Source organism: Megalops cyprinoides, chromosome 7 (genome assembly GCF_013368585.1).
Source record: "Megalops cyprinoides isolate fMegCyp1 chromosome 7, fMegCyp1.pri, whole genome shotgun sequence".
NCBI lineage: Eukaryota > Metazoa > Chordata > Actinopteri > Elopiformes > Megalopidae > Megalops > Megalops cyprinoides.
In genome coordinates this window covers 17,723,940-17,830,795 of record NC_050589.1, presented here as the reverse complement: position 1 = coordinate 17,830,795, position 106,856 = coordinate 17,723,940, and the positions used below count along the sequence as shown (strand labels likewise).

Here is a 106,856-nt window from a genome sequence, read left to right as displayed (position 1 = left end):
CAGTAATCGGTTCTTGAATTAGAATTCACTGACAAACACAACAGCAGACCTAAGCCATTTTTCTCTCCTGCCCTGGCAGCACATAAAACTTACATATGACTGCAAAAATACTCTCTCCACCGATACTGTTTACGACTGACACTGTTTTATTTGTATGGGACTTTGATTGTATAAGTGTGTGGACAATTGTAAACATTATTTAAAACAGTATTAAAATCGAAAACTTTATTGAACGTTTAAATTTACTTGCAATGTCGTAATACACGTAATGAAATGTCTCGCTGGTAATGCAACCACTACTCATGACATGCACAGAAAACTTTAATTTGAGAATTAAATTGAGGGGAAAGAAAACAAACAACAATATACAATATACATACATACATACATACATATGCGCGCCTCAGAATAAATAACAATACAAAATAATCCCTCGGGTCTGCTGCTAATATTAGTGCATAAATTATTTCACAGCAGTTAAAGGTGACAGAATCAGACAACAACTAGCTGGCTACTGTTTTTTTAAAGTTTAGTTTAGCACAATCCCCCCTAACCCCACCCCCTACCTTTAACAAAAGTATTTGCACTAAATTGTGTGCGAATATAATTATTAAGAATTTCAGACGTTTGCGCCAGACAGATTCTTGGTAACCTCCAGAGTGCCTCTCAGGTTAGCTAAAAATACATACAGTAGCATTTTTGCTCTTATATTGTTACTGCTAACCATCGCCACCGGAGTTCTGTTTCTTTTTATGAGGGGATTCATGTACTTGTAGTCCATTTTGAGGCGGCCTAGAAGACGGTAGATGAATGGCATGCGAGATGAACAACTACGTTACCCACAAGCCATATCGCTCAGGCACAAGCTGGCTTCTTGCGCTAAGGGAGTGTTTCCCATTTAAACAAACACAGGACTGAAGATGGCGGAGAGTTAATAGTGGGAAAAAAGAAACTGGTGTGCTGAAAGGAATACATTGAATTTGGTAAGTTTGTCGTTGTTCTCTTCAATAGATTTTTACTTTCCACGCTGCGAGGTTTAGCGCAAAACGTTATTGCTTCTGCTTAGGTATGACGAAAATTCAGACTTCGTTTTCACAGATGTTCGTTTGGTCTTAGCTCGCTACACCAGTAACAACCCATTCTGTAGTGCGGTGCATGCTCGTTTATTTTGAAGGTGAAGAATTTATCAACTACTTTGCATGGGTCTTTAAAAACGGAGTTCAGTGTGAACACTCCACTCAGAGTTATTTTTCACACATTAGCTGGCTACATTAGTTGTGTTTAATTTTCATAACCATTGTGCAGCACTAGGGTTTATTTGTTTTATTTTGTGAAGTTTGCATGAAGGGAAATTGTTAACGTAAAGAGAAAAAGTGTACTTCATTAAATTAAGCAATCGCATCATATCATACAAAACGCCAAACTAATTTGATTTGATTTCCTAAAATTGCTTTTGCAAACTTGTATGTTAGGACATGTTGCTTTCATCCAGTTCGCTAGCTAGCATAATTCACAGGGGTTGGCTGCTAGCTTGATCGCTAAATGAACTTATCGTGCTAGTCGCTTAGAATGGATAGACGGCTGTCCACATCGTCTAAGCCAGCTTTCTTCATAGCGTTACCCCCTCCCCGTTGACATAGTTTCGTCTGTCCTATGAATGCAAAGTTTGGACAGCGATTTAGTCTGCATGATCAAGCAAATATGTTAGAGTAGCTGGCTAGCATGAATATCCGCAAGTTTCAGAGGAGACACCCTTTTCCTACACTAAACCGGGCGAGCTAGCAAGCTATCACCTTGATACTTCACGGTTCTGTATGGGAACTTTAGCATATTAAAATTAGACGGAAATGCATTTCATTTTATAGTTGAGACTATGTCGTCTCGACTGAAAATGGTTATTCATTCATTAGATTGCCAATTGGATAGCATTGTAAATATTGTTTTGTGGAAGATAGCAAATCGGATCGAAATCGCTGTGGGCTAGCAAGATAGCTAACACCTCCAACAGTGTCGGGTAAATCTGCTAGACTAGAGTGTAGCGTTAGGTAGCTCAACCAGCTGGAGTTCAGCTAACGTTAACAAGAGGATCTTCCGATTTTTGATTAATTGAAGTACGATGTAGTTAAAGGACATGTAACGTAAAAGGTGTCGCTAGATAGCCTAAGAAATTTACCAAACTAGTTATCTACATATTTATTTTTAGGAACTCTCTTTATAATTGTGTCGTTGGAGCTACCAGCTCCATAGCGACAATTGCAGCTAGCCACCTAACTGTGCAGCCAGCTGGTAAGATGGGAGGGTGGCTCGTTGTCTGCGTGTTGTATGTTTGAAGTCGCCTGGTTTAACGTTGGGTAGAGCAGGGCTACAAGTCACCAGGCCACGACCTTTTCAGCCTGGTTTAGGTTGTGTCTGCATAATTGCAATTACTTGTAATGTTAATAATGGAAACAGTACCGACCCATGATCCTGGCATGTTGAGTCAGCCGATGTAAACTACACGCGCTAGCTCTGTTGATAAGGGAGAAATACGCTTGCTGTGCATGTCTAATGGAGATTCATTTTTACACCGTTTTCTCTTTAGTAAAACTGTTTAAACATACAATGGTTCAGTGCTTTTCGGGGTAGCTAACATGTGTGTGCCTTGTAGCAACGTAGCAATGGCTGGGAATTTAGGTTTCAGGTGAGGAAAATCAAAACATAGAACTTCGGCTAGTTCTCACCTCCCGGTAAGGTTTAACTCCGCGCTGGAAGGCGAGCTGTCGTTTGCTGTTTTTCGAATACCCTACAAGTATTGCAGGACTGTATTCCTTTTCACTGATACTGTCAACAAACATTGCTTTATGTGTCTGTTTATGCAGCAGCTGATGAAGGGCTTCAGTGGATAGGCAGTGAATGATGTCGCGGTTTAGGTGACACTTTTTACCAAAATATATTCTGTGGTGAGAAGTCAAATACTCCACAAGTGACGGATTGTACTGTGATTGCAGTGTTTTCTGATGGAAACGCTAGTGCTTCGTGGATTCTTTTGGCTAATGAGTAAAAAGCCTGTCTTCCCTTGTGGAGAACTCTACACTGTTACGGTGCTTCTCCCTTCTCTCTTGGTTAGCTCACGGTGTCTCCGTTCTCAGGCTTACTGCAATGGGATGTGAATCCATCTCATCTTCTGTCTCCCACCCATGTGGTATCTGGACTTCCATGCCCCCTAAAACTTGAACAAATAAAGCCGAACCAACATTATGGGGAATTTGTCATCTGTTGTCAGTTACCCCATATTTACCAACTCTATATGATTATTTTTTTCCTTTGCTGATGCTCATACTTTGTTAGGGTAAAGCATTGCAGATTTATCCCTAATGAAGCTTTCTTAACACCCCCTTTTAACTAGACACAAATTTACCACAATTCTTGGAGGAAACTGCACGTTGCACACTGAAATTTTCACACTGTAGTTTGTCAGGTCCTAAAAGTAAGGCTAATTGTGCTTTGGTGTACCATACGAGCTATGAATGGATATCAAGAAGTTTTTTTTTTTTTTTTTTTTTAACAGATTTCTGTATAGTAGCAGAAGACATGTATGCAAGCAAGTCAAGGTTGGATAATGGGGAGGGCTGGGTTCACAAATAACCTGACCAGCAATCTCAGATAATGCAAATCAAATGAATTGTACTGTAAGCATATTTGTTTCCACACACTGTTCTGAACACAGAATAGATGAGCCAGAAGACACTTTACTGAAACACACCATCTGAAAAAATGTAGTGGCACCTTGCTAGCTTCATCTAATGCACATTGATAAAATACTGTAAATGGCAAGTACATCAAGAATTGATCATTGTTATAGATTTCTTGTAGATCTCTTTTGGATAACTGGTTATTAACCACTTTAAAGTAACTATATGTAAAATAGGAAATGCAAAATATATATATAATTTAGCTAACTACTCTAACTGTACTTGCTAGCTACAATGTGGCATTGAACATGCATTTAAATGTGTGTGAAACTATTCTATGGTGTTGCATTACTTTACCACAGCAGAAACTGGGTGTAATGTGGTTGTGTGTGTACTGCTAGTTAACGTAATACACATTATGACTGGTCTGCGGAATGTAAGTATCTTTTCTGTCTTGGCTTTAACGAGCAGCGAGGGGCTGCCAGCAGTCAGTGAAAAATAACCATTGCAGAACTGGGGAATCCAGGGCATGCATGCCACACAAGTTTTGAAATGAGTGAATCCTGCTCTATGTCACCATCTCTAGGCTTGCTAACAGTGTCAGAATTTTAAAATGCTGCCCACTGGTCACTGATGCTGCCCTACGAGGTTATGAAGCTCTTAACATTAACTCCAGGGGGTGCGTTTAATTCACAGAACTGTTTCATAATGTGCTTTAAAGTGGAAATTGTGCTGAACTGAACACACCGTTGCAGACTCTTCTTGTTACAGCAATAGGCACATTTCTCTTCTGACCATACTATAGACACAGCTTACTTAGAAATGTAATCCAGGTGTACAGGTTAGCTACAGGTACATGTTGTGTTCAGTACAAACAACTTAAAATGTTCTCTTGCTGCAAAATGTGTAGCACAGAACATCTGTAAAGCCTCTGCCTCCCAGAATTGTATTTTTGAAGGTTTGAGCACCCAAAACTTGTGCTTAATTAGCCTCACGTCAGCAGCAGCCATCACCAAGGTGGCAGAGACGCTGGACCTGACACCTTCCCCATTTTACCTCACTGACAGACCCAAGGAGAATGACCACCAAACGGTGTCGCATAACGTAGCAAACAGTTTAGAGTGAACTGCCCATTGAAATGCCCATTCAAGTGCAAAGCACTCTCAGTGGTCCAAAATGCTGCAGCTGTTGAATACACCCTGGGGCACACCAAGTTGCCAACCATTGTAGCCAGCTACCTGGGTATTCTTTTCCACTTATCATGCGTCCATTGTCTGCAGCTGTAGCTGTTTGTAGAAGGATTAAATAAATCCGCATGCTCTTGTCACAGTTTAATAAATTGCTCATCTTCTGTAAGTATTTTCGGCTTGGCACTCTCTTTTGCATTTTATCTGCCTTATGCCGCTGCTGTTTTCTATTGTGGTGAGGCTTGATATTCGATATTCACCGGATATTTACTTTTTAAACTTCAATAACTCTTAAACTGTGCTGCTGATAATGTTCAGACTTGTTGCATCTTGATGAGGGAAGGATGCCAAATGTTTCATTAGCTTGCCGCAGTTCTTCAGGAAACACTTAAGCTGACAGAAAATGGCACTTTTTTTAGGTGGGGCATGAGGAGGGTGGTATGTTATTATTGAATATTTTTCATTGACTCTAGGCAGTCCATTACTCTGAACAGGAATCTGCAAAAGAGTCAAAATAGTTTGATCATCACTCACAGCTTGTAAGGTGCTCAAAAGAGGAATTATCCATGCTCCTGTGACCCGAAGCACTAGCTGGTGTCAGGCCTAAGGACAATTTCAGCAGGCATGTGTAGAGTTTCATGAACAGTCATGGGCAACTCGTGACCAACTTGGAAAGGCAATTAAGGTTATATCGACACTAAAATCATAAAGTGTGTGTGTAGTAAAAATAAAGTGTGTAGGCTTAAGGTTTCACAAGCAGTGAGGGACTGCCAAGATCCAATGAAGAAATTCAGTTCAATAATTTTTGTACGAAAATGAATTAAAAGCAAAGACATTTTCTCTCAGCTGTTAGTGTGGTGTTATTGTAGAACCCCAACAAACTTGTGAAATATTTGTTCTTCCCTGGTCAAGATCCAGCAAGTCTGAACATTATCAGAGGTTCTGCTCAAGAGTTATTGAAATTTAAAATGAATGCCCAAGTGAATATCACATGTCAAGCTAACTTTACTGTGGTGGGAAAAAGCAAGGAGCAGGTCATGGAAAAAGGAAAGGTAAAATGTAGAAGGGAGGGTCAAGCTGAAAATTCCCATGGTATGGCAATTTATTCATTTACAGCGTCAGTCCACAAACAACAATAGCTACATTACATTACATTTGTTCGTTTGGCAGATTCGTTTATCCAAAGCGACTTACAAGTGAGGTACAATACAACACAGGCGAAAAACCATACAGAGTCAACAATATTAAAAGCACTGCCTGACCTGGTTTCAGTAGTTGTCCAGGCAAGGTACAAACTAGCAGGTAAGTGTGAACAGTGGGAGCATGACAAGTGGAAAGAAATGTTCAGGTATGTTTTATAAAAGATAGTTGGTCACTATGTTTGTCCATGGACTTCTGGTAAGTGCTTTATAGCTTTTATGTGGCGGCATCAGTGGGTGGGACCTTATGGCTGTGAAATTACTTCCCAATCTGAGGTGGTGACCCACAGTGTGATTTCCTCACATCAAAACTCTGTTAGCCTCAGTGATCAAAATCTGCAAAATGCCACTTGTAATGTGTCAGGTCATCTTTACAATACATGTGCTGTCGATTTTTAAGAACCCTAATATTGTGCAGTAGCTCTAAAGCCAGCTCCTGTTTATCACGTAATAGCCTAAGATGTGGTTCTTAAAGGATTATTTGCGTCTGTAATTTGAATCGATTGCTGGCATCCACGCGTCACTGCTCATCTCACACAGCAGAGCTCACCTTTTGTCATGTATGGGGAACAAATTCACCTCAGACCCTTTGGTGGTGGATGTGGACAGGCCACATAATAAGACACTGATCTGTGAAGTACTCAGTTTTTTTTTCTTGTCCAAAGACACTGAAATATGTCACAGCCCTGAATGAATTCATGCTTCTGTTTGAACTGAATCCACACAATGTCGTCTCAGTGTTGTGAGACTGTGGTGTGTTAAGTGGTTAGAGTAATACCTGGGCCGTGTCTTCTGCAACGAGGAGGCCAGTCGGGTACTGAGGTCTGTAGCAGGAAGGAAGCGCTGCTCTGGCATTGGTGCAGACGTTGCAGGGTGAAGCTGTGGATTAAAACGAGTAGTGGCATCTAGGCGAATCAGAAAAGCTTTAGCGCTACATTCTCGCCCTGTCTCCTCCCTCACCTGTTTAGCAGTGTTCACAGGCTACATCCCTGAGCTGCGACACAGCAGTCTGCCTGCTTTAGGAAACGTCCGACTCCAGCGTTGGCCATGAAGTGGGACCCGCCACCAGGCTGTGTGGAGTCTGGATGAAAGTGCCACGAGTGCCATTGCAGTACTATCAGCACCTGTTGTTTAATGACACCGTAATGACTGTATTGCAGTTTTATGATTCTAATTCAAGCTGAAGAGGTTTCATTCAGCTCTGTAAAGGAAACCCAGCCACTCCAGGCTCTTCACCTGTACTGAACAAGGAACTCTACCCTCATGCATCGTCTTTGGGCTGGGGTGCACCCGCTGAGCTTCTTTGATTATCAGTATGAACTTGAGCACAAGGAGAGCAATTGCGTCTGTAATTTACCGAAACTTGGGATAGACATTTGAAATGCAGATACTATAGTGGCAGTAAAGAACAAGCTACGCTTTACCATCTCAGCTGACATTAAGAAGTATTTAAACATGTTTCGTTTAACTCCCTCAGTTGTCTTTGAACATACAGTAGACTTCCATTTCATTGTTGTGATGGACCATTCTGTGTTTAAGGTCAGCTACTGGGAAGAGCACTAGCTTTTTCTGCAAGCACATTTGCTTGTGAGTGAAGGCAGGCTTTGCAAATGTGTGTGGGGTTTGAAAGTGGTGCAAAAGTTAAGTTTAACACTGCAGCCACCCCCAGGTTGGAATGTTAAAGTGAAAGGGCTTATCTGACAGTGATATTTTCCCAAGAGAGGCACAGGTTTCTGTGCCTGCCCCCCCCGTGAAGCCATTTTTTGTTTGTTTGTTCCATAAAGATGGAGCAGTGCCTTATCATGGCTGTGCCGGTGCTGGGCCCCTGGGCACACACGTGGGGGTTGAATGAATGAAGACCTGGGCTGACAGTGATGCATCGTGTTTGCCGAACAGAGCGGTTGGGTGGGGGTGGGGGGTGCAGGGTGGGGGTGGGAGTGCGCTGCAGATGTGGGGGCTGGGCCTCATCGCAGTCATCGGGGGCGACCATTCTGGACAGAGGTGCGGAGCTGCCCAAGGGGGATGGGTCCTGGGAGAGATCTGTTTGAATGCTGCCTTCTCACTCTCGCTCTGTCTCTCTCTCTCTCTCTCTGTGGGTGTTGAGCAGCCGAGGAGGCTCCCTCTCGCTGCCCCCCATCTCACCCAGCTCCAGCGGCGACAGAACGACCTGTTGTTCTGTTTTTGTGGGAGAGGGGGGCCTCTCCACAGCGTGTCAGCGTGCATTAAAAATGAATTAATCTCGCGCGAGTCTCATTGATTTCAGAGGAGAAAATCTTTTCTCTGCTTTATTCTCTCTCCTCCTCCATTGGGCATCTTAAAGGCAGTCGAAGGCGACCGCCCCGGCACACTGTTGTTTTCACTCAGTGTATAATTAAACAGTGGGCCTTCGGGACTCTTCCTCTGGTGGTTTTATATATTTGTGTAGAAGGCACGTAAGGCTAACAGGGTGGTGATTCTGTAGCACGGACATCCTGTTGATGTCAGGAGGCTTGAACGTGCAGCTGACCTCCCTCAGTGCTAGTGTGTGCTTTGTAATGCATTTACTCCACTCTCGAAGACCCCCTCAGGTCATGTGTTTTGGCTGGGCCTGGTGCAGTTAGAGAAGTGACACGGTCGCAGCTGAGTTGAAGCCCCATCTGGTTCCGTCCCTTTTGGGAACTTCCGTCGTCTCCATGTCTCTGTGGCACCATCAGTGAAACGATTAAAAAAAGAAGCAGCAAGGCCCTGTGCCACAGCTTGTGCACTAAAGTTAGCCATTCCTTTAAATGTTTAAGGGAGGTGTGTTCGTGCAGCTGCCCGGTATTGTCTTACAAGTGCTTTTTTCTATCCAGTCCATTTTCTATCTCTCATTAAACTTGCACCTCTGCAGTAGTACTAAATAATTCCGGCCCTGCTTTTTTGATCAGTTTGAGGAAGCTTCACTTGTTGCTTTGCTGTGGTGTCAGAATGAGCAGTTTATCTTGTTGGGGTCTCAATCGCTGTCAGAACACTTTTATTTTCTCATTGACGCCAGAATGGATTGCATTCTTTTCCCATAGCGACAGGTCAAGGGTGGCTGTTTGTTTGCCACAAGATGAATTGCCATAGGTGAAAGCCAGTGACTCCGAGAGGTGACTGAACGGGACTCGAGCTGAAACGAAAGCCTGCTTGTCTCTTAATTGAAATTTTCTGCCGTGGCAATTGGTTGATGGTGGGGTGGGGGGTGGGGGCACTCGCAGAAGGAGCGGGTTGCAACACTTCAAAAGGACGTTTGTTACTTTGTTTGACTGCGAGAGTGAGTGATTGTTCTCGGCAAACGGGTTTTAAATGTTCCCGGCAGGAGAGCTGCCGTGCACCTCTGTGTGGTCGAATAATTCAGACTGCTTAAACGGGTTTTGGTGAGACCAGCCATGCTAATTAGGGATAGAATGCACGGTCTTGTTAGAGACCTCTGTTTATTTGATACAAATCCTCTCCTCTTTTTTTTCCCTCTGCCTGGTTGTTAAAGACGGCTGTTCAGTTCAGGGAATGGTTTGGGGACTGTGAATGAAACTGGTCTGTGTACACACAGACTGTAAAGCAAACAGATACCACTATTTGATGCCGTAAGAGCCTTGTATTTCCCTGATGATATGGCAGTATTGAATCTGCCTTTTGGACTGTACCACATCCACACAGTAGGTAGAACTTCAGGCAGATGTATACATTCGGGGAACATAGCTTAGCACCTGTTTCAAAGGCCCACCCCCCTTCCAGGTATGTTTTAATTAACGTGACTTGCAGAATTTAGCCGACGATTGCAACTTTAATTTTTAAAGGTCTGGTGTGGTGGCTGCTTTGGGGAGGGGAAAGGGTTCGGAGAGGAGCCACGTTCATTTTGGAAGGCAGCCTGTGAAATTTTCCACTTGTATTTACTATGGCTGGCAAGTATTGCTGGTAGTGCCCTGGGTATGTCAGAAGGGAGTTATGTCCACAGAGAGGGGAATGCAGAAACCCGTTGCCTGGGAGAAGAGATGTGAAATATGGTTATTACTTTTTAGTGAAGTTGGGGGGGGGGGGGTAGTGCATTCGCCTGTTCTGCTGTTGTACTGTTGACGTCCACAGACACCAGCTATGCCTGAAGTGGCTTCCATGCAAGCTGTATTGTGAATTCATTTCTTGACGTCAAAGGGGAGACCTGACCCGTTGATTTGAACTAATTTGCGACCCGTTCCCGCCACAGGCAGGTGTACAGTCATTAGGTGACAGCTCACCTTTCTCCAACCTGCGCTCCCAGTGTAATTTACTGAATGTAAATGAGCGTCGCCCCCCTAAAGACGCGAGAGGAATGGAGCGGGCGTCGACAGGTGCCCGTGAAAAAGGCAGCGCGGTCGTGGCGTGCGAGTCAGCAGACTCCCGAGTTCAAGGTCCAGGGTTCGCCAAACTAGCGCGGCAAGTGTAGAGCCTCGGCGTTCCGAGCCAGTATCAACAGTATTGCGGTATGCCCTCAATAAATCACGGTTAATTTCTGAGGGGGTGCTTAGCCAGCGCGATTTCGGTCAGACGGCATTGCCTTTTGTGTGTGTGTGTGTGTGTGTGCTTGGATGCCTGTGTGTGCGCGTGTTGTTTTTATTAACGTGGCGACTCCCGCTTAAATTCTGGGAGAGCGTAGTATCCAGCTGTTACTGGTTGTGTGAAGCGACGTTGCCACGGCAACGCAATCCTGCATGCTGGCTCAAGGTCGTTCATCCAGCAATGCTGAACTGTGTCTTCACTTGACAGTGCGCACACGATGCACACGGAGGGAAAAAGGAAAGCAACTTCAAAGTAACGGCAAATCCCAAGCAGTTGATCGGCGCTTGGGCCAGAGAATATGAACCCCCCCCCTTTCCTCAATAAAGAAACAAACAAAAGAAAAATCCTGGCCTTCAGGGGGGAGGTTTTCATGCCAGCTGATAAAATATTTAGCTCGTCTGAGAGTGTTGCCTTGTCCTTAGGAGCTGACAAGAGGTTGGGTTGTTAAAGAAAGCCAGGTTCTGACAGGATGGTGAAATGTACCTGGGGTCTCTCTTGACCATTGCTGTTATTGATTCAATTTTATACACCCATACAGTTGTGCTGTGTTTCTTTGTGAGGTGGGGAAAAGGTGTAGTTATGCCCTGTGCAGAAAACATTCCCCTCAGTCTTCGTGATTCTTAATGATCTCCCTCCCCACAGCAGACACACACCCTCCAACCTTCTGTTTCTGAAACCTGCATATTTTCAGATTTCTTTCTGTTCTGAAGTTTCTGGTGCGTGCTGTCTGGGCGATGTGAACCGCGTGTTCGCAGAGGAATCTCCACGGTTCCCTAGCCCCCGTCCGAGACGGTCGTCCCCTCGGACGGAGAATAGGCCGCATTCGAAAGCAGCAGGTTTACTGGCGAGTTAATGACTGAAACACTATTGACGTGTTTTGCAAGAGAATCATCTCAGCGGCCGCGGGCGCCCGGGGGCCCCCTGCTTTACCCAGGCTCCTCGACTCCCAGTTTAAAAGCGCTTGTTAAACGGGTCCACCTGAATGAGTCCGTGGGAGAGGGGTGCCGCTTTTATTCCCTTTTCCATTGTAAAAGGCCGAGGCCCGTTTATGTGTGTGTGTGGATTATTTAGGAGCCCCCTCTCTTTTTCTCTTTTTTTTTTTTTTTTTTAAAGGATTGGAGCGGTGCTAAACGTTACCAGATGCTTCTTCATGCAGTGCAAGCGAGCGCTTCAACTCTGTCTGAACCTCGCAGCCGTTACGTGACCACCTTGTTTTATTTTGCCCTGCTGCCCCGCCCCTCGGCGAATGTCTCAAGTGACACCGAGTTTGGAGGAGAGCCCCCCCCCCCCCGCCACACACACACACACACACATTTGGGGGGAGGCGCGTACCTTCCCTCCTTCTCTTTTCATTGGCTGCGGTTGGCTGCGGCAGCCTTAAAATTGCTCCAGGGACTGTTGCCTCGGACTCTGCTGGGTCCTGTCACCTCCACGTCCCCCCCTGCAACAGCTGTTCTGATGTGAACGGGAGCCCATGTTTCCAGACTGCACCGATCGGTGTGTTTCAGCATTGGAGCTCGGTGTCCCATCGCTCCAGGCAGTGTTTTATGTGCCTGTGTGCTTGCTTTGGCCAGGCTGTTTGCCTATGTGCCCAAAGAAAGGGCTTTTCTGTGCGACAGCCGAGGGTGAACTTAAAACTATACTGCTCTTTGAAAGTAAATCCAGCCTCTGCAGTGTGTCTCCCAACCGTAACTTTGAATTGTCTCGGGAGGTGAGGAATGCATGCTTTGAGGTCCACTGGTCTTACCTGTTCACTAGCTTGGCAGAGTCTCAATTTTAAAAGCTAACTCTCTCATCAAGGACATGTAGTTTTGTGTTTATATCTGCCTCTAAATCTATTCCAGTTTAGTTATACATTCAGAAAATTGTATTTATTGTATATCCCACTTGTCCTAGATATACATTGCAATGATTAAAGATGTAAACTATTGTTTTCACATCTCGCGAAAACCCTCGCGAAACCTCATGTGTTAAAAATCATTCATATTGGCCTGTGTTTGTGCCTGTTTTTCAATTTACGGCACCCACTTTGAGGATTAAAAGTAGAAGCTGGGCTGGCCTTTGTGCGGCGGTGGGTTGTTGAGCAGGTGATGTATGTGATAAGTGTTAGCACAGAGGCTCTGGGGCGGAAGAGCAGCGGTAGTTGATGAGTCTGAGAGTAAAAACTCTGAGGAAGATTCGGTGACCTCTGCCCATGTTTGTCCATCTGCCTGAACGCGTGTTGGTCTCCGTCTAGATGTCTGTTTCTTGCTCGGCCCCAAACGCCTGTCTCTCTCTCTCCCAGTGTGTCTGTCTCTCTCTGCTCATCTGTCTGTCCCTGTAAGAATGTGTCTGCGTGTCTGTGTGTGTGTGTGTGTGTGTGTGCGCGTGCGCGTGCGTGTGTGCGTGCGTGCGTGTAGAAGTTCGTGTGAAGGGAAGGTAGTGGTTCTTGTTAGCACGTCCCCCCACGTCCCATCTCGTAAATGGTCAGGTGACCCACTCCCACACCGCACATCTCCTCTGAGAGCCTGAGACCCGATCACTCATGAGTTTAAAACTTCCTGCAGCTACGTTTCACTTTCAGCTCTGTGCACCAGTTGGAAAATATTTGCATTCTAACCCCAGCTGAAACAGGGCACAAATGTTGCAAAGTTAGAAAAGTTCTTTTCTCAGTGCAAACAATGTCTGGAAAATCAGGTGGGGCATTCAGGAATATATAATCAGCAAGTGGTAGGAATATAGGGAGAGTTGTATTGTGGCTCTCTGAGCTTTGTCTTCTAAATTCAGATGATTATTAGTTGAGTTTACTGTTGAACTGAAACAAAGCTTTCCTCTCAAAAACACTGTAAAACTGGCCTGAACTTGTTCGTAAAGTGTTTTTTTCTATTTTTTGTGCATTGCTTTGCACACATGACCAATATAATGTTAGAGGACATTGGAAACTGCAAACATTAAGCTTATGCTATTCCAAATCAAACATTTTTATGGGTTTAAAGCCCTGGAGTGAATAGCAGCTCCCCACAGTGAATGGACTCCTGGGTGTTCAGTTGATCACCATTTGTCAGGGCAAAGTATTGTGGATGATCAGCACAGCTTATGAACCCTGATCAGCACATTCCCAGGTTACGGAGTGCGTGCATACTGACGAAGGGGTTTCCCTGGATCTGGGGGGAATCTCGGCCTTCGTTCCTCTAACGGTCAAAGGAGCCTGAAATTCCAGCCCTGTGCCGCCCCGCCCCGCACACAGCTCTCACGCTGTGACTCTAGAAAGCTGCAGGCCTCCTCGCCGCGGTCTGTCCCCCGCTTTGGGAGCCGAAAGCCGAGTGACCCAGGGGGCCACAGCGACAAGGAAGGGATGGGGCGGGTCACAAGCACGAGCGTGCAGGGACACCCAGGGAGGGACGAAGAAGGCCAGCGTGGCGTTACCCAGGCGAAATGTGCGGTGCGCGAGTGCGAGAGCCGGGCAGCAAGTGCGTGCTGCGAACAGTCGCACGGCGTGCTGTGCTTCAGTGTGCTGCACGGCCTGGCCGGAGGGGGAGGGGAGACGGCACGGCCCGGGGATGTGGCTTTTGTTGTCAGTGGAATGGGGGAGGAGGCCGAGAGTTAAACTGTTTTGCTCAGCAGAGATGACAGTGGCTGGCAGCTGCTTCTTCCACCAGGCACTGAGCTGGGTCCGTGCGCTGCAAATTCTGCGCAGTGCTGCTAGATGCAAACCGTACGCAGCTGTGTGCACTGACTGTAAACTGTAATTAGCCTGACGCAGCCTTCAACAACCGTCAGACTTACATTTTCCATAACTGTTAATGAAACTTTATTTTCTTTCCTGATATCTCCAAAACTTTTTTTTTTTTTGAGAATTTCTGAAAATAAGATGAGCATGGTTTGCTATTGTTGAGAGAGCACACGACCCTTTCCCCCTACCCTCATTGAGGATGTGCACAGAGAGAATCATAGTCCAGGAAAGCGCATCAATAATTCACCTGGAGCTGCAGGTGTGTGACCTTTGGGATGTTGGCTGCTGCTTGGTTTTGAAGTGGCTGAATCCTGATGTAGAGATGACCCCCCCCAGTGCCTGCGTGGGGCAGGGGAGGGTGGGATTTAGATCCTTCTGTGCCTCTGCTATGTGCTTGCACACTGTCCAGTCTACCTTTGTGTCATTGAACAAACACAGAGCCCAGTCATGTCTGAGAACGCGTGGCGTTTTTGACAATGGCGGCTGAAGCGCCTCTCTGACCCCTCCTCCTGCTCAAGTGCGTCTCCCTGGCCGCTCGTTTGTTTACACGAGCCGTCGTCAAAGAGACATCAGAGGCTGTCCTTGGGGCGATTTACTGATGGGGGTAACGGAGGGACGACGGCTTCTGATGAGAGATGGCCAGCCTCCCCCCTGTCTACCCCACCCCCACCCACCCACTCTCCCAAAAAAAAAACAAAAAAACAGGCAGTGACAAATTCCCTGCCTTCCCAGGCCCAGGATAAGGTGCTCGAATAAAGGGCATTTTGGCGGTTTATGGCTGAGATGTCCTCATTACGCAGGCTTCGAGTTGCATCTGTAATTTAACTTGTGGAGTGGAGCTGTCTGCCTTCCTGCCTGTCGGGGTCATTCCCTGATGCCACTTTGTAGCCCTGCGAGGATTAAATGGTTTCAGTGTGTTGTGTCCCTCATTTTGCCCCCCACAACAAAACAAATGTCTGCTCTCAGTAGTTCTGAACCCACTTTCCTGTCTGTCTCTTTACTTCACTCACTAGATAGTTGACTTTGCAGTACCATGAGAGTTCAGGTCTGATTAGAAAATCCTGTTTCTGACTTCAAAACATGTTTGATGTTAATGGTGACCACACTGCTTGATGCTTGATTAACTTTTTATGAATGGCACACTGAATCAGATTACCTAGAATGGAAACAATACAGTTTTCTTGTTTTGTCCTGAATGCTGCTGGGCATTCCATAAAGTGGTTAATTTACAATGGAAAAGTTCAAGTTCTGTTTGCCCTTAATGCTGTGAGAAAATGACTTACTGACACCATCTTCCACAGCCCACATGTTGGCCACTGTGCAAGTTTGCTAAATAGTTTTCGGCTTATTGTTGAAGACGGAACAAATGCCGCAGTCTGAAGCGTTGGGGTAAGTGACACAGTTGTGCTAATTTCCAGAAGTGTTCCATGTCGTAATCTGGTGTAGGAGCCTGTTGTCCCCTCCCGCGTAGCGGGGGGAGGAGTCTGCACTTCCTGGCCTGGCATTGGTAGGACTGTAATTGACATTGTTAAAGTTGAACTGTTGCTCACCAGGCAATTAACTGTGAAACCCAACCCTGGTGGTAATCCAATCCCCCAGTGCCCCTGAGGTGAGGTACTAAAGAGCTCTTTATTTTGGCAGCTGATGTTGGGGTGGAGGGGGGTTGCCGGAGGGGGGGGGGGGGACACTTCTTGGACACGTCTTTCAATGGGGCTTTCAGGGTACCTGGGGCGGGGGTGACGACTCTTAAAAGCTGGCCAAGTAAGAGGGTTTACTTGCTTTTTTTTTGTTCTGTTTGAATGATGAAATTAACATGGATGAGTAAAAATCAGCCTGTAGAAAGTGGAATGAAGCAGTTGCACAGGAGTAAGGATAAGTCTGTGTCCGAGTGGTCTTTGCAGCCCTCGTCAGTGGGACCGCCCGCCGCCCCCGCCGGCCCTGTGGTGTGGGGCGGCGAGAGGCAGGGCCTGTCTGCCTGACAGGAAGTTCAGCCAGGCTCCCCAGATGCCCGCGGCCCGTCTGCAGCTGGGGCCGCGGGCACCGGGCAGGAAGCGTGACCTCAGCAGGCAGCGGTCTCCGGAACGGCGGTCAGGACCTGGCCGGTGGGCGGGCACCCTGTCTGCGGTGCGTGAGACAGGGTCCTCTGTCGCTCACACGCCCTGTTCCCCCACACAGACGCGCACGCAAAAAAACAACCCGCCGCAACTCCTGCTGACCCGGGCTCGGGGCAAAGGTCGTCCGACAGGACACGCAGCGATTTGGGGGGGGGGGGGGGGGGGGTTGCGTGATGTGCTGTCTTTTTTTTTTTTTTTTTAATCACTCTTTGTTTTAAAAAGATAGTGTTGCAAGATGGAGCTGGTCATAATCTTGTATATATTTTTATACTTTGATTTTTTTGTGTCTCTGGGAAACGTCTCGGACTGGTACATTATAAAGGAACTGGAACAATAACAGGGGTTGTTTAATGATTTTCTGCTCGGGACAAAGTCTCGCCATGTGACATATTCTCAAAAACCGGTTTGTGACCAGAGCCGACAGTGGACTCAGCTGTGATGGAGGAAGAGGAACAGCATAGTGGTGTGAAAATCACCATTTCACAAAGTACATTTCTGACAGGTGCAGACAATCTGCAGATAGAAGAAAATCTGTGGGTAGTTGTACTGCAGAACTACTGTTAAACATTACAGTTTAAGCCTCCCAGATCCTATTAAACGACCTTGTGTAGACCTTCTCCTTCATATTATGCATTGCCTTGAAGAAAGTTTAGGTGTGTCATTTCGTGGTGGTGCAGTGTTAAGCTTTTGAGCGTAGCATGAATTTTCAGACCCCCACCCCACACACACTGCAGATATGGACACCGGTAGTTTCCTCTGTCCTTTGGTCTGTTTATTTTTTGCCTGGATGAGCCCTTGTGCTTAGCCCACAGTTGCAAAAGCGTCTATGTGCACGTGAAACACAAATGAATTCTGACCTCTTGTCACCCACTTAACAAATGCTTTGCTCCCTCACAAACAACAGAGGATTTTCTCGGGAATGCTTGTTTACAATGAGATTGGAGTAATATTCCAGTCATTGTTTCACTCAAAGAAGCCATTTCCCCCTTGTTTGCCACCTGTAAATATTCCTTTTGTTAACTGCCCACCCCTCCCAAATAACACCAGCATTTGCCTAACACTTCTGATGCCATCATCTCCGTCCCCCATAAACAAACTGAGGGATCTTTGCTCAGTTGGGATGCTGGCTTGGCGCGACCGGCATAATTCTGCAGACGTGAGCCGTGCCCAGTAGTTTTCCGCTTCCGCCGTGGGTTATTCTGCAGCAATCGTGCGACGAAGAGGAGGATGAAGATTACCGGGACGCACGCATTGGAGAGGGGGAGGGGTTCACAGAAAGTGCAGCACCGCTCTCCCCCCGCTGCCGTGACACCCAAAGTCCTGTGATGGCTGCTGCCGATTCGAGGCTTGTTGCTGCACGGTTTCGTCATTACGGGGCTTAACTGAGCTTACTGTTTGTCCTGGCGCCGGTGGAGCAGCTCTCCCAAAGTGAAGCTGCAGACGCAAAGAAAGAAAGAAAGAGAGAGAGAAGAGAGAGAAGACGCCATCGGGGTGAATTTCAAAACGAAAAAATCCGCTACAGGCTCGCGCCTCGCCCGCCTCAACAGCGTATTATTATTGCATCGATCACACATTCCACCTTCATTATAGCGTGATAGGATGGTTCTCACTGCATTTTTGTCCCTGTGTGTAAGCGCACCTTCCTGGGGCAGTAGATCGTATCTAAAGCCAATGATTAGCTAAGAAAGCCATGCCAGAATTTACTTTAGTTGTATGTGGGTTTCAGAACGTGTTGGTGCATCCCTCATTGTAAGAGCTCGATGTTTGTGAATGCGCCTGTGTTTGGAGGTAAGGCTGCAAAACGCCCCCGGCTGAACGTGGTGTTTTTTGTTGACTTCCAGCTAAATCCAATCTGGTGGGATAGTGACTGGTTTCTCCAATCACCTGGAGACGTTAACATTTAACTGCTTTAGTCTCCATTCAGTGTTCTTCAAATAAGAGCTCCTTTATGGCAGCAGGTCCTAATTTTACCACAATTTTCTTTCAGACTGCATTAGACCCATATTTTAAAACATGTTCATACAGGTTATCTTATCTAGCTCAATACTTCAGAGAACACAGAAAGGTATAAGTCTTGATAAAGGTTTGAATGTGAATAAAGTCGTCAAACTAAACGGAGTGAAGTTTTCAGAACTCGAAGCAGTTTGATTATTAATCATTGGGTATGAAGCTCTGATAATGAAGCCAGCACGGAAAGCTGCTCCTGTTTCCTGTCTGGAAAATGTCCCCGCTCTTCCCTCCACGGCAGCGGTTCTAATGGACGCCTGCCTTGCCGTACATCCTGGTGCACACACAGCCCACCTCCCCTTCATCCAGATGCAGGAGTGGCAGCTGACACCAACCTTGTGTCTGTGTGCTTTCTTATGACCAGAAATGGCACAGTAAAAAAGAACTAGAATGTGGTATGCACACGCGAGCATGTTGAGTGTGGAGCAGGCTGTCTTAAAGCTCTGACTCCCCAAGCCCCCCCCCCCCTGAGTGCCCCCCCCCCCCCCCACATACACACACACACACACACACACACACACACACACACACACACACACACACACACACACACACACACACACACACACACTCACACTCACACTCACACTCCCCTGACTGCCCCCCCCCTCTCCCCACAAAAACAAAAAAATAAAAAACATGCCCTTTATATCAACAGCAGTGTATTTTTCGCCCCTCTTTGTCATCATTCTTTTTTTATAAATGTTCAAATAAACAAGTAGAAGTTTGGGCTTAAAAGGGAAAAAAGGCGGGGGGTGTAAAAAAAAAAAAAAAAATAACTAGAATCGGGAAAGTAGCTTCAGATCTTTGGAGTAGAATTCTTTGAGTGGGTTAAAGTTCAGCAGCAGCAGCGCTGAGCTGTGATTGGCTAAGGAAAGGTGAAATTAAAACCACTGTAAACTTTTGACCCCGCAGGAGCTGCGTAGAAACGCCCAGCGCTGGCGTGGAACAGAATTCTTTCTCTTCCTGTATTTACTTCATGTATTCGTGCAGGGCTCCATGTAGACTGGCTGGAGGGAGGGACCGGGAGGGAGGGAGAGGGGGAGGAAGAGGGGGGAGGGAGGGGACAGGAGGGAATGGGGAGAGAGAGGGAGAGGGAGAGCTGGAAAGCGAGAGCGCAGGAGAATGGGATCGACAGAGGCAGACGAGAGGAATGTGGGCTTTTGAACAGAGCGCCATAATTGCACACACTATTCCTTATTTAAAAGAAATATATAGGAGTCTGGAGTCCTCTAAGCATGGGAAGTCGATTTTCACTGCTAATGTTTTCTTTCATTAGAGATCAAACGGTTCGGGGGGCTGTGAGCGGGGCGATTTAACAAGATTTCACAAGCTAAACTAGGAGGGCAGTCCTCTCTTTTCTATTACCACTTTGATACGAGGCTGGGAAAGGCTAGGTTTTATTGCACATTGGGCTGAGCAAGCTGAAGCAATGCTAATTGGTTTAAGGCATTTCACTCCTCTTTATTGCTGCTAGATGAAGGGCTCCTTCCCCCCAAATGAAGGCACTAGTTTGCATAATACTGCACTGTGTGACAACTCAATGCACACTAGATATGTTCCTATTTTGCTTGGCTATCATTTAAATGATAAGCCAGCACAATGGCAGGTTTGTATGTAGTAGGAATTGCCTTTTTTGTGGACAGTTAGCCTCGGCTACACAAATATTAATATTCCATGCTGGTTTGGGGAGGGGTGGGGAGGGGTGGTGATTTGGCCCTGCTTTAACCTCCCACAGCTTGGGCGACTCGTGAAACGCAGCGGTGTGTTGCGACGGCCCCTTTTTCAGGTTTGTAAAAGCTGCCTCCGTGGATGGCGGGGTGCAGGAGTTGCGGAGAGCGATAGCGGGGCGGAGAGAAAGAGAAAGAGAGAGAGAGAGAGAGGAGGCAGGGACTCCTCCAGATGACAGTGTTCCCCGTGGCTGCCAAGCTCCCCCGCTCACAATAGGCACCATATGGTCGCATAATGTATGGATTTCACATCAGCTTTCTTCCAAACATTTTTCCTCTTGAATCCAATTACTTTACCCTTAAGAGACAGTCCATTAGATAAGGAGCCCCTGAGCTGGCTGCTAATGGAGAGGGAGATTGATACCAACAAAATAATGATTTCCAAGGATGCCGCTCGCTCCCTCCGCTCGCTTGTTTTTAAAAATTTAAAAAGCGAGACCCCCCTTTTTTTTGTTCCTCTAACGGTTTCTTGTCGCCGAGGCTCGCATGCACACATATCCCCGAAAGAGGCAGGATAACGAGGTCGGGTGCACACGCGTGCATCCGTGTGCCGCGCTGTCATCCCTCTCTGCTGTTTTTTTTTTTTTGTCTGAGCGAATGATGGATGACAGACTGGGAATAAATTTGATTTGGATGCTCCAGCAGGGCTGTTTTTCTCTGCCCTTCGCCTCGGACAGCAGGATCCGCAACGTGCGGTTCCTTCCCCACTCGCTCCCCTTTTCTCTCTCTCTTTCCCCCCTCCTTTTCTTTTTTCCCCCTGTGCTCTGCAGTTTCTTTTTCTTTTTTTTTTTTGTTTAGGAGGAAAAAGAAAAGATACATGGATGTGAGCGCGAGGTAGTGCTGGACTGTAATGGGGGGGGCGAGGGGGGAGAGGAGGGAGGGGCAGTACGGAGGATACGCTTTCTGGAAAGGATCCCTCGGTGAGGCGCAGCCGTGATCCGAATGCCTCCTCTCCCCTCTGAGCAACCTTGCACTGCTCCTCGGCATGTGGACTCCTGCGCGTAATTAGCTCTGGGTTACACCCCCCCCCCCCCAACCCCCCCCTGAGTGCAATGCGGGACTCCGACCGCAGGTACCCCCCCCCCCCCCCCCCCCACCGCTCACCTCCCTCTTTACCGAGAAGTGAGGAATGCCTGTTTCTATCTAATGTGCACGTATGGATAAAAAATGGACCTGTTTAAAAAAAAAAAAACCTGGATAAAATAAATTGCCCAAACGCGCAATCGAACACAGGGAGGGGCTCTGCCCATGCTCCACTTCCCAAGATCAGTGCTTGTTTTGTATGCTGATCTGGTGGACCTCCTCAGTGCAGGCCTCTTAAAATAGAGCTGATTCACCCAGCGCCAGCGAGACATCCCCGCTCGCTCCCACGCGGTCACATGCTCCCGGCTCCGGAGGCCGAGGGAAGGGGACGGGGATGGGGGGGGCCGGGGCACGCACACACACACACACACACGCACTCTCTCAAACCACTGCTCATGGGTGTGACAGGCTTTTTAAAATGCATTATTCTGGGTGTCCTCCCCCTTACCCCCTGTTCCAGGATCATTGAGAGGAGCAGGACCTGCTCTGGCTTGTGCCAGGTGCATCGCCCCCCTCCTCGGGTCTTGTTAATGTCAGGCCGACCCTCAGCTTCTCTCTACTCACAGCTGAAAGGTAATGGGCTAAAATGTTCTTCCCACTCTAAGCTCCTACCTGCAGCGCTGGCCCTATCTGGCATTGTTTGCCCATAAATCTACCACGCAAAAAGGAATTTCAGTATTTATTCATTCCCTTACAATTTTTTTTTTTTTTTTGGTGGGAAGAGAAGGGGAGAGAAATCGATTGTGGACCGATCTCCCCACGTTTGGCAATTTGAGGTTTTCAGAAGACTGCAGAATGCCTTTGGAAAATGAGCGCCCTGGCTCTGCTGCCGTTCACGAACAGTCGGCAGATTGGAAACACATGTTCAGTCCTTTGAATGGAAAATTGTCCTTGAAATTCGGCTGACATTGAGATGTGCATAGCTGCATGTCAGATTACATTCGAATGTAGAGGGCTGCATACTGAATTTGGCTCTTCCCAAAAGTTCAGCAGTTTGTTCAGCTCTTGGGGAAAGGAAAAAAAAATATCAACTAGGATTTATGTCATTGTCCAATTATTGGTGTACATTTGTGGTGTTATTTCAACACATAACATTATATTACCTCTTATCCAGAGATTTACATTTTTCATATTGTGCATTTACAGATGGACAGTTAGAGGCAATTTGGGTTAAGCACTTTGCAGTGCCCCGTGGTGGGAATTGAACTGGCAACCTTTGGGTTACTAGCCCTATTCCTTACCACTCTGCCTCAGACTGCAATACCACACTCTATAATTTTGTTGGGGAAGGACAAAGTTGTTCTGCAGTTCAGGGTTGAGTGAGGCACAGAGATATTGGCCCCTGGAAGCTTGTGTGTTTCAGGTCTCCATTGAGAAAGTGTTTGCCCTGCTGTGAAATGTCACAGCTGTAAAGGGTAAGGTTGCAAGAGACGGAAATGCGAAGGTGGCAGGCATGTTTGTTTTACAATACACAGTTGTCTACACCAACACGCGCAGAGTCCAGCATTTTTAATGCAGCTGTTGAGAGTGGAAAAAGAAACTTTCCCAGTTGCGTAAGTTTATTTATTTTTTTACAAGATTGGTTCACCCAAGGTAAAAAGCGAGAAAAGGGATAAACCTGCAAGCGAGCATGTGGTAAAGCTGAACAGGGTCAGATATCAGTGGCAGAATATGAGTCCTATAACACGCCAGTGGCTTTAAGCTTTAAAGCGGTTCTGTTTTGCTGTGTGTTTCTGTAAGCAGCCCCCCCCCCCCCCCCCCCACTCTGCTAAACCTTCTTTCAGAAAAATGCTGTAATGAAAAAGTGCTGACGTTTGAAATGTCAACAGGGAGAGGTTCTGCATTGAAGCACAGTTCTTGGGAAGCCGTAACAGAGAGGTGGAGAGAATTCCTGCCATGATCCATGATACTAACAGGGGGCCAAAGGGTCTCCCCGGGCTGTTGGGATGTGGTGCTGTCATCGATGCTGTTACAGGGAGGGACGGGGTCACGTATTCACACAGGAGTAGCAGAGGGTAACAGAGCTTTAGTTGATTTTTTTTGGGGTGGTCATCTGGAGTTCTTGGGTTCTGTGTGTCTCGGTGTCATTGGGTGCATTTCTATATGTGAAAATCCTTCCATTTTGCACGTGCGAGGGTTACCCTGGTGCCGTCTGAACACAGGGCCTGCTGTGCCTGCCTGTGTGTGTGTGGTGGTGCAGTCTGAACGGCAGGTCTGACTCAGACTTGGCATGGTGGCTCCTCTGAGGTTCTTCGCGTGAAGCTGTGCCACAAGGCTCGGGCACTGTGGGCCCGCGCAGTGAGAGCCACCCTGTACGCCAGCAGGGTGGGGCCGGGGTGGGGGGGGGGGCGGCAACAGGACGCATTGATTGACCCCATTACAGTAATTAGGCCTAAGCTGCCTCCGGAGCTGCCTGCCCCTGCTCATACTGCCCCTGCCCCCAGCTCCACAGAGGTATAAAATTGCTACCTCGTCTGCCGTTTCATTCACATCCTGTAATTAGATTATAAATAGTTGCACCAAATGTTTTGAAACTGTATAATTTTCTGAGGAGGGGTATAATTTTCCATTTCTGATTTGAGAATCGTTAACTAACGCCCTAAATTACAGCTCTCTGCATCAAACAAAATATAGTCCGGTCCTCTGCACTGTATCGTTTTGCGTCGCTTGAGTGCAAATGCACGCGCGCTCCTCCTGCAGCGGTCCCGAACTGCAAGTGAAAAACGACTGGGCCAAGGACTCGCGAGTGACTTCGGGGAAGTTAATTCGAAGGTCGCTTGGGAACACTGCTTAGGAAGTGCTCTGACGGTTACCATCATTTCGGCAAACCAGCAGTATTAATCAACAGATTCCTCTTCCCTGAATAACTGAAATGCTGTAAAGTATATGCAAATGAATTCCTAATACACAATAAGATGTTCCCAGTTCTGCACGGGCAGGACTTGTGTCATACGGAAAACCTCAGCTGTTTCCATACCCTGCGGTCTGAACGGGATCCAGGGAAATTTCCATACTTTAACAAGGTCACGCACCTGCACCCCGCCTTCCCTTCCAAAGACGAATATATGGGCAAATCGTCAATCGTGTACAACTGTATTGGCGGGATGTGTTAGTAATGTGTTCCAGGCTGCTTCAGCATGTTAGTGTGGGCTTGTTCCCAGTGCGAGTCGTCCATATTTACGACTCCGCCCTGATCAGCCAGTACCCACCCTGGCAACCGACGGCAAGCCACAGTGACCAGGAATCCTCAAAAAAAGGTGAGAGAAGGAAATGGCCACCTCCTCGATTTTGGGCCTCCATTGGCGAACAAGTGGACGCTTTGACTGACAGCCCAACAGTGTGGAGGGTGACGTCGAGCCTCAGTCGATGTGGAGATGATCAGGACAGCAGGGCTTCACCGTGTGGCACGGGGGTCGTTTTGGGCTGCGCGTGTTTGTCTAATGCCTTTGTGCATTTCTTTCTTTTTTTTTTTTTTCCCTTTTGGGCACTGAGACAACACCCCCATGCTCTGTTGGTTTGCTTTTGCAGAGGGAGGGGACATGGTGGGGTATGGTTTTTTACAGTTTTTTTTTTTTTTTTTTTTTAGCGTCTGCAGAGGTTTGCAGCCAAACACACAGAATCGCATCGTTCCATCATATTTTTTTCTACTGTTTTCCTCTAGACTCTTGAAGCTTGGCGTGGATTCCTAACAGCCAGCTCCTATTAGAATGGATAATGGAGGCTTTATCTGTCTTTAGAGAGTTTTACAGCGCAGGTTTTGTAAATCTGCACGTGTACACACATGCTCAGCATATGTCCTCTCATTTGGCCTCCCTACCGCTCTAGGCCCCCCTGGTTGAGTTTTGTAGTTACCCTGCCCTGCACTGCTGGCTTGCCTTATAGTTACAATTGTTACAGTTTTAAAAGATTGTCCACTTCTTGTAAAGGTTTTTTTTGCTCAGCTTCTTGAATTTCCTTGAATTCTGACCTGTGTGATCATACCGGCCGTGGGCTTGTTCAGTCAGTTGCAGCCAGAATATTTCTATGGTGAAGAAATGGAATCACAGACACTGTATATTTTCTGCTGAACGTAGCCACGTTGTAGCCGGTAATGGAAAATTTGTGGCCCTCTCGCTTCTGTGATGTGCATGCGCAGAATGCCTGGCACTCCAATCGAATGTGGGAAAACCAGCAGTGTGGAAAGAGGCGCGCCGGCCCTCATCAGCTCACTGCTCCCGCCCACAGAGCGTTCACCAGCAGCCGCATCACTGAGCAGACCCGCCGTCCTTATTGGCTACAAGGCGCAGGTGCCAGATTGCTCGCTTGGACCTGAAATGTGCACACGTCACCGGCAATACTCTTTGCGAAACTGGGTGACATTCCTTATTGACTGCTCCCTGAATGCAGAGAAACCGTATGACCACATCTGATAAGATGACTCAAGCGCTGAGGTGTGATCTTGACTCACGTTGCTCAAGTTGGGCCTGAGACTGGCTGAATCAGTGAAAAAATATGAAGAATTTATGTGAAGCATTGTGGGGTTGATGGACATGAAATACTTGTTCACGGTATATTTTTAGCCTTGGGCATTGCGTGCTAGCCAGATGCATCATCCACCACATGATCTACTCCGATCCCAGGGAGATGTTCATAAATCTGGCAGTGACTCAATCAGTATTGCTCACAGTATTGGTCACAACTTTAGAATCTTCTAGAACTTGCAGAATCACGTTAATAAGAAGTCAACTTGTAAATTTATTTCTTACGAATATTCTGTTATCTACTTGGCTAGTCATCTTCCTCTACAATCTCTGATCCATTTTTGTTATTACCTGATGTGTTCAGTGATTATTTAAAATTGGATATATTAGATCAAGGATCGTAAGACTTACGGACTTCATCATTGTTCTGAAAAAAATATTTTCAAGAAAGTGAAGGATATCAGCCGGTTTCTGAACAGAAATATCTGATGCACTGGAAATTCTCAATTGTCTGACATGAATTTTATTTTTAAATCACCATTTCCTTTTTTGCTAGTGCATTGTGAAGTGCAACACGCTGCACCTTGATGGCCTGTAGTTGTCCCTTGCAGCATGTTACTGAAAGAACGTATGATATTTTGTAGTCATGTCTATAGTGTTAAGTCACACTCTCCGATTGGTTGGAAAATGTTCCCTGTCATGTTTTAATCAGTTCCCTGTGGCAGCTGCCATTCTGTTACCAGATTGTCAGTGGCTCTTTACTGCTGAGCTAATTCAGCAAATGGAAGAGATGTGTGTCTCTCACACACTCACACACACACACACACACACACACACACACACACACACACACACACACACACACACACACACACACACACACACACACGCACAGACACAGCCTGCATCCAGCCCTGATACAGATGGGGGGGGCACAGGCCTGTCTTCATGATGACAACAGGAAGCACTTCTGTCGTCTTTATTTCCTGATGTGCTTTAAACTTGAGCAGACATCTTTGGTTTGCAGTGTGTGTGTGTGTGTGTGTGTGTGTGTGTGTGTGTGTGTGTGTGTGTGTGTGTGTGTGTTCATTCGTGCACATGCTTGTGTGTGTTAGCATGTGTGTTAGTGTGTTTGTGCATGTATCTGTGCACGTTGGATGGAAACACAAACGTGAGGCCAAAATTCTCGCTTAGCACAGATGTTTACGCCTCTAATTGGAGGACTCATCTGACAGCGCTGGGCTCTTGGCTCAGTTTTTTGGTTTCTTTTTCCTCCTCTTATGTTTAGTCACATCTCCCTGCATTGGTCTCTCTTCCCTTCCCTACACATTTGTTTCTTCACTCTCATTTAATCTTATTTCAAGTTTAAAAATCAAATAACAGTAGCCCATGCGCTTAAGAAAAACACCACTTGATGGAGTTCCAGGCGGATTTGAGTCAAGTATTCTTGGTCTTTGTGTCGGTGTGAAGGATTTTATTTGTATGCAACTCATGGAGCTCAGATTACTTTAGCTTTATTTCAGGCTTGCTGGAATGCCCTTGTTGTCCTGTGTGCAGTGGCTGTATTATATAGAATAGGGAGCGCAGTGGTTTAGACAGAGGTGGCAAACTTTGAACCTTTGCTTCCGTTTTGGAACCTCAGTTGTTTGAATACCGTGTACATTTTTTTTTCCCCCACTTGATCTTGTGAAATACACTGGACTGTGGGAATAAAACTGGCAGAGAGGACAGAAGGAGTGTTTTGAACTGGAAATATTCCAGAGATGATTTCAAACAATCTTTAATTACAACAAAACAAAAAATCTTTATTCTAAAGACAGTGGAGCTGTCAGACAGTGTCTGATTCCACGTGACCCCAAACCAGTGGCTTGATCTTTACCAGTGTCACCTATGTTGCGTGAGTAATATGTACAGTATGAGTAATGTTCATGGTATGAACAATGCATACAGTATGAGAGCTTATCTTTGAATAAATGGCATGAGGTTGGAGACTAGTTTATAAATCACCTTTTTGTCTTCATATTTTTTCATTTCTCGTGGAACCAGAATGCAAATTGATGACTGTTGCTGCTATTGTCAACCAACACACCCAATAGGAATGGATGGAGAGTCTTTTGATAGGCTTTCCTATTGTGCTGTCTGGACTTCATTTCTCTATATCCTCTTGCAATCATCTTGAGATGAAATGGCACCCGTTTTTTTTTTTCTTTTCTTTTCAGTCAATTGCTTCTGCTTTTTGTCCTCTAGCCTGGCCTCAGTCATAGCAAGCCATCAGAGATGCTGTAAAATTTGACAGTTTATATGAGCTCTTGGAACGTTTTTTAAAAAGTACGGTGCAAGTTAAGAGTGCAAGCCTTTCCCGTGCCTTTCCTCTCCTCTTTCTTCATGTGGCTCTGAGTTGTAGATTCGTTTTTTTATTAGTCACAGTGGTCTGATTTGTTAAATAGGAGGCCAGGTGCCAAATTGTGGCTTGGCACATATTTGCATTTTCTGTAACTGCTGTTTTTGTTTGAGGGCTAAGCTAAGAAAAGTCACTGAAAGTTCACACAATGTAGCTTTATATGTGTATGTGTGGAATGGAAAAATGAAGCACAGCCTTCCTGGTCCTGTGCCATGTCTTTCTGAGGTGGGTGTGTGTGTTTGTGTGCGTGTGTGTGCGCATGTGTGTGTGCACTCGTGTGTAGCTTGTGTTTGTGTGCGTCTGTGTGGGTGTAATGGCTTATAGTCGCTCTTTATATTGTAGGCATTTGCTCCACCCATTCAGCCATTTTGTTTCAAATTTACCTGCATGAAATGTTGTTTGGTGTTATGTGTGCCTTGTGGTTATTTTTGCCTGCATTGCCTTCATCTGCAGTACACACATGTAGCCGCTGAAGACATTATCCACACAAGGCCCTCATTTCCAATGAAGTTGAGCTTTCAGCTCTGTTCCTCTATAGGAACGCGGTAGCTAGCACTACACTACAGTATTTATGAACAAACAAGCAATTTTATGCATAACTTTATTGTATAAAGAGTTTCAAACTCACTTGAAACTAACTTTGCGGACTGGGTTGAGATTTCCCTTTGAAACTGTAATCTGGGGAATTTTTGAAAGCAGCTTTGACCCTTAAATAATGGTGTGTGAGTGGGATGTCAGACAGAGAGGTGAAAGTGAAACGGTAACAATATGACCCTTTCTAGATGGTTTAGGTGTGTCTTGTAGAATCACCACAAAAAAGAAGCAGAACTTTGAAAGAGGAAAGACAGAATGGCAAAAAAACACTAATACCAAGGTAAAAACGCATCACGGCGAGACCAGCGGCAAAACAAAAACACACCCCGGGGAGACCAACACTAAGGCTCAAAACACACCTTGGAGGGACGAGGCACAAACACACCTTTGAATGAAGCTGAATATGATGAGCTCATTAAGCTTTATCGAGAGCACAACTAACAGCAGACAGACATTGAAAGAAATAAGAGGGCAACTTTGTCGAAATGAGAGGTAATTTTGAATGTCCAGAATAAATGGTGGCAATTATACACTGCTCCACATGTCTTGTACAAGAGCATTTGTCTTTGCAGCGATGTTACATCCTTGGGCATCTGTAATGTGCAGAGAGCGAGGGGTGAGAATTTAGCTCACAAGCTACCTCACACTACATTTTTAATTGAAATGAGAATGGACACTGCAAGTGGATTGATGGGCTAACACAACTAATTTGAATACATTGAAATTTTTGCATTAAATGACTGTAATCAGTTAAAGGGGGGTAACCCAAACTATTTTTCACCACTTCTGTCTTCATGTTGATTGAATATATATATTTACATGATATATCAGCTGTTTCACTAAGGCTGAGGTGAGGTTGATTTTACCCAGTGAATCAACACCTATGAATTTAGACCACTAATCAATGCACACATGTAACAAAGGGGGTGATGCAGAATTGATGATGTTCCAGAATGTTGCACTTGCTTCATCGGCGAGCACTCGATCTGTTGGTGTACTTTGTAATCCCTATGATATCACCGGGAGAAATATGTTTTTCCATTAACTTCTTTGGCAATGCCAGTAGCCTTGGTACATTGTGGGGAAAACACTGATATTTAAAGAGTAAGGACAGGAGGTAATAATGCTGTGATTGTCTACTAAATCCCCTCCCAGGTTTGACAGTTAAATTAGAGCTTTCAGTGATGGTATGAAGGGGAGCAGAGTATAATGGAGGTGGTTTTGGATAGGACTGTCTAAAAAGGGGGTCAAACACAGTGCCTACTTTGACATAGCAGGTTTATGAAGCCACAAAACCCATATTTCTCCCAGTTCACTTTTCTGTGAGCTCATAGTTTATGTGAATACAATGGGGCACTTAATGGGCTCGCTGAAAGCTCGCCTTGGTTAAAAAGTGAATGGAAGTCATAGACTGGGGTTTTGTTAACGCAGAGCCAGTTCCCCTTTTGTCACAGACATGCTGTAAATTCTTTCAGTTTAGGCAATCTTTCTTTCTCGTCTCAATTAATAAAAAACACATCAGTTAAAGAAGGGCCTTTGTTGGTTTGTGAAGGCCCATACATCACCCGAACTAGAACGTTCTTGACAACCCCCATCTGGTACAAATCACAAAGTGCAGAAATCGGTCAGATGGTGATGCGTGCGGCACGCAAGCACAGGCTTGCCCGGGCTCACAGGCAGCCACCCAGGACATGCCACGGTGAGCAAGTCATACTAATGACCACTTTACACAACTGCACTTCCTCACCATGGTGACAAACCCCTGTCCTGGCGCTCCACACCAACCGAGAGGGAACCTACACTCCTGAAACCAGCGCCATTTCAGACATCTGACAGTTTTTTTTTTTTTGTTTGTTGTTTTTGGGGAGATAAAAGAAACAGGAAGTGTTCCATTCTGTGGTCGAGGTATACATTTGAGAATACTATACCTGCTGGGGAGCAACAGCCCCCCAGCAGGAAACTCTTGGACCTAGCAGTCCTCCCACAAGATGGTTTGCGTCTTTAGAGTTTGTTTCCTGTGCCTCTAGTTTCTGATGTGTTGCACTTATGTTATATAATAGCGCTCTGGCAGCTGGTTGAAGAAGTGAAAAAAAAATCTCATGCCGGTTGTTGTTAATTCCCTCAGTTGTCAATCTATGGTACTATACTTCTGGTATGTTTGGAATGAAAAAAGTCTCCAGATAAAATATGGTCACAAATCTGCAGGTATTCTTTCATTCTCATGGGCAGCTAGTATAAAAATTTGATATTCCGTTGGTAAATTGCCTCATTGCTGACATTCTATAAAAGAATAGCTTGAAGTCCTCGTGGAGGGCCTACCTGATTGCAGTTCTAAAATGAAGGGGGGGGGGGGGGTGTTATGGCTGTTTTTGACCACATTTGCCTTTTTTGTTAATGCAGTATTTTCAGGACAGAGCATCTTATGTCATTTTTTTTCTGGCTTTACTGAACTGTTTGTAGCCCAGTACCTGGCTATTCTGCCAGTGACCAGTGCTAGGCTTTCTTTTCCCCCATGAGGTGCAGAGGGACGAGTAAAAGGAGAGGTGCTGATAGATGGGGATGGAGCAGACTGTGTGAGCGTGGAAGAGAGGCTGAATTTGCACATAGTGGAAGAAAAAGTAAAAGTGTGCAGGAAGGCAAACAAGACAAGGGGTTGTTGTTGCTTCCTGTTTCTTTCTTTCCTAAATCAAAGTTCTGCAAATGCAGTTGACTGGAGGACAGGAAGTGGAGGTAGGAGACTGAATTTTTTTTTTCACCCCTCTCTCCCTCTCTCTTCCCTCAACTTAGCAGCAGCCAGTCAGAAACCTGCGAAGGGCAGAGGATCTGACAAGACTGCCAGTAAAAACAGAGCAGTCAGGGTCAGGGTATAGGTAAGGATACAGCTTGCTGAGGTGCTGGCTTAGGTGTCTCGTTTTTGTCTGACTTCAGGAAATATGGTCACCTGAGGAAAAGCAGATGCAGTTTAGCTGTCTGTGATCTGAGGCTCGCAGAGTTGAGGGAAAGGTCTGCGCTGTGCTCCGTTAGCCCTCGTCTTGACGTTCCCATGAAAATCTGCAGACTCGCATTGTAACTGTGAGGCCAGCGAGGGCTGCCCTGTCGTTTGTACTAGGCTGCCTTATGAGAGTACACTGGATCAGTGTGGTCTTACTCATTTGGTGTAGTATTTCTACATGGACGCTAACCATAACCGCTAAGAACACGGTGCCTTTGTTTGGAGAGGAAAGTAAATTCATGTCAGCTAAAGTTGAAGTCTGAGTGATGCTGGGGCATTGCTTTCTGACGAGCCGCAGGCTGTGTGGTTGACATCACAGGGCCGAGGTGGACTTCCCCGGCAAACTGGACACCAAGGTCCCACCGCACAAATGTGGCGACGAAGCCGCCTTCCATAAAACGGTGGAATAGAAGGGGCACCTCTGCCTCTGCTCGCGGTTACTTCAGAGACCTGGAATGAAAGGAGGAATGAAAAAAAAAATCTGTGGGTTGGTTATGACAGCCAATGAGCACAAACCTCCAAATGCCTGTTCCAAAAAAGAAGGAGGGGGGGGGGGGGGGTCTGTTAAAGAGCTTGGAGTGGAGGCAGTGTGCAGTGCTCTCAGTGAAGATGTAATTTGGTTAGTAATGCATATATGACTTCTCCTTTACAAGCTTTATGGGCTATTGAAACAATCTGGCTTTCCATTACCATATGCAGCTCTTGGCCATTTTGACTTTCCTCCTCTGACCAAGACGTAGCCTAATCAAAACCATAGGGCCCGGCTCAGGGCATTCTTGGGTTAGAGCACAAACGTATGAGATGGTTCGCTGCTAGCACTGAAGAGTGCCATCATCATGCCAGTCAAGCCGCATCTATGCTCAGTTTAACCTCAGCGTGAGGAGCCAGCCAGCAGGTTGGAAGGAACACAGGGACCTTGGCCTTTAGGGCTTGACTTCAGACTCCAGTCAAAGGATATTATGGTGCAAGACAAACATACCTTACCTACAATTCTTCTTAAAAAAATAAGAAAACGCAGATGTTGAAACTGTGAGATACAATGTATATGTAGTCTTTGTCATTATTTTTTTTCATATGTAAGGCAGACTTTTCATAACATACTTAAGAGGTACCTTCATTGCAGGAGATTTACAGAGCTTGCACGTCTTGTCCAGAGCACCTTACATGACCCTTGTGGCAAGATACATTAAACAGGGCTAGAACATAAGCAAACAGCAGCCCTGACCCCTTGGAATAATACACAGTGTTAGGGCTGAAAAGTTATATAGTGCAACATACCTGCATGTCACCAATATGAACACAGAACCTGATAGGAATAGATGGTGAAAGATTGTGCAGTTCTGATGCTTGTAGGTAGCTCATTTCCCCACTGGGATGCCAGTTATGAAACAAATGTGAGTTTGGGTTGTGCAGCCACAGTGGGGAGGAACTGCCAGATGGCCGGTGGTTGCTGATATTAGAGTTCATGCAGGGGTGTAAAGTCGAGTGATGTTTTTAAGGTAGGAAGGAGATAAACTTATGAATGCCTTGTAGGCAAGTACCAGGGTCTTGAACTTGTAGCAAGCACTGATCAGGAGCCAGTGAGGGGAGCCAAGGGTAGATGAAACAGGAGCACACTTAGGGAGGTTGAGGACCAGCTGAGTAGCAACATTTTGAAGAGAGTTTGCCAACAAAGAGTTGTGGTTGCCCAGGCAGAATCTTATCATGACCTGGGCCAGCAGCAGAGAGCAGTAAGTGGTAAGGAGCAGATTCTTCTGCTGGTGAAGCAAACCTGCAGAACTGGGCCATCTGTTCTCTGTGAAGGAGTGCTTGTCTTCGAGAGTAAGTATAAGGGTCTGTGTAAAGTCATCCAGAGCTCTGGAGAGGTCTCAGAGAGGTGTAAGGGCTCAGCTGGTAAGTGGAGCAGGTCTGTCTTGGAGAGACTGAGTTTAATATAATGGATCCACATCTAGGGAAAGGCCCATTAGCATAACTGGTAGGGAAAACTAAAGCCAGAAATAACACGTCCATTATTTGCCTGAAAGGGGAGCAGAAGGTGGCCGATCACCCTCAGTACTCTTGTAGAGAGTATTAGAAGTTTAGATGTGAGTGAGTCTGTCAGAGAAAGAGAACACAAAAACTTGTGACAGTACCTGATATATCCAGACTCTGAGAATCTGGTTGTCAGCTGTGTCATGGTTTTGAAACAACTGAAAACCTGAGCCACCATACATTATTGCCTTGTCATGAGTTTTGCTTCTGATGATCTGTACCGAAATAAGTAATGATCAGTCAGGTGCAGCAAATTGAACTTTAAAGACAGCCTAAATTTCCAAAGATATGTATTAATTTTCCCATAAAAATCACCTTTACATCATGATGAAGGCAATGCTTTTTTTTTATTTTTATTTTTTTAATGAAACCACACATGTTGGAAAATATTCTCTGCATTGCCTGTTTAACATGAATACAATGGTGGTTAACTCTTAATTAGTTGTTAGTGTTGAAATGTCGCTGCTTGTTTTTCTAGTTGAAGGGGAGCCCAGAGGACAGTTAGGACCAGGCTGGCCCCGAGCAGGATAAGAGCAGAATCCTTTTCCTGCTTTGTCTGAGGTGGGTGACGTCAGGTGCCGGGTGGGCTCGGCGAAGCGTCGGAGAGAGGGGTCACGGCGCGGAGTGCTGACTGTGCACGCGTGCGCGGCAGATCGCCCGCCATCTGGGACGGGCAGCCTGCGTGTCCGCCTCCACACACGCGTGACATCCTGACCAGAGGGGGGGGGGGGGTGACTGAGGTCCTAATCATTCTGTCTCCGCCCTAGTGTGCTACCCTGCACAGTCATGGGAAATACGTCAGCTTTTCTGGATGAAGGGTTGTGTACCCCTCCCAAAAATACAGATAGAAACTTTGTTTTCAGCATTGACTATAATGTTAGGCTGAAGCTCTGTGGTCCTGATTCTTAGTGTCACATTGGAATAAGGAAATATTTGCATGAAGTGTCTGGCTTCTCTTTTTTCTCTTTACTTCCTCTCTGTTGAAGGAGATTTTGCAATAGGTCCTGATGCAACATTTGAGCCCGTGTGAATATAACATAAGGACAACTCTCATTATCTGGACATAAACAAAATTCAGGTTATAACAGTGGATTACGATTTATTTTTTCCTTCTTTCTTTGGGGTGAGAAAAAAGATGTAATGAGAGGCCATTGTGTGGTGTGTGTGTCTGTGCAGAACAGCCAGTAGCAGACAGACTGCTCTGATCACAGGGAGGAGGTGGGCGCAGGAGAGACAGGGGGAGAAATCGAATTATTCTCCCCGCTCCGCCTGCCAGAGAGACCGCAACAAAGCATTAATCTTTCTGCCGTCTGGAGGTGTGACAGACCCCTGGGAGTAAATAACCGGGGGGGTGGGTGGGTGGTGGTGGTGGTGGTGGGGGGGGGGGGGGGGGGGGGTCTGTAGGTGGCTTCAGGATTTTGCTGCATCGTGTCACTCCCTGGGGAGTGGCCAGAGAGGTGTGCATCTCTCCTGCCTTGCCTCTTCCCGGAGTGTGTGTGTATATATATATATATATATATATAATATATATATATATATATATATCACCACAGGCTAAATTGCCCACAATTGGGCAGGAAGTGGAGAATTCCATGAGTTACAGGTGAATGTGGCTTCATGAACCACTTTTAGCTGCCATGAGCTTTGAGCCATTGACAGATCTGAACCAGTTTCGCTTTCCTCTCCTCAGCTGGTAAAGCTGTTTGACTGGTTAAAATCAGTAAGCCGTTGATTAGCCATCATAATGGCACCAATTATCAGATTCATTAGGCAGTGTGTGGCAAGAAAAGCTTACGCCATCTGCGTATGGCACTGAAGCTCAGAGTTCCAGGGCCTTAGGCATTTGCCTGATTCTATTGTGGTTATCCTTTCATACGTTTATCAACCCTTTAAGTGTCTTACTCCTGAAAGAGAGAGTCGATTGACATTCTTCTGCACCAGGACATGCATCCTTCTGAGTTACAGTCTTCATAGGCCATTGCCTTTCCCCAAACAATACCAGGAGCAAGATGTTAGATTGAGGGCTGGATCCTTGGATTATTCTTGCAGCTGGATGCATAGATTACTTTCGAATACATTAACAATTTAATCTTAGTCTAAATGGGACTATACTTGTATTATAAAAGCAAGTATTTTGGTCTGTGTAGATGTTGTGATGAGACAGGGGAGGTACACACACCCACAGATGCTGTTGTTTGTTACTGTTATGCTGTTACAGCGTAAATTCTCTCTCTCAAGGTAGCTTTTGTGCTTAGCACAGTAGTAAAACTGAGGCCTTGACAAGCTTCTGCAGTCAGTTTCTCAAGGTCCATGGTCCAACAAGAGCTGCTCTTGTTGACCCACACTGTACTGTTTTCGCGGGAAAGGAAGTGGGACGACATGGAATATGTGACCAATTAGGTTAAAGCTGGCGTGGGCTTAGGGTGTTAACCAGTGGAGATGCGCCTGTCTAAAATAGAATGCTCTCGCCCTTTTCAGCAACATGCCGGACAGCCATGTGGGGGCTGGGCGGACACATAGCCCTGCGTAGCCGGGGCCTATATTTATAATGAAGTGCTATTTTCGTCCCTCCGTTCGACATGCTCCGTGTGGCTCCCCCCTTCAGCTGAAGTGGGGACAGGGCTGAAAGCTGTGGACAGTCCACCAACTTTAGTTGTTAAGTTGCAAAAAGCAATGAAAAAGGAATCTTAGACTGAATTTCAGCAAGCCTCAAAGGAGCCGTCGTGGCAGCCAGAAATGCACTGCATGATGACATCTCCTCGTTTGTTTTGCTGGTAAAGCAGCAAAGTCTTTTTGCTTCAGGGAACAACAGCAGTGTTTCACCCCAGGACTGGAACCTGTAGCCATCAGGTTTACGGTCCCTTACTGCTGCTGTGCACTGCTGTCAAATCACTTGTAGAACTGCTGCTTGTGATACTGCTCCTGGATCGCCCGCCTTGACTTATACTGTTGTGAAGGCCTCAGGCTTGCTTGCATCCACGATGCAGCCCATTAGGAGAGAAAGCTGACCTTGAGTCACCTATCTGGGAAGCTTCTACAAACACCTTTTTTTTTTTTTTTTTTTAAATAAAAAGTGAAATGATAGAAGCGTCCACTTTCAAAGATGTTAAAGTTCTGTTTAGCATGCATTTTGGTGGCCTTAATGTCCAGTGCTCCGTCCAAAAAAAACAAAACAAAAGAAAATTAGGTGCTTGTGTTATGACTTGGAGGTTTCGGATTATTTTACTTAATAAAGAAGCAGTTTTGCTCTTGGACTTTCACTCTGCCCTTTGTGGCTTGTGGAACTTATTTGTGGTAAGAGCTGTGGTCATGGGCGGTCCGGCCCTGCCAGAGCACAGGGCCTGAGTTGGCAAGCAGGCTGTCCGTCAGTGCGCTGTGCCTCTGAACACAGCTCTGCACTGCCACGGACCTGCAGCGAACACAGTTACGATACAGCTCCTCTGGGCGTCGCGGCCAGCGCTCTCTGTGTTTTCCCTTTGTCTGTCAACAGATTATGAAATGCACTGGGTGAGGTAACAGTGACCGGCATCTGGCGCCAACCGGAGGAACCCATGCCGCCCACGCATACCCGCTCTGTGTCGCTGAATTGTGCAAACTCTCCCGAGCAGTACAGTGTCACCACTTTGTCTGCATTTCTGGGCCTTGTTAATTCATTTAACCCCTTAACGCCACAAGACACAACATTATTTAAGATATTATTAAATGATAAGTCTACCTCTGCCGCAGGCTGTCAAAGCCTGTACACTTAGGCTGTGTCTTAGACTTTCAGAATATTCAGAGTGGTGGTGTTGCATTATGTTGGGGTTTGCATGGCTGAATTCAAGTGGAACGAAGGGGTCTTGCTTACAAAGTACTGATTGTAAGACATTGGGCTAAACCACAAGATGCACATGTGTGTTCTTGGGAGGCAAAACACAAACTGTCGGAAAATTTGGATGTCAAGACCTGCATTCCACATGACCAGTCAATGACATGATTGATCTCACTGTATGAAGCATTGAGGGATGTTGGATATCATTGTCACTTCTTTCACCCACAGAAACGTCCTGAATGCACTGATAGCTTTTGTGATCTTTGCACTTGGTACATTGTAACTCATCATGAACAAACTCCAATTGTTGCATTGTGACATTTGTTTTGCATGACTCATTGAATCGTGGGTGTTTTTTTTTTTTTTTTTTTTCCCCTAGACCTGGTTTAAAGCTCCGCGTTTTGGCTCACAGCAGAGAAGAGCTTTTGTTTGCTTTCTCGTTCCCGAGTGTCTTACGGTTGCCTGTGTGAATTAAGTGTAACTTATCTTGATCAGTGAATATGAAGGGGATGCCTGACAGCACAAGGTCCTCTTCTGGCTGTGTCAAACGACAGACGACAGAGCTACGCTGTGTGACAAGACAGATAATCGCACTGATATGCACAAGCGCTTGCGCTCGCGCTCACGCGCACACCTACACTCACACAACGCACTTACAGTGAAATGGTTCACATTTTTGCCATACTGACTAATGTGGCAGGCTCCATTTTAGATCGATAGCGCTTCTTAACTTCCCAGGGGTTCTCCCTACTGTCTAGATTGCCGAGTGGCAGCGGAATTGGCACACACCTTGCTTGTCGTTCGAGAGAGAGATAAAGACAGGGTGCAAGCAGGGAAGGACAGAGAGAGCAGGGAAGAAGGACCGGGAGAAGGATGAGAGAGAGAGGAGAGTAAAAAGAGGGAGAGGAGAGGCAGTGAGGGATTGGGGGGCGGAGTGTCGGAGAGCCGCGCGCCCAGGGCCACATGCCGTTCCGCTCTGAATCCCGGGAGCCGTCTGACACTGCAGATCCGCGCTTGTAAACAGCTGCCTAATGGGTCTCAAACATACAAACATCATTAGTCATGAGAGCGGACCGACGCGGATGCCGCCTTTTCTCCCCCGCTCTGAATCATTCATGCTCATTTCACCATCAGCAAGGGCCGTTTCATTACCAGCCAGCTTCTCCCTGCACTTTTGTTCTGCGAAACCAGCTTATCACCAGTCGTGTTACGTCATTGCGCCCCATTGGAGCAGCCTTACTCCAGCCATTGCCCCGCAAAAAAGAACAAAAATTCTGTACTCCCTAGCCATAGTTAACATCATCTTTGAGGATTTTGATTAATGATGTTTTTGTCCTGAATAATTTCAAAAAAATAACAGAAAGGTTCACATAATAAATGGAAATTTGGCGTGACTCACACATGCTGTGTGTGAAGTGCATGAGGTTTGTACACATTTGTGTATTTCACAGCTAGAATCCTTAACGGTTTGTGCTTTTTTTTTTGTTTTGTTTCCTCAGGATGTGAAGCTGAATGAGGCTTTATTTCGTCATTCTACACAGCTGAAGAGGTGAGTTGGCGGAATGAGTAAATCTATTTTGAATGTACTCCCTCCCACAGTTTTTCCCATTCTAGAGCCACGGCCGTGCGGGCATCGTGCTGGTCCGTGCTGTGCGGCCTCCAGCGGTCCGCAGGTGAGGCGTCACGCAGATAATTGCGCGCGGATGTTTTCCGCAGGCCTCTGTGGCGCAGAGGAAGGCATGACCCCCCCCACCCCCCCCGCACACACACTCACACACACACACACACACACACACACACACACCAGTTTCCCATGAACTCAGGGAACGCTGAGACAGAGGGCAAGTGCAGGACAGGAAAGCAAGGGCAGGGCGTTTGTTATCCTGCGCTCGGAGGGAAACGGAGCAAGAGGCTGGCGAGGAGGGGAGGCGTGGCTAACTCGAGTGGCCTATTCGTGACACCGAGAGGGTGTGCGTGTGGCGGAGGGGGGGCTGATCCCATCTCCCAGCAGTCAGGAGATCAGGGGAGAGGGCGGCGGTGGGCTCCACACGCACGCAGATAGTGTAATGAGGGAGGGTAATTTGCTGGGATTATCCCCGGCAGAAAGCAGCAGTGGTGTAATGAATGGCAGCAGCTCTCCAGACTCAATTAAAAGGAAGGTGTCAGATGTCTGCTGTTAACTGCACTAACCATCCAGACCTTCGCTCCTCCCCACCCCTCCCCTCCCTCCCCCTTTAGTTCTCCCCCGCCCCACACCCACCCCCCCTTCACCCGTCCCTGCCTGAGCCTGTTGTTCACTGTGTGATTGAGCGCGTGGGCGTGCGTGTTTATTAAACCGAATCCGCTCCTCTGCGTGTGTGTGTGTGTGTTTGCCCCCCTCACTGAGCTGTCTTTTTGCTCACTTTAGCTTCAACCACATCAGCACGTGTGAACGTGTCCTTAAGCTCCACAGGGTTGTTGCCGGTTTGAGCGTGTGAGCCAGTGTTGTGGTGTCGAGTCCCCCCCCGGTCCCCTGTCCCCCTGCCGGAGCCGGGTTCCGGGTCTCTCCGCAGGAGCACGCCGGCGCAGGAAGAGGCGGCAGGCGGCGCAGAGTACCACAGCTCAGGCTGTTTACACACGCCGCGTATCGCTAGCTTGTTTATTTATCCAAGCACCACACGCACCCTTCTCGCAGCACTTAACCTCAAGGCTCCTCTGATTGACAGGCCACTTAAAGCCTTGTCCTTAATTACCGTCAACAGCCCCGTGAAAGGTTATTAAAAAACAAAACGGCAACCATGGCGTTCGTGAAGGTGCTTGAAGCTGGTATGTGTATTTTGTCACATTTACAATGATGTCAGTCACTGCTTGGCAGAGAAAAATAACTCGCAACAACCTGGGTGGAAGGTTTTTTTTTTCCCTTGGTTTATTCTTGCGAAAGTGGTACTGTTGGCAAGGGAATCAAAGACAAGACACTCCCAGACATCAGAAATGGACTGTATCTTTGATTTCTGTCCTCCTGTGCATTTGATGTGTGCGGTCGACTATGTTTGTCCACCCGGGTGTCGGGCAACAGCAGGGTCTCGTCACTGGGCCCGCTGTCTCTGTGATCCCCTCTGGCTGGGGACATGGGCAGTGCAGGGCAGTGCAGCTTTGCCGGTTTCGCTCTCACGTACCTCCTGACAACCGAGCCCCCAGATCGCTGCCCTTGCGGAGTGCGGTTATTGACTTTTCCTGCTCCGCGGTTGCCGGCATGAAACAGGAGGTGACCCATTTCCCTGGGGTGTTCAGTCGGTGGATCGCTATTTATTCCCCAGCACTACCAGTGCCTTTCCATTCTAGCTCCTGAAATGTCCCTCGGTGAAGCTGGAGAAATGATCTACAGTCAAAGCAGGAGCTTGTGTTTGGTCACGCTCAGGTATCCTGTAGACTCTTCTGTTCTCAGAATGCCCGTTTCATTGGTTCATCCATAATGTTCAGTAACCAATGGAGCTGCTCCTTTTTGTCCTTTTAAGTGTCATTATTGCTCTGAACAAACCCTCTAGCCACTGAATCTCCCATTCCCTGTGTTTGGTTTCCCAGCACGTTTTTCATATGCAGAGCTGTGCTTTTCAATTAAGGCCATGTCATTTGTGACACGCTGGCTGGAGTCGAAATGAACACAGACCTCTGCGAATTTGGCACAGAGGGCTTGAATTTGAACTCTTAAACACGGTGCACTCGGTCTAATTGGAAAATTTTGTTCCTCTGTCTTTTAGAGCAAATGAAATGTAACATGATCAATCGCCAGTGAGGCCTGTTTGATGGCATTCTGTTCCCAAGCTCAAGTGCAGATCGGGGTTGCTAATTAAGAGAAATGGGAAGTGCCACACGCTCAGTGAAATGTGTCCTTTGGCCTCTGTGCCAGGGTCCTCGTGTCACACCCACTCAAGCCCCCCCGTGCGTTTGCCTCACCATGGCAGTGCACTCATGAACTCTTTGGTGTGTGACACTCCTGCGCATCCAGTCTAGCTTGGTGGTTAGCTCTCGTGTTTATTCAGCGGTGCTTCGACTTGCCCTACCCCACTGGCCTTTTCTGAGCGCACAAATGGAGTTTCATTGAGCAGCCTTTCATTAGACGCCATACATTCTGGAAAAGCTAAGGGAATGTTTTTGAATTAATTATTTAAGAGCTTATGCATTAGTTTGTGTAAGCCCGGAGTCTACACTTCCCATTGACATTTAGGAGAAAGTGATATTTCTCAGCCTGTATGCACAGATTGTTGCGTAAATTGAATTAATTCAGTCAGTGATATTATTGTTGGAGGTTGCTCTGACCAGTATAGTGCATAGTTCCCTGTAAATGTTTACGTGAAGAGTCCTATGGCATGAGTTGTTGGGCTAACTTTAGAAAGTTCATTTGGCCGTTGGGGTCTAGACTGGCGGCTATTTTAAAGCAGGCTTTATCTCTCATGGTTGTTTCCATTTGACCTATTATAAGATCAGGGTATGAAGCTTCAGTTAATTGAGTTTTTAACCAGACCAGAGATCACCTCTGCAGAGGTCTGACTTTGTTGAGATTAAATGGTAACTCTGCTCTCAAAAGAGGGTAGAGCAGCTGTTTGAGATGGGAATGTTTTGCAGCAGAGTATTGTTGCTGCTTTTGCTTTTGCCAGAATTTCACCACAATTGGCAGCAAACTTTTCTGAAATTTTAATTCATATGTTTTACTGTTGCATTTATCTAAATGCTTAAAAATATAAACATTCCTTATACAGTTGGGGTTTTACTAATGAAACTAATGTCAAGAATGTTCCAGGACTTGCTACTCGCAGGTCCAGATTCTGTTCCCAACTGCTGCTTGACACTGCTGTCATGTATACAACATTGTGTTGCTGAAGCTAAAAAAATCACTACCTTACCCATCATGCACTGCTCTCTACATTTTCTTAACTCTTGTCAGTATTGCTAGTGAGACTGAGATGTATCAGGCTATAAGTTGGCATTTTTCTGGTGGGTACATGAATGGGAAAGCTTTGTGAAAGAAGCCACTGTGTTACCCTGATGGAAATGATCACTTTAAGGTCCCAGGGCTAAAGTGCTAAACTGGCAGCCAGAAGAAGTGTGTCCACTTCTGCCATATTCACACTCTGCCGTGGCTTGCCTCTCGAAGTGCAGTTGCTTTGGTGTGTGAGGGTGACCAGAAAATCGACCAAATGGAGGCATTTCTCAGAAAGTTAAAAAAGGAACAAATGTGTTCCTGCCTTCCAAGTACACAGAGTTGAAAGAAAACCCGCCCTCCCAAAGTGTCCCCTCCTCCCCTCGCTGCATTAGCTGCCACCACCATCAAAAAGAACCACAGCAGAGAGCCATTTGCAATGATTCTCAGTCTTGCACTTCCTGGATTCAGCCCTTGTGAGGCATGCTGGGTAGGGTGATGGGCTCCTGTCTAATGGGGTTTGTCGTGGAGCATGGCTTACTGTCAGCGCCCGGCTAATCCCAGACTGAGCACATCTCGACCGCACAGAGCCAGGTCGAGCTGGGGGAGGAGGAGGGGAGAGGAGAGTGGCTGACCATCGTCTGGAGCCCGGGGGCCACCCACCTCACTCCCAAAGGCTGGCCTCGGCCTGCAGCATGTTGCCGTGGTGCCGAGGCCAGATTTTTACAGTCCGTGCAGGTGTAGCCGTGGAATTGCTGCTCCTCAGCAGCTGGGAGCACCACAGATGCACAGATCCACTGCAAACCTGCTGCCAGCCACAGCGGCATGCACAAGATAGCAGCACGCATGTGTGCACGCGTGAATGTTTAAAAATGTTTGAAAAACATGTCCACAGGCTGTGATATATGAGGCGCAATGTTTGCATGTCTTCCTCATTTAAAGCACATTGTCTCGCCAGGTGCTGATATGTGTACAAGATGAGTGGACTGGGAGACAACTCCTTGGAGCCGCTGTGCTCTGACCGGAAACGCAAGCTCTCCACCTGCGACACACCCGGGCTTGGGTGAGTGAAGAGGGTGTGGGTGGAGGGTGTCAGTAATGGGGAGGGGTGGCTGCAGCCTTGCAGAACTTTCTGTTGGTGAACTGTGTTACTGTGATTCCAGGTTACAGTTTGTTTTAACTTCTCTCCACAAGCGACTCACTTTATACTGTACAAAAAAAGGAAGAGGACTCTGGTCTTGGTTTTAGGTGTCCAGCCTCAGCCTTGTGACCCGTTGGGGTCTGTAACTGTGACACACAGTGTGATGGGGATGGTGTCCCTCTGCAGGTGCGACAAGAGACGGAGGGAGCAGGAGAGCAAGTACATCGAGGAGCTGGCCGAGCTGATCTCGGCCAACCTCAGCGACATCGACAGCTTCAACGTCAAGCCGGACAAGTGCGCCATCCTTAAGGAGACGGTGCGGCAGATCCGACAAATTAAGGAGCAAGGTACGGGTCGAAAGGGAAGGCGCCCGCCAGCGTTCCCCAAACTCTGCCTCTTCGTCCTTCAATGCGAGCTGCAAAGATGCCGTTTTGTCATTCTGCACTGGGGACTCGATCAAATCACTCGATGGTCATCTTTATGTTCCTTTGTCTCTCTGCCTGAGGGGAAAGCTCATCTTAATGTCCCCCTCCCACCCCCCTGCCAAAATGGACGTTAACGTTTTCGGGCAGTGCAGACGTGAATGTTGCGATTCCGAGCCCTGCTCGCTTGTCGACGGTGACACGGGCGCAGGTTGCGAGACTGATGAGGAAGCGATGACAGCGCTCAGAATCTTTACCATCTCGATCGGAAGGGGAAGAGGGTACAGCTGTCTCTGACTTTGTGGAGGGAGGTTGCCATAGTTACAGGAAGTGAATAATGAAGCGGCACACAGTCTCTCTCTCTCTCCCCCCTCGCTCTTCCTTTGTCCCCGTCTCTGTCCCTGTCTCTCCTGCTCTCCTCCATCTCCCTCTTTGTCCCTGTCACACTCATTCTCTCCCATTTGCAGGAAATGCAGCCTTCGCCGCTTAGAGTGCCTTTTAATACTGCGTGAGCTTCCAGGCTTAATTACCCTCACTCAGAGCACCAGGAACAGCAGCAGTTTCATTATTCTTTGTTTTGCATCAACCTTCCGTTCTAATCAAATTGCCCCAGCTGCACACAGCACCCTGAGCATCTTCCCCCTTTTTAAACGCAGTGTTTTGTCTGAGCACACCTTTCAGGACCGAGCGTGTGACGGACTTTGACCTGCACCACCCTTGAATTTGATTGAATATCATGAACTAAGAGTCTTATCTTGCATAAAATTGTCTTTGACAGAAGGCTGCATAATGCTGCCCCCTGGTGTTTGCTCAATCCCATGGAACTACTGGACAGCAGCCTTTTGTTTTTGTTTTCTTTTTCATTTTGAGACATGCTACTAAACTAAATCAATTTGTTTTCCTCAGCATTTTCAGATCCATCTTGGTTTGAGTACTTGCTTCTGTAATGCACTAAATGTAAGCTAGTGTAATATGTTTGTGCACCAGGAATTCAGCTAGAGCCCAGTTTTACTCCCGGTTTGATTAATGGACCTCCTTTGCCAGCCTAGAAATTTGACTTAAGTTACTTTATTGAGTCAGTGAATGTCTGGAGAATTCACCTCCCTAAAGTCCTGTCAGAAAGGATTAGTGTGCTCATATTATACTCCCCACAGTCGCTCATAGTCAAATTGGTCAGTTTCTGTCTGCTCGGCATGGGAAGGGGAGAAGGACAGAGAGAACAGCACCAACACCATCTCGAGTTGTTTTACCAGAGCGCTGGTTACACACACTCTGGCATCCCTGTCAGTGCCAGGGTATGGTTATATTGTGTGTCTCACCTGAGTGGGCCCTGTTCTCAGATCAGTACCTGCACATGGTCATATTTTGTGTCTCAGCTAAGTGGATACTGTTCTCAGATCAAGGTTTTGGTGCAGTGGGTGAAAGGGTGGAACTTACCCAGGGACTCACTACGTAACCGCATTCAGACTGATAGGAAAACAGTCTCACACCATTTCAGTGGTGACTGAATAGAGGGCGATCAGCTTGGTGATGCAGGAGGGCTGCCAACTGGGTGGCAATGCATTCTTCTCCTAATCTTCCACTCCTATAGATATCACAGTGGTTTCAACAGCAGCCGCCTCTCAAAGCAAAGTATGCTGCACATGGCCTTATGATATCTTCTGAAAAAGTGGGGGTCGTCATTTGTTGTTTTAAGGAAGTGATTGTCATGGAAGGTTGCTGGTTGTGTAATTGCATTGTGAAGGTGTGACGTGACCTGTCTTTGACGGTCTCCAGGGAAAGCCTCCTCAAACGATGATGATGTTCAGAAGGCTGATGTGTCCTCCACGGGTCAGGGGGTCATCGACAAGGACCATCTGGGGCCACTTCTGCTGCAGGTGAGGCTGGGGTCAGGGGGCGAAGGTCAGCGGTTGAACAGCAGCCCCTGTGCACTGATTGGCCTGTTGATCGATTGCACCGGAGAGCACAGCGCCTGGTGATGGACAGGTGTTAATTGTGTAAATATAGGTGGCCATTAATCACAGTAAGCTGCTGTCTCATGCCACATAGCTGTGTCTGTTTGCTGTGGTGCGAGTCCTCAGTGGAATATAATGGGAAGCTTGGCTTCCTCTCTCCTCCCCCCTCCCCCTCTTTTCTTCAATACATCCTCTACCTTCACTTCTCTTTTCTTCCTGGATGCCCCTCCCTTCCCCCACAGCCTTCTTCTCAGGCCCTCCCACCTGGTCTTCCTCTCCTGCTTAAGTCCCTTGTTTTTAAATGAGCTCTCTCTGTGTCTGTCTCCTCCCAGGCCCTGGATGGCTTCCTGTTCGTGGTCAACCGGGACGGCAGCATCGTGTTCGTGTCAGACAACGTGACGCAGTACCTGCAGTACAAGCAGGAGGAGCTGATCAACACCAGCGTCTACAACATCCTCCATGAGGATGACCGGGAGGAGTTCCACAAGAACCTGCCCAAGTCCAACAGTACGAGCACTCTCTTGTGTGCACGCACACACAGTCTCCCGTACATACATGCACACACACACACACACACACACACACACACACATATGCATGCATGCACTCAAACTCTTACATATAATAACGCACACGCATGCACAGACATGCTCTGTCGCACTCTCTCACTCTCTCTCACACACACACACACATATACACACACACACACACACACACACACAAAGATGCAAGGCAGACAGAGATGCAGACAAGCACACCGACCGACACTCCAGAGCCGCTGCTCTGCCATCACAGCTGTCAGTCACAAGCTGAGGAGCAGATGGTCTTGAAAAGCTCCTGTTTTATCTCAATCTCAATGCAGTCATCTGGAAACTATTTGTTCCTGAATTGTGCACTGTATTTCTTCCCTTCTTTTAATAATAAATGTGTTCAGAGTTCAGTGTTTACATGGAATTCAGGAAATGTATTTAATTGTGTCAAGTATAAATTAGATTGCTTGGCTAAGCCAGCCCTTCTAGGAATACCTATACATCCTACAGTGTTGACTGTATGTGTAATCTGACCCCCATTGCACCTGATACCCTGCACTGGTTCAGGGTCAAACATGGCGGCTGAGGTTAGCGGAGCAGCGGTAATTTGCTGCTCATGATATCCGATGTTCCATGAATTAAACATGCCGTTCCTGACAGCGTATTATGCCCGCAGTGGTAAAACAAGGAACTAAAACGCTACCAGCCAGGCCCAGGCTGGCTACCCAGACTCTTTGGGGCGGGGAGGGTGGGAGGAGGACGCTGTGCACTTTGGGATTGTGATGTTTGGCTTCGGAAAGTTCTGAGTGGATGGTGTGCGTACATCAGTGTGTGCACGTAGTCTCCGTCTGTGTTTCATGAATAAAGATGAGTGTATGGGTTGGTTTTCTGGAGGCGCTTGTTTGTAGGTTTAATGGGGCTGGGCAACTTCCTCTCCTCGCTCTAACTCGTTAATTGCATTTGAAGGCAAAATGTCAAGTGCTCACAGCAGGTTATATTGTTCCTGTCAGATTGAGGGAAAGGATTTAAAGCCCTTGTTAAAGCCCTTTTCAGTAACAGTTAGGCCTCATCGCCATGCTGCTCGGCGCTCCAGGGGAGTGTCCATGGGTGAAATACAAAAAGCGAGTGGTGGGGTTTGTTTTAGAGAAATGTCCCCACCTGCTGCCGAAAACGATCTGCACATAGATGCTCTGCAGTGAGTCTGAGGGAAGCAAAATTAAAAGCTGGAGCAGGACTGTGCCTCTCTGTTAGCAATACACTAATGATTTTTGGAAATGGACACTTGAACTGAAACATTTATTTCTGTGGCTCATTAACCTCCCATTCAGAATGAGATGCGTTTTAGGTCATTTCTGAGCGTCTGATTTTCGATGTGATTTCGATGTGATATGTACTGTTATTTGTTGTAGCACACGACAAGCTCACGGGCCCCTTCAGGTGTTAACTGTGTTTGTTCTGTGTGTGTGTGCGTGCATGTGCCCGCACAGTGAACGGTGTGTCCTGGGGTGGCGAGGCACCCAGACAGAAGAGCCACACCTTCAACTGCCGCATGCTGGTAAAGTACTGCCATGGTGCTGCTGAGGAGGGAGCCGGCAGCCCACGGTATGAGACCATGCAGTGCTTCGCCCTCACCCAACCCAAAGCCATGATGGAGGAGGGAGAAGGTAGGCACAGCAGCCGGCCACGCCTCAGAACAGCGTCTTCCTACAATGCATTCAAACAGCTTTGAGTCTAATTGAATTGAATAAATGGCTTCTTTTGCTTGATCCATCATCTCATTCTGGTCCTCCAGTGAAACGTTTGTGCTGCTTTTTTCCCCTGTCCCCCAGACCTGCAGTCCTGCATGATCTGTGTGGCTCGCCGTGTCACCGCAGTGGAGAGGACTGAGAGCTTCAACACCAGACATGAGCTCTCAGGTGAGATTCTACAAACCAGCAGTCCTCATCCTGCAGTACCTCTGGCGTCCTCCAGAGGGCAAATACACAGCCTCCCAACATTTCCAAATCAGCCAGGCGGTGAATTTTTATCCAGGAGTAGGAGAAAAACAACCTTATATGAAATCCGTTTTTGTACCACTTCATATGGGTGCAGCCAACACGAATGCTCCACCCCATGGTCACCCATCGGTGTTCTGTTGTTGACTGACAGGCAAGCTGATCCAGATCGACCACAACTCCCTGCGGGCGTCCATGCGCCCAGGCTGGGAGGACCTCTGGCGCAGGTGCATCCAAATGTTCCTCCACCACAGTGAGGGCCAGCCATGGTCGCACAGGCGCCATTACCACGAAGGTACGGACGCCCCCTGTGTCAGATTACAGCATATACGTTAATGGCTAGTTAACGAGCATCTTAATGAGTCGTCCTCCACACGTAACCCAGATCAGCAGAAACGCAGAGTGTTTTATAGAGGTTGATTTTTAATCATTAATGAATTTATTCAACGTAGATTAATTTCTCTGTTCTCAGCCTTCCTGCAGGGTCATGCAGAGACTCCTCTGTACCGCTTCTCGCTGTCTGATGGAACCCCAGTCACAGCGCAAACCAAAAGCAAACTGTACCGCCACCCGATGACCAACGAGCCTCAGGGCTTCATATCCACGCACCTGCTGCAGAGGTAAGGCCCTACCAACCACTGGCACGCGTTTTGTTCTGTGCTCAAGCGCTGATCCTGGAACAGCAGCCATCAGTTGGGATTATTGTTAGGTGTGGGTAGAACGAGACTGAATCTCTTCCTAGGACAGACATCTCCCAGAACTTCATACAGTTTGTAAAAATGGTTCATAGAGGCCATCACTTTGACCATGCAGGTCGGTGGTGATGATGGCATAAAAATGAAGGCCTGATTTGGCACAGTACTTGAAGTTCTCATAGTTGAGCTGTTTGTTTCAGGGAGCAGAATGGATATCGCACCAACCAAGCCGGAATGATGCAGGGTGGCATGAGGCCACAGGGAATGGGGAACTCCAACCCCAACGCCCAGATGAACATGCCGCCTGGCGGAGGGATGGGCATGGGCATGAACCGGAACTACGGCATGAACGAGCAGGGCCACATGGGCCAGATGGGCAACTCCATGTACAGCGGTGGCAACAGGATGATGCAGATGAATCAAATGAATCAAATGAACCAGATGAATCAAATGAACCAGATGAATCAGATGAATCCAATGAATCAGATGAATCAGATGAATCAGATGAATCAAATGAATCAGTTGAACCAGATGAATCAGATGAACCAGATGAACCACCCAGGCCCTGGCATGCAACAGCAGCAGCAGCAGCAACAGCCACCCCCATTCCAAGGCGGGGCCTACGGACTGGGCATGAACAGTCCTTCGCAGGGCAGCCCGGGCATGAATGTCCCCCAGCAAAACCTCATGATGTCTCCCAGGACACGTGGGAGCCCCAAGATGGGTGCCAGCCAGTTCTCGCCAGGAGGTATGTGTGTGGATAGTCTATTGAGTATTCTGAGCTGAATGACTGAGGAATGCTTGGTTTGACGGAGTGCTGTCACTACGGTTGAGTATGTGCTCTGACTGCCATACCAAAGAGCCAGGCTCTTTGGCGTTGCGGTCAAAGTTGCATGTTTGGTACCCCGTAGACCCGGGTTCGATGCCGGGTGGGGTGACTGCTCTCGCCCTTTGCTACACTTGGTATAAAATTTAAAGGCATTGCATGGGGAGAGACTCAGAGGTGTGTGTGTATGTGCTTCTGTTCCAGGTATGCCCTCTCCGATGGGCCCGGGCAGCGCTGGGGGGGCAGGGGGTGGAGGGAGCGGTCCTGGAGGAGGCAGCTCTTTCTCCAGCAGCTCTCTCAATGCCCTGCAAGCCATCAGCGAAGGAGTGGGCAACTCCCTGTCCTCCACACTGACCTCACCAGTGCACAAACCTGACAGTTCTCCCAGCATCAACTCCTCACAGCAACAGCAACAGCAGCAGCAACAACAACAGCAACAACAGCAGCAGCAGCAGCAACAGCAGCAACAGCAGCAGCAGCCCCAGTGTAAGCCAGGCCACGGGGATTCCAAGAGCCCCTACAGTGCAGGAGGGGATCACCACCATCACATGCACCATCACCACCACACCCCGTCCGCCGACAACAGTGGGGAGAGGCCCGACAGCCAGGCCGGCCTACACGGCAGCAAGGAGGGCGGCGAGGCGGCCGCCGCGGGCCCAACCAGCAGCGAGCCCCACAGGCGGGTGCCTGAAACCAAGGGGCACAAAAAGCTGCTGCAGCTCCTCACCTCCCCCACAGAAGAGCTCTGCCACGGGGCGGGCAGTGGGCCCCCCGGCCCCCCGGCTGGCGTCACCACCCCCACGGGGATGGACACCAAGGGCCCGGGGGGCTGCGTCACCAGCCCCTCCTCCACAGGTGTCTCCTCCTCCTCTTCCTCCGCTTCTGCTGGGGCGGGGCAGACCTCCGGGGGCGTGTCCTCCTCGGCAGCAGCCGCCCACTACACAGCCTCCCTGCAGGAGAAGCACAAGATCCTCCACAAGCTGCTGCAGAACGGGAACACCCCGGACGAGGTGGCCAAGATCACCGCCGAGGCCACTGGGAAGGCCCCGAGCCAGCCCCACGAGCCCATGGGGGGTGGGGGCGGGGGGCCGGCGGGGACCGGTGCAGCAGACATGAAGCAGGAGCAGCATAGCCCCAAGAAGGAGAAGACCCACGCGCTGCTGCACTACCTGCTCAACAAGGATGACTCCAAAGAGGCCGCCGACATCAAGCCAAAGCTGGAGGAGCTGGAGGGGAAGGGCGGGCCGGGAGCCTGCAGCAGCTCCGGCATCATGGCCTCCACCCCTGAGAATGTGGAGAGCAAGATCAAGACCGAGCCAGCGGACGAGGTAGCGCACGCCCCGGCCTTTCTGTCTCACTCATTAAGACGTGGTGATCGGTATACTGCAAGTCTGAGCTGCGATGCAGCATTGCGTATGTGTACGCCTGACATGTTCTCTGCTCTCCTGTCATCCCTCAGCTGCAAACCCTGGAGACCATCCTAGGAGGCCTGAGAAATTCTGGCCCTGGTTTTTACCCTGAGCCTGGGGCAGGAGAGGGAAACGACGCGGGCAACAAGCAACAGAACTGCCCTGAAGACAACGTGCAGGGTAAGGCCACCTTTTCACCCGCTGCAAGCGGTACTAGCATGCGTCCACCTCTCCGTCTTTCTGTGTGTGCCCCCAGCTGACACGTGCTCCTGTTTTCCAGGCATGGCCCCTGTCCCGCGTGCTCCCTTCCAGAGGGCGATGTCTGTGGATGGGAAGCCCCCAGCCGGCACAGGAGTGGCGGGACGGCGCAGCGCCCCCTGCCCCGTGCTCATCAAGCAGGAGAGCATGGATAGCCAGCGCATGATGGGGGGACCCGACAACTTCCCCGGCAATATGGGTGTGTGTCTTCCCCCCTATTATATGTGCTGGTTTTCACTGGACCCCATTCAGCACATCTAGTTATTGTTAGCTTGTGGCACTTGCTTGACTTGGGAATTCCAGAATGTTTGTTTCTGAATGTGTGGTTTTGTGCCCCCCCCCCACCACCTCCTTCAGGAATGATGAACAGGGGGATGGGAGTCCCTCAGCGCCCGCCGATGGGAGCTTCAGGTGACTGGGGGATGCCGAGGTCGAGTGGCAGTCCGGTGGGACCAGCGGGACACCCCTCCATGATCCGCCCCGGGATGGACTACAACTCCAAGGGCATGATGGGAGGGCCCATGATCAGCAGGTCGAACAGCGTGCCTGGCAACCGGTCAATGCTGCAGCAGCAACTGATGGATATGGGTACGCAGTAGCATTCTTTCTTTGGTGCACGTTGTTCACGTCATTCGCCACTTTGTTCACATAAGGCTGACATGCCAAGACTGAGGCTAACGTGCCTGGTGTTGCCGCAGGATCAAACGACATGAGCATGGGCATGAGCCCCTTCGGCCAGCAGGGACCACCCAGTGGGTCTCCGTCCTGGTCAGACAGCGTGATGGGAATGGAGAGCAGCCAAAACAGGTGAACCCCTCCCTCCCAGCCGTCGACAAACTGAAGCACCACCAGGGGGAGAGAGCGTTACCCATACCTTGTGTTTCCATTCCATCTACTGCTCACACACAATGCAAGGCTAAGTCTTTGGATGGTTTACGTTACAGCTGAAGACACTGCTTAGATACACAGACCGAGAGTGCAGCTTGAATCCCGATTGAGTCTAGAATCCAGACGTTTCATCAATAATGGGTGAATTACACCGCCTCTCCCTTCAGAAGTGTGACTGTTTCTTGCTGCATTTCAGACCACAGTTTGCGAACACGTTAGACGAGCTGCTAGCGCCCCCCTCCACCAGTGAGGGGCAGAGCGATGAACGTGCCCTTCTGGACCAGCTGGACTCTTTGCTCAACAACACAGACGTGATTGCGCTGGAAGAGATTGACCGTGCGTTGGGCATCCCGGACCTCGTCAGCCAGGTAAGAGATTCTGATGAGGTGGCACCTGTTGCATCTCCACACAGTGAAACCCCGTACCTGTCAGTCATGTGTCTTTAGATACTCGCACTGTATGGAAAAAGGCCGTCTAATTTAGTTCATCAACTGGAGCCTACGTGTGTTACATCAGATCAGTCTTGGGTCCCCAGAGGGCAATAGCATTATTTTTAACAGACACATCACTTGTTAAAGCAAGACTAGCAAAAGGCATTTTAGTCATTATTTGTAAAAACAAGCTGGTGATAAAGAAGCTGGTTGGCTATTTTTCCCCATTGCATTTGACAGAGACAGGCTGCCACTGTATCAAGCTAAATCATTTGATCATTGTGAATATTTGTGTAATATCTAGCTTGGTGCACCTGAGCCTTTCGTTATATTTGAATTCAGAAGAAACCTTTCTTCCTATCACTGTTGGTGGCCATATTACAAGAGTTTCCACTTTGCTTATCTGTCTGACAAGCCACCATTGGTCTTCAAAAAAGGAAGCTAGGTAGATAACAAATTTGGAGTCAGTTTGCAGAGATGAAATACATGGGATAGTAAACTAGTTGAAGTAATCATGGAGACAGGACATGTACTGTGAGCACTAAATTGCTGGAAGAGATACTGTAAGTGAGCTAACCAGGACAGGCTACTGCTCTAATACAGAACCCATATCTTAGCTAGCAGGGAAGCTAAAAGACACATGAATAATCTTAAACCTCTATAATACACCAGCTAAAAGACTATATCAGGAGTATGGCACATTGTACTTTTACAAGGCATGTGCACTCTTCTTGTTAGCTGGTGAAGTTAGCTCCCTTTCTTATCAGTCACATACAGGCTCTCAGTTTGTAGAAAAGCAGTGGGCGTGCTGTCAGATACGGCATTGTGCACATTGTGTAATGAGATGGTGGTACCCTTGCATCACATAGTCAGTTGAGCCAATACTTCATCTTTAAGAAATCATTGCGCAAAATAATCGGCATAACTTTCTAGTGACTCAGCTATGTTAGTTTTGTGCACAAGTGAGCTGCTCACTCTGGCAAATAGTTTTTTTTTTTCTGAGCTGGCTGACAAAGCTTCCTTCTAATAAATTTGTAGTGTGATGGTTCCTAGTACTTAGAGGAATTGTTTTCCTAATAACAGAAAAGCCTTTTTACAAAATAAATACTTTTTATAGGAAAGCATTAAATCCTTCTCATTAAATCTTGAATTACATCCTTCATTGGCCTGCTGTCTGTTACTTCACTTCAGCGCTCTGAATGTGATACACAGTTTGTAACAGTTTGGCAAAGGCTACTGGAGATGTTTGACATTCTGCCCTGGCAGTTATGGAAATAAATCCATAAAGCATGAAGCCCCACTGGCCTATGAGTGTGAACATGCATTACAGATGGTTAACATGAAGGATTCGTGGTGGGGGGTGGGGGCACACGGAACCATCAGTATGACTCCCCATGATCATTCCCCTGGACCTTGACGTGTGTATGTGTATGCTTTTTTGCCCTCTTTAGGGTCAGGGTGGGGAACAGCCTACAGAGAACTTCCCTGGGCAGGACCCCTCCATGGTGATGGACCAGAAGTCCATGTACAGCCAGGGTTACCCGGGCCCGCCTGGCATGGCCATGCAGCCAGCCTACAACAGCGGCCCCATGCAGGGCCAGCCAGGCAGCTTCAACCCCATGATGAACCAGATGGGCCCGCAAGGCAACTTCCCCATGGGGGGCATGCACCCCCGTGCCAACATGAGGCCCCGCATGATGAACGCCACCAAGCCGCTGAGACTGCAGCTGCAGCAGAGACTGCAGGGCCAGCAGGTAAACCCCAGGAGGCCTTTTCTCTCCACCCCTCCCTGTTGCCTTCATCACCATGCTCATGTGTTCTGCATAATGTGATAGTTTGTGTTCGTGATATTGCTTGTGTGGTGTTGTATTTTTTCGGCTGTAAGTGCGTGTGCTGAGCTCTGTCACCCTTTCCGCAGTTCATGAACCAGAGTCGTCAGGGCAACGCCGCCGGGGGCAACCCTGTGCTTCGGCCGGGCATGCAGCCTGGGATGGGCGGACAGGTAGGCGTTCCTTTCCCTCCTCTCACCGAAAACATAGAGCGGGAGCCTAATCCCAAATTCAGCCCTGTTTGGAACAAATGAATTCCAGCTGCGGGCCCCTTGCATCTGCTGTAATTGTGTCCTCTGGGCTCTGCTCTCAGCCCGGCTTCCTGAACGCCCAGATGATGGCCCAGAGGAGCAGAGAGATCATGAACCTGCAGCTGAGGAGGCAGAGGATGATGATGCTGATGCAGCAGCAGCAGCAGCAGCAGCAGGCCGCAGCAGCGGGGGGGTTCAGCCCCCCTCCCAATGTCACCGCCCCCGCTGGGATGGACAACCCCATGGGCGGCCCTCCGATGAACCAACCAGGACAGCAGCAGTTTGCTTATGGGGGTAACTATGGTGAGATGCTCACTACAGCATCAGTATTGGGACATAAAGACATAGTGCTGCTTTCTGTTCCGGCCAGCTACCAGCCTGTTCTAAGAGTCCTGAAATTTTATCTGCATGACATAAATTTCAGGAGTTTTTCTGCCCTCTTGTGGTCATTATGTGTGTGTGCAGTGTGGCTCAATGAAAAGTAGAAAGCAGTTAATCGTATTGTGTAAAGTAAAAAAAAGATTGCAAAAAAGCAAGCAAATTGTCAAGACCAAAACCTTCTCTTCACATTACCAGGGATGAACCAGCAGGGTGACCCCTCATTTGTCCGCTCAGCCGGCAGCCCCCCAAATGCAATGATGTCTGGGCGCCTGGGCCCACCTCAGAATCCCATGATGCAACAGCACCCCCAGGGTGGCCCCATGTACCAGACGGCAGACATGAAGGGCTGGTCACAGGGCGGCATGTCCCGAAACAAGTACGTCAGCAAAATGCTGTAACACAGACAGTATGCATAATGTCCGAATTAAAACATGAATATGTGTGCTAATCGTATTTTATTACTGCTGTCAGATATGAAATGTACTCCTTTTTCTTCTTGATTTCCTTTGATTAGCATTTGTTCATATTCAGGTTGACCTGTTAAGCTCTGTGCCTGCACAGTTCATTTACATTAATGTACAAGACCTTTCAGGTTAAATATTGAGATCTAGAGCATGACAACAGTTCCCCCAACTCAAGTTTGATACCTGTAACCAGTTCCCTAATCTGGACTTCTCACTGCTGCTGTAATGTCTAACCGTAACAAATCGGCCTTTAACAGCCCAGGCTTAGTTTGATTAAAGCAATAATAAATAAAGTAGTAATATGTTCATCTGTATACACACGTTGGCATAAAACCAAAATCTGATGGTTCTGCTGTAGCGCAGCTCAGCCCTGAAAGAGCACCCCTGTGAGTCTGAGTGAGTCTGTCGCTCTGTGTTGCAGCTCCTACCCGCAGCAGCAGTTTGCTCAGCAAGGGAACCCGGGCTCGTACGGGGGCATGATGATGAACGGGTCCATGCCGGTCAACGGCAGCGGGGGCCACATGGGCCAGATGCCGGGGCAGATGGGCATGAACCCCATGGGCATGGGGCGGATGCCGATGGGACCCGATCAGGTATGTGCGAGACGCTCTGCAAATTCACACTGCAGTCCAGATCTTGGGGCTACACATTACGTGAGTGTCATAGCCAGGGTGCACTTTTGCTGTTAGTAACTTTTTCGGCAAGTGTCCACGTGCAACTGAGGCAATTTTTATTATCAGCCTTTTTCCCCCTAACCGAGTGTTCCCTTTTCTCTCCTTTAGAAGTATTGCTGAACTAGGAGTGGAGCTGCCTGTGGGCGAACGGAGACTCACTGTGAACCCTGTCGAGAAGCGCGTGCTCGGTGTGTGAGCACGCGGGCTGACTCACTGCGCCCGTTTTAAAAGACTGAGCCCTGCTCTGCCGGCGCCCGGTCCAGTCTGTGCCGTTTCTTCCCGGAGGTCGTGCGTCTTGCTGAGGCGTGGCGGGTGGGGGGGTGGTAGGGGTTGGGGTTTGGGACCGAGGCAACGACTATATATGTAAATGTGAGATGGACTGTGACACACACGCGCACACACACGCTCTCTCACGCGCACATACCCTGTGCGTGTGTGTGGTTTTTCATCTTCAATCTTCAGAATTCTATTTATCTAGTTTTGTGGGGGTCTTGTATCTGGGCTGTGCGTCTTTTCCCGTTGGAGGTACCTTCACTTGCCTGACCAAATGGAAACTGGTCTCATCCCACAACACGTGGAAAGGTCGCCTCATGTAGAATGTACATCATGCAGTATTTAGCCTTCCATGTGGGAACACTCACTTGCTTTGAAACATGATGGTTTAAGGTACTACGCAAAACGATTTAGTTGCGGTTGCACTTTATGGAAAGTCTGATATTGAAAGGATTGTTGCAATATTTCTTGGTCATTATAGCCTTAGTCAAGAATTAATGCACACAACAAACCTTGTCATTTTCTCTTTCTTTTTTTTTTTTAACCAGGGACCCATTTAAATTGAAAAAAAGGTTATAATTGAAAAGAAGTAAGCACAGATATGTCTATATTATGCAGATTTAAGCAATAATCTCCTCTATGCTTTAGGCTGAAATTGACATGGAAGCATCCTCAACTCAAAGCAAAGGTACTGCAGTATTAGATGTGATGTCACACATTTTGAATCTTGTCTGTGAATATGAATTGTAAATATGCTTAAAATGTATTATATGCTTTTGTAGGTTACATACCATTTTTGCACAGATTGTAAGGCTTAATATTTAAAGTATAATTTTCTTATTCTGTGTCTTGTAGGTCAATACAGCTTTTTTCCCAATATTTCAGTTGGGGGAGGAAAAGGAGGTGGGCCCTCTGTCATCAGTGCTCATATTTGAAACCATTTTTGAAAAGCTGAAACAGCCAGACCATTCAGTTCTTTAAGAGAGGCACTTTTTATTTCTGATATTAGAATCATGAAATTCTTTTGTTTCTAGGAAGGTAGCTCAAATGCTGATTTGATAGTGTGAGCTTCTACTTTTAAATTAAATTTTAGTATAGCAGACATTTTGATAACGTTTCTCAGCCTTACAGGTGGGGGGGGAAAGAGGAGCATGCACAGGATATGGCCACAGCTGTGGGGAATGGGGGACCTCCTGCTACTTTCTGCCAATCGTGTGGGCTTGAGGTTGTGTGCAGGAGACGGTTTTCAGAAGTTCCTTGCACACGAACCAGATGATTTTCTGTGACATGCTGAGAATGCTGTTTTCACCCCAAAGGCTGTGCCCAAGACTCCTCTAAACATAGGCCCTGCCTCGTACTTTAGTGGTCCTGACCAAGATAACCCGCTGTCTGTCACAAGCGGCTGCAACCTAGACCTTTAACACTGAAAAATAGCATCAAAATTGAAGCTAGTGCCCCGTCTTTGGACCACCGCGGCCACACTTCACAATATCTGTGAGAAGCTAGGGCGCTGAAGCAGGGCTCTGAACATAGTCTTGTGTGTGAGTGCTTTACTTAGTTTGGGACAGATTCTGAGACTTGCTCTCATTTAGCTTCTTGGTGGTGCTGAAATGTACTGGGATGCAGAGAGGGGCAAGAAAGGCTAGCGGGTGGGATGGGAGATGTTTCATATATTTAATCAGTCTCCTACCTTAATTAGTCTTTGTTAAGGCCGTTTTGGGTTATTTTATTTCCTTTACATTTCATTTTGTTTTGCCTTTCTTGACTCTTGATACTCTTCAAGAGGTCTACCTTGTAAGACATGCGCAATCCAAAGATTTTTGTTTTTCTCCTGTGCTTCACACAGTTTCTGGTATTGATAGTCTGCATGTGTTTGTGATTGCGTATAGTTATGTACGCACACAGACACATACAATTCATATATTATTTTATATATTGTACGATACAGCGTAGAATAACTTTTTCCTCCTCTGCAACGGCAATTTTTCTTTCCTTTAAATGAATGGCCAGTGGAGAAGCCTCTTGCAGTGTTGCGGAGAGTGGTTGTTAGGGAGACACTTTGATAAGGTTGAACCCTGTGTCTGTGTATCAGTAGCTGCAGTGAAATTTGAACTGTCATGGGGGAACCAGAGCTAAATGTTAACCCCGCTGTTATAACGACACCAGAATTGGAAGTGTTAGAGATTGTGACTATCTGTCTAAATTCATATTTGATTTTTTTTTTTGAAGGTGAGTGATGGTAAGGACTGAGTTTGCTTCTGTTATTTCATGAAATGAAGCCAAGAGTGGATTTTTTTATTATTCTTAATGAAGTAAATTTTAAAAAAGAAATGCATACTTAAAATCCAGCAGGACTTTTGTCTGAGCTATGCTTTTAATTATTGAGAAAAAGAATGGGAAAAAGTTCCTCCTTGCTCTGTACACTTTGTTAAACAAAAAAGAGAAAAAAGTAACAAATGAAAATTATGCCGTCATAATTTCAGGATGTAAATTACTGTTGCATTTTTTTCTTACTTGTTTCTCGATGTTAATATTGATGTAAATACAAATTTCTATTTAAAATGTTTTGTAGTGTCATTTTTGGGTGTGAATGTGTAAGAGGTAATTGTGCACATTATGACTGCTTCTGCATAAGTGTTTGGCATCTTTATAGCAACAAAAACTGCTCACATTGTAACCCTCCATGGGTAGACATACATAAAAACACATGTGCACATCACACATTAAGTAACTCCAGAAATGGATTATGCACAATAGCAATGGGCGATGTCTAACTTACATAAAGTTAGAAAATGTTCAGAATGCTTGGATTAAGGAAGGAAGAAGGCTAGAAGACTTCCAACATAGTAGGGTGTTGGTGGATGAAAGATTTACAAGATTTACTGATTGCAGAAGATGGTAGACATTCGAATACACAGCATTTTTCATCTGACGTCTATTGCAGCAGCTTTAGACAACCAGAAGAGGACCAATAGGAAGGAAAGGAGTTCGAAGTGGAGCATAATTGCAGTCAGAAGGGGGAGAGAACATGTAATGACAGGAAGGAGCACTCGAGTATTGCGTAGGATTTAAAAATATAGGGTATTTTTCAGACTGATTACTAGAAGGTCTGAGCAAGCCAAGCAGCAGGGAAGCATTTTGCCACCCTATTGTAAGAAAACTGCATTAGCGTTAGTATGCTGGAACTCAACAGCCCGGTCCTGTCTGACACCATTGTGCACTTTCCTATTAACTGTTTGGGCATTAGCAATGGCAGAAGAGGAATCAAAATGTGCATCAACATGTAGAGTGGAGGTCTAACAACTACTCCCATCACTTCATCTGGAACTTTTTGGTAAGGAGAGGGAAAGGAACTTGCCCTGCTGTATAATGTGGTGCTGTTTGCCAGCTGATGATTTTTTCCCAGTGAAGCAATAAGTGCTTTCCTCAATACAGTGGCAATGTCCACTCCAATTGAAACTGGCAATTAATTGGTTTGAAATCCAGTTCTCTAAACTTTGCTCCATATTGCTACCTTGCAGAGCCTGCTTGGCAATAAGGAATGAATTTGGGGAATTCCACAGATGTGGTCATCCCATTGCTAGAAGTTTTTCCCCAGTTTTTTGGGTTATTGGAAAGCTCAATACACACATTTTTTAAGTACACAGCAAAAAACAAAAACAATAGCCATAATCTAATATGCCAATAAACCAAGCATTTCAGAAAAAAATATAGAAAAAAATTATTATATATATAATTATAAATCATCTTACTAAAATCCAGTTGGATGATAATACTGAGAAAAAGTACAAAATTGCAATATTGTACGTCACCCTTAACAATTGGAGTGGGAAACTAATCCATCCATTATATTAACAGTCTTTGATAACATGTAAAATATGGTTGTTGTACATGGATGTATATCCTGTGCATCCTTCTTTCATTTCTATGACTGGAATTATGGAGGGGAAAATTGCTTGTGCTGTATCTGTGCAAGACTTTATGAATTAATCACCTGCTGGAATGACGTTACATGTTTGCGTCATGAGAAGGCACGCATAAACGAGTGATGTTTGTAATTTTCAAACTCTAGATTCAAATCCTGACCCAATATAACTGTCGTTCCAGCAATACTAGTGTGCTGTGTTACCATGGAACATGTTATGAAACAAGTTAAACTACATGTATGTTTTGCTAACTACATTTATCCTACTGTACCCCACTTTACCCTAATATATACCACCCCTACCAAACTCCCATTCATCTACTAAGCTACTTTACCTTTCAAAAATATCTTTACTTCAGCGAATTAAACTCTCTATTATTCTAAAGCATGTCTATTCCATTACATGCTTGCGGCACTGATACTCCACTGTGCTATTACACAGTCCTCGTTCGTATTTGCCTTAATCTCGCCGTTTCTGGAGAGAACACATCGGTCTGATAGGTAACATCTGAAGAGTTATGCAGTTGTGTTGGTGAGCTCTGACATCACTTCCCGTACTCCTCCCCTTGCTGCAAATCCATCAAACCGGTAATGATGTCAGATTCCGGAGAGAGTTAAGAAACGTGGCCTTAGGAAAAAGGGGCATAGAAACAGTGGTAAAGAGCGGTTGTTGAGATTGAGTGTAGAGATCTTGTGCAACCTGACAGTATTCTCCACGGTCCATTGACACCAGGCAGTTACTCGCAAAAATGGCCGATGTCGACCAAGGATCGGCATTACCCGGTGAAACTTCATCTCCGGCTCTGGATAGCCTCAATAATGACACTGTCTCCAATGGTACCGACTCCGTCAACGCTACTGTAGCCAAGTTTGTTTCGACACCTGAAGGCACGGCTTTAGCGTACGGAAGCCTTGTTTTTATGGCTCTGCTGCCCATCTTCTTCGGTGCCCTGCGTTCCGTCAGCTGCTCCAAAAGCAAGGTAACCTAGCCAGCTAGCTGTTATTAGTGTTGCTCGCGAAACTACAAAGGCACTATCGTAAGCCCGAGGTGCACCGAGACTGCATTGAAAGCTGTTCTCTTAGCCGGTGTTGTCGTTCTCATTGAGTGCAATGCGTTTAAGTACTGAGTGCGATATCTACTCTGTCCGATTCCAAAACAAATAAACCGCTGGAGCCAAGCATAATTCATGTCGCGCACTGAATGGACAGAGTGGCTAGCTACTGTATTATGAGCAAACCAGGTGAGATCTAGTTGGCTAGCTAGTAGCTAACTGTTTCAGGCCTCATTCACAAAGTATCAGCTATCTCGAGACTTGGCACTGTTGTCCATTCTGTAGTTTTTGAAATATTTCTGGTATACTTTTGGTTTAGTCATTCTGTCTTGATACTTGCTGATAGTATAAAGTAAGCCAATTTTCTCGCCCCCAAAAATCACAAGATTTAAGGTTTGCTAGCTTTTGCTGAGACTGTACAAGATGCAGTTAACTAGCATGCTAGCCAATGAAGTGTCTTTGCTTCTCGAAAGGAAACGTCATCATTCGAATGTGGTTAACTAGCAAGTACATTCATGTACATTGGCATTTTTTTATCTGCAACACCTGCGATTGTAACATGTTAATTAGCTTCCTGACTGTCCAACATGTAAATGAATGTTAATTGTTCCAGAGAATATGTGAAATTACACTTACACACAGCGGAAAGTGTTTTTAAGACGAGGGTGTATTGGCTCGCTCGTTACCGTGCTTTTGCAGGGAAAAGATGCGTCTTTGAGGTCTTGAATTCTCTTCTCGAGTGATTTTTCTCAGACAGGGGTAACATTTTCAACTTTCGACGTTTGAAGTGTCAGCTAATGGAAGTGAAGACGAGTGATAACTTGGCATGTCTTATTTAGATGTCAAGATATCCAGTAAAGTACACGTATTACGGTTATTACTCATCAGCTAACCCCCTTTCATTTGTACATTCTTTTACCCGAGGTTAAACAGATCGTGCATGTGGTCTGTTGGGGAAATGCATGCCTTGTGAGCATTCTGAACCACTGACAGTTGAAAACCGATGCGTGGCTGTGGTGCCTGGTGGAAGTTAACACTCATGGCTAAACGCACATCTGTCTTTTTTAGGCATTGGTGAAGTTTGTTATCTGTTTCCGGTGCTTTAACGCATGGGTGCTGTTTCAAGGGAGCCAGCGTGATGATTCAAGTGGTGTCTAAATTTCTTTGTACACTTATTCCATAGGTTGCTGCAGAAAATGATTACGAGTCCAGAGTGAGTATTAGTATTGTTAGCACCCATTTAAAAACCCCGTATGGATATCTCATTGTACAGTTGATCTCAATACAACCGTACAACATCGTGTTTTTCCTTAATCTCTCTGTGAAAATTGTCTTCATACATCAGGCAGAAACCAAGAGGCCTGAGCCTCATCTGTCAGTAATGGCAGCCAGTAACACTCAGTAGCTTAGTACATTATCAGGAAGGTGCTCATTTAGCTATCAGCCTGCCCACCCATTACTGAAGTAAACTGTTCACCTCAGCTAATGCTTAAACCCTCTCTCTCCCATAAGTGTTGTACAGCACCTAATGTGTTACAACTTGTATGCCTTCGAGGAAAATGTGCTGTCATGAGCTATTATCTAGAGCCATTTGCAGTACCGTCATGGCATGATAAATGTAGTACATATTGTTAGAGCCGCAAGAATAAAGGCATCTGTCCAAAAGCATACAAAATGTCAACAAAAATAAATCGCAGTGCCAAATTACAAATTAATGTACAGTCAATGTGATACTAGCGTGTAAATAGTGCTTAAAGTGGTCACATTGAAAACCATTCTTTATCTTAGCACAGGAAGCGCTGGTGAGATGTATTAACTTGAATTACAACAGTGTGCATATAGTACCTAGTGCTGATCTTCACCAGGTGAGTGGTGTTGAGGAGTCAGTGTGCTGGTAGCACATTACAACACTGGGTAGAGGAACTGGGGCCAGTATAGCAAGCAGGCTTCAGCAGGTCGGAAACATCAGGCAACCAGAGGTTGCCATGCACAGAGATTATGTTGGTTTGTGGGCTCTGATGGTGGACTAGGCAGGAGCTGTGTCTTTCATTGCCATTGTAGGCAAGCTCCAGTATCTTGAAATTAGTTCAAGATGCCATTGGTAGGCAAGTGGAGGGAGATAAGTGGAGACATAGATACTGGTGTGTGTGGAAGGTTGAAGGCCAGTCATGCTACTGTGGTCTGAGTAACCAAAAATGGTCTGATGCAGGGAGTCCAGCCAGCAGAGAACTCCAGTAGCTCTGATGGGATAGCACAAGGGTCTGGACCAGGAGCCGTGTCACTTAGGTGGAGGTGTGATGCCCACTGTGAGTGAAAGCCTGTCATCAAGGATTCTCAGCAGAGCTACAAGGGACCATAGAGGAGCCATCCAGAGTTATGAGGGGGTCTTGCAGAGGAGAGTGCTTAGCTGGCAGGTAGGCGAGGTCTGTCTAGGAGAGGTTGAGCTTAATCTGGATAAACTGTAAAGGTGACTTTTCTTCTTATTTGCAGACAGATGTATGTCACACTGCACTGTGTAGGTTAGGGAAAGTACAACCATTCTAGCATCATGGCTCTGTTCCAGACTTTTTTAACATATTGAAAGGTTTGCTCATGCACAAGGGAAAGAAAATTTAGGGTAATGGAAACAGAACCTTTAGACCTGGGTGTTGTACTCCAAAAGATACTATTAGCATGTAAATGGAATTCATGGTTGGGTCTCTTTTGAAGAAACTTGTCGTTGCTTGTCAACTATTATATTACAATGACCTAATTTATTAAAGCTTTCTATTTTTATTTACAGACCCTATGGGACTAGGTTTGACATGTAAGGTGAAGCGCTTCTGTTTCCAATGACAAAGGCAAAGACTCTCTACGTAATTTCATTCCCAAAAATAGCTCTCTGTGTGCAAAAGAGATAAAGATGTATTTTACTGTACAAAATTAAGCCGTTAATCTTTCCTGTGCTCAGCAATATCAGTGAATATATGAAGTAGAGGGATGGGTAAAAGCCACACAGAAAGAATGGCTCTGTCACTAATCCTGACACTCAGGTGTTTTTAGTTCACCTGAACACTCTGTTTTACTAGATATGTGACCTTGATATTCCTGGATATCCCTGGCGAATTGTGGTGTTCCCTTTGGGAGCCCTAAAGAGAACACGTGTCTCCCTTGTTGTGGGGTCACAAGGTTTTGAAGAAACATTTGAGGATTTGAGAAACAAATATTGCAGAAGTCAAAAGGAAAACTATATGATAGGCATTGGGTAGATAACACAGTCATAGCAAATACTGCCTGGATAGCTTTGTGCTGGGAAAGGATCCTCAATATTATAGTCCTGAGTGAGCATGAGATTGTGGGAACCTGTGTTCACTTTATAGGGATGAGGGCATATGATTTTCAAAGAATGTTCTACAGACCATCTACAGACCATGCCTTTTCTGTCCCCATCTCTTCCCAGAATTCCTCTGACATGCCAGAGACCATCACCAGTCGGGATGCTGCCCGGTTCCCTATCATTGCCAGCTGCACCCTCTTTGGACTGTACCTCTTCTTCAAAGTGAGTTCTTTTGTCTCCCGATACCTATTTCTCGGCACCTTCCAGCAAGAGGCACGCTGAAATGCAAAACATTACTTTCTTGGAAGCACCTGATTGTGACAGCATGATATTTCCACACCTGGTAGTGGATAAGTGGGTGACCCTTACTAAGGATGAGAGATTTTTCCATCACACTGTGTGACAGAAGAGTGAATCCAGACTTATAGCCGTATTTTTTACCCGTATTTTTAGCATTAATTTCTCAGCAGAAACCTTTTTCAATGTGTTTCTTTTTCTGTTTCAGATATTTTCTCAAGAATACATCAACTTGCTGTTATCAATGTACTTCTTTGTGCTGGGGATTTTGGCTTTGTCGCACACGATGAGGTATGGCAGTCTTTGTACTTCCCCACATTGTTGTTTTTTCCCTTCCTTGACTGGACTGTGTTGTGGGGGACTGTGAACAGCAGGCAGGTAAATGCTGGCTGAGTCAGCTCCCCCCCTGAGCGATCTCTCTCTCTCTCTGTCTCTCTCTCTCAGTCCCCTCATGAACAAGGTGTTTCCTGCTAGCCTTCCCAACAAGCAGTACCAGCTGCTGTTCACCCAAGATTCGGGGGAGAACAAGGAAGGTGAGGCAGCCTTTTATACCCCCCACCCCCAAACACTGGAAACATTCCGTTTCAGCACCCGCACTTTGTGTGGGAACCCAGGCAGCCCATGCATTCCTGCCAGTGTCTTGCACACAGTCATTTTCATGCAGTGTTGCCCTAACACTCTTGTTCCAAGTGATTTTGTGAACGTGCAAGGAATGTTAATAAGCCACCTCCTGCATGTGGAGCCCCACCCACAGCCTGATTTTCTTTTCCCCCCCTTCGTTCTCCACAGAAATTGTCAATTATGAGTTTGACACCAAAGACCTGGTTTGCCTTTGTATCAGCAGCGTGGTTGGAGTTTGGTACATCCTCAAAAAGGTAAATTAAATGCATGATATAAATCATTCCTCTGTTTACATAATACATGCCTGTCCATCTAAATAAAGTGACTGAGCAGAAACCCTTAAAGCCTTAATTACTATCGTGAGTAGCATTTGAATACATGACTGTACACAACTGACTAAGTGCTATGTAGGCAGATGAGTGAAGCTTCACACATGCTAAAAGAGGGTGTTAAGGAAATGTCCAGTTTTCTGAAATCACACAATGAACCATTTTAACCGAACTGTGCAAATAGTGCATTGTTATATTGGTGTTTCATTTGGTGTGCTGTTGAAAGACTGAGCAGGTGAAGTCCTCCTGGACTAAATCTACTTTTCCCCCCATTTTGTGGAGTACACTGTAGTTTAGTAAGGGAACTTGCTCTAGACAGTATTAAATAAGGGTGTGTGTGTGCGCCGAACCTGAGCTTTGAGACAGACGCTATACAGTAATCCTACTTTGTGTCTGTTGTGGCAGCACTGGATCGCCAACAATCTGTTCGGCCTGGCGTTCGCCCTGAACGGCGTGGAGCTGCTGCACCTCAACAACGTCAGTACAGGCTGCATCCTGCTGGGCGGACTGTTCGTGTATGATGTCTTCTGGGTGAGAACCCCCAAAAAACACACATACGCACACACACACACACCGTCATCACATGCAACCCCTCCATCCCCCATTAGAAGGGTATGCGCTTTACCTCATAAGCTGGCAAGGATGTCCACTTACAAACACCCTTTGGGACTGGATTACATTATGGCTTCGTTCACCTGCCAAGTGCAAATGGTACACCGGCTGCTGATGGAGGCTTTCTCACTTAGCTGACAGCTTCGCGGCTGTACTTCACAGCAAGCGCCATTCTGATTCACTCAACATTAGTTTTCTCATCTGCATTCAAGAGTGTGGAGCTGACCATCTTGTGACAATGTGCATTTAAGGATCAGTCATTTCATATTTTTCCACATATAATTCCCTTTTCTTATTTCTGTATACAAAGTCACGCACATAGTTGTTATACACAGTCATTTGTTCTTCAGTGTGATCTTAATCGAACTGGGGCAAATGATCATGTGCATTTGCATTGGGCATATTTTTTGATGGCTTGTTTTGTCTTGTTCAGTAATGGCTTTGTCAGGGTAAACAGCAGCTTTTCTCTTGTAGGTTTTTGGCACCAATGTCATGGTAACTGTGGCCAAGTCTTTCGAAGCACCAATAAAATGTAAGTAATGAAATTGACATTTTCATTGTCAGCAGAGCTAACAGAAGTAGTACACTCTAAACTGAACATGGCTCTGTTGTATTTATTTACTTTTTTTAAACATTTTATGTTTCTGAATGCCTTGATTCCTTTACACACTGCTGTCATCTCTCTTAAAGTGAAAATCCCAGAGTGACGTGGATCAGACAGTAGTTTAGAAAGATTATTTTCCCTGTTTTTGTTGTTTTCGGTGTCAGTATATTGAAAACATTCATGGAAAAGGCATGCAGTTATTCCTCAACGGTTGTCTGGTGTGTAGGGTGGTTTGGCTTCAGTGTTACAGTGTACAGTAAGATGGGATGGGGGAATGTGAACTGATTAATTTAAAATTGAGTACCGAATTAAATCTTTCATGAAACAATTGTTGATGAGAGAACAAGATCTGCTGTGAATATGAGCTTTGATTCAATCCAACATACAGTTAACCCTAGTGCACCTATTACAATTCCTCAAAATTGTGAGTGCGCTGTGAATTCAGAACACCTTATAAGACAGCCACCACAGAATGCATGCCGTTGGGGCTGATGCACGACAGATCAGACATTCGTACCATGTGCACACCTCAGGACTGGGCAATAATTTCAGAGCCATGCTGCTCACCAGTCGGTGATGCTTCCCTATAGGACTCTGAACACTTACCAGAACTGCAGGGCACGCAAACAGTCAGCAACTGTTTCTGTCAAGTCAACTGAATATTTCCTTTCACATGTAGTGCATCTGCTTGTTTGTTGTGGCAGCTGTTTGCAGACAGATGACAAACTCTCATGTTCTTGTTGTAGTTCTGTAAATTCCTCATTTTCTGCTTCTTGTCTATTACCACTTGCTTGTGCTGTGGCTCGGGGGGAAGCACTTACAGGTTACTGAAAACAGAGCCGTTTTCCTCATTAGTTGTTCACAGCCATTTGCGGTTCATGAAACCCAGCAACTAAAACTAATCAGCGAAAATACCAGGACTGCTTGATATCCAGCTGTAGCTCCCAGTACCTTCATAAAACATTTATCAATGTTGATAGGACCTGGCACACCACGCAGGCAGGTGCTTTTAGCTGGAGTACGGGTTTATTGTGCGCGTGCACAATTTTGTGAAGAATGGTGGTAAATTTGTAATAAAATTTCAAGTGCAATTTACAGAGCTAAATCGTAATGTATGCATTAGTCATTAGACTGCACGGCTGCGTGAAGTGGAGAGAGAAGACAGCTGTTGGGTATTTGTGGAGTGGACTGTGCATTGTTACACTGTATTTGTTCTTGTAAGCCAACGCTTCCTCGCCTCAGAAAGTTACCTAAAAAAAAAGGAAGTGCCACCGCCACAGGGGAGAGTAGAAGTGCCCAAGAAAAGATCCTGGTTGTGGCTTTCATGCTTGTAAGTCACCTAGGGAGGGCTTATGGGATGAGACTGATATGGATCTGTGCTCCCTTTTGAATAATATGGCTCTAATGTGATTCACTGTCGAGCACCATTAAGAAATGTTGGATATTCAGTAAATAGTACAATATGTATTCAGTAAATGGAGACTCTGGATATGAGCATCTGCTATGCAAATAAAGTAACCAATCAACCAAAAAACAATGTGCAGGTAATTTTCTGTTTGGTGGATATTGAGATTGTGAGATTAGTAACTGCTAACCTTGTTTTATTTTCTTGGAGAGACAGATCAGGGGCACATGGGAAAAATGGCATGCTAATTGGAGTATAACACACAAAAGAATGAATTGGAATGACATGGGAAATAAATTTCACAAACCATTTTTAGCTTTTCGTCCTTATTTTTACACTTCTGTGTTTTGTTCTGGCAAACAGACAGCTTCTCTAAAATTATGTATTATTTATTTAATTGAAATCGCCCTAAAAATATATTTTCTAGTTACAGCACATTAAATTATTCAGGATTTCATCTTCTCCTGGAGGATTAATGAGGGAGTAGGACCTCTTGCTGTGGCTGTGTCACATTCAGTTCCATCATTTCTTGAGAGCTTGAGCAAAGTATGAAAACACTTCAACTGGGTGAAAGCGCTTTCTCAGCTGTATTAGGTTGTCAGCTTCAGACACAGACTCATTCTCCTTACTTGAACGCTGTCAGACCCTTGGCAGTTACAGCACCGGAGGCAGGAAGCTTTGTTTTCTGTTCTGTAGCTGTGAGCCAGTGCAAACCGTTGTACTTGTTTATCAGTCTGTGTGCACTTTGAGAGTGACCCTTGGGGGGAGGTTGAGCAAATATTAACTCAAAACATGGAGTTTTTGACAGAAGCACAGTCTTGGTTTTGGATAGAGTGTGCTTTGTGTATGTACAGCCACAGTGATCTCCTGGCTCACCGCACAGCACACGGTGTCTGTCGGGGGGAGGACTGTGGGTCTGGGCTGCTGAACGTCTGTCTGTCTGTCTGTTACTGTGTCTGTTTTTTGCTGTCTTTCTGTTTTCTTTGTCTGTCTGTTGACTCTGAGTCTCCCCTCTTTCAGTGGTGTTCCCCCAGGACCTGCTGGAGAAGGGTTTGGAGGCCAGCAACTTTGCCATGCTGGGCCTTGGTGACATTGTGATTCCAGGCAAGTTCACACTACTGTATAGACTACAGGAAGTTTCTTCTGCTATCTGTAACATTTTGATATTTTCCGGCTGGGTGGTGCACTGTCAGCATTTTTGGATATGCTGCCTTAAGTTTCACAGTCAAGCAATCGCTTTGTTCAGCCCAGTTTGGTAAAACACAATTTTGGTAGTTCCACTAGAGGGTGCTATAATACTTTTCTCTCCACTCTAAGTTCCACACAGTAAATATTTGATTTCAGTGCTTGGTTCTTATGTTTCAGTACTGTACTGTTACGGTTTATGTAAGTGTTCATGTTATATAAATGTCAGAGCATATTATAACAGATGCCTTATTTTTAGGTATCTTTATTGCATTGCTGCTGCGCTTTGACGTCAGGTGAGGGACATGCTGTTTATTTTTGTTGATTTAAATATTAAAATTTGCATATGCTTGACACTTGACTGTGAAGAGCCACACTCAAACACTGCCTCTGCCTTTACCCTCAGTTTGAAGAAAAACACACGGACCTATTTCTACACTAGTTTCCTGGCTTACATCTTTGGCCTGGGCCTCACTATATTCGTCATGCACACCTTCAAACATGCCCAGGTGAGAATGCACATGGTACCCCAGAGCAGAGGGGAAGCCTGGGCCGGAACAGACACTTTTCTTATTTGTCCTGCTTGAGTCCTCATTGGTCACATCTTTCATCCTTCCCAGCCTGCCCTGCTCTACCTGGTCCCAGCATGCATCGGCTTCCCGGTTGTTGTGGCGCTGTTTAAAGGAGAACTGACCGAAATGTTCAGGTAAAGGTATTTGTTTGTGGGTATTTGTGTGTGTGTGTCTGTGCGCGCATGCAAAGGGGGTGGTCAGCCTGCCGCTCATCTCTGTTGCTAGGTTACACGGGAAGCAGCCCACCTGTCCTGTAATGGACCAGGACATAAGTAAAACATTTACTGAAGTGCTCTGTGTTTGGTTTCCTCTGTATGTCTCTACATATAACTCAGTACAGCCTTAGTAGACAGTGGTACAACAGCATTGTAACTTGCAAATTCTGTAGCTAGCTAATAACTAAATACATTTACAGGGTTGACACTATTATTCACTTCTTTTTACTTGTCTATCACATGTTCTGCAGTTATGTTGTTCATTAGAAATGTAGGTGTAGTCTATGTTTTTTCTGTCTAAATTGCTAGCATTCACTTCCATTTTTTCAAGTGCAGTGCTGTCTCAAAACCTAGGCCATTGTGTAAGTTCTGTGTCTGGCACAAAAAAAAAAAACTTTCCTCACAGTACATACTGGTTCAAGAGGTGAAAATGTTCAATGCAGTTCCCATAGGGGATAGGGAAAGAACAGTTGTCAGTCATATGCTGTAGGAGAGACCTTTAGCCATTATCTGACCTCATTATCTGTCAACTGAATGCAAACATTACAACATGGTAAGCACTTGCGAAATTATTCCCTTCTGGAACTAGTATGACTATAGCTTGACGCCCCAATTCAGCTCTTGATAAAAGAGGACCGGAACAGTTTGCTGGGGATCTTGAATTTGGATGAGGTGGGCTGTAGTGTCTGAATGCATATTGTATGAGCATATGAGGACTCGATTCAGTGCAAAGAGCAACCTCCTCCCATCCCAAAATGTGACTTTCTCTTCTGGATTAAATACTCTGTGGTAAACATTCTAACTGCTGTTGGCAAAGGCATTTTGGGATGCCTCCCCTTTGTTAGGTGGGTTATGAGACAACCCTCATTATTACAGTGGTGATAGCTGCTAGTGTGCCTGAAGTGTGCTGCCACCAAGATTAATGGACTCAGGCTCTTACCTGAGTATCCTCTGTCTTTACAAAAGTGTTAAATCTGTGTTCCTTCTCTTCCTCCACCTTCAGTAATCTCAACCTCACATGCACACACCTGCCCCCCCCCCCCTTCTTGCCATCATCCTCCTCTCTCTCCTGTACTGATTTCTGCTTCCCATGGTATGCTCCAGCCCTCCTCCGCTTCTAGAGTAGCCATAGCTGCAACAATCAGAGCTCACGATCTGTGTTTTAGACAAACCCCATGCTTCCACCTTGTCTCCGTCCTTCACCCGTCGTGTTTTTCGCAAGGGGATCCGCCCCGGCCTCCTGCTCCGCCCCTTCACACACAGGGTCAGTGCGGTTGCCCGGTCTCAGCCCGGTGGAGCAGGTGGAGAGGTAGTCATAACAGCGCCGCGGGTGCGAGCAGCTGCAGGCTGCGCGGCGCAGTGCTGCGGCGGAGCCCTGATAGGAGGCGGCGGGCCATCCGCACAGCTGGGTGTGAGGAGGGGGGGGGGGGGCATTCTCCAGGTCCTCGCTCCTGCCAGGAACGTGCCCGCTGATAATCGCTCGAGTGACCCTGAAGCGGTGACCTTGGACAGCACCTGGTGCCTGGGTGGAGATAGCCAGCCGTTCCCTTCCTGTAGTCACCTGACCTGTGGGGGGCGGGGGTTCATTCACTCATTCACTCATTCACTCTTTGTTTACTCTTCCTCACACTTCCTCCTCCTCCTCTGTCTGTTACTCCTACTATTTCTGGCATAGCTAAATTTGAATTAAAGTTTATAAAAGTATTGGCTCCAGTGTAGGGAGGGAAAAGGCCAAAAGGTTGCACTGTCCTATACAAGTACAGATTAACCCGATTAATCTCTTATGTGCTTAGTGTATAATACACTATGACACGTGTAGTGTATATACACTTAGTGTGATATTTTTGCCATAAACCACTTGCCATTCACCATTGTTTACAGTGTTGACTCTTAATATCACAGGGAAACCTGTTTACTGTTTGTCATTTAGAATCATCAGTCAAAACGTTTTTGCCCTTTATGTTTATGCTTGTAAAATAATTAATTGAACCATGCAATTGAAACGCACAAAAGTTAGCAAAGTTAGTTTTCTGAGTTGCCAAGGCAGTCTTCTGTGTGTGAATATAAAGCATAAATAAGCACAGTAAAAATACCATTCATTGATCCCCATTGTCATGTGGATAATACTGAAACCCTGTTAAAATCACACCCTGCTTAGTTTCATGTAGTTGCAGATTAAAGGTCAAACAGGTGCTTAGAAATAATTTTTTCCTTGTATTAACTAGTGTGTGGATGGCAGTTAGTCAACCACAAGTCACGTGTGTTCAGTGTGTGGGGGTGTTCTCTACTGGCGTCTCTTTACATTAGGGGCGTCTTTAAAAGCTTGTCTTCTCTCTCTGTCTCTCTGCCTTGTGCTCCTCCTGGTTTGTATCCTCTGGTTCCCCCCCTCCCTCCTCAGCTATGAGTCTTCAGATGAGATCTTGCCCCACACGCCCCGGCTCACCCACTTCCCCACCGTCTCTGGCTCTCCCGCCAGTCTCGCTAACTCTATGCAGCAGTCGTCCTGCTCGCCCCGCCGGCGTCGCCACACTCCCACCTCCTTGTAGAGGGGCGGAGTCTCGCCCCGGCAGGTATACCCTCTCTGTCTCTCTCTCTCTCTCTCCCTCTCCCTCCCCGTGTCCACGCATTGCCTGCTGCCTCTCTGTACCGGATTGACTTACTACAGCGGGCCTCTGCGAGCCACAGATGCAGGGACACGAATACGGCAAGCCGGCGTGTCCAAAACAGTGAGTGGGTTCCAGAACGTGCGTTCCAAACGGTTCTTTGAGCGGCTCAGTAGCATAGACCTTTGCAGAGGTTCTTCCTCTGTCTGAACATTACAGAAGCGCTCACTGGTTGTGCCCTGGCAGCGTGGCAGTTGAGGGAGCTGTAGTTTGGTCGGTCCGCAGCCGTCCCATGCCTCATCATGCCCCCACCCCCGTCCCCTCGCCATGAGCTCAGCTGTCCTCTCTCATCCAGCATTACCGCTGTTTGTTTTTTGCAGACTGAAACACGGCGCCCATCAAAGCCATGCTGTGACTAATCCATCTGTTATTTTATTTGCATCCCCTCTCAGCAACCCTGGCAGGTTCTGCTTCTAAAATTTAAAATGTCCCCCCCACCCCCCGCCTGTCTCTCTCACTGCCATTGCTGTTTGGCAGCTGGCAGGCCCCCACCCTCCTGTTTCGTGTCACTGTGAGTGTACTCTTGGGCGTGGTTCCTCATCCTTTGGGAACGCATCCCCATTTCCCTGTCTCTGCCTCAGCTGTGCAGTCTCCCCCCGAGATGCATGGAGAAAGACAGAGCACATGCCTGCCACCCCCATTCTGCTCCTCCATGTCTCCCTCTGAGGCTGGCCTCCGTGGAGAGGCGGGGGCCCCGTGCTCACAGGGCTCGCCTGCCTCCCAAGCAGAGTGCCCCAGGTGCCAAGGGCACCACACCATGCTCCGTGCCCTGGGCCGTCACTCACATGCTCACCTGTCGTTCCGCTTCATCTCTGTCCAGGTATGAGGAGACATCATCCGAGGTGGAGGCGACGCCGAAGGAAGAGACAGAGTCCGAGAAGAAGGAAAAGTAGTGACCACAACATCCCTCACTGCCTCTGCATTTCACGAGCCCCGCCACACTCTCGACCCACCAGAGGGTGGCACCACTGTTGCCGATGTGTTGTGTTGTACTTGGAAATGGCTGATACATTAAATAACTGTATGACATTGGATATTTCGTAGCATATAAGTGGTTTGTTTATTAAAAAAAAAAAAAAGTACAACAGCGTATTCGGTGCCAATGTATTCCATTTTTTTCTTTGTACAATTTGCCTTCTGCATTCTCATAGGTTAACTTTTTATAAGAATTCCTTTTCGAAGGCCAGAATTTTAAAATTTGTGACTGGGAGATAAGACATTTAAATAAAATATAAAGGCAAATAATCAATTTTCCATGTGGACCAAAGATGGCAAAAATGCTTATCTTAGTTGGTGGTCTAAATTGTCATGTCTTAGGTTTGAAAATAATCAGATAACGTTCTCTTGGTCAGAAACTCTCTCCAGCATAACTTGATAAAGGTTTTTAGTTACTTTTAAGAAAATACTTGTGGTTACATCGGTGCTCTGTAGGCTTGTTAAAAGGGACATGCACAAATGTGAATGAATATATATGTACTGCAGGTGCATGCAGACACGTATGTGTTAATATTATGTGCATTTTATGGAACTATAATTCTGTATTTCTAAATGATAGGGAATATACTTTTCCATGTTTTCTCTTAGCTCCATCGCATTTTTTTAGTATTTGTAAATGCTGTTGATGGGGACATGCTGTGAAACATAATGATTTGGACAATAATGTTGTTGAATGGGAGCCACAAGCCACAGCAGTGGTGTCTGATAATGTTTCACTCATGTTTTTCTCATGTTATGAAAAGGTGGTCATCGTGGCAGCCAGTCCAGGTAAATCATTGTGCATTGTTGTCCTTACATATTCTTAAGGGAGGTTTACCAATTAGAAATTAAGGGAGAGTACATTGGTGAACAGCGTGTGGATTCACAGCAGAGTCTGAGGCAATTGATGTATACAGGAAATGAGATTAATGCACATGCACATTAATGAAGTCATGTTATCTGAGGAACAATTGTGCCGAACCTACAGATGAGGCTGAGTTATTTGGATCGTCTGTATGACCTGTACTGCTTCTTTACCTCCTTTATTCACATTCATATGTATAAAATCATGGTCCAGTGTCTCCTTCCTTTTTACCGTTGAGTAGAACTCGGTGGCTCTGATGCAGATGCATTAAAACCAGCAGGTGAACCAGCGCAAAGCTTCTGCATTACCCCACTGCAAGATGAGCGGGAGTTTGCGTGTCACCCAGACATCATTCAAACCTGAATCCTGCAAAATTCCACTTCTGCTGAAGTTGTGGACCCTGCATTTGCTCAAAATAGGTGTCAACGTTGCTGTTTCCAAAGCATGATTGACCAAGCGATTCTTTTGTTTGTATTTTTAATTAGAATGCTACTTCAAGTTCAGTTTTTAAGGTTCTGGCCTTTGGAGAATGGAGCTGGGCAAAGTTGGGTTTGGGGTTTTTTTGGGGTGGGGTGGGTGTTTGGGGGGGGGGGGGTCATTTAAGGTGTGGGAGGGTGTGTAATTTAACAGTTTTGTATTGTAATTTGTAAAGATCATGTCCATGCTTTGCTTGGTGAACATTTGAATATCCCATCATTCACCATCTATATCTATATCTATTTTTTTTCTCCTATTGTATCAATGCAAGTTGAGGCAAGCTTCTTTGTTGAGGAGCGGATCCTTTTTTGCAATAAATCGTGGTGTACACCACTGTAGAAGATGCATAAACATGCTGTGTGATTGTGTCTTTCCTTCTCTCAGCTCATTGATGACATCACTTCCAAGTGGGTAATGGGAAATGGCACATGCTGTACAATTGTTCTATGTGGGCAAAAAAACCCCATTCAATTCAGGAGACTGATATAGTACATTGATATAATGCTACTATAATGCAATGCCTGTTTATATAGCTGTGCATGCATGGCGTAGAGGCATAGAATATATAACGACGATCCTGTGAATTGCGTGAATTTGTGTTTCAGGGATTTGCATAAGTGATTTTGTGAGAGGGAAAGCTATGAATACCACAAATTTCTCCAGAGAGATCCACCCTTTATTTTATTGTGAGTAGTCCAGATGTGCTTTGTGATTGTCCCTCCGTGCTGATGTGAGGATTCACGCAGCATGGCATTGAGAAGGTTCACAGCACGCCGAGATGCAAGAGCACTGCGTCGCCTTCAGACTTCCGCTTAACTTTGTGATTGCATTTTCTCTTTTCTTCTTTTTTAGAGTCGTTTCTGTACAGCTCCCTATTTTAGGCCTGAACGTGTGTGTGTGTGTGTGTGTGTGTGCGTGTGCGTGTGCATGTGTGTGTGATTTCCCCCTTGTGCACTCTTCCCAGCTGCGGCTGAGCGGTCCCGTAGATGACACCGGAGAACGCATTCCGTCCCATCCACCAGATGTACGGGTGAAAGGGGGGGAGGGCGCTCGTCTCCCCGGGGGGCCTGAAGACGGCGGCCTGGCTCAGAATGGCTCCATTGAGCGCGCCTCGCGTCTCCTTTTCCCCCTGGCGTTGTTTAGTGAGGAGGCGAGCGCCGCCTGCACGCCTCGGTTTTTCCGTTTAACCGTTCGTCAGCCGCCCGCGCCGGGCCGGCGTGAGGTCGGGGAGCTTTTCAGCGCCGGCGTCTGTACGAGCGACAAAGACTCGGCACGAGCGGAAGGCGGTAGCGGAAAGGGAAAGAACAGACAGACGCCCCGGCAACAGTGTTTCAGCTGGCAGGTGAGAATTGAGAATAGAGAATAAAAGCGAATGACTAATTGAGTTTTCGTTCTTGCAGAGCAGAGAAAAGGGCAAAGGTATGTGTGTGATCAGCAAAGGAGTTGGGGAGGCCCCAACAGATCTGTGCTCCTTCCAGCAGCAGGTGCTCGCCAAATTATGAAGGTCAAGAGGAAGTACGCTGAGGTTTGGCCTTAACCCTTTGAGGTTTGTCTACTCTCCATCAGAAACACCATCAGTGTGGGTGCAGCTTTGAAATGTCTCAGCTCTGTTGAAAACAAAGAAAACAAGCTAACTTTACATTTTCTTGTAAGGTTTCAGACTGGTGAAACTATGTTGGTAAATCTGTATCAGTCGTCTTTCAGCAATGCATGTTTGTGTATGTGTGTGCATGTGGTGTTACTGTTAACCTCTTAGATATGATACATTCATTGGAAATGTCACAAATCCTCTCATACATGACCCCAGTCCCGTGTCCCTGTGCCAGGTAAACGTAGCTCCTGGCTGTCCCTTCGCCCTCGCGGCCTGGCCGTCTGTGTGCACGTTCCCCTCAGGGTCATGGGCAGTTCAGGGAGAGGCAGGCGGGCCTGGGCAGCTCTCACACGTGTGACCAACACTATCTCCTGTCTTTGGAGGAGGCGGGGGTGTAAATGTTGGCAGCTGGGAGGTCATGAGGGGAATTCCTTAGTCTTGTACGGAGGCCGTGATGGGATTAGGCCTCCAGCTCACCCTGAAGAAGAGGAACGTTTTGTTCTCTCGTGTACAGATTATAAAAGATAAACCCTTTTGTTTCAGTTTCCCTGTTTGTATCATTTTGTGAACACTTTTAAAGGAGAATAGGAGTCCCTATGCCATCTTTAAATGTATCTTGTGGCTGCATGACACAAAACTAGAGGAATCCCTTGGCTCCTTTCTAAGTAGATGGAGGGTTATCACCGGGGTGATTGAATTTGTGGAGAGTAACCACAAGGTGGCGCAACCCACTTGTATAATGGTGATGGTCCAGTGGAAATTCAGTCCAACTTTAGTTTCTCTTCTTTATATTGTAATCCTGAATCAATTAAACAATGTAAATGTGATTTTGAACTAATGTGTAGACAGTCGTTTTCTGAGATATGCTCTCATACGTTAATGTCTTTCATATGTTGCTTTGGACATGAAGTGGAGTTTATTTTAGCGTAGAATTTGGCTCATACTTCAGATGAAATTAGCTTTGCACTGGACGATTCCCTGTGCAAACATGCATATGCTTATATGTTTCAAACCATCTACAATGCAAGATATCTATTTTATTATGGGACTATTTATTTCTTAACAGCAATGAGTTAATTATAAAGGGGAAAGGTTTGCTGAAAGCCTCCACAGGGATGACTTGAGGGTTGTGGACAGTGTGAGTGACTGGAGTTGCCACTAGGGGGTGTAATGAGAGTGATGAACTCTGGAACTATGCTGCTGATGAAGGTGCTGACCCAGGTCTCTTTCCTCTCGATGAGTGTCACTGCCACAGTGCTGTGTGCTGACACAGAGAACAGAGCCCTGTGTGCGTGTGTGTGTGTGTGTGTGTATGTGTGTGTGTGTGTGTGGGTATGTGGGTGTGGGGGGAGATGTAGAGCAGTGAGGCGCAGGCTCCTAAAAGCGTGCGGACCAGCCTGGCTTGCACCCATGGGCCCTGGCTCTGTGAACTGGGCCACCAGACTGCAGATGCGGTGACTATCAACAATGCACCAGAGCTCTGAATGACTGCTTTCTGGATGAATGTTCTCTGGTCTTTCTCTTTCCTGTCCCCAGATACTGAGACTGCAAAGAAACAAGATATGAAGATACGATCCTTTCTATAACGGTGGTGCTGAATGCCCTTTGGTTGATTTGAGGTCATTATCATGAGCAGAGCTTTCACAGGTAATAAAGACCTGATCATTAGGGTACCTGATAGACCTCTGAGGGGCACGTGTTCCTGTGCAGTGCCAGTGAAAAAATGCGTAGCATCTGATCAGAGGGCTGTGGGACGAAAAGGTTAAAGCCAAGGCAGAACGTAAGAAAACCTCCGCTACTCTGGAATGCCGGTTCACCAGCAGGTTACTTCTTTATCCGAGCACTGACAAGCATGCGGATCAGCAACGACAGGAAAAAGCAAATAAGAGGAAGGGGAAGAAAGGTCTCAGATTCATCCCACTCACATTTCTGCTCTTAATATCACTCTGCTCCTCCTCCCCTCACCTTTTTTACACCATCAGACTGAAACATACAAAAGCTATCTGAGGAATGCACTCACTGGCTCTGGCCATAAGGCCTGTTGGATATGACATGCAACACGGGCGGCAGTGTAGCAATAGTGTTAAGGAGCAGGACTCATAAGCAAAAAGTTGCTGGTTTGATTCCCTGCTGGGGAACTGCTGTTGGACCCTTGGGCAAGGTACTTTACCCACAATTGCCTCAGTAAATATCCAGCTGTATAAATGGGTAACATAAAAAATTGCGACCTACGTAAGTCGCTGTGGATAAGAGTGTCTGATAAATGCCAATAATGTGACTGTGTTCCCGCGCAGTATCTGAACCCTATCCATTTTGGTGACGCTGTTTGGGTGACAAATTAATGATGGGGACAGGGGGTTGCTGCAGTCAAGCTTGGATCAATGCTGCTGCTCCTTTGGGACCCTTTGAGAGGTGGAGGGTGGTGGGGGGGACAGGCCATTGTGTTCCCCGTTTCACACTGGCCGTTTGCTAATGAAACATGACAAGTATATCTGACATTCGTCACCTCGGCGTCAACAAGGGAATGCGCTCCCTGAATTACCGTAATCCCTCCCAGGAACGATGGGAATAAAAACAACAATGGTAAACCTGGATCATATCGCCCTGTGTACACACGCAGACCTGAGCTTTTTCCCGGTATCCCAGGACACCAGCTGCCTTTGGGCACGGTCCTGGCCCCCTGCGTGAGGGAACGCCGTGTCCTCCTCAAAGAGGCGTCTTTCTCCCCTCAAAACAGCGCTGCCGTCCAAAAAAACAGCTTTAACTGAGGGGGGGGAATGGGTCGATAAACATTTAGTTTGTCTCAGCTTTCCACATGAGTAACATCGGTAAAGAGGGCCCACGTGAGGCCCGGCCAGGAGCGGGATCCGATTCCCTGAAAAACATCGTGGGAAATGGAGCGTGTGCAGGATGGTTCTGATCAGCAGGTCAGCGGAGAGCCAGGGTCTTTCCTGCAACCGTGTCATGGGCCCGTGCAGCGATACGGACGCCCAGAAGAAAGTGACTTCCTCTTCGCAATAAAGGCTGAAATGAAACTGAAGTGGAGTGTTTTATAGACTGAACAGGGGTTCACTAGAGACGTGGCAGTAGCCAGAACGGTTCCAGCCCCAGCTGGCCAGGTCCGCTCCTGATTGGTTGTCCTGGTTGTGTTCGTACTTTCAAGGACAAAACAAAGAAGTCTACTTCCAGACTGAAAATTGTGAATTTATCTTCAGTTGGGTAATTTATCTTCAGTTCTTCTTTTCAACAACAGTACCAAAAGCATATTATGCTCAGGGATTTAAACAGGTTTACTGAGGTATACTGACTTATCCCATTGGTCCGGTGTTACCTTAGTGCTCAACCCTGCTGTCTGTTTTCCAAGACTGCGCCCTGGTTCTCAGAGCCGGGAAACAGATGAGACCTGCCCCAGGCCATTCCCAGCATGCACCAAGCTCCGACTTGCACAACCAGGACAGCAGCAAAACAGGGGATCTCCCACGGGAGTGTGACATGCAGCGGAGCCACCTGTGGGAGAGATGTGGAGCTCAGCAGCCTGGGAACATGTCTCTGCTCTCAGTGAAAAGATCACACACACACATACACACACACATATGCCCCCGAAACATGTCTCTTCATTCCCACTTAAAGGCCAGTGCCAGTGTAGGAAGTCTTAGCAAAAGTCTGTGAGACTGACAGAAACTGACTAGCACGGGATGGCAGCAAACAGCATTTTTGCTGATATTTCACACTTTAAATCCCAAAATGCTGAAGCAAGGGAAGCCAATGCTAAAATGAATTAACAGCAGTGCACCATGCATGGAAGACTCCACTTTAATGTCAACAGTTTCCTTGAAACTCATTCCCACTTTAGGTGGGTTTAGATGTTTTGAATCGCCTCGCTGAGCTTCCTGAAAATACGGGCTGATCTGTGCATTATTTCATGTGGGTGTTAGTGCAACCTTGTTTCTTGCCTCATGGCCTGAGATGGCTTTGTGTGCCTTTTATAACAATCGACCGTGAAGAGTGCATGGAAAATGAAACTCAGCCTTGCACTATTCTCTTGTTCTCAGGAAACTAACCTCAACCGTTCAGCAGCCTGTGAATGGCTGCTGGATATCCGAATCTACGATTCCACCACTGAGGTATAAAATGGCTTCAAAATTATGCTTGCTTGATTCTTTTTTTCATCGTGGACATTGTCTCTACAGAGGTACAAACCTGTCTGCGGTCTCTTTTGGTACAGGGCATTTACATTATTATTTTGTGTATATATGAACTTGCATCACACTAAACAAAAGATCAGCAAAGAGACATGTGAACATCACCCTCCAGCAGTAGGTCATCAGACGAGTCAGAAACTCTGCCTTCTTGCTTAATTTCAGTCTCCCATTTTGGTTGCAGTTCATTTATTTAGAGAAAATGTGTGATCTGAAATCAGTTTCATAGTAGATAAAACCTTTAACTTTGGAGATATGCCTCTTCTACCATTAACATTATGACCAGCACTTTGTGGTGTGGAGGTGGATGTTGGAGAATCAGTGAATAAAGCACATTAGGACCTGGGAATGAAAGGTCATGATTGAATATACCTGATCTCAGTCACTTCTGTACAAACCCTCTGATTTTGATCATTTGTGGCTGGGCTTTGAAAAGGGGCTTAAAGGAATAGGATGACCATCCAGATGATTTTAGATCTAATATATAGGGATGTAACTAAAGTACCACAATGCTGTTTTTCCAGCGTTACATATGTCTGGTCACAGCCATGTGCTTAAGTGAGATATGTATGCATGGATGCCCCTTAATTGCAGAGAGGAGCTTTACCCATTACATATTTGCAACTAATTTCCTCATTCAGTAATAAAGTACAGCAATGGTTCCCGTTTTGACTCCAGTGAGATAGCTAGTCCTACCAACATTAGGTATACCTCTCCCAGGTTATTAATGCAGTGTGATATGCCTTGTTAGCCTGTACAATAGCTTCACTGTCACAGATCTTCAGCTTTGTGTCATACATTACAATCAGAAGACAGTCAGGGCAGGAAATGATCCAGCAATGTAAAAGGGGTGTGCAGTGTTAAAGGATATGTGATATGGCTAGTCGGCATGCCACTCAGATGAAACTTGAATTTCAATTGGAGATGTTAACTGCGCACTTATTGTGCAGGTGAAACACCTGCTTCTGATTGCCTAGTCTTTCTGCATGTATTATCTCATTTTGGAGTGTGGTTGTCAAGAGGCATGATTTCAGGCCTGACACACAGCAAGCAAGGCAACTCTGCAGTTCAAACATCCATACAAATACATGCCCTATTTCATACCATGAGATTAATAACAATAAATTATCACCTGATATATTTCAACATGTACTAAACAATACCAAAACTATAGGGAACATATGTTAAAATGCATCAAATACACAAAATATACAGTGTATATTTTAAAATAGAAAAGGTATTGGCACTTTTGGATATGCAATTGTGTCCATGTATTATTATTTTCAAATATCACATACAATAATAGTCTGTGCAATACACGTGTCAGATATACAATTATGCATCAGGCCTCCTATGTAAGATATACAATTTTGTAATAAATTAAGTATATTTTGGCATATACTGGCATATTTTCATATTTTTGGATTTTAGCCTTTGGTGGTTGATTGCACTTATAATATGAGGGGTGGGCTGATGTTGCACATCTTTGCTGAGAGAAATGGGAGAGGAAAAAAAGCAGGCCCTGGATTTGTCCTCGTCCAGCCTCAGACCTCAGTGCGGGTAGGGGGACAATGGCAGCCCAGCGCCGGCAGGAAAGGGGGACCGGGTGTTAATGAGAGGTCACATTTCAAAGCTGGAACATCTGCAGTGCCCTCTGTGTTCCCCCGGCGTCTACGCCCCCAGCGTGGATCTCCCTGCGTTTCCTGGCATTCTTTGTGCTGTGTGTCCGCGTGCAGGTGTGCTTTGGAGAGGCCAGCTGAGAGGGACCGCATCTCCCCCCTCCCCTTGGCCATGTCATGCCCCCCAAATAAGGCCCGCATTCGTCCCATGTGTCAGCGCTGTCACCAGGGTGTTGCTAGGTGACCCCCCCATCCCTAGCAACCTCGGCCGGTACGTGCTGTGACCCCCCCCCTCGCTGACCGTTGGGCCGGGCTGGCCGGAGAGGACACTTTGTGTGGAGCCAGTGGAGGGAGAATGTGCGGCCAATAACGGGCGCTGCTTTTGTTTTGGTGGAGCATAAAAGATGTGGTTTAACAATCCCAGCTGGTTGTCAAAGCTGGGAAATCTTCTTTTCCCTTCTAGCCCTTGCAGGATTGTTATGGACTTGTGTCAAGAATTACTTCTAAAAGAAACATAACCTTGCACAGAAAGAAACAAATGTTTAAATACAACAAATTCTATATACAAGAATTTATTTCATCATCAAAATATAATGCACAGGTTTAATGTTTTTGTCATCATATTTATTTGTATGTTATATATTTATTTGTATTTATTTATAATTTACATTTGTATTCATCTTTATTTATTGTCGAATCCGTTGTGAGCTAAGCGTATTGTAAAACAGTTTCCACAGCACTGGATACAATATTAGATGGAGGTGCCACTTATTAAAGTATGCTGTATATTTTGACACATATGGAAATATGCACCTTATGTATTGGGAATGATTTTTTAAGGACCATAACTACTTAACAAGGGATTCTGCATATAACAAATGATTTAAAGTAGTTTTCTGTAAGTGCTACTTATGTTTTTTTGCTAAAAACCACTATGGCCTTAGTTGCAGTCAGATTTTGAAACAGAAATCCCTGGCAATGAAAGACAGGATTACTGCTCCATAGCTGTAAGAGTAAACAGAGTGGAAAAGAGGTAAAAAGGAAGCACTCTGGACACACTGTGCTGATATTTCACTCCAGATTTGGATTTGGAGCAAGCCAGGAAAACAAATCGGTGGCTTCATAGATTCCGAAAAAAAGAGGGTACATCCCCTTCCATTATGAGACAAGCTGACATTTCATGAACGCACAGGGTAGATGAATTTAGCTGGCCTTTTTGCGGATTAAGCCTCATTCCGCAGCTTTATCAGACACAGCTGCTGCATACGGTGGCTCTGTCACAGGGGCGGAAGCCCAAACCCCGCAGTGTCACACGTTTTGATTTATCGCCGGTGACTTAGCGCCACTGGTGGAGGCTGAGGGACACTTAAAAGCCTATTAGGTGGCCATTAATGAAGTGTTCCGGCTCAGACGAATCAAACCGTGACCTGAGCGGTAATCCCCGCTGAAGGGGTGATGCTCGGATGGTGCTGATGTGACACAGAGTGTTCTGCCAGCCCCGGTGTGGGTCCAAACCAGACCCCCGGGTACATGGTGTGACACTGAAGGGTCAAAGTACTTCCTGCGCGATGGGTTTCTGGCCAGGGGAAGAAAAAACGCTGTTCATCATTGTCACCCTTTCAGTCCTCTAAAAGTGACGGGCCTCGGTTTCAATGAGAGGGAACGATTCAATGGGAGCGGGAGGCAGAGAGGACAGAGGAAGCGAAGGCGACCGTTGTGTCGTCGAGCTGAAAGCCATGCGAAACGTTTAATTAAAAACTTCCAACGTTCCTTTTTTTCTCACGAATTTCCAAAGACAATCACCACAGAAACGGGAGCAGTGGCCAAACAACTTACCCCTCCCCTGATCTTTTCTGCCTTTTTTTACTGGAAAGGCTATGATGTAATTGGTCAGCAATCGCTTTTTTTTTGGGGGGGGGGTCTTGTGACCAGTGCTGTTTACAGAAATTTGTCCTCTTAGTCAGGGAGATTAGCTAAAGAGCGCCTCTGAAATGCCATTGGTGGCCCTTTCATTTGACTAAAGCCAAAACAGGGACGTTGGACCTCTAAAGAGAAAAAGAGAGAAAAGGGAGTAAAATGAAAGGCAGGCTATGTGAATCTCCTGTGCTTCTTAATTTGTACCTGAAATCTCACAAACGCTCTCCCTTTCTTGCTTACACACACACACACACATAAACAGCCTCTGTCCACCAGTTCTAATTACCATCCACAATAGTGTTATGCTGTCCGGGAGCTGCTCTGTGATCAGGCTGGTGTCAGTGCCCCAACCTGGAAACCAGTGCAACACTGGGCTGACTATTACATCAGTCTACCCCACAGGCCACTGCAGCGTGTTGGCTTCTTTAAAAAAAAAAACAACCTTTGAGTGAAAGTGCTCATAATGCAGAAAGGAAAAGAAATGAAATCTCTTTGACTCCTGGTGTGTGGAGCAGGAGGGGGAGGAGCCGTGGCTCCTTGCAGGTGTGAGTAATTGTCTCAGCAAGGTAATGGCTTGTACTGGTAATCCGAGGAGCCGGGACCACATTGTTCATGCTCTCTGGGGCAGTTTCTTTCACCAATCAAATTTCTCTCCTGACTTTGACAGGACCTGAAAAAAAGAGAGAGAATATGGGTGAATAATAGTAGTAATTGGATGTGAGAGCTTTACCTTGCAAATAAGAGAGATCATTTTCGCAGTCCTGTGATTTCTGCACGTGCGAGGCAATTTTCAGCACCCTTTGATAATGACTTCCAGAGTATAACAACAGAACTGGGGCTGCCCAGATGAGGGATTTGACATGTACCTGGTTCTTGAATAACCGAGATCATTTCCACGCTGTTTACGGTTGGGAAAATATGACGAGCACCACCGATTTGTGACACAGAGTTTTGCATCCAGGTTTACTACCTGTTTAATGCGAAAACTTGAAGCGGTCATATATTACCAGGGCAACAGCACCAGGACAGAAGGGGGGCTGACACACAGAATAAGGAGCTGATTTCTGGAAATTATCGATGTGGAAAACGAGAGCCTGTCTGCACCAATTCGAACAGTAAATCTGAGCGCTGAAAGCGGCTGCCCCACCGTTTCCACCATGGCGATCCCTTGCTGGATTTTCCATCATTCTGGTGTGAACTCTGGTGGTTGTTATTGCTCAGACAAACCCTTGGTGCCTGCGTGAGTTTTATTACTGAGGGGGTAAGTTAAAAAAAAAAAAGAAAGAGAAAAAGAAACCCAATAAAAATGTATGGCTCTTCGCAGCAGTGCTAACATTTTCCACATCACCAGAAAGGGTGACACAGCCAGGCATTGTGTTACTTGGTCAAGCCCTACGTGATATATGATGGATTGGTCACGTTACGGCAGTGCTGACAGGGTCCCCCGACAGGGTGGCAGCAGCGGCCAAGCTCCACCATAGCAGTTTGAAGCGGTCGGAGTGTAAGCGATCTGACCTGAGATCAGTGTTTGACATGGCCATCTCCAGGCCTCTGGGCCTCCCTCACTCTGACATGAACACAGGACTGACCCCCAGGGAACAGACAGCACTCACTGGGGAGGGATTACAGTTATAGTGTCAGAAGGGGAATTCCTATGTGCCACTGTGTATACACAAGGAGAGACTGTGCACGCTCCCTACACCACAAGGGAGACTTTATGTTGAAGGTGCCCCGAACCCTCGGCTTCTGTGTCTGCATAAACAACAGCCTGGCTGTAAGTTACTCCTGTTACACACACAAAAAGTAAATCCATCAAAACTATCTATTAATCAGCAGTCACAACAAATACAAACTTATGAAGACCCAGATACTCTAGACATTTGCAAGGCACTGATACAGATATTTATGTCAACACGTGAGTAGGGCACAGTATTTCACCAATGGTGACAATGTATCTCAAATCTCTCTGATGGCTCCATTTCAGCAGCCTCAGAGGTTATCTGAAGCTGGAAAAATGATTATGCCACTGCTTATCTGTAGCTGTGTTCGAATTGTAGGTAACTGCACATTTATATTTGCAGTTGGTCATTTGGGCATTGCTTTTATCCATTCAACAGGGTTAGGCACATGCAGTTAACATTCAGATGTAACTCATAATTACGATTAAAATATCTTTATTTGAAATGTGGTTAAATCTGATTGTTTGAGGAAATAAAAAGTTGAATGTCAAAGGTAATTAGCTGTGTTCGTACATTAATGAATGATGTTTCCTTTGCTCTACACCAGCGTTTCCCAAACCTCTCCTGGAGGACCCCTTGTCCTGAATGTTTTAGATCTCTCCCTGCTCCAACACAGCAGATTTAAATGATCCGTTTGTTATTAAGCAGCTTCAGGAGTTCATAATGAGTTGATCATTTGAATCAGCTATGTTGGAGCAGGGAGAGATCTAAAACATGCTGGACAAGGGGTCCTCCAGGAGAGGTTTGGGAAACACTGCTCTACACACAGCACACAACCCCTACACAGCGTTAAAGTGCACAGTTTGTCTCCAGTTCAGTGTGGCTGACAACATGTTCTCACATATGTAAAGTGCACCATGCATTTACATTTAAGCTGGAGAAACGTCATTAATCCCCTCACAGCTCTGCAATATTATTATTAGCCTTATTCTTATTGTTCAGAGTCACCCGATACAGTTTCGGTACATTTTCTGTTGAGTTTGGAATGTCTCACCCAGTAACACAATAAAACAAAAAGAAAGAACTCTCTCTGCTGCACTGCTTATTAGGTGAGGCATTTGTGAGCAAAAAAAGTTCCCCGTTGCTCATTCTGTAGCATCACGATAAACACATTTGCTTCCTCTTGGCTTCTGGCCACATCCAATATCATATGCAGGAGTGAGCTGTGAGAGACAGGTCCCAGCCTGGGATGAGCTTATCTGAATGTTTACTGTGTGCAACTAAAGCACTGAGCACACTGAGATGTAGGTGAACGCAGCCCAGGCCAAACATCCTATAAGATCAGGATGGGTCTGACACAGTGACCACAGTGATGTCTCAGTCAGCCCCTCCTCGCTCACACATGGGAAAGATTATCAAAGTATTTATTTTCATTTCCACCATTTTGCTTCTTGCTCTCTCGGGCCATCAATCATAACGGCTCCTCTCCGGTCCTGTCCTCTCGCCCCCTCCGATTCCCAGTGGGCCCACGGGCTGTGGGAAAGCGCCAGTGCAAATTGCCTGCAGTTAGCCTTCCTTAAACATTTACTCTGCGTCCTCCCAGCAGCTCCGCCGCGCAGCAGCAGAGAGATGGATGCAGGCCGTGGAGGAGTCAGCGTTACTGCAGCAGTGTATGCACTGCTGTACTCTCACCTCACGCACGATACAACCACAGTGTTACTGCAGCAGTGTACGTACTGTACAGACACTGCACTTTCAAGTCCTATGTACTCTCACCTCACGCACAATACAACCCCACACCCCCCCATATTGTTGTCTCATGCAATTTTAACCCACATTCTTACCTCACATGCAGTGCATGGACAGAGGCAACTGACATCGCCACTGCACGCATTCAGACTGCACATACACTCACAAATGCATATGTAGAGAGTACGCATACATAACTAACATGCTTACAATCCCTAAACACACAAACGCAGCATGCTGACTGTGTAGCTACAGACAGTATGCACATGCAGTACGGAGGCTTTCCTCAGCTGCAGCAGGATGTTAGGAACCTGGGCTGTGACAGTTCCCAGCCTCACCGTTTAATTCAGGATTAATTGTGGACTGCATGTGGAATACCCAGAGAATACCCAGCCCACTTTGATATCGGTAGGTAAGAGAGAAAGCCAGGCTAAACAAGGCCAACAGTCCCCCGCCCCCCCCAACCCCCCCCCCCCCCCCCCCCCCCCCCCCCCCCCGCCCCTTCCGCCACCCGCTTTCCAGCTCCTACTGTGGGGCATAGGCACGGTGCGCTTGTGAAAATCTCAATCGACAGGCACAGGAACTCCCCACAATGGAAAATGAGGCAATTAACGAAAATGTGTACGGGCCTCTTTCAGTGGGACAAAAAATGGGAGGCAGAGCAGGAGAGCTACTCTCCAGGTTCACCTTCCCCAGCAGGTACTTTATTACTTTTCTAATTGGGTCTGGCTACGGTTCTCATGGCCGCATATCGAAGGCCCTGTCTGCTTGAAATGAAACAGGTCAAGCTGAACAGTTTTTCTCCAATCCTTCTCCACCCCACCTCACCACTTGCACACACACAGTCTTTGGGGGGGGGATGGAAAGGAATGACTTTGTAGCAACATTCAGGAAGGACCCCCCCACCACCACCTCCGGGGTCCTGCTTCTTCCGGACAGGGAAGTGGCAAGTGGGATTTGAGCCAGAGAGAGCAAGACATAAGCTCGAAGACTGCTGGGTTCAGAGAGGGGCCCAAAATGACTCTGAGTTTATGCAACTGTGAGATATCATTAATAGGAGATTAATAGTAGGGGGCACATGTTTCATATTAAACGCTCCTTTTTCCTAAGTCAGTGGATTTTATAGAAATCGAATCATCCACTTTTTAGGCGTTGGGATGTGCAGTAAATTGAGACATAAATTGCGTTGCACAGCACCCAGTAGAACCCTGGAAGCCAGCTGAGGCAACCGTTGCTGAGAGATTTGATCCATCTCAGGTTTTACAAGCTCCAGGCTCTGGGATGAAATAATGGTCTTCATATCACTCCTTAGTTCAGATATAGAGGTTTGTGAAGCTGATCTGTGGAATAACAAACGTATCAGATGAACCATGTCCAGGTTGTGATGCTATGTCAACAATAGAGACATGGAATATTAGAATTAGCAGCAAGAGCCGAGCACTCCATCTTCTCTGAAATGAATGGCGACACTATACATTTGTCAAGCGCAGTAAGAATGTGTCTCTCCTCTTACATCTCAAACTGCCAAAGGAAACACAGAGAAATTTTGTGCTTATGTGTGTTTGCGTGTGTATGTGTGTTTGTATGTGAGTGTTTGTGTGTTTTCTCTGGGTTTGGATTCTCCTGGACTCTAAAAAGACTTCATATAGAGTCATTCTTTGGAGATTATTTTAATGTCTGCTGTGGACACTAAAACTGGCGCCAGACTTTTTTTTAGAATAATAATTACCCTAGAAAGTATGGCATATGTTTTCTATGACTTATAGTCATTTTTCCAGTTAGTTTGTCCTTTGCTGAAGGGATAGGGAGAGAGAGAGAGAGAAAGGAGGGGGGTAAGAGGCACTTTAATTTCAATTAAACACAACCAGCTATGCAAACACTGGACAACGGGGACCGGGCACAGTCAGGCAGCGGAGGCCTACCATAGAGCCAGTAAGTCTAGACTCCAGATGTGTGCTGCTGGCCCCTACGGTCCTCTGTAAATATCGCGAGCAGATGTCATCGGTTCAGTAGTAAATTACAAGGGGAGGATCGCAGGAGCAGAGTGGCCACAAAAATCCTCCGCCCGGGCCCAAGTGCGCTGGCTGTCGACAGTCGGACGCCGGCTTGTCCGCAGCGTAACAGAGAACCAATAACTTCAATTACAGAGTGCGAGAGGGAGAGAGATTCTGCTCCCCTCACCGTAGTCCACCCCCCACCACCCCCACAGCTCACCCCCCCCACCCCCCCCGCCCCTCCGCCCCTGCCCTCTACGCTTTGGTAACAGGCCTGGTGTGAGCAGTTAAAATTCCTGCTTCACTTTTTTCTTCTTCTTCATTTCGTGACTCCTTTTTTGTACATGATTCCAAGTCCTCCCTCTCCATCCCTCAATGCCTTCTTCAGATCTGGAGAAGGACTGCTCTTTGTGTGCGTGTGAGAGAGGGAAGGAAATGGTCATGCTGTGGAGTCTGTGTATATGGGGTATCTGTGTGTGTGTGTTTGTGTACATGTATGCATAGTGTTTGTGTGTATATATGTTCTGTGAATTTGTGTTAGTATCTACATGTACTGTGTGTGTGTGTGTGCGCATATGTGTGCATATATGTCTGTGCTTGTGTGCATGTGCACATGTGCGTGCAGTTTTAGTATGGACATGTAGTATATGTGTATATGTGTGTGCATACACAGTATGTGTGTGTGTATAAGTGAATGTATTCCGGGGGAATGGGAGAGGAGCAGTGGTCTTCATTGCTGGGAGATGGATGCACAGAGCTTGTGAGGATACTCCATAACGCAAACCCAGCAGGACCTCCCTGCCAGTTCCCAATTGCTCCCATCAGCCCGACCTGCTGCTGCTCTCCCGTGCTGCTGACATCATTTGGCTGCTGCTACACCAGCCAGGCTGACATCCATTTACCCACCTCACTCTCAGAGCCCCAGCTGCCTCCAGCATGGCTGCCCCTTTGATACCATCTGCTGAGAGATGAGCGCTGTATCCAAGGAGAGGAGCTTGGCTGGCTGAGCCCCAGTGCATGATGGGAGAGGCCCTCTGTTTGCTCTTCGTGGCCTTCCTGCCGCCCTGCAGTAGACCTCAGAATTTCCCTGCCACTTCGTCCAAGCCCAATCTATGCCTACAACCCATTCTATCTGCTGCAAAACCGCCCCCGCCCCGCCCTTAAATCCCGTTGAGGACAGAGAGTGAACTCTAGTCCCTGAGAGGCTGTAGTCTGCCTTGATCCTCAACTGTTGCCTGTAGCTATTGATGTGCTGATGCTGACTGACAGGCATTGTAACTCACACATTCTTATTGCTGCCTGTCTTTGGGAAACTCCTCAAGTGTCCCTGAGAGGCATTTCATGGCGGCCCTGTGTTTGTGGCCAAAGAGCAGATGGGCTGGGACAGTGAGCGTGTGAGCGAGATACGGAGAGGGTGGCCCGCAGCGTGCCTCTCATGCCTGGGGGAGTGGGCAGCTGGGGGGGGTTTGGTACGCACCAGTACTGGCCAGCCACAAATGCTATTGGAGCACACTTGTCTGAGCAGGACGTCCTGGATTGTCCTGGCCCCGCTGAGGTAACGTTATTCGCGGGGAGCCAGCTGTCGTCTCAGGCTTTTGTTCGTCAGTCAGATGGCTGGCACCTCGCCACACCGTCAGCTAGGGAGCCGCTGATCGGTGTCTGTGCCAGTGCGAGCCGTGGCACATGGCTTGCCTCGCGGTGCTCTCACACTGCCCGCTTTGCAATAAGACAGTGGGGGGAGAGGATGGGGGTGGGGGGGCTGAGGATAAGTCTGTGATGGGTGGCCTAATGTGTCTGACTCTCAGCCAGCTTCCTTTGTCCAGGAGCTGTTGAGAGTTCCGTATCCTGAACGGTCGCTCCGGGGGAGGAAATGAGTTCCTTTTGGTTTGCGAAGTGATCCCGTTTTCCGTCAGCGTTCCGCTCTGGCTTTGTGTTGTTGTTTTGCGGAGGCCTCCGTCTGGAGAGGCCGTTGCGTGCGCTGGTGAGTATGCAGCAGGCCCTCGTGCTCGCTGAGTCGGCGGAACCTCTCTGGTTCCAGCTCAGGGCTCCCTGTTTGGTGATCGTTGCATTTTCCTCCACCCCGCCCCCCCAGCACCTCCCATGTCCGTAAACCAGCTCTGCTCCTCTTATCTGGTCCCTCAATGGAGCGTGGTGAGATAACGTTCCATGAACCAGTGTGCGTGGGGGGGGGGCACCCAACGACCTCACTCACCCTGTACGGCGCTGACCTCAGATGTGTCCTTTTCACCTCCCGGGACCTGAAAGAACAGCCACCGTGGTCTGCAGTCTAATGCCACAGTTCAACCTGAAAAAAACATCTGGAGCTAGACCAGGTGAGCCAGGTTAAATTTGTTGCTCATCATGCAATTTGACAGTTCAACAGTGATCAACAGATAGAGCAAGAGCTAAGCAGTCATACATTGTGCCCTGACGTGCTCTCCTCAAATGTCAGGAGGACACGTCTGAGACCTGCTGGGCAATGTAGTGCTCTGCTCATGTATCTCTGCAGCGCAGTTAACGGAGCAAGATGATCTCTCCATCGCGTAAACAGGTGAGTGCGCCCACTGTTCCTCACAGTGAATGCTAAGCACCCTGTGAACGCATGGGCCTTTCCCAGCAGCGATGCTCCATGCCTTGCTGAACCAACTGTCAATATTGACAGATGGTTACGACAGTCTCGCCCACAGAGGGCCGCCCTCTCACGGGTGTTTAAGGACCTTGATTTTGTTTTTGTTTGTCAAAGAGGCTCTCAGAGAGAGGGCTTCCCCGTACACGATTCCAGCATTTCACCACGTAGTTCCTTGCATCATGCAAGACTCATTCCAAGCCAGCCATGTGCTATGCTCTGGACAGAGATTCAACCAGGCACACTATTTCTTCACTTTTGGACAGTAACCAGCCTCACTGACCTGGATACAGTTATGCCCAGTTTTCCAATGTATTTTCCACTGTGAGTGAGAACTAACTGTTAACTCTGGCCCAATAATTTATCTAGTGCTGGCCTGATTGCAAGCAGGCCAGAGCAGTGTTAGCAAACTGGATAATGATGTTGTGCCAGTCAGTGCCAGAGCTGTTTTTGAGAAAGGAAATAGGCTTTAGTTAATATTCTCTGAGGTGTCCGTAGCCATTTAGCTGTTGGAAGAAAGCACGTCCAGTTCATACCCTCAATCAACAGGGATCAATTGACACGTTGTCTGCAGCATAATTTCTTTGAGGTGCAGTCTGAGGGCATGGGTGACTCCAGTAGATGGGAGAAGAGGCAGATAGACAGCAGCGGGAACCAATGAGTGGGCAGAGGAGCAAGCAGAGAGGAGTTGGTAGTATTGATTATGTGGGCAAAGGAGCAGATGGGCAGGAACAGGGAGTAGGCGAGGGATTTTTTAACAACAGGAGGCATTTCATGCTGCCTGGCCGAAGATCCCCTCCCCTCTCCACGGGACTCTGCCCCTCCTCTGGGGGGCCTCTCACCCCTCTGGTGTCTGGCTGTGTACAGCTGGACCAGCTCCAGGGCATGGGCTTCAGGGGGGACCGGGGCTTGTGTGAGAGAGCCATCATTCACAGGGTTAATTAGTACCCTCAATTGTCTCTAAACACCCGCCATGATGTTACATTGTGGCAGGAGAAATGTCCCCTTGTCACCGGACATGTTAAAAAGCACGTGTCTAACTATATGTCTACGTTCATCAATACATCTGTCGAAATGAGCACAAATTACAGAACCAGATGACAGATTTTGAATCTGATACAGAACTGAATTTAAATTTTGAGGTGCATGTCCCTTTTCTTGCCATAGCAATCTGTAAAGTAGATTACTCTGCATGTGGGATGGTCTGATTATGTCTTACCCTGCATGCAAGAGATAGTACAGCAGTGTGAATACACATTAATAAAGTAGCCACAATGTCCATGCAAACATTTAATAATCAAAAAAACAATGCTCTCCTGCCCCGTTGCATTGTGCACAGTAGTTTGATTTGCAGGGGGGCCAGTTACTGGCGATCTAGCTGTTAAAATAAAGCGAGCAATTGTTATTCTTAACTGTCTCCCCCTGGGGTGTCCCCCTTCTTTCAGTGTTGACACAGCTCCCCTCCTCCACCCCTCCACCCCCCCCCCCCCAACCCCCCACCCCCCCGGATGGCTGCACATCAGAAGCTAAGCGGCCCCCACACCTGGACATGTTTGCATAGGAAAGCAGGGCGGGTATTGCTTCACGGGCCTGATGACTGGCTCCAGAAAGTCTGGCCAGCTGTGCTGTGGGGATGTAAGATTGGCCTGCGTCTGACTGCGGGGCCACGCAGCTGGGAAAGGCATGTTCCCAAAGACTGAATAAAGAGGTGGAAAAAAAAGGGAGGAAAAAAAAAGCTACTGAGGCCGAGCTATTTCGAGACTATATGCGCTTCTCACTCACTCCCTCTCTCTCTCTCTGTCCCTCTCTTTTTTGATCTCTGACTCAGTTTTTAAGTGTTGTGTAAATTCAGAACTTTGTTTTTTGGAAGTGTTTTTTTTCGTATGAGGGTATTTCGACGCCAGTGCTGTTTAGCCCTGCGCCACCACCACAAAATCCTGCTCATTTTCTTCACAATTCTTTTCCAGTTCTTAAATTGCTGAAAGATGGTTTGAATACATGCATGCATATATTCTATTTTGAGATCTGTAAAATGACCCTCCACTTCATTTGAAAGTGGTTTGTCACCCTTAATTTAACATCTTATAAAATGTTTAATTTGACAAACTTATTTTTAGCTTTTGAGAATGGCATTTTCTAAATTAAGATACCTTGAGCTTGCACAGTTATGTGGATTGTATTTTCAGTGTAAATAAAATTAATTTATTAAGTGATCTGGATTTAATTTCACTTTATTGGTATTGGTTTTACTTTCTGTCTTCACGTTGTGCTTCTCGAAATTTATGCTCATATGTCCCCACATGTCATGTCTTACACTGAACAAATTCTTTGATGACCAATTCCAGAATAATTCCCTCCTCTGAATCAATACAAGCAAATGCAGAGCTTGTGTTCATGCTTGTTTTAATAAGAGAGCACAGACCTAAACTTCTTGATACGGGATAAAAATATAAACCAATTCTTGCACTGCATCAGAATTCCTCAAATAGTGTTTGTTCACATATGCCACAGAGTTTGAACATACGCGGAGTCAAACACAATTAGCTGAAATTCTGAAGTGATTGCAGTATTCACAAGAACAGCTGTCCACTTCAAAGGAGCGCCTGTTTCATGCATATGACTTAACAAAGTCTGACACACTGAGTTTCGGTTACATTGCATCACAGGAAACATAAGCTTTGGTTGCAGGTTGTGTGCTCAACACTGACAACCTTTCCATATCATTAAATGTCATCCGCTATGTGTTTGTGTTCAGTTCTGATATGTGCCCACGCCATGACCCCGGCAGGCTGTCATGTGAGTCAAACGAAATGTGTGAATGTTAAAAACCCCCCAAAACAAGAGAGAAAACACTCTCTGTGCTGCTCATCAGCTTCCTGCCATGCTGCTGCAGGAATGTGGGCACATCCTGGCCCGCGCTGGGTGCCCGGTGGTACAGGAAGCCCATCTGCTGCCCCCTGTCCATCTGCTGTCCCTCGTCTCTATCACCAGCGGGGCAACAGGAGGCTGCCTGACGTCACTGTGATGCCGGGCCCTCGGGCTCCTGGCGCAACATGGCTCGCGTGTCCCCTCCTGCTGAACGCACGCTTTGGTGATGAGCCTTTCCGCGGCGCAAAACTGGCGCAGTGTTCCCGGAATGGACGACTCAGCACTGCTGTCACAAGGGCCGCACGCTGCTCCAGTGCTGTCTGTTCTTGGCCGCCGCTGCTGTTTGTTCCATCCGAAACGTGCGGCGCAGAGCCCGAACCTGCGCCGTGCGCCTCGCGGAGTGGAGACGTGGAGCGGGGCGGGACAGAACAACAGCTGAGAAGTGGAACGGGCTGTCCGATCCCCGTTTCTTCGCCTTTCCGCCCGGAAACCAAAGCTCCCAGAGTTTTGTTTGATCTTTCCTGACCCCGCTGCCAAACTGGCTTTCGTTCAAGGCTACTTTCACGTTTGACGGAAGCGTGGCACTTTTACACATTTTTCCATTTGACGGGTTTTACGCTTTGCACATTTTACATTTACATATTTTAAATTGTGGAAGTTGGACTTTCATTCTAACAAAGCAGAACCATGTGTTCAGTCCATAAATGTGTGTGAGTTTGGTATGCATGCATTCCATTTCAAAGGAGACCCCTACAGCTAACATCACTTGTGAAATGTGTTAACCTCCTTATCTGTCTCAGCCTGGGTCCTGCTCCCCACTGTCATTAGGAGACAGGAAGACCAGTTGTCTACCCAAAGAAGCAGATGGACCCCACTCACAAATGGGAAGAGGAGCATGAGATGGACACACGGAGCATATGTCTTCACAGGGTGGACAATGGCCCATTTCAGGGTAACCCTGTATTCAAAATGAGTCATGAGCAGATCTCTGACCAGGAGGAAATGCCAACATTCACAGCTTACTCTCTCTCATACACACAGACACACACACACACACACAGCTGGCCTACCGTGAACGTGGCCCTTTGCTGTCCGCAGAGCCAGTGCGTTCTTTCACACAGCCAGATGAAGTGACCTCTGTCAGGCCTGTGGAGATCACTGTCTCCTGAGTTAACAGTCACACACTGTGTGCTAAAGACCTCTCTGATCTATCCAACTGCGGTGTGAGAATGAGTGTGTGTGTGTGTGTGTGTGTAATATACACTGATCCAGTGCATAAACCAACCCATTGCTGTACGCATACACTGTGGTCCCTGCTAACAGCATTTAAGAGTGTAGCACTGCTCCCACCTTTAACTTCCCATTAGCGAGACTGGCTCTAACATCCAAGCCCTGCTTTGGTATCGACACTACCCAAATCATTCCTTCTTTGGAGGTGCAGGTGACTTGAGAGGCAAATTGTGATTTACACGATGAAAGTACAGTTAATTCACCGACAAAGTAACATCTCAGACAGCCCATACACTGCTCTGTACACAATGTGTGATTTATGGACTGTGTGTTTATCTGAGCACAGAGGAGCCACAGAGACACGCTAGCTGTGGTGTTGAGAATGTAGCAAACAAAACCACAGGCTGCAAGACACCCATGAAAGACACAAGCTCCTTCAAGGAGAAGAGCGCTCGCACACAGCCCATTTTAAAGCACGCATTGTATTTTTATCCAGCACAGAAAACACGTGTAATTTTGACATGACTCCGGATTAAAAAAGAAAAGGGGAAAAAAGAGCAGCAGAGAGTAGGATAAAAAAAAATCCCTGACAAAAGGATAAAGTAGATATTATCTCCCCGCAGCTGTCTCCACTGCAGAGAGCGGCGGCTGTCCACAGGAAGTAGGCCCGAGAGGAGGCTCTTGAAGGCCTAATCAGCGAGGCGCGGCAGGATGTCACACAAAATGAGAGGAAGCAAGCGCCGGCTCCAGTTGGTCTGGGCCTGGGCGAGATGGAGCCAGCGCAGAGGAAGAGGGAGCCCATTAGGGGCGCTTCTTTCCCAGGGTGCGGCCGCTGTCCCCTTCTCGGCCAGCTGTGGGTCATTACCGCGTGTCTTGTTAAACATGCGGGCACCAGGCGGGGGCTGTCGCCGTGGCGTCACGCCTCAGCCCCCACGCAGCCCTCTGGTGTGGCACCGACGCCCCCAGCGCCGCACACGTTGTGCACACATTTAGGCACTAGCATCTGAGCAGAAGCCTACAAACTTACACACAAGCGGGCACATAAACACTCAAACTACGCACAAACTCTCATGGGTACATACATTCAGAAACTTTCATGAAGTGTACTCTACATTTATTCATACCTTACTTTAAATACATGATTTAACAGTAAAAATATGTGCATTCAAAAAATCAGAAACATTTTATATTTGAGGTATTGGAAGTTGTCTGGAGCATTGAAAAATTCACCTGGTGCTTAAATGGGAATTTTTCCTTAATGCTTTCAAAAGTTCTATAAATATCCATCATGAGCTCATGCGAGATTACGCCATTGCTCAATTCATGGGTTGTCTGCTGCGTTGTGATGAGTGCACACTTTGGTGCGTCTCCTTGGTTCCAGTGATTGTAATGTTTCTATTGGAGTAATAAACTGTCTCGGAGCAGCGGTAGGCGTTAGCCTTTAAACAGATTGCGTCTGCCGTCCTCCCCAGTCAAACACAAACCTGCCACCCTGCCAAACTGTATATATACAGTTTGCAAACCTGCTTATTTGTTTGAAAGACAGACAGAGTAGCAGAGGTAAAGAAAGAAGAGAGAAACGAATGAGAACTCAGGAGACTGCCACTTCCTCCACTGCAATGCTGTATTGATTGTTTGCCCACGCAGGGGGGTAGAGGTGGAAGGCAGGAGGGGAGGTGTTAATGGGACATCGGCCGCTAATTGTTGGGTGCTTAGGAAGTATTTACCAAGGTGACAGGAACCGTGGGTAGGGCCTCACACTCACCTGTTTATGTTTGGCTAACATATTTAAAGAGCTCCGGCTTGTTTAAAGGAAATAACTGCCTGTAATGGTGGCCTTCACACTTTATTCCTTCTTTCGCTTTCTCATTCAGCCGTCACTCCACCTCCTGTGTGATTCTGCTCTGAGTGCTTTCTTTCCCTCCCTTTTCACAAACTCATTTCTGCTCTCAGTTGTGAACACAAAGTTTGACCTTCCAAGACTTGAAGGCAGTTTTCTTGTTTTTCTGGTAAAGGCTTTGCTATAAATGAAGCAAAAATACAAGGCACTTGGGCTGGGGTTAAAGGCTGCATGTATGAATGTAGGCAATGCATAATATTTGTACCTTGCATTCTTGCATCCTTTTTTCCTTTGTGGAGTCCTTATCCAAGGTCATTTACAACCTTTTGAATTTTACTCCTCAGCTATGTAGTCCTTGACATATTTGTAGAACTGGATTTTCACTGAAAAGCCTGCAGTAATGCTTCTTGTTGGTTGATAAAAAAACAGGGTCACTGGAATTCAGACCATTGATTATCTTCAGTATCCATACATCTTCAGTATTCATTACCTCCTTCTGCCACTGTTTTTGTGTTGACCTGGTGTGCTCCCTTCTCCCGTGTGCACGTTTAGTATTTCATGCAACGCTCTGGTCTGAGCTTGCCTTGGGACCAGTATGAATTCCTTACAAATGTCTGCTACATGCAATGTCGTAGCATGTTGCTAACAGGGCAACAGCAATTAACATTTCATGAGTGTAACTGTGTGCATAGATTGTGGAACAAGATGCTAAAATGAGACACTTTGCAAACTACATTATCATCAATCTAGTGAAACAGGGCTGTCAATCCAAAGGTTGCAGGTTCAGTTCCCAGATAAGGTACTAAGATACGTAACCAAAATTGCCTCAGCAAATATCCATCTGTATGAATTGATAATATGTAAAAATAGCAAGCAATGGAAGTCACTGTGGATAAGAGCATCTGCTAAATGAATGTAATCAAATGTAGAAAGCTGCATAATCAGCAATAACAGCTGCAATATATGCCATACATCTTCATAGATTCTTTATTTTTGTTTTGCAGATGTGAACCTCTGTTGACGTGTATTATCTTTTCTAAGGACTGTCATTGGGGTTGACAGCTGCTGGGTGAAACTGAAGGGGTTAATGTTTCCCAGTGTCCCAGTGTCTTTCCCGGGCAGCACACCTTTACTGAAAGGCTCCCGGCCCCTTGCGCCTGGTTTCTGCCTCCAAGCTAATCTGCTGGAATGAAAGGGTCGGCCGCGGCCTCCGGTCTTCTCCAAGGGCCTCGGAATGCTTTCAGTCTGCGCACAATGAGGAGAGTTTAGGTCCACAACTTTCCCAGCATTGTCATGCTAAGAAAGGCAGGAGAAAACTGCTCCATTAGCATTTGAAGGAGTCCCAACATCTGAAGGAACCAACCCTTAGGCCCGACAAAGGAGCCTGGCACCCTCTCTCTCTCTCTCCTCTCTCTATCTCATTCACTCATTCTCCTACTCACTCCCTGACTCTCTTTCCCTCTCTTTTTCCTTTTCTCCCCTTGTCTTTTTTGTTTTTAAGGCTTTGCCATCTGTTTAAGAGTTCCATCGGTTTTTATGAGAAATGAAACATAACGGCACAGAGAAGAAAGGGAAGGTTATTGAGAGCAGTCCTTTCTTTAAAAGCGGAGAGCAGTCCATAAAACTTAAGGGTTTTTTTTTATTTTAGACCTTCTCTGCTGTCAGCTCTTACAACCGATTATCAGCTAACTATTATGCGTAGCTGTGTATCCTATAATCATAATCACTATAATTCTGTTTTATTTTCCTTACAAAATGTATTCCATATCAGCCTGCAATTCAGATGTCCTATGATATTGGCGTGTTACGTGATTTTTAAAAGCAAGAGGTCAGCTTCAAGCGTCAAAAGTGAAGACAGATGTTAAAACATTGTCACTGAACTGCTGGCTTATGGCTACAGTGCACGTTTGCTCAGACTTTCGAAACAAACTCATATTATCTTACCAAATATAAACAATAATAAGCCATCAGTTAAGATAAATATTGTCAAGGGATGACATTCCCAAACTCTATACCATTTGTCTTGGCTACTTAACAACATAAAAAAGAAGGAAAGTCATTTGGCTTTACCTCTCCCAAGCAGTTCCCATAAATAGCAAACACATGTTAGAAATTCCCACATAATGAAGTGGAGGCAGATTTCGCTCTAAGGACTCAGATGGATCACTGAAATTTCAATAGGTTTTTTATGCAACTGTGTTTTTGAAAAAACCTTCAGTATTTTCTTCATTCTTCTTATAAGACATAATTGCAACTGAAATTTGAACATTTCCTTGCAAATGTTAGAGTATAATCACTTCGTGGTTCTGTGAATGTAGCTGCTTTTACTGGAAAAACCAGATAATAAAGTAAAGCTAACTGACTGTGGTTGTACGCTTTCCTAGGGAGGTGCGTGTGTATATTTGTCATATGAACACGCTCTGGCACCAGACCCAGGTTACTATGTGGCCCTTATGACGTGTGTTCACAGCAGCCCTGACTCATTGCTAGCAGGGGCTTACAACTGGAACCACAACCTTGCTGAACAACAGCAGCCTCCAGATCATGTCTGTGGTTGCATTCATAATGAGCTCTTTTACAGGACCGTTAAAGCGTAGAACAAGCCCTTATCAGTGACCAGTGGGCACTCGGCATGCAGTTGCCCGTCTGCTTTACGGTCCTGTTAACGAGACCATTGGTGAAACCTCTTCAAGAGCCCTCCTGTCTCTTCCTCCCAATGCCTTCCCAATCCTCCTAAGCCTGTTACAGTCTCCATTACCGCTATTGTTTCCCTCTATTGTTTTAGAGTACATCATATGAAGGACAATGAGGTCCCATCTTTCCTCTGAGTAACTGCAGTGTGAACAGTAATGATGAGCTCACAGTCACTCTTTGAAGCCAAATGCCAGGTAGTAACAGTATCAGAGACAGAGTAAGGAGTGAACTAATTTATCTGATGTAGCATACAGGTTTATGTTCACAGTATTTGCATATACAGATAATTAATTTGTACAACTTTATATTTACTCAATCAATCATTATATATTACTATATATTTACTCATGCTGAGGAAGTGACAACAAATGACGGTACAATGTCTTTAATCAGTATGTATCCCTTTAGCCTAAATAAATGTCCTACGTCTGTAAAAGGGGTTTATAAACCTAGTACTGAATGGTCGAATGAGTGTGTGATACAGGTGGCCGTAGAGTTGGCTTACACAAGGAGGTAATTATAGAATACGCATTGGTCCGGTGGGTCCTGTGGAAATGAGGTAAGAGAGATTGCCTCTGCAGTTGTGATGACTAACACCTCTTCTGCACAGGCCGCTCCAGAAAGTTGTGATGACTAATACTTGCACCTGCTTTACAGTTAAGGCATTTCGACAGAGTAAGGACAAAAGGGGAGGGGGGGGGGGGCATTTCCAAGGACGGACGGAAAGATGTTGCAAAACAATGACACTAGTGATGGCAGCACATGTGGGCCCACAGCTGCGGGGTGAGCTTCACTGTGCTGAACGAGTGGGTGAGTCACTGAGAGAATTCCTGCAAGTGCTGGCTGACATCCCTCTATGCCTTCCTCACACACTCCCTGGCTCAGAGTGTTCTTCCGCTGGTGCATGCGTGTGCGTGCCCGCGCACGCACATGCACGCACACACGCGCACACACACACACACACACACACGCACACACACACACACACACACACACACACACACACACAAATATATACCCACGCACCCCCCCCCCCCCTCCCACACACACACACACACATGGTGGAAAGCAGCACCATTCCCAACAATTCCTGTATTATGGCTGTCAATATAATGATGGCATCTCCATCATCCTGTGTGTGAAAACATGTACACAGGTGCAAAAGCTAGCCACAGAAATCACTCCAGACAAGAGGCGTGGCCCAAATTTTGCAGGTGTCTCTGATTTGTGTAAGTCTATTGGCACCTTCTTATCACAGAAGGGTGATAAGATTCTTGAGGTACTTGAAGTTCTTATTTGGAAATGATAGAATCAGCAAATTTACCCTGTATAAGAGGGCAATATCCCTGTATAGAAGTGGCTAAATATGGGGATAAACATTTAAACCTCTAAACATTTAAACCTTTAAGCATATTTAATTCACATTACCCATCAAGAGAGTATTTCAGTTCACATACTTTAAGCATAAAAGTCAATACTATTTTGATCAATTGGCAGGACAGACATTTCGATATTGAGCGCAGAAGGTACATAAAGATGTGTTACATGGTAAGTAAGTCTATCAAATATGCATTAATGTTATGATTCAGAGCAAAAGATAAACTGACCACAGATTTTTTACCAGGACATTGCTGGATGGCCTTGGTAATAACGATGATGCAGTTTTTTTTTTTTAATGCAGTTTTACTGGGTTATTCTCAAGCTCCGATTAGCCCAAATTTATCAGCAAAGCCCATTAAGATCTGTGAATTGGTGCATATGATATTTTGGTTTGTTGTATAAGCAAATGGGATCCCCCCCCCTTCATTTTTGTATCCGTTTTGAATCTAAGTGTGTTGTATCTATCTACAGAAGTCTGTGTTTCGTCTCCCCGGCCACCTGGTCCCCGTTCCCTCACCTTTGCCTGGACTTGGACGCTGTACTGCATCTCAAGGCTTCGCTCTTGGCGGACGGAAATGTGACGCATTGTGTTTCTCAGGGCGGCCGAATTTGGCCACAGTACAGGGGCACTGTGGGGTGGGGGGGCAGCTACGAGCAGCTGTATTCTGTGTGGTTTATTAATAGAGGCAGAGCATTTTTGTGCATGTATGATACCGGGTCTATTTTTGGGAAGCGTGTCAGGCCTAATTCGGTCCTTATTCTTGAAGTGCCTTGGACATCCTGTGTACGCGTTCTCCCTCTCATCCCTGGAGAGCCAGTCAAGGCATGGGCGTCACTGTATCTGGGGGCGGAGGACAGATGGAACACATTCAGAAAACATTATTCCATATGAGATACAACTACACTGTTTATTTGCTTTTTTATTGCTTTATTTCAGACAAGTAACTATTCAAGCACAGTAAGCATCAATTTGATTAATTTAACATCAAATCATTTAGAGAAAAAATGCAGCAGATTTACAGATGTGTTTATCCTTTAATCCTTCAATGCAAATAAAGCTAACACAAGGTTTGTTTAAATGGCACATATAAAAACAGAATGGTTTTCAACACTGATGTCTTAGTAAAATTCCCATTCCCAAAATTCCCTTGCATCGCCTATTTATCCTGAAGTCATCACTGTGAAGAAAAATTAAATGTCAGTTGACCTCCCTAGTCAAATATAAGTCAAAGTGATGAAAACATGTATATGTATGGGTGTGTGTATATGTATATGCATGTGTGTAAGTATGTGTACATGTACATGCATATTTGTAATGTGCAAATGCTAAATGCTAATAATGTACATGTGTTTAGGTGTATATGCATGTGTTTGGTTATAAGTGTATTTTTATGTGTATGTGGGTATACAGACCCTCAGCACAGCAGTTGGCAACTGCACAGAGAACATCCCACCAGCCTGTACGTCGCCTCTGCCTGTCTCCCTGCTGAGATCAGTGCCTCTTCTGCTGAGACATGTTGTGGGCAGCTGGGACTGTGGGGCGGATGGAGAGCAGGGTGCAGGGGCCCTGGAGGCCCCAGTGGTGCAGTACACAGCTGGCCGTACAACCCAGTCAACCGCGCACGCACACACACACATAAACACACATATGCACACAGATGCATGCGCACGCACGCACACATACATACACACACAAATGCTTGTGTGGATAGACATACTTAAACACACAATGCTCACACAAATGCTCACACACTCACATCCACAAGCACACACACACACACAAACACAAGCGCACACACACTGTGAAGAAACAGATGTGCAGAAATGTGCATATGTGGCAACCATGGCCCCTCTTCCTGTCAGAGACATAGGAAACTCCTAAGATTATTAGGGCTTAGAGAAGCTGGTGTGCATCCAGGTTTATAAGCTCTGTTTAAAAACAGCTAGCATGCCCAGATATGAGCACAGACTGCTGACTATATATTTTTTTATTTGAATGTGGAGCACTATATCACAGATCACCATTAATAGATGTTAAATGACCATCTGTATTACATATTAATATCCTTTATTTGGATTAGAAAAAAAGTTAAAGAACGATATTTTTCCCAAAGAAAAAGCATGAGGAAAGCATGGGCATGCATGACACCGCTGGAGGCCCTCATTAAAAAGGCAGCCGTGTCAGCATCAGGGAGGCTGTATATTTCCCCTGTGTGGTCTGGCCTGCCCTGCAGGAATAATGCAGGGGAGCTGCTAAAGCCCTGGGACTTAGCGGCTCCAATGTGCTCGGGCCCTTTGATATCAATGGTGGGGAGGCGACCCCTCTGCTCTGGAAGTGTCCGTGATCCTCCCCGGTTGCCGAGCGAGAGCCATATGGGCCGGCACTTGGTGTTACTGGGGGCTCTCCGGCGTTCCCAGAATTCACATGATAATTAAGCCATTAGTCTTTCACTGTGCGCAAGTCTAAAGCTGGGATGAGGTGCTTTTGATAGTCCCAGCAACCTTTGGTCCTTCCCACCGCTGGCTGCAGCAGCTTGCCAGCCAGGCCCGAACCACCTGTTTGATTTTCCCAGGGCTGAAGGGGAGGGATTGCTTGGTAGGATGCAAGAATTCCTCTCTTTCTCTCTCCTTCTCTATTTTTTTTTGTCCACCACCGGGTATATTTCCCATTAATTCCCTCATCCTTTCTTCTCTCTCTCTCTCTCTTGCTCTCTCACACATACACATACACACTCACAAACACGTCCCCTTCTTCATTGAGGCCTCCCTAAAACAATCTCAGAGGGAAAAAAAAACCTGAGGCACCTTTTGTTACATTCTTGTTCCTCTTTTAAACCCTGGTCTGACTGTGGGGCCAGTGTGTGATGAAAGCAGTCCAGTGACAAAAACCACTGTTCCTCCAACAACAGGGGAACAATAATGGAATCATTGCTGTATGACTATGTAAGCTATGCCACAGGAACAACATGGCTTTAAACGCTGAGGGAGAGGGCGCTGGGGGAGCATTAATTCCTTTATAATGAGAATGTGTACAGAACACACAAGGGCTGACGGGACATTCTCTCTGCCTGTGCACTGAGGGAACAACATTTATTTCTATTTATTTAGTTACTGATCACCACAATGACTGTGTTTTTTTTTTTTTGTTACTGCTGTCACAAGAGATTCCTTGAGTGAAATATTTTTGGTACTATTTATTCAATAGTAAATATTCTTATTCATATTTTTGAACATTGTAAATGCAACTAAACCTGAGAAGGGACCTGTAGAAAAATGTACATGCATGGACAGCCTCAGAGCCCACGAGCAAAGGGAGTTACAGCCGTTCCCATATACTCACAAATAGCCAAACGGTGTTGCTCAATAACATTTCTTTCAATGAACTAGCCTCCCTCTGCCTCTCCCTCCCACACGGCTCCTCGCCAGGACTGAACACCTGTTCCCCTTTCCCAGGGTTTCTATGGAAGGTGGGGCTTTGTGCACATTGTTGTGGGCCCATCACCTCACAAAGCAA

At 46.5% G+C, this 106,856-nt stretch overlaps 2 protein-coding genes across 5 annotated transcripts; both read left to right on the top strand.

Annotated features, from left to right (window-relative positions):
• The first annotated feature begins 911 nt into the window (after nucleotides 1-911).
• LOC118780478 (nuclear receptor coactivator 3-like) lies at nucleotides 912-59,192 on the top strand. 3 transcript variants are annotated; one of them, XM_036532994.1, is made up of 24 exons: nucleotides 919-983; nucleotides 34,193-34,275; nucleotides 39,025-39,074; nucleotides 43,381-43,485; nucleotides 43,750-43,910; nucleotides 45,762-45,862; nucleotides 46,273-46,447; nucleotides 47,958-48,134; nucleotides 48,300-48,386; nucleotides 48,619-48,759; nucleotides 48,937-49,084; nucleotides 49,360-49,907; nucleotides 50,190-51,313; nucleotides 51,445-51,574; nucleotides 51,675-51,851; nucleotides 52,010-52,240; nucleotides 52,351-52,459; nucleotides 52,737-52,908; nucleotides 54,423-54,725; nucleotides 54,890-54,973; nucleotides 55,114-55,354; nucleotides 55,628-55,808; nucleotides 56,318-56,489; nucleotides 56,679-59,192. In XM_036532994.1, exons 4-24 carry the CDS (start codon nucleotides 43,400-43,402, stop codon nucleotides 56,688-56,690), a joined length of 4,560 nt encoding a protein of 1,519 aa, XP_036388887.1. In that variant the 5' UTR covers nucleotides 919-983; nucleotides 34,193-34,275; nucleotides 39,025-39,074; nucleotides 43,381-43,399; the 3' UTR covers nucleotides 56,691-59,192. The 3 variants fall into 3 exon arrangements, with proteins under 3 accessions (XP_036388888.1, XP_036388886.1, XP_036388887.1); XM_036532995.1 differs by lacking the exon at nucleotides 34,193-34,275 and having other exon boundaries at nucleotides 912-983; nucleotides 55,114-55,345; XM_036532993.1 differs by lacking the exon at nucleotides 34,193-34,275 and having other exon boundaries at nucleotides 912-983.
• A 2,146-nt stretch (nucleotides 59,193-61,338) lies between these two features.
• On the top strand, nucleotides 61,339-75,374 carry LOC118781145 (minor histocompatibility antigen H13-like). 2 transcript variants are annotated; one of them, XM_036534047.1, is made up of 12 exons: nucleotides 61,339-61,748; nucleotides 65,260-65,358; nucleotides 65,642-65,724; nucleotides 65,878-65,966; nucleotides 66,223-66,308; nucleotides 66,789-66,914; nucleotides 67,470-67,527; nucleotides 70,025-70,108; nucleotides 70,449-70,485; nucleotides 70,596-70,698; nucleotides 70,810-70,895; nucleotides 73,375-73,586. In XM_036534047.1, the coding sequence occupies exons 1-12, from the start codon at nucleotides 61,518-61,520 to the stop codon at nucleotides 73,520-73,522; spliced, it is 1,230 nt and encodes a 409-aa protein (XP_036389940.1). In that variant the 5' UTR covers nucleotides 61,339-61,517; the 3' UTR covers nucleotides 73,523-73,586. The 2 variants fall into 2 exon arrangements, with proteins under 2 accessions (XP_036389940.1, XP_036389941.1); XM_036534048.1 differs by lacking the exon at nucleotides 73,375-73,586 and adding an exon at nucleotides 74,460-75,374 and having other exon boundaries at nucleotides 61,341-61,748.
• Nucleotides 75,375-106,856: the final 31,482 nt, after the last annotated feature.

Coding starts and splice junctions, on each gene's coding strand:
- LOC118780478 (XM_036532993.1), top strand. CDS start 43,400: ATGAGTGGACTGGGAGACAACTCCTTGGAGCCGCTGTGCTCTGACCGG. Junction 43,486..43,749: donor TGCGACACACCCGGGCTTGG/GTGAGTGAAGAG, acceptor GTCCCTCTGCAG/GTGCGACAAGAGACGGAGGG. Junction 48,135..48,299: donor CATGATGGAGGAGGGAGAAG/GTAGGCACAGCA, acceptor CCTGTCCCCCAG/ACCTGCAGTCCTGCATGATC.
- LOC118781145 (XM_036534047.1), top strand. CDS start 61,518: ATGGCCGATGTCGACCAAGGATCGGCATTACCCGGTGAAACTTCATCT. Junction 65,967..66,222: donor TTCGGGGGAGAACAAGGAAG/GTGAGGCAGCCT, acceptor CGTTCTCCACAG/AAATTGTCAATTATGAGTTT. Junction 70,109..70,448: donor TGGTGACATTGTGATTCCAG/GCAAGTTCACAC, acceptor CCTTATTTTTAG/GTATCTTTATTGCATTGCTG.